The sequence below is a fragment of the Mauremys reevesii genome, linkage group 25 (assembly GCF_016161935.1).
Source record: "Mauremys reevesii isolate NIE-2019 linkage group 25, ASM1616193v1, whole genome shotgun sequence".
Taxonomy (NCBI): domain Eukaryota; kingdom Metazoa; phylum Chordata; order Testudines; family Geoemydidae; genus Mauremys; species Mauremys reevesii.
The window spans coordinates 15653497-15788740 of NC_052647.1; the positions used below are offsets into that span (position 1 = coordinate 15653497).

At 56.8% G+C, this 135244-nt stretch overlaps 8 protein-coding genes across 21 annotated transcripts in view; 3 read left to right on the forward strand and 5 right to left on the reverse strand.

Annotated features, from left to right (window-relative positions):
• Positions 1 to 2594: 2594 nt before the first annotated feature.
• Positions 2595 to 59183, reverse strand: LOC120391112 (SAP domain containing ribonucleoprotein). 4 transcript variants are annotated; one of them, XM_039514459.1, is made up of 11 exons: positions 59034 to 59183; positions 56757 to 56856; positions 56096 to 56142; positions 49052 to 49119; positions 45745 to 45796; positions 42181 to 42254; positions 41136 to 41164; positions 40451 to 40476; positions 38972 to 39040; positions 12974 to 13063; positions 2595 to 2705 (listed from the first exon to the last, which is right to left on the reverse strand). In XM_039514459.1, the coding sequence occupies exons 1-11, from the start codon at positions 59067 to 59069 to the stop codon at positions 2628 to 2630; spliced, it is 669 nt and encodes a 222-aa protein (XP_039370393.1). In that variant the 5' UTR covers positions 59070 to 59183; the 3' UTR covers positions 2595 to 2627. The 4 variants fall into 4 exon arrangements, with proteins under 4 accessions (XP_039370393.1, XP_039370395.1, XP_039370394.1 ...); XM_039514460.1 differs by lacking the exon at positions 2595 to 2705 and adding an exon at positions 8677 to 11106; XM_039514461.1 differs by lacking the exon at positions 38972 to 39040 and having other exon boundaries at positions 2597 to 2705.
• A 34-nt stretch (positions 59184 to 59217) lies between these two features.
• On the forward strand, positions 59218 to 62800 carry ORMDL2 (ORMDL sphingolipid biosynthesis regulator 2). Its single transcript, XM_039514463.1, has 4 exons — positions 59218 to 59371; positions 60736 to 60910; positions 61433 to 61584; positions 62256 to 62800. The coding sequence occupies exons 2-4, from the start codon at positions 60737 to 60739 to the stop codon at positions 62389 to 62391; spliced, it is 462 nt and encodes a 153-aa protein (XP_039370397.1). The 5' UTR covers positions 59218 to 59371; position 60736; the 3' UTR covers positions 62392 to 62800.
• Positions 62801 to 64986: 2186 nt separating this feature from the next.
• Positions 64987 to 73504, reverse strand: DNAJC14 (DnaJ heat shock protein family (Hsp40) member C14). Of its 3 annotated transcripts, XM_039514772.1 has the most exons (8): positions 73378 to 73499; positions 72499 to 72679; positions 70399 to 72138; positions 68994 to 69100; positions 67804 to 67923; positions 67327 to 67487; positions 66899 to 67001; positions 64987 to 66014 (listed from the first exon to the last, which is right to left on the reverse strand). In XM_039514772.1, exons 3-8 carry the CDS (start codon positions 72037 to 72039, stop codon positions 65780 to 65782), a joined length of 2367 nt encoding a protein of 788 aa, XP_039370706.1. In that variant the 5' UTR covers positions 72040 to 72138; positions 72499 to 72679; positions 73378 to 73499; the 3' UTR covers positions 64987 to 65779. The 3 variants fall into 3 exon arrangements, with proteins under 3 accessions (XP_039370706.1, XP_039370705.1, XP_039370707.1); XM_039514771.1 differs by lacking the exon at positions 72499 to 72679 and having other exon boundaries at positions 73378 to 73504; XM_039514773.1 differs by lacking the exons at positions 72499 to 72679; positions 73378 to 73499 and adding an exon at positions 72299 to 72489.
• A 6243-nt stretch (positions 73505 to 79747) lies between these two features.
• LOC120390820 (transmembrane protein 198-like) lies at positions 79748 to 86284 on the forward strand. Of its 4 annotated transcripts, none has more exons than XM_039513715.1 (6): positions 79748 to 79883; positions 81033 to 81185; positions 82837 to 83069; positions 83485 to 84060; positions 84497 to 84645; positions 84965 to 86284. In XM_039513715.1, exons 3-6 carry the CDS (start codon positions 82880 to 82882, stop codon positions 85091 to 85093), a joined length of 1044 nt encoding a protein of 347 aa, XP_039369649.1. In that variant the 5' UTR covers positions 79748 to 79883; positions 81033 to 81185; positions 82837 to 82879; the 3' UTR covers positions 85094 to 86284. The 4 variants fall into 4 exon arrangements, with proteins under 4 accessions (XP_039369649.1, XP_039369650.1, XP_039369651.1 ...); XM_039513716.1 differs by having other exon boundaries at positions 81033 to 81092; XM_039513717.1 differs by lacking the exon at positions 81033 to 81185 and having other exon boundaries at positions 79758 to 79883.
• Positions 86285 to 86500: 216 nt separating this feature from the next.
• On the reverse strand, positions 86501 to 93016 carry MMP19 (matrix metallopeptidase 19). 2 transcript variants are annotated; one of them, XM_039514473.1, is made up of 9 exons: positions 92790 to 93016; positions 91147 to 91235; positions 90770 to 90900; positions 90223 to 90438; positions 89858 to 90103; positions 89319 to 89441; positions 88468 to 88632; positions 88208 to 88335; positions 86501 to 86841 (listed from the first exon to the last, which is right to left on the reverse strand). In XM_039514473.1, the coding sequence occupies exons 1-9, from the start codon at positions 92880 to 92882 to the stop codon at positions 86605 to 86607; spliced, it is 1428 nt and encodes a 475-aa protein (XP_039370407.1). In that variant the 5' UTR covers positions 92883 to 93016; the 3' UTR covers positions 86501 to 86604. The 2 variants fall into 2 exon arrangements, with proteins under 2 accessions (XP_039370407.1, XP_039370408.1); XM_039514474.1 differs by lacking the exon at positions 92790 to 93016 and adding an exon at positions 91719 to 91812.
• Positions 93017 to 98820: 5804 nt separating this feature from the next.
• Positions 98821 to 102675, reverse strand: PYM1 (PYM homolog 1, exon junction complex associated factor). Of its 2 annotated transcripts, none has more exons than XM_039514141.1 (3): positions 102556 to 102675; positions 101657 to 101774; positions 98821 to 99727 (listed from the first exon to the last, which is right to left on the reverse strand). In XM_039514141.1, the coding sequence occupies exons 1-3, from the start codon at positions 102584 to 102586 to the stop codon at positions 99211 to 99213; spliced, it is 666 nt and encodes a 221-aa protein (XP_039370075.1). In that variant the 5' UTR covers positions 102587 to 102675; the 3' UTR covers positions 98821 to 99210. The 2 variants fall into 2 exon arrangements, with proteins under 2 accessions (XP_039370075.1, XP_039370076.1); XM_039514142.1 differs by having other exon boundaries at positions 101657 to 101750; positions 102556 to 102665.
• Positions 102676 to 103086: 411 nt separating this feature from the next.
• Positions 103087 to 134177, forward strand: DGKA (diacylglycerol kinase alpha). Of its 4 annotated transcripts, XM_039514138.1 has the most exons (25): positions 103087 to 103344; positions 104716 to 104987; positions 122089 to 122184; positions 122840 to 122916; positions 123032 to 123182; positions 123607 to 123687; positions 123963 to 124012; positions 124667 to 124741; positions 125040 to 125159; positions 125474 to 125591; positions 126692 to 126780; positions 127072 to 127191; positions 127307 to 127405; positions 128178 to 128267; positions 129058 to 129131; positions 129542 to 129616; positions 130281 to 130366; positions 130436 to 130525; positions 130710 to 130870; positions 131002 to 131066; positions 131610 to 131700; positions 132031 to 132220; positions 132763 to 132883; positions 133027 to 133087; positions 133520 to 134177. In XM_039514138.1, the coding sequence occupies exons 3-25, from the start codon at positions 122115 to 122117 to the stop codon at positions 133616 to 133618; spliced, it is 2253 nt and encodes a 750-aa protein (XP_039370072.1). In that variant the 5' UTR covers positions 103087 to 103344; positions 104716 to 104987; positions 122089 to 122114; the 3' UTR covers positions 133619 to 134177. The 4 variants fall into 4 exon arrangements, with proteins under 4 accessions (XP_039370072.1, XP_039370071.1, XP_039370074.1 ...); XM_039514137.1 differs by lacking the exons at positions 103087 to 103344; positions 104716 to 104987 and adding an exon at positions 112812 to 112923; XM_039514140.1 differs by lacking the exons at positions 103087 to 103344; positions 104716 to 104987 and adding an exon at positions 112812 to 112923 and having other exon boundaries at positions 122103 to 122184.
• A 396-nt stretch (positions 134178 to 134573) lies between these two features.
• Positions 134574 to 135244, reverse strand: part of PMEL (premelanosome protein) — a 10616-nt gene continuing 9945 nt past the window's right edge. The window contains exon 13 of the mRNA XM_039514143.1: positions 134574 to 134872. Coding sequence (XP_039370077.1) covers positions 134713 to 134872 — 160 coding nt within the window. The 3' untranslated portion in view covers positions 134574 to 134712. The remainder of the gene's footprint in view (positions 134873 to 135244) is intronic.

Below are 135244 nucleotides of genomic sequence, written 5' to 3' on the forward strand. Positions count from 1 at the left end.
CCGATTGCTCCCTCCCCAGACCCCTGTCCCAACTGCCCCCCAGAACCCCCACCCCCTATCTAAGCACCACTGGTCCTTGTCCCCCGCTTACCCCCTGAGACCCCCGCCCCTAACCGCCCCTCCGGACCCCAGCCCCTATCTCAGCCTCCCTTCTCCTTGTCCCCAACTGCGGCCTGTCCCCTGACTGCCCCTCCGAACCTCTGCCCCATCCAACCCCCCCTGCTCCTTGTCCCTTGACTGCCCCCCGGAATCTCCTACCCCTTCTCCAATCCCCAAACCGCTTACTGTGCCACTCAGACCAGCGTGTCTGGCTCCGTGCAGCTCCAGACAGTTGCTGCCATGCTCCCCCATGGAGCCCACAGCCCTCTCCCACCCCCAGCACCTGCCTTCCAGATTTGAACACCTCAAAATTCAGGAGTGCTCAAGCTCGGTTTGGGCAGCTTTTACTTCATTTCTCCCAAATCAGTTTCCCCTGCAAGGTGCCAACTGAAGGTGTTGGAGAACAGAGAGATCGGGTGGCCTCCTAATGCCTGGAAAAGAGACAAAGGCCGGAGGAGGGAGTGTCAGTGCCTGTGCGGACTTCTGGGAAGTGCATGGTGTGGAGGGGGATGCTGTGATGCTTTGGAACAACTCCATACAAAGCCAATCAGGACTCTGGGGGAGCCTCCTCTCTCTGAGCAGACTGTCTCCAGGGCAAGAAGCTTACACCTTCCTGGGTCTGACCTCGGAGCATTCAGCATGCCCTTCCACACCATGCACTTTCCACAGCGAGTCCGCCCAGGCGGGGTCCTGGGGCAGCCAGAGGTCCCTGCACCCCAACTCCGCAGTCAGATGTGACTCTCAGCCAGACAGTAAAACAGAAGGTTTATTAGATGACGGGAACACAGTTTAAACAGAGCTTGTTGGTACAGAAAACAGAACCCCCCTGTCAGGTCCATCTTTAGGGGTGGGGAGCCCAGAACCAAGTTCTGGATCTCTCCCCATTTCCCCAGCCATCTCCAAACTGACACTCCCTCCTCTGGCCTCTGTCTCTCTTCTGGACAGGGAGGCCACCTGATCTCTTTGTCCCCAACACCTTCAGTTGGCATCTTGCAGGGGAAACTGAGGCACCCACACAGTATTCAGAGAAAATATTAAGAACATTCCCACTTCATCACAACAGGTGCAACAAAATATAATACTGTATATTGAAGTAGGCAAGTGCTGCTTCTGACTTTCCACTTTTAATTGACCCTTGTAATCTTGTGGCACTGATGCGTTGTAGCTTCATTTTATATCAGCTTACAGGGCGGGAGCGGGGGGGCCCCACCATTTTGGGCCCCACCAAAAATTATACAAACCTGCCGCCTATGACACAGCCCTCTCGTACACCTAACATGGGGTGGTGCCGGGAGCTTTAATAACTGCTGGCCAACGGCTTTGGGATCTCCACCTGAACAGGCGCTAGCACATGGCAGAGGCGCCCAGGCAAAGCTGTCGACAAGAGGGGCAGAGTGGCGGTTGGCGTTGCCAAAGCAGAGGCTCGTTGGCAAAGCCAAGTGACGTTGATGGGCTGTAGTCACTGTAACGGCCCGAGTCAGGGCCTGAGCAGCGTTCTAGCCGTGCAACTCCGAGACCCACCTAGGCATGGGTCTAGGAAGGGTCCACACAGCATGCAGCATATAGAGCAGTGCGGTTCGATACCTCTGCTAGGACTCCAAATGCCCTGGTGGATGACATCCTCCCGCATACACACGGTGATACTCACCCCCACAGCCCCTGGCTTCACACGACTGCTGCTTCCTCCTCGTGCAGCTCAAAATTGTAAAGCTGAGATTTACAACTGGCCCGAAATGCCGGAGGAAACTAGATCCACGGCAGCTTTTATGGAGCCCTCATTAGGAGCTGGCAGGTATGCTGAGAATGTCACAGCTAATTACATCTGTGATCAGAGGGAGTGGGGGACCAAGGGGGCACACACCCCGACATTAAACCAACCCAAAGTGGGCTGGTCCTTAGCCTATAGACCAGTGAGCAGGGGTGCCACCAGGCTGGGGGAACAAGGAGGAGGAGGGAGGGAGGGAATGGAGCAGCAGAGGGATTTGCTGCCATCGCTGGTGGGACAAGAGGGAAGGACTCAAAGGGTAACGTGTGGGGCAGTGAGCAGCTTGGCTCAAGCATGGACCAGCCTATAGGGACCTCAAACAAACATGGGAGAGACCAGTCGGGGACTTCCTGATGCCAACCCATGAGCCCCTTGCACGGCTGGCCTGGGTACCGCTCCCATTAGCTAATTGGCCCTCGCCCCCTAGCAGGGGGGTCCTCTGTACCGTCGCCCGGCAGGATGGATGCGCCATCTTACCACGGCTCCTTCCCTCTCCCGTGAGGTGACTCTCCATTCTCCATCCCTACTCGCCCTTGCCCCAGTTCCTGCGTTTCTGGCCCAATCGCCCTCTGGGACAATTCTGGGTCTGTTTAATCCAAAATCTCCCCCCACGGAGCCACCTCGCTGTAACCAGCCACTTCTTCAAGACAAGGCCAAGGGCCGAGCTGGATCTGCAGGGAGTGCCCGTGCGTCTCTATCAGCCCTGGGCTACGGGGTACCTTGCTCTGGCTGCCTCTGGACATCTCTTTCCTGGCCGCTATTCTCATTCTGCCTGGATAGGATTCGATTCTCTCTCTAGGGTGTTTCTTTGAGCTGTGACCACCCAAGAGCCAGCAGTTGCCTGGTGTGAAACACATTGAGGGGCTCAGTTGAGTTCTTTCTGGACAGGTGCATCCATATCACAAACCGTCCCCTAGCGCACTGCAGTTGGCACTAGCTGCCCCTCCTGTCCGGCCTCTGAAGATAAACCAAAGATTGAATAGGAAGCAGAGATTGGATGCTCCCAGCCTTGTCTGACAGCTACCAACCTGGGGAGAAACATGAAATGCCCCCGAGGGCTGTCACTCCAGCCTTCCCAGCAGCGCTAGTCATGGCTGCAGTTGAGTTTTTGAAAGGTGCGTGCAGCTACTTTTCAGAGGTGCTGAGCCCAGCCAAGGTCCCGGGGAAGCCAGAGGGTGCCCAGATCCCCAAGATCCACCCCACTGATTCCACTCTCAGACCAGTCGCTTTCAGAAGAAAATGGGAAAGAGGGTTGTGCCTAGAGAGTCAGGAAAGTGACTTCCCACACCCCAGCACTGCTCCCCCTCCCCCCTGTACAGGGGTCTTGAGAGCCCTCGGTTCAGTTCCTGACTCTGCCACAGACTTCCGGGGTGACCTAGGACAAATCACTTAGTTTCTGTGCCTCAGTTTCCCCACTTGTACAATGGGGATAACAGCCCTGTCCGGCATCACAGAGGCCTTGAGAATCGATACATTAAAAGCTGAGAGGTACTCAGACACTGTGAGGCGGGGTAGATAATCTCTGAGATACTCGTTAGCTGTGCTCTGGTAGCACCTGAGAGCCCCTGTAATGGACCGTAACCCCATCGGACCACCTGTACAGACACCTGGAAAAACAGCCAGACCCTGCCCTACCTGGTCCCCTATTACAGCAGCATCAGATCAGTACCTGAGCTAGCTAAGCCTGGATTGCTCAAACACGAGGGCTCCAGCTGCAGGCTCTGTTGCATACCGGCAGGTAACTCCCACCACTGTGTTACTATTAAAGGGTCTATAATATTACTGAACCCCCATCTCCAAGCTGCCACCTACGACACAGCCGGAGGCAAAGATGGATGGTAGCAGCTAGCAGAGCATCTGGAGCTCTAGATGGAATCTAGATCTCTTGGTTCCTCTCCTCCAGAGCGACACCCAGAGGGGCGCATGGGACTGGGCTGAGGGTTAGGGTCGGTCAGCCCCCTTGTAACATTCCTGGTTGGGCTGGTTGGTTTGCTTCGAAGGACGATGCCAAAAAAGTTTAATGAGAGCTCGCTTTTGTTCCGGGCACGTCTCCCCCGAGGCTGCTGGGAGCTGCGCCCCGCATCACCTGCTTTCCCCAGTCCTCCGCTGACCTAATTCAGAGACAGAGGGTGCAGGCACGCAGGGCAGACAAATTAGGACAGGGACAGAGCCAGTTACCTCCATCCTGGTGACCACCCACAGCCATATCAGAGGGAGGGGGTGCAACCCCATGCCAGCCATGCCATAATCTGGCTCTCCTAACCTTCCCCCGATGCCTAATAAGACTGTGCACATGCAACGTTCACAGTAATTATACCAGCAGGCAGGGAGCTTGGCTGGGATCCAGTGATCCTGCTGCCTGTGAGCGAGGACTATAATGCAGCGGCAGGGTGATCACGCTGGAGAGGTGGGCACAAGCCCTGATAAAGCACACATGGGTCCCACCGTGCTGTACAGGACAGCAGCCAGCCCACAGCACAACGGATGGTTCGGGGCAATTGTCATCCAATGGGCACAGCCTAAACTCAGCTGTGGGGTGTCCCTTGTTTGTCCAAGGTCTCATGGGCAGTCCACAGCCAGTAGACCCCGCCGAACACGGTGTGTCCACTGTGGAAGGACAAAGGGCTGAGCTGACTCTGCTGGGGAGCAGTTCCAAGCCTACACCATCTCCTCCTCAGGGACAGCCCTGTCTTCGAAAGGTTAGAACAGAACGTGTCCTGACTGTCTGTCCCCTATCACCCGCGGCTTTATCAACCTCAGCCTACCATTCTGTAGGGCTAAGTTGCAGCTTTGTACATGGCGCTGGGACCAAAGCTCTAGAAAGCAGCCAAGGATCCATGCATATGGACACTTCCACCTGCTGCCGTATGTGCTTCTGAACCTTGCTTCACACCTGGGACAAGCTGTCCTTGCTGGAGAAAGGCCAAGCAGAGGGGCAGGTCACCCTGAGGCTGCCACGAGCGTGGGGGGAGCAGAATGGCATGTACACAACTGTGGAGAAAGAATAAAGGTCTTCACTCTATTCCCCACTGAGTCTCTTCTTCCAAGGCACCTGGGATGAGACGGGGGGGAAATCCCCCAGGTATTGAAAACATCTTCCCTTCCGAGACCCCCCAACAAGCCAATTACACGACACAGGAGCAACAGGGAACATCTGACCCTCATCTCTGGGAGCTCCTGGCTCAGCAGAAGAGAAGCAACAGGTTCTGCTGAGTCCCCTCACTCCACCCTTCTACCTGAGCGCAGGGACTGTGGGATTCTCTGGCCTGTGCTATGAAGGAGGTCAGACTAGAGGACCATAATGGTCTCTCCTAGCCTTGTAATCTCTGAATTTATGACACGTCCATACAGCACCCACCACACCACACTGGGGCTCTGGCCTGGCTGAGGTCTGGGCACCAAGCCTCCAGTGCGGGAGTGCCAAGAGCAGATACAGTATGACAGCAACGAGAAGTGTGATTGACAGCTAAGGGGCGAGGTGCCGACGAGGAAGAGTTGACTGCAGGAGCTATCTGGGGAAGAGAGGACAGCCCAGCTCACTCACTTCTCTTCAGGCTTTTGCCAGAGCATGTGCTTCCCGAAGCATGTCCTGAAGGGTCATCACATGGCCAACCATGGCACACGCCCCTCCCTCCAGCTTGAGTGCACCTAGCAAACCGAGCTGCTGGGGGGAGGGAGTAACACACAGCCATGGACTTCAAAAAGGGGCAGGACTGAGGGAGCAACCACGGCGTTAATGTCCAGAGCCGTTCTTGCAAAGGAGGGGAGCCAGGATGCCTGGGTTCTACTGCCAGCTCCGACACCAACTCCCTCCGGGTCAAGCCACTTCCGCTTCAATATGTTTCACAAAACCATCATGCAGCCCAAGTTTCCCCACAGACAGGGGCCCAGAAGCCCCCTGAACTGTCGTGACAGCAGCCACTCAGCCAATCCAGAAACTGAGCTTGGAACAGAAGCCAGGACTCCAGACTCACAGCCCCTGCCCCCACACACTAGACATTACTGCTTCTGACGACAGGAATAGAAGCCGAGTCCTGACACCAAGCCCCTGCTCGAAGCCTTGGTGCAGATGCCAGTCTTCCTGCTCTAACTACTCAGCAACATTCCTTCTGTCCTGAAAAATATTTGGGGTAGTGAAATTATATTGATTATATAGAAAATCCATCCCTGGCCTTGGATCACCAACAGGCCTTCCTGAACTCCGATTTCTAAGGGAAAAGCACAGCTGATTCACAACCCAAGCAAGCTGCGCAAATCAGAGTTTAACTAGTCCTGAACCCCTTGGATTAGCCAGAGACTCCAGGTATTGAGCCAATCGCAGCAGCTCACTAAGTCCCAGTTGTTGCAAGATGGATATAGATATTTATTTTTTAAACAGTCCATTCAACTCCAAATGCAGGGAGGAGGGGAAGAGCGTGGTCAGAACTATTACTGTTAAGGTGCACAGAAGGGGCAGCACCTCAAGACACAGCAGTACAGAGTAGGATGGGCCCTTGCTGTGAAACTAACCAGCCCTTGAAGCAATTGGGGGCAGGGGAAGGGGATAACCTGTAATCTAATCAATTTGAACATAACAACTTCAAGCAAGGGGGTTTAACTACAGTCAGTTTCAAGGCGACTCCAGAAGAGATTTCAGTGCAGGCCTTTAAGATATTTAAAACTGTGGGGAGGGAAGGAAGGGACAGAAGAAATCTTAAAGTGTATGGCTCTGTATTAACCCCACCCGTCCCTCTCACATTTTCTCAGGCTCTGCTTTTGTTTCCTTATTTTTCTGAATTCCAAGCCAGCCACAGACGACTCGGGGCAGGAGGCCATTGGGGTGAAGGGGACAGCGCGAGCGGGAAGATGTGTTTGTTTCTTTGTGAAGGGGCATGCACGCACGCGCACACAGTGTGCCCACCTCCTTCTTCCCTTCACATTGTGCGAGCCCAACCATTTCCCACCCCCACTCCTCCCGCCGGCCTGACCTATAGTCCCACTTGCGTTTCCAGCCCAAGCGTCTGCTGTGAAAAGTGACTTCATGCTGAATTTGGGCGCTGCGCGGCGTTACCAGCTCTCACGCTGCAAGCCCTGGCCCTCCCTTTCTTTCGCTCGCTTTCCCACACTTTCCCCCGCTCATTGTGTGCCCGCTGCTTTTTTTCTCCACCTATTCAGCCCAAATTAGTCACGAGCGGCTCCCAGCTTGGAGAGGAAAAATAAATTAGGTGGTGTTTTAAACACAGTGTGATTAGAATGATTCCCCCCCACACCGCAGAGGGGAAGCCCAGCATTTAAAAGAAGCAGTGTCCTCTACAAAATCAACTCCCACCAAGCGGGAAAAAGAAGCAGGGGGGAGAGAGAGGGGAGGGGAGATCTCTACAGGCAGTGATGCCCCCTGTAGAACTGGCTGCTGGAGGCAGCTGCTGGACCAGGGCTGGGAATACAGAAAGTGCCTATATACAGGCAAAGGGAGAGAGTGGTTGATAAAGGAGAAGGGAGGGAGTAGACCTGGGTTCATCGTTATATTGCTCCCATGGCCAAAGGAAATTCATCCCGAACAAGGAGAGGGAGGTGAAATGGGGGAGCAAGAGACACTCGAGTAGTTTTACTAGAGCACCGGGAAGCGATCAATTTGATGCTGGGTGCAGAGGCGAGAATGCCGGGGGAGGGGAGGGGAGCAGAATATGCATTAGTGCCCCTAGAACATGAGGAATGATTTGGCATGGCAGAGAGAACGAGCAGTGGAGACACTGTCCATATCTGTAGTGATCCCATATGCCCAAGGGAAACAACAAGCTGAGCTTGTGTGGTTTCTAGAGGCAATAGGGGCTGGGTTCCAGTGGTCAGACAATAGGACGGCAAGACAGAATATCTGGCTTCTATTCCCAGCTCTGGGAAGAGAAAATATTGACTAGTTAGAATGGGAGACTGAAGTCAGGACTCTTGGGTTCTGTTCCTACCTCAGGAAGGGGAGTGTAATCAAGTGGTCAGAGCACAAGCATGGAAATTGGAACTCCTGGGTTCTACACCCAACTCTGCTGTACAATCCTAAGTGAGTCCCTTTACCGTACGTCAGCCTGTACAAAGGGGACCCCACATACCTACCACCCAGGGGGGATTAGGGATTTGAGTACCACCAGCACCCCTCCTTGCAGTACTGTCAATCAGCCAATCATTTATTCCACTTGGGTAGTATACGGAGAAGCACAGGAAGTGATCAGAAATAAAGCAGCCAAGGCCACAAAAGGATATTTGCACTTGCCGAGCAGACCAAGGGCAATCCTAGAACTGAGAACATCTGACTTCTTAGCACCAAATAAACAAACAAAGGAGGCCTGGACACTATATACGCAGCACCCTGCATGTGCAAGATGCTTTACAGCACAATTAAAAGCAGAGTCCCTTCTCCAAAGGGCTTGGAAAGTTTAATAAGGTCAACAGGAAGCGAAGAGGAATTCTGTATCCAACAAACTATAGGGAAGAATTTAGGGATGCAGAATGATCTAAGAACTGGGGCTTGTCCGGGACGCCAGGGGTTAACAAAAAGTATCATGGGATCTTTCACGACTACAAGTGCTCAGGACCTGTGTGTTCATTCCAAGGTAAGGGGCACAGTATGCTGTGGGAAGTCATTTAAACCAGGGCAGAATGGATGTAAATGGCATTTTCCTTGGGCCGTGGGATTGACGTGCACGGGTGTAAATAACACCACAAGATGCAGCACCAGAGAGAATCAGACCTCAGTGATGTCTGGCTCTGTGCTAGCACTGCCCAGCCCTGACACCACAGGAAAAGCACTGTTACCTCACACACCAAACAGGCAGATACAGGTGTTGCCTTGAAGAAGCAGTTTTATTATGAAACCAAGAGTGAAATGCAGTGTTTGTCCTGGCACACTTCAAAACATTTCAAGCAAATAACCAGCAAAGTCATGAGCGGAATAGAAAATACATATTACAAAATCTGACATACAAAAAAGACCCCAAACAGAATAAGGTTATTCCATTAAGTCTGGAAGGAGACAGGGGGCTTCGGTTCATTCTACCATTGACACCCCAAGACACACACAATGCAACCTGGATCCTATAGTTGCTGGGCAAGCAAACCAGTCTCAGATATTGCTTAGAATCACCTGGGGCCGACAGCTGAGACATCAGCCTGCAGTGGTGGTGGTGCAGAGCACAAGCAATTTGAAGACCTCTACATTTAAAGAAAAATATATTGCTTTTCAAGAGTCAGGCTGGCCCCTTTGCCCAGCCTACTGTACACATACAGCTGCTGTTCTCCAGCATCTGAAGGAACTGTGTGTGACCAGTGCAAACCTCTTTCCAATAGAGAGTATGGTCAGAAGCAACAATCCCAGGATGCAAATCTCTGAAGCACAGGCACATTTCAACCAAAATGAACATTTAAAAGCAAAGATCAATCAAGGGGAAATCTGCCCAGCTGTTCTATTTTTCTGGGGATCTTGATATAAGTTTAAGGGTAAAAAAAGTTACATAAGATGTTAGACGCACAAGGAATACCTGTGTGTAAAAACCTATTAAGGAGATGAAGAAAGGCACCATACGTCTTCCCTCTCTACTGAATCACTGCTAACAGCTACTGGCCTCAGAGGCCTAGAGCAAAGCATGGGACAACAGCTCTCTGGTATTAGCTAACACTCTTGCTCCATCCACACAACTTAACATGGAGAACGGAGTCCTACAGCTTCCTGAAAAGAGAAGGTGCCGTTTGATAGGCTAACTAGACAAAAGGTGCATAACAAGTTGCAGCCGTGCTGCGTCTCGCTGCTGTACCACGCATGATGTTGCAGAGGAAAATGGAGAAGTTAACATGCAGGAGGGAAATTCGCTTCAGTTCAGATGCAGAACAGGTTCACTGCAACACCTGTTCAAACCACGTATTCCCTGGACAAGGTTACTGCTGTTCCCCTTTGCAAGAGGTGAGGCAAGGAAGGCTGGTTTAAGAGTGTGTGAGGTGTTAACAAGCCTGACTGAGCTAGCCTGGATGTTAGATGAGGACAACACAAAATTCAACCTGGGAATAACCTTCAAGGAGATCTGAACATTTATACTCAATGCCACAAGCCCCAGAACAGCCCTTAGAGGCAGGTGAAGTGGGTTTCATTTGTAAATGTTCTGGTATTCCCCTCTCCTTATTCCAAGGCTTTGGCCTTGAGCTTCTGCCAATCGCCAGCTGCTGCTCCAACCCATTCCCCACTAGTCCAGCCCTGGGAGCAGAGGTAGCTGAGAAAGACCCTTTCACATACGGGGTGGTTCACGAAGTTTAAAGCCTATCTGATACAAGAATTACTACTATGGGCTTTGGCAGCCCCGTGCAATACACTAGAAAGGCCCTGCCCTGGACAGCTAGGCAGCAAACATGATGTCACAAGCTGGGAGGGGCAACCCGCGTAGAAGCCGATGATCCACAGCAGAACCGAAGTAGGGATGCGTGGTGCACTTGAGCTGACGAATGTTAGTAGCCAGGCTATGGTGTGCATGCCCTGACACTGCTGAACTTAAAGAGCGATTTCCTCGGGCTGAAGGAGGGAGAGGAGGGTTTCTTTGCCCAAGGCAGCCCAGAGAAATGGAGACAATAAAAAACAGCAACATTTAAATAAAAGGGGGGCTCCAGGTAGTTCCTGCTTTAAGTGGCATAACCTGCCTCTCAACCCAAGGGTGCAACTCCCCAAGACATAGCAGGGAGAGCCAACTTCATCCCTGAATGGCATTATCCTTTCCTCATCCTACAGCTGATAGATGCTTGGCCATGCCAGTTCTCCTTCCCCACTACCTAGGTTCATACCTGCCCCTTGTGTGGGCATGGACACCAGTGCACAATGGGTGTAAAACACTTCCAGTTTTGATGTGCTGGCATTACACACCTGCTTTGCAAAGCTGTAAACAACTACACAAGTGGCAGGGGAATGGAGTACTGGGCACTGGGATTTCTACCCACCACAGATACAAGAAGAACATTTTTGCTCTTTGCTCTGTATATTTTTTTTTTAAAACTTCACAATTGAAAAAATAAGCAGCACAACTGGACAGCTATCAGGGATTCTCTATTAGGTCCTGTGTGGGGAAGAGCCTACGCTCCTTACTAGTGCTACTGTGTGTGTGGCGGGGGAAGGAAAGGGGGGGGGAGAGAGAGAGCGAGCGCACACACGTGAGCGTGCTCCCCACCCAACAGGTAAAGCCTAAAATGGCCAGACATCAGACAATCCCAAAGCGTTCTGCTCTTTTCCTCTTCTTTGCCTGCAAAAGGGATTGAAAGAAAAATCAAAACCAAAAAGAAACAAACATGCACAATTCAAACCCCACACACATTTGGATGAAGACTAAAACAAAAAACAAAAAAAAACCACACTTGATGGTAGAAAATGACCCTAGTGCATGACTGACCCAGCCCCTGCCTGAATATGGGATCACAAGGTTAGCTCAAGAGGGTATTTGGTATCAATGCTTGGCAAGGCGCAAGAAGATTTTAGTCCAGCATTTGAACAAACGGAGCTTGAAATCAAGTTGCAAAAGCATACAGTGCCCAAGATACAGTGCTGCTGAAGTCACTTCATCTCGCTGGCAACGTGCTACAAAAGGGAACAATGCCTACTTGAGAGGCCTGGAAACCCTTCCAGGCAATGAGGAGGTGGGAAATTTAAAAGGGCAAAGGGTTAACACTCTTCTATTCATGGAAAAGGTGAGAGGGACACACTAAACTGCATTAAATATTCTATTGCGTCTCTCAGATATGCCTTTAACTTGATACACGAGGGGCATATAAATCTTAATTTTTAGCAGGATAAATAGCCAGGGGGCAACAGAAGCCCAAACCAAGAATCTCCAGGGAAAGGTGCATTTGAGCGCACACAATACTAGTAAAAAGATCTTTTTGTTCCAGGCACAACCTATAAGTGACCTAGCGGAAAAACATGGAATCCTTCACCCCCAGCCACCCCCTCTGCTCAGACTGAACAGGGGCTCGTTCTCCAGTGCTGCTTGCAGAAGGCTGGGAATGCCGTGCACCATTTCATTCAAGGGAAGCGTTTATCAAAAAGCTACAAAAACAAAACAAAAAAAAAAGCCCCCAAACCCCACCTGAATTGCTGAGATCACTCTTTGGAGCCAAACAAAAAACCACTTCTTGTATGTCGAATCCAGAAGCCATCTGGTTAAGTAGCTTCTAAGACCCCAACAGCTCACCCTCCCGCAACCTTTGCCAATTGATTGTTAAAATTAAAATCCACATCCAGCACCCCTCTGTGGGCAGTGATGGGGGCTCAGCTCTCCCTGATTTATGCTAGAGTATTATTTATGCAGCACCAATAGTGTTCATGGTACTCGACAAACAGGAATGTAGGAACTGCCATGGGACCATCTACCCTGGTCTCTGATACCAGGTGCCGCACAGCAAGGCACAAACCCCCATAAATAAAATGGTGAGGCACTGTCTGGCAGAGCTTACACATTAAAAATCAGACCAAAGATACAACAGCAGGACAGAGGTGTCAAATCAAAAGATGGAAGAGAGAAAAGCAAGGGGTGTGATCAATTTCTTGATCCTTACTTGTTCCTTCCTTTTTGTGTTGTGAAATTTACATGGCTTTTATGATGAAAGGAGTGAAGAAGTTTAAAGTTCAAGGGCTTCCTGGATAAAGGAAGTCATAAGGAGGGATGTGAATGGGAGGTAGTATAGTAGGCCACTCAAGGCATAAAGGGAGCAGTGTGGAGGAAACTGGAGGAGAACGGTTGCTCCCAATTTTCTGCAGGCATCTGTATTAGTCTGCAAGACTAAGAGCTCAGCCACATCAGCCAGCACTGGCCAGATCTTGTAGCTTGGGCTGCTCCACTGGGGGTTGGAATGCATGCAACCCAAAGAGGAGAATTTATCTTTGCAGTACCATCACTGGGGTACCTGAAGGAACTGAATATAAGTACTTGCATGTGGACCAGTAGGATGAGATCTACTTGTGTAGCAAGATCTCATGCGTGCAAAGAGTTACAGTGCCATCTTCTGGGATATTCAACTCTCCTAACAAGTCAGCATGGGAAGTGTTCTCAGCTGCCCTCTCACCCCCCAAACTTCTTATCACGTGTCCTTCTGCTTGCAGGTTTAGCATTTTACCTCTGTGTCCTCTGTGGCTCCAGCCCCAGCTGAACTTGTTACAATGCCAAATCGCTCCTTCCTCTTCTTCAGCTTCTCATCATCTTCGCTCTGTGTGGAAAGAAGGTAGAAGATTTAGTTTGCCAGCCAGACCCAAAAGAATCAATTTAACAGTTGATAAGGTTCCTTTCCTTGCCCCCCAAATCTTCCTGCTTTTAGCTACAACACCAGCTGCTAGAAAAAAAAAAAGAGTAGTTGCAAGATGATTTTGGGGTGCACATGAATTAGTGCACAGAGCTGAACATACACGTTAGCAGGCATCATCATGCTGGCATGGTTAGGTGCCCCATCCAGAGGGGATTTCTTGAACAGATGCTAAAAAGAACCTCCGAGGAGCATTTATGACAAGTAGGTCCCCATGCAAAACCTGCTCTCCCTCCATGGTAATCAAGGAAAAGTGAAACCTATTTCTCTGGAGCACAGTGGTGAAATTCGTGGAGTTTGTGGGATTAATGGCTAAAGCTAAGTAACCTGTGACCTTGCACCTGCCTAACTTTGCAACTGCTCTATCCCCTCCACTTTAAATGTGTTTAACCTTTAACTGTCCACACCTTAACAGGTCGAGTCAAAGAAGAGTCGACCATGATAGCTAGTGAGGCATGGTGCAGTGAAGTAGGAAGGAAAAGGGGAAGCCTTTATATTCCCAATGGAGTAAATGAAAGGCGCTGGATTGGCAGCCTTAGAGCGCGAGTCTGTTTAACCAAAGCAGTACAAGTACCTGGACAGTGGCACTGTAAGTTTCCTGTCAATGTGTCCCAATCCTAACAGGGAGGGGCCCTTCCTAAGTTCTCCCTTAATGACCCCATTAAATCTTTGGCCTCAGTAATGGAACCCAAAACTCATTTCACATAGGCCATTGAGCAGCAGACCAGGGTTGGATTTCAGTTAGGAACCTAGAGGTGAAAGCCTCTGTATCCCTATTACCAATCCAAATACCAATAGTACCAATCCAACATTGAGGATTTACAAGATCTCACGTTAAAATCAAAATGTTTCCCCGATGAAATGCTCCAATGGAAATAATGCTGAAAACTGCCCCGTAAAGTTTGCCACACAAAGAGAATTTGCAGAAAGTGAAGCTGGCTACTCCCTGCAGAATGAATGCAAAATATAGAATGGCATAAACACTCTTCAGCAGCTCTGGTGACACTAGCAGTAAAAGGGAAGAACCCAATTCACTTTGATGAGCATCACCACCAACTAACACCAATCCACCGGCTGCATGTTTTTCCTCATTTGGAAAAAACAACATGATAAGAACGCACGGATCGGGTCAGCCCAGTGGTCCATCTAGTCTTCTGCCTTCTGACAGTGGCCAGTCCCAGATGCTACAAAGGGAATCAACAGAACATGGCAATTCTGAGTGATCTATCCTGTCATCCAGTCCAGCTTCTGGCAGTTGGAGGTTTAGGGACACCTGGGGCATAAGACTGTGTCTCAGACCATCTTGGCTAATAGCCATTGATGAATCTATCCTCCATGATCTTCCTTAATTCTTTTTTTAACCTAATTATACTTTTGGCCTTCACAACATCCCCTGGCAACGAGTTCCACAGGCTGACTGTGCATTGTGTGAAGTAGTAGTTCAATTTGTTTGTTTTACAGATGCTGCCTATTAATTTCACTGGGTGACCCCTGGTTTGTGTGTTATGTGAAGGACTAAGTAACACTTCTTTATTCACTTTTTCCAAATCATTCATGATTTTACGAACCTCTATCATCTCCCCCTCTATAGTCATCTCTTTTCCAAGCTGAACAGGCCCAGTTTTTTTAATCTTACACTTGATCCTGCAGTGAATTAATGCCACGTTTGCAACATCACCCCTCTCTCTCTAGGAGCAGGCTAATGTCAGCCACAGGACTATGTGACTCATCCAACACAGACCAAGGGAACATTGTGCTCCCAGGTGCCTATGTTGTATAAATAGCTTCCCATGCCTGCCCCAATGTGACAGGCCCTGAGCTTGAAGCCCTAGCTCCCCACTTCATGGATCATGATGATGGTCTCAACTGTTACCAAGAGAACCCTCTGCCCCCTTCATAAGGGAGCGCTGATGTTACTGGAAAGTCTCACACAAGGTACCTAATGAGCTCTCTTTGCTGCTTCCAAGGAGGATTTTTATGGCCATGTGGATTTATTTTATTATTATTTCCACCACTCAGTTTCTTGCATTTTCTAATCCTCTATTTAGAGAGGTGCCCAATGGCTCGGAGGATGCTGCTATCTGTCAGCGTATCCTTTATAAACCAAAGCAGAGTTTTTTCTGCAAGGCAGCATTCCAGTGCAATAGAACAATCCGAAAAATCCCTCCGAAGTTCAATCTAGACACAAAGTCTTAGCATGGGCCGCAAAGATCTTTGGTTCAGCCTCAAGAGGACATTTCAGTATATATCCTGTGTACATCTGCACAGTAGAGCAGGCAGATTAGACAGCACAGATATTGGTTTTGCACATTTTAACTTCTACAGACTGATGTGACAAATAATCCAATCTCACAAAGTACCCTAAACTCTCACACTTACAACAGACCATAAGGCTCGGCTCTGTGGTTCTATTGTGTTAATGATGTTAATGTAAACTATGTACATGGGGTCACTAGGGATTTTTGAAAGGCACCTTCTGTTTGGAGCCTTCACAAAAAACATACATCCCTTAAAACTGGGAATGTATTAACTAGATTGTGGTTCATTCGCAGTTAAGGGTTTCTACACCCTTACCACTTACAAGCTTAGGGCTCTTTCCTGTGGATCATTAGTAAGCAGAACTACCAATAAGTTGATGGCAGCCTCGGATGAAAAAGACCAGGCCTATAATTTGCTGTAAAATTCTACAGCTGCTGCTCCTCCAGGATCTGCACAAGAGATGCATCTCACAACCCCATCAAGTGGTATTTTTCTACATCATTAAATATGAAGGCACCTTTCCTTTGAATTATTTGCTGCAGTGCCTTGGATTTGTTAGCCATGGTTCAATAAACAGCCCAGGTAGAATCTGGCTTGCTATCCAATGCTAGGGTCTCATTTCTGCAAGCATCAGAAAGGATGTCTCATGGAGCTTGACTCCATTCTTTTGCTGACATTCACTTTGCACGCCAAACTTTTTTCACAGGGGATGCTTCAGATTAAGATATTTTACTTCACTCCCCGCTCCTTCAGCAAGAGCAGAGGGGCAGGCATACATGCTCAGAGGAGTCCTTCTCTTGCTATGGACACAATACATTTGGCTACCGCTGGCAGGATGAGAGATCTGACTGACTAATGGTTTTCACTCTAGCAAGAGGCAGTCTGATATACCACACAACTACTCCTATACTCATCATAGGGCTCTTGCTCACCTTTTCTGTTCCCTGCACTGGCCACCACTCCTCTCAAAAGCATTTCCATTTTGACATGACCATCTCAGCACTCACTCAGTTGACCTTCACAAATTCCATTTCAGTGATTTGCAGTCTGAATGGACACAATTTTACTGACATTTTGCAGAACCGTCACGTCCCTACATTTCTTGAGATTCTCCACAAAACCAGAGGCTTTTATCTCCACTGCCACTACCCACACAGATGCCTTGACTATCAGTAATAACCAAGGCCATCATTACCCTTTAAAAGCCTCAATGCATCCATTTTCCATGGATTTATTTCTAGCTTTGGCTATTTCCGTCCTCATTTAGCCAGTTTCGTCAACTCAGGCTGTCCAATTACCTTGCTACACTCCTATAATTTCTCCTCTGTCCCCTGTCACTAAGTATATTTCATGTCTTCCCCTCCAACACCATTTGTTACATTTCGTGACTCGGGAGAGCATGGTCTGACAGAGGCACTAAAAGACATTCATTTGCAATCAGATGAAGCCTGCAGACCCATCCTTGTGATGACACAAATAAGAGATGAAACAAATCGAAACCATCACCAATACAGCGGGTGCCTGGAACTCCTCACTGGATGCACAACTTCCCACGTCCATTAGGCACCCTAAGTAAATGGGTGTGAACTTCGTCATCATTTGCTTTACTAAAAAGGCACCCCATCAGAGCAAGAACCCAGGAGGCCCACTGCCTACGGCTAATAGAAATCATATATTAGTAACAAGTAACTTCTAACCCAATTGCTCCAGTTTATTAAACTGACGTTAGCCAGCCAAGCAGAGGAAACAAACCGGACACTTAGAAAAAAGATCAATTTAAATGCAAACTCACAAAACAGACCTAATGACATCACCGGTGCTGTGGCCAATTTTCATGACAAAAGTGACACTTGACACCCCCTCAGCGAGCAGCTGGACAGCCTTCGTTATGTCAATACCTTACATAAATGACACCATAGCAACCGGCTCAGCATTATTAATTATGACATCTCCATGTGTTGTGGCAACAGGGGGGACTGAAAAGTTTTAATTGAAAACTCAGCAATTTCTCATGAGTTTTGGCTCCATAGGCAGTCATGGCCCAAACAGTGCATTCATTTCTTTCTGTGCACTTATGACACTTCTCCGGAGTAATTATTGCTAAATACAACTGCTAACTTTTTCTTTTGTTCCAGGATCCCCTTAGCCCTTGAACACCCACAGATCTGCCATGTTTTTAGTCTTTAACTTCCCTTCCCAGAAAGCCTCTCGAGACCCGGACTATAAACAACAGTCATTTCAAGGAAGCAGTGCAGTGTAGCAGCTCTAGCATCCATCTGCCTGCTAGGGACTGGGACTCTGTACTCAACATTACCACTACCTAGTGTCTTACACGATCCCCAGCGCAGGAGCATCACAGTGCCTCTCTGGGCATGGCTTTTTAGCACTCTGGGTCTGAAATGCTGTTATTCCCATTTCACAGCTGGGGAACAGAGGGGTAGACAAATTAAGTGACCTTCCCAAGACACACAGGAAGTCTGTGGTAGAGCAGGGAACTGAACCCCCTTTTCCTGTGTCTCACTCCAAGAGGCCATCCTCTCTAAGGCTACGTCTACACTAGAAACGTCAAAGTGCTGCCGCGGGAGCGGCTTTGAAGTGTGAGTGTGGTCATGCATGAGCGCTGGGGGAGAGCTGGTAATCCACCTCCACGAGAGGAACAACTCCGAGTGCTGGGAGCCCAGAGCCTGTCCACACCAGCGCTTTAAAGCACTCAAACTTGCTGCGCTCAGGGGGGTGATTTACCCCCGAGCCAGCAAGTTAGAGCGCTATAAAATGTAAGTGCGGACAAGCCTTAGTGTGGATATATCACCTTCTCCATCCCTAGAAAGGCAGTTGTGAAGCTGAGAGCCTTTGGAACCACCAATGGCGGGCAGAATTATGTATCACTTGGGATCATGGGGGCTGCAAAAGTCACTGTTTGGAGAAGTGTAATCTATAAGCAAGCACTGATGCTGGTAGAGAAAATCCACTCCAATCTGCTCATTTAACCATGTACAGCCATGCTCTTTGATTGCTACGGGTGGCCAAAGTGTTGTTCAAACCCTGCTGGTGGGAGAATGGCCCAAATACTTCTGGAGAAACAACAGCACTGTGTCTTTAAAAGGACACATGGGAGAGTCTCTTGGGGAACTGCACTGAGCTGCAGGTTTTTATTTATTTTTTCGGTAACCCCTCCACCCCCGATTGTGGCCCTGCAGGGAAAGAGTATAACAGTCTCACTAAATCAACAGTGTTCTAATGATCTTGCTCACTTGACCCCCTAGCATGACAGTGTCAGATGCAAACACGGTTACAATAAACTTCACTCCATCTTTGGCTCCTCGCTGACAGGTTTTGATTCATGGGGTGCTGAAACCCATCTGAGGAAAATTACCTCTATCAAAACACTGCTATCTCTGCATTTATCAAGCCCTGGGGCCATGCTTGAGCGTACAAATGGGCACATGTGCATCTGCAGGGAAAGTTGACCTTTCCAGCAGCAGACGACGAATTTTAACCTTACTGTTACTACGTTTGCTCCCTTTGCACTCACACTAGGAGAGATTCTTTTGAGTGTGGGGGGTGGAGGGCTTTCCGTGAAGGATTCGAGCCTGAGAGTTAAAAACTTTTAAAGTGTAATGGGCATGGGGGAGCGTCCAGAATTTTAGACATGTGTAACTACATATTTCTACTGCGCTGTACCTAGCTGCAGCACTTTCGTTTCAATCTAGCCCTATCCTGTCATTTGAATGAAATAAGTAGCTAACCCAGTCATCCTCAGGGCCACAATAACACAGCTCACCTCAGTGCTATCGTCAATAATGTCACCACACCATATGGATCTTCCTCAGGCTCTTTTCTAACCCATTCAACATTTTGGCTCTTTCCTTTATAAGTGGCAGCTTTCTACAGCCAGCGACTAAACATCAATGATCCTTCAAATCAGCCCTTAGGCCTGTAAATTGCTGAACACTCTCCATGCCAAATGACTTCAATGGGAGTGGCTGGAGCTCAGCTGAGCTCCAGGCAGAGTCAGGTCATTCATTCTGAAGGTGGGATTACTTCTATAGACGTAAGCACCTTGGGACAGGGACCAAAATGTCTCTTATGGAACGTACTCACGGAGCATGCGCACAGTGTCCAGTGAAAGGGTTTGATCAAACTGAAAGGACGACGACATTAACTGGACTGAGCTCTTCACCTGAAAAGTGGTACTCGACAGTTGAACCAGAAGACTCTAGAGTGGTCACACCCCCAAACCAGCTTTAAAAGACTCTGTTTACTGCAGCCAGACAAATAGGCCAGGAGCAGCCTTATCGTGAAGCAACACTGACACACAGTGGGGGCAGGTGTGCAAACTCAACATGAACATCACTGAAGAGGTCCAACAGGGAGGTGCCGCCAGCACAGCTCCAGATTTTAAAAATGTCTGTGAGAATTAAATAATCCCACGTTTCTCTGGCCTTTATTTCATACCTAGTTTATTCCCAAAAGATAAAAGGACCCTTTTAAAAATCAGATCATTCCCCTCGCCCCACAGGGTGGGCAGGTTGCCAGTTTCAGTGCTGGAAGGGTGAATGCCAAAATGCATTAAGTCTTGGTTTCCATGGTGCACGGAGCAGCTCTGGTACTAACCTCATCCCCGCAAGCAGAATTGGATTTTAACTTGGGAGGGGAGGGCGCAGCTGGTTACCTTTTTAAATGACATGCAAGAGCTCCCTGCAACAATGGCGGCACTCAGCTCTGCTCCAACAGGAGAAGCCCTGATCTTTCTCCCATCTGAAGTGAGGCAGCTCCCAGCTGATCCCAGTACAAGTGAAACCTCTCGGTGTCCTCTATGTTAGGGGCCGGGGGGGCCCAGATCAGCTGCAATGTCCCTAGTAATTACTAGGGCTATGGCTACACTACAAGTGCTGCAACTACACCACTACAGCAATGGTGGGGGGTTTCTGTCACTGTGGTAAATCCACCCCCTCAAGAGGTGGTAGCTGGGTCAATGGAAGAATTCTTCCATCAAGCTAGTTTTGTCGGGCTTAGGTCAGCTGAACCACATCTCTCTGGGTGGAACTTTCCACACCCCTGAGCAATGCAGCTAGACTGACTTGAGTTTTAGGCCTACACTAGTCCCAAGCTTTTGTGCTCTAACACAGTGTTTCTCAACAGCCGGTCCATGAGATCTGGTCCCTGGTACCAGAAACACTGCTCCAACGAACAGCTCATCTGCACTGAGTCAATCACTGCAAACAAAGAAGGGGGGCTTCTGAAGGGACAGTAAGAGATGAGAACACATATTAACACACATTTCTCCCTCTGGTTAGCCTTAGATACCCAGGAAGCCCAAGCAAGTGACACAGCAGCAGCTCCTAATCCTCAGCTGTTTCAATTTCTTAGCAGTGGCCTGGGTGAAGGTGCTATGGAATGACACCTCAAGGCTACAGCGCAGGGCTCGTTACAGATAACGAAGATAGATGGAAATGAATGGAGGACCAACCTCTCTCTTTAGTAGCAGCAGACAGGTGATGAGCATTGGGCTCAGGCTCAATACAGGAAACAGGAGTGGTAGGGAAGGGGCTACGCTCTGAAGAACCTGCCAATACTCTAACCTCACCTCTGACAGCGGGCATCAGATCACAGATGATCAAAGTAGTGTGTAATCTTGGGGTCGTGCTAGATTCACCACTAATCCTAGACCTTACAGACAAGAAACCATGGTACAATACCTCACACTCCTGAAAGCCAAGCCTCACAGTATTGTATGGGCACGATGCCGTCTCCATAGATTACGAGTCCCCTAGAGAAAAGGAGTCTGAATTTCCAGACCAACACTGGAGAGGAATTCTAATCACAAACATAGAGATACAGACACAAACCTCCATAATCTCAACCTTGGAGCTTTCATTCTGAGAGAATGGACGGGTGTGCATGCGCATGTATGTGTAAAAATGGACCCTTCTGGTCATCTACTCTCCTGTATCTTGCTGCAGCATGACGGATGGCAGGATGAGAAGCAGAGCCCTGAGGCTTTCAGGCGATGGTAGATTAATGATGACATGGCCTTGACCTCCAAAAGGTAAAGGTTATGAAACACTCAAGGGTAACTGGGCTTCCAATTTCATAGCCAGAGGGTGAATGACAGCAACGGATGGTTTTATTCTCAGAAACACTCCAATCCTGGGACGCACAGCTGTCACCCACCACCTTTTTTAAATTCATCTCAACGTATTTATACCTCCTGGCTCTTTTGCCTTGCTGACTCCACTCAAGAGCTTCTGAGTCCATTTGGAGTTGATAAACTAATGTACATCAGCAAATATTTAGCAGGGGCTGTGAAACAACTGGAAATCCCAGGGGTTTTCTATAAGCAATCCTCATGGGGCTTACCTTTCAATTTGCATCCCCAGATTGCTTTTCACAGCGGTATCACTGGGCAAGACCTCAGTTTCATACTATACACACACTGTAAACTATCTTACAGGAATAACCAAGGAGCTGGTGGTTTTATAGACTCCACTTCCTCACCCTCATTCTGCTGCCCCCAAAAGACCTTCAAACGCCTGGTTGTTTTCAATCTGTCCCTTTCAACCCAAGTCAACAGGGCTCTTTAATCTCCAACTTCATGAAATGAAGGTAAATACCATGTTGTAAGGTTCACCTCCCTTCATGTCTTCATTCAACATTTGGAGCTGCTTACAGGGAGATGTATGGCGAGACTGAGGCTCTCTCTTTCCAGCAGCTCAAAGTCTTGTTAAAAAATAACGCTAAGCCCTGAGAACATTCCCTCAGCCTAGTGTGGAATACATTCACCTTTTCAACTCCATTTATATTAGATACCTACTAAAGGGTTATTAATGAAAGGCTTGTATCACGTCCCACTTATAAAAAGACTCTGCTCTTTTGTATCACCTTTCCTCCCAGGCTCGGGGGGGATTATTTATAGACAGTAGCATACGACATGTACACTGAAGGATCTCACAGCACTTCACAAGCATTATTCAGTTGCATCCCCATGGGAAGTGGGCATCATCCTCATTTTGCTAATGGTTCACCCAAGATTCCCCCAGCACCTCAGTGACAGAACACAGAAGTTCCAGCCCTAAGAACTGACCATTTGTGTTTCACTGATGCAACTTTAGCTGGCCTCTCTAGGTGTGGGAAGTTTACTGACCAATCTCCCCTCTTGGAAGGTTCTCACACATTTTGCTGTCTTTAAGGACTAGGACTTTCACAGAATCAGCCTCTATATCATGTAGGTCTGGAGTGATGCTTCATTTGCCAGCTAACGTGGTCTATTAAAAACATTTATAAACACTAGGGACAAATCAAAATGTATTAAAACCAGTCACTTTTAAGGGCAGCAACTCCTAGTACATATTTCTGAGTGCTAATACAACAAAGAGGCCAACTTGTAAAACTTATTGAGCCGGATTCTGATCTGACAGTGGTGTGAACTGAGAGCCTCTCCATTCAAATCAGTGAAATGTAAATGCAGTACAGGCAAGATCAGTAGCAGGCCTCTATGCTGAGACAGCAACTCTGTAGTTCACAGTAAGCACATTTCTGCTATAATTGCATTAGTTGGGGGGGAAAAAGCGACTGTGGCATTACCTTTAGCTCCTCTCCCTTTCCCCACCTCCCTTCCAGTAAAAATCCAGGAAACACAGATCGGGCAAGGGAAGGATGAAGGAATCTAGCTAACGTATTTTTTGGACGCTGGTTTTGGTAGAGGGCAAAAGTTACAACAGCTGGCAGTTCTGAGGTTTCTCTGTGTCAAGATACTGAGGCCTTAACAGTTAAAAGTTTATGCTCTCTCCAAATGGAATCAGCAGGGGAGGAAGACAAAAAAGTCACAGCCATGTGTTAAGAGTACACCTGCAACTCTCCCAGAAGTGGAATACTGAAGTTGAAAAGCATTCTTTGACCTAGACGTCAGAGGAAGAAAGACCCGCATAAGGAATACCACATGGCAGAGTGAAAGAGACATATCTCAGGTGCAGGGCAAGGCAAAGGGGTTAGGAAGCATCTTCACAGTCCCTTAAGAACAGCGTCCTAAACATCATCAAAGCATTTCAGCAGAGTTGTTTTTAATTTACCAGCACAGATTTTGACAAGCCCACAGCGTACAGAATCTCCACCAATCTGTAGACACCAGAGGCTTTGCTTGACAAAAACATTTAGGAGTTATGGTATTTTTGGTAAACAAGAGGCCACCTCAAGTTAAAGCTACTTGGTGCAGGGAAAGTTTTCCCTTGAAGCGTCCAGCTGTTATTAAAAAGGAGCAATCGGGCGATTACTAAACACTATTTGAATTGCACATTAGCCCCAGATTAAAAAAAAATAATCCATCCTATTCAAAACCAACAAGCGCAAAAACGGCAACACACCACAGCAATGTTAACCCTTCCTGTGCATTGAGACAGTTCACATCCACACGTCTATTTATGGGAGGGAACTTTTCGTTCAGGGAAGTGGATCACATTTCAACTGTATTTTATCAGCTGAGGCCAATATAACTAGCCATTCTACCAACTAGCAATTTTACTTAAAATAGTGATAAATGTGGACTCAAACCACATTCTAAGGCCCTGGAACTCCAGTGAATTTGGGGTGCAAGGGAAAACATCAGAGTGCATACTTGCTCATTTAAATGGACAGCACAGTCCTAGTGTGCTGAAAATGGGTATGTAAAAGGGGCCGTGTGGGGTCCCCGATTTATCCCCACTCCAGGATTTCAGCTTAAACTGGCTCAGTTGACAAGTCAAATGAAGGTTCTTCTATCTGCAGGCCTCTCACACTTCCCCTGGGACCTGGAAACGCAGCTGGGCTCCTTCCAACTGTGACCCCCAACTGTAAGTGATTCTGCAATCAGTACTGAGCTACATATTTGGACAGAGGCCAAAGAGAATCCCCCTCAGTCTCCCATAGCAGCATTGGGAGCTCATGCAGGGCTAAGCACTCCTAGATATCACAATGACTTAATACTTCAATTCTACTGAATAGACAATAAATGAAAATGTATCAATATCAAAGCGATTGGATCCAACTCAGTACATGGGGAGCAGAGACTGGGAGTAATCAGTGGCCATTAGACTTAAAGAGTCTATATATGGTCAGAAAGTAAAAAGGCTATGGGAGAAAGAACAAATGGCAATACACATAGTACTTCAGAGTGTCACTTCATGACATAGATTCATTAGGACAGGCTTTGAACTACTCTATAAACCAGATTAAACGCAAGATTCCCAACACACACAAGTGAGAGAGTTAGCAATAGCGCTCAGAGTCCTTCGTTCATCATTTTATACTCAGTTTCTCTTTTTGCAGAGTGGCAGACACAAAGACTAGGTTGATTAACTCCCTTCCATGACTAACTTTGCTTGGCTGAATTTCCCTGTAGTCCGGTTAGCAGAGGCATTACTGGTGTTTAATTATTAAAGGTGAATGGAGATTGGAAAGATGTAGTTATCTGTAGGACAGTGCTGCTTAGTTCCCAGCCATCGCGCAGGGCACTGCCCAAACATGGAGCAAGAGACTGGCCTTGCATCAAAGACCTAATAATCTTCAGAGACAAGACAGAGGATGGGAGAAAGGAGTTCCAGTGTCCAGGGCACCAGCCTGGGACATGCCGGAGACCCAGGCGCTCAACTCCCTCCTCTGCCACCATTTCTCTGGGCCTCAATTTCATCTGTACAGTGGTGCTATCAGCACTTCCCTACCTCACAGGGGTGCTGTAAGGGTAAATACAACAAAGATGATACGGTGCTCAGATGCTCCGGTAATGATGGCCGTAGATGTACATTAGGTGGATTACACTTTGCAGCTCAGGAAGAGGCAGAGATTAATCAACAGGTAGCACAGAAAGTGTGTGGGAGAACTGGGAACTGAACCCAGATCTCCAGAGTCTCGGTCCAGAGCCAGAGCCACAAAACCGTCACTCTGAACTTGGAAAGCAAGAATTTTATTATGCAAAGTTTATCCGTTGCCATATTTAAAAGGCATGCAAGTACTGCAAATCTTGTCTATCATCAAGCAGACCGGTTCTCATCCATGGAATTAGTCCAGCTACTCTGGATGTTAGCTACTTCAAATGCCTTATAAAATACTCAGGAGCGTCTCTCTGGTTTGGAATAAGGCGGCAGTAGAAGTACATTCAGTAGAAAAGTAACACGTATTTGTCCTTTTCTATTTGCTTCACGGCTTAAGGTTTCTGTGATGCCAACAAAAGCAGCCCCAAAATCAGGGAGACGGGCAGGTCAATGAAGGAGCAGACTTTTTGCAAATATTTTGTCAAGATCATAATGTTGCTAGTTTTTAAATCTCCACATACATTTCTCAAGGATTTCAGATAACATGCAGAGAAAAATTTGCTGGACAAACACATTGAAGACAGTTTAACCTCTAAACACCATTCCTTCATTTCTGTTTGGATCTGAAGTGTTCCTTTTTCCAGAAGACATCATACCTTTTATTAGTGGGAAAAGCCAGAGCAAGGAATAGATGTGTTAGGAATTTCCAAATTATTAGTAACTGAAGCCAGGTTAAATCCCAGACCTTGATACAAATCACTTTTCCAACAACACCATCAAGCTTAGGAGTCTGAGCCCACCCACTCATACATTTAGTCCAAAAGACTTACTGCTTTTTGTTTTAAATAGAGTTAAAATACTTAGCAATAGAAATCTACTAAGTTTTGGCAAAAGACAGGTGAATCAGAATCCCCTTAAAGCTAAACTAATCCTACATTTAAAACCATCTTATGCCTAGGGCAGTAGGGTTTTACACAGCCATTTCCTGTTGGACTCTTATAGGAAAGCTGACATACATAAACAAAGGCATTACTCAGAGATGGGCCTGAACCTAAATCCAGATCCATCTGATGGCATTCTGATCTGGATCAATCCATTTTGCAGCTCTGAGCAAGCTCCAGTAATCACAGAACTTTTTTAATGCACTCTTATGATATCTCCTTGAATTGGGATGAGTTAGGAAAGCCTTTCCCCTTTATTAAATAACTAAATCAAAGTAGGCTTCCAATGAAGTGAGACGAAGCATTTTCCATAAGATGAATTAGTTGGAATGACAATACTCTTAACAGCCTGATCCAAAGCCCCATGGGAGTCTTCCATTGATTGAATGTGGTTTGGATCAGTTACATTTCGCAAGGCTCCACAACGTTCTGCAAGACTGTGTTAAAAGGTAAACCAAAGGGGTACTCCAATTCCAAATCGAATGCCATAGCAACTCACTGACAGTGTATTAATTTGACTGCATGGTAGGTTTCCAAACTCACAGGACTCCCTCTGTAGTCAGTCCTTTCAGAAACATGCTGGGGAAGAGAATTAATCCAACGAATGAGGGAAGCGAGTAAAATTACAGCAAGTAGCACTAGCAGAGATGTTTGACAGTTTGGTTAAGAGCAATGGAGAAAGCTTCTTAAATATCTTTATTAAAAAATTCAGAGGGTGGTAGCGCAAACAGAACTTTTATAGGCTTAAGAACCTTTATTTAAGAAAGCTCTAGCAGTTCATGCTACTACCTCTCTCTCATTCACTCTTCATTTTATGTGGGCTGGGTTTTTTGGTTTAACTTTTGTCTTCCCTGGTGAACAGGGGTTAAAGAAAAACCTGACTTCGTTTCTCTCCTTCAAATTAGAATAGATCCTTGAAGGCTAAGAGCAAGAGCACAGTTTGCCATTCTCCCCCAGTCGCTCCTCCAAATTCCTGCAGCCAAGTGGTTCAACAGCCCCTGAATGGCACACATAATGACATCATTGATTGAACCATAATAGAAGGGAAAGGGGGAGTGGGGAAAAGATGTATTTGTGTTACAGACAAAAGATAAGTTCTGTTTCACAGCAGGGACAAACGAAGAACCAGATGACTGGACAGAGTGAGGTCACAGAGTCCCCCCCAGCATTGTCTTCCCTTTAAGCAACCTCTTCCCCTCTCCCTAAAGGTTTGTTAGGGACGCAAATCCTTTTCAAATGGCACCGTGGATAATGAAAAGATCAGGAGTCCTGCTGACCCCTCGCAGCTCCTCGTCATTTATTTTTAAAATGACATCGTGTGTGTGTCAGCGTGTGCAAAGAGGTAAAAGGAGGGGAAGAGACAAACATGAAGAAAGGAGTAACTTTAAACACTACATTACTATGAACATTAAAGCCGTTACAAAGGGGAAAGGCAAAGCAAAAGGACAACAAAATAATGGAATGTCCCCGCCGGAACCACTCAATTACTGTGTTTTTAGATTTCACCATTTCTTCCTCTCCCCTAGACTGGCAGCTGTTTGGGAAAGCAGCCTGCCACAAATCTGAAATTGAGAGCATACTTTGGGTATTGTGTTCATTAAGTGATGGCCAAACTGAAATATGCAAAACACCCTGAAATCTGGAGGAGAGGAGTTGGTTCAGTCCATTTGAGAGAAGGCATCTGCATAGTTCAGATTAGGACTGAGAACACAGCAAAGGTTATGGACTGTTTCAATGCAGGGTTTCGGTTTGGCCTATGCCTAGCAGAAACACACCATCTGAAATTATTTAGAGTGTACTGTTTGGGGGTGGGGAGAGAGATGCAACCCTCCCCCAAAAGAGAACCACTCACAAGCTGGTAACCAAAACGGGGAGACAAAAACAGAAGGTATTGCCAGTGTGACAAGAGAAACAAGACAGAGGGATTTTATAGTCCGGTGTCTAAAATCTGAAGAAGCGTGAGAAAGAGACTGTAATATTATCAAGAGGGACTAAAAGACCTTCCATTAAAGAGGGAGGAAGAAAAATGCTCACAAACTCAAGTAGGACAGTGGTTCCTCCCCCCTCCCAATAGCACTCACTGGTCACATGGTCTTGGCTCTGCCTCCTCCTCATTTCCAGCTTCTAAATTGTATCCAACAGCTACAAATACCCTCAGGCCTTTCCTGTTATCGTTCTATATAAGCTGCTCAGTGCTGGAGTTGCCACAGGGATGTAACATGAACAGAAAAGGAGAAGTCCATGAGACCCTCTCTCTCTCCAAGGTCCATTTTACAGAAGAGTTTGAGAACCAGGAGAAAAGGAAAAACAACAAGAGTGGTATGGCACACAAGCCGCCAGCAACTCAGAAAAAGGCTAACATACTAAATAGACACAAGGGGTAAAAATCCTAGCACCACTGGAAAGTCCTAGCCTAGACAGATACTTGGGCCTCAGAGTCTGGATACCCCCAGCTTGAGCCACCTCCCACGGGCTGACTCCCAGACAGCAGTTCCTCAGCGCTTCTGGAAAGTGAGGTCCCTTTAGGGTTCTGGCCCCCTAGATCTTGGAATTATGTTTAAATAGCACCTAACAAGTATGGGTTGAACTTGACACCATCCCTGCCTTGAAAGGTCACAATCCTACGCGGCCTAACGTGAATATATAAGAAGGGGTGGAATGAGCTCCCAGAAGAGAAGAGTAAACTAGAGGCCTGTACATTTACTAAAGCCTTTGCCACAGACACAACAAAACCTTGGTAAGAAGAGGAGGGAGGACTCCTAGAACCTTGGAGAGGTGAAGAGTTCACTACATGGTGGAGAATGCCTTGAAGACTTTGCTTAGATACAACAGTGATAGGCACTTCGGAAAAATCAGAACGTACACAGAGAGATGGTTGGTAGGTCAGAAACAAGAGGAAGCCTGCTTGGAAGAACTGGATTTGGAGGAAGGATCGAAGATAGGGAAAATACTTGACAGAGGGAAAACTGGTCAGAGCTTATAAGGCAGCATGGAGACTGGGAAGTGCAGGCCACAGGATGGCCTGAAAACAGAGCTACGCAGAGCCTTGCCATTGTTAATCCAGCACCTTGGGTAGTTGATAGATCTATGAAAGATGAGCAGCTTAAAATCTGAGTCAAGGAAGGAGAGCATGAAGTTGATGTGGAAGGAAAGGAAGCCAGTGACAGTGCTGGAGACGTGGTCAGAGCAGGTGGAAAATTACATTAGCCGCAGAGTTTTGGATCTGATGGAGAGGGAAGGCCAGACGAGGAGATGGCAGCAGCTCAGAGAAGAGATGACCAAGATTACTGCAAAAGGAACATGAAGGGGCCAACCAAAGAGGACACCAGGGCTGCAAAGGAAGGGGACTGAGAATCTGGAGGGGTTTGCTCTGTCATCCAAAGACCACTTCCAACCACCCTTCCAGTGTAGGTGCTGGTGACAGTCTGAATAATGGCTGCCTCCTCCTCTGGCAACCATGTTACAAGAGAAAAGCAAACTGGACAAAATCCAGAGAGACAGAGTGACCTACACAACAGGGGGCTGAGTTTTAGCCTCCACTGGCAAATGACTTTTTAGGGGAATGCCAGGGAAGCACCCTCATCTCTACCAAGCCGCAGGAGAGAGTTTTCCCAGGAGAGTTATAACCACATGGGGATGAGATTGGGATTCTGTGCTGGAAGGAGCACAGTCCTTCCCCCCCCCCCCCCCCCCAAAAAAAAAATCACACCACCCTGAATGATTTGTTACAGGTAACACCTAGGGGCCCTACTACTTTGTGCAGCTAACTGCACTTGTATCTCATCAGCTTCACTGTCTCCCATTTATGTGACTCATTCATCAAAGCAACAGGGACACAGAAAAACATTTAAAAGAATAGGAAAACGTGATTGTAAAGCCACAAGATCTGACAAAGAGACTCTGGGGAAGATGTCATACCTGGAGCTGCTTTAAACTGTTTATATTAATTAGATTTCAAACTGATGATGTCCCTTTCAGAGAGCAACTTTTTACTGATTCCTACTTCTTTAAAATGCCCTGGCTATAGAATAGCCTCTTCAAAGGAGATGAAAACTATTTAATTTTCACACACAGAGACAGAAAGGCAGGTTGGTGTCATTGCAGCTTCTGCAAAGCATTCAGCATCCTTCAAGGAAATGCTACTTTTCTAAGTAGGTTTACAAAGATTTTCAACAAATACACGGATTTCCAATTTAAAAAAAAAAAAACACCCTACTTACATTTTTGCACTCACAGGAAATTAAAAATCAAAATGCATCTTAGGATAAATTGTTATTTATTCAAAACGTAAATGAATTATATGAGTCCAGAATGAAACAGAAAAGTAACTTCACCCTAATGTTTAATATTAGGGTCTCACTTTTAACCATCGGGGAATAATGAATTCCATGCTGGAGCTCAAACTCACACACTTAATCTTCAGGGGATATTCAGTCCTTTGTCAAACTTCTCCCATTACATTTTGATTAACCATGGGCATGTTTTAAAATCTGGTTTTAGATGGAGTGAGGTGGGGGTGGGGAAATCAGCAATTTTCAAACCTACCTATAACTCCGTAGAAGAAGCCTGTCTAAATTACAGCAGATCTTGAGCCACACCTCAAGCAGCAATTGTGCACAGGATTTTCAAAGGTGTCCAAGAGTGAAACTCAGTGGGAACTAGGCACTTTGATGTCCTTCAAAAACCCTGCAACAGGAATGCTACCGACAGGAGGGAAAGGGTTATTTTTCCTTCAGTGGAAGAACACTGTTCTCACAAAACAGAGACGGCAATGGCTCTTTATCCACACTTCCTGTAGCTTAAGTTCAGATGCAGACTGCTGTTTGCAGTGTTGGCTAAGTACACCATACAGATAATCTAAGTCAGCACAAGGAGGTAGCTAGGTACCCAGAGTGGGATAACTTGGATACAACCATTACTAGTCAGGAATTCTTGCAATGGTGTTTACTTAGCACCCCAAAAAACCTGCTAGGTGCATTACAGAGCAACAATATCAGGACAGTCTCTGTCACAAAAAGTTTACAATCCAGTAAAGGAATTCTACCCAACAGACAGACCTGCCCACCTTCAGACAGTTGCAGTATGTTCACATTTCCTATTATTTCATAAAGGCCCCTTTTATTCTGCTCTCTACAGAGGAATTAAATTGCATGCTTGCAGGCTCATAACAGCATCAAACCCACATTAGTGTAGCACAGCTTTAAGATGCTTTTGTGTCCACATCTAACAGTAATAAGTTCTACTATAAACCTTGCTATGAACTAGAGGCGAAGACTGTGGACTTGGAAAAAAAACCAAGCACCTCAAAACCAGGGCATTAGGAATAACCATGCTGGAAAACAGTGGTCAGGCTCAGTTTGGGCTGGGTAGCCATTTTTAAAACACGTGTTGGGGAGTTCAAGCAATATGGAACTGAGAACTCTGCTTTGATAAGACCATCCTTACGTAGCCCATGCTATGGGAAGTGACACTTTGGAGCCTGATAAGACGGGAGGTTGCAGGTGCTCAGCACCTTAGGGTGAATGAACCAGGAAGCCAGTCTGGGCCTCTTGTTAAAGCAGCTGTCACCCAAAGCACATCTCCTCCAAACACCTACTGATGTGGTGTTGGTTTTTTTTAAGGTCTCTGGTGGGAACTCTTGGTAGTTTAGTCCATGTATCAACTACTCTGGGTAAAGAAATTTTGCCTTATCTTACCTTTGGTTCCTGTACTGACTGGACAGTGGCTCATATAATCAATGGAGCCTCCCCCACCCCGGAGCTTTCAGTGAGGTCCCTTCTTACAATCCCTATCCCTGGATTCTATTCCCTCCAGTTTGGAGTTCTTGAAAATCCTCCAGGGGATAAGCTGCTGGATTTCACAAACTTCCCTATTTCCTTTCAATGGGAGACACATGAGGACTCATCACTTACCATAAATCTCCCTCTATGGTTCCACTATGTGCCAGCCAGAGTACATGGGCTCAGGACTGGTGTGAAACTTACCAGGGGTACCACTGATCTACCTCTATTTCCCCCAGCAAGTTGTAGTTCTCCCCTGTGCTCATTGCCAGTTTAATATATTGCTTCACTCCCTCCCCAAAGCCTCAAACACTCCCTTTTGTGCGGCTATTTTTATGAGAAAAATCAGCTATAAATATCTTTTTAGTCTTTACATTCACCTTCCCCCTAGGCACTTACTCACTGAGCCCCACTAGGGTTTGGGTTTCTTTCTCAGGCAAACCAGTACATTATCCATGTGTATGCTAGCTCTACTGAGTTATTCCTTCTCACGCCTACATCCTGAGCAGTCCTGCCCTGCTCTGCCCTATTCTTAAGCAGCCCAGATCAGAGTGTGCATTTCTTTTTCAGCACACTGTATTAGCCTGCAAGAGACAGCCTTCTCACTGGCCTTTGTCAAGAGGTGGCCTGGCGCTGAACTTAGCAGCAAACCAATATGTGAAAATATAAATTTCCCCCTCCACGCCATTGCTGAGTCCAGTTTCAAATCAGGTCTTTGTCACAGAAAGCTAATGATCACACAGCCAGGGGCTGCGATTAGGAAATACAATGATCATACGTATTGAGACCAAGGAGCTGGGGGGGCATGCAAGAGGGGAGACATGAGTGTTAAGTAAAAGACTAGAAAGCATTCTTATTACAGGAGGGAAAACAAATCCATGTTTCACACTCACAGCCCTCCTTTAGCCATGGAGCCCATGCCATCAACGCAGCCATGTGCGGGCCAGTAGGTAGAGAAACTCCTTCTCCCAGCAATCCAGTGGGCGGGGGAGAAGGCAGCCTAGCTTACTGCACCCTTGTGTTAAAATCTCCATGACTGCCAGCACTATTCTTCACCTTGTCACTTCCCATTATCCTAAACCAACAGGCCTGTATTCACAGCTACTCAAGTTAGAAACCGGTGACGTTGGTTTTTAAGGGGCTGGGGGAAGGAGCAGCAGCAAGGGGGGCAAACATACCAGACTGCTAGATACTGTGATGCGTACATGTGTGACACACACACACACACACACACACACACACACACACACACACACACACACACACACACACACACACACACACACACACACACACACACACACACACACACACACACACACACAGAGTTCAACACTGAGTCATGCGGTTATTCTATCCAAGCTTTTTCTGAAACAAACATGGAAATTAAGGCTTCCAAATATTAGTGCATAGCATATATATGCTCAAAAAAAAATTCAGAGACAATCTAAAACTATTAAGCGTAGCCACAAGCCCTAATTTAGGAAGCGGTATCTCCACATTCATATTTTGCCTTATAGAGTGACACATCTTAAGTCGAAGGAATCACTAGGTCACAACTGGGTCCAAATGACGACGTTTACTAAATGTATACAACATGCAAGAGCTACCTATATATACGCACTGCTGCTCTGGCAGGGATCTAGTGGCTTCTGAAGATGCTGAGGGCCATTACTGGGCTCTCAGGCTATGTAACGAGCTACTCCCTAATGCCTATACTCTGTAGATAGCAGAGGTTCCTTTTTTAATATATGGAATGATGTAATATAAAGGGTTTTAGCAGTTTGAATCTGGGACTCTTCCAAATCACTCTGAAACAATGAAGACAAGTTGTGCAGGTCAACCCAACTGAGGGCTCACAAGATTTCTATGCCACCCCAACCAAAACACTCTCTCCACCTACTGTGTGCTACAGCAAAAGATTTTTCAAATGTTTTAGAATTTTGTTTTTTAAACTGAACTTTTTTTAATTCCCCCCACCTGTAAATCTCAATGCCTTAGTTACTGTTAGTCCAACTTACTATACATAACTCAGAGGAAAACAGAAAATCCTCTACAAATTACCCAGAGCAACTTTTTTTAAATACCTAAAAATAATAAGATTCAAACAGCCAATATCATGGGAGTTTCAGGTCTAAGAAAAAAAATTCTGTGCATCCCCCTGAAAATCTTTCCTTTCTAAAGGTAGAGCTCCATTTTGTCGCCCCACCTTGTCACAAAGTACCAGATACCTTGTAGTGGTCTAGGACTGAACAGTGACTATTCTGAACCTCAGTTCAGCATTACTCTTAGGAAAAAAACGTTTCTGTGGCAGGCTGATTTTTAAGAACTCCCAGTTGTAAGAAGCTGCTTAGACGTCTGGAATATTCCAAGCAGTCCTGGTGGGTAAGAGAGAGTAGGCAGAACACTGGGGAGGTGCTCAAAGGTGCAAGATATACACAAGTTATTATATGGATCCAAGCACCATGATGGTGCAGGGCTATACGTACGTACATACATAAGCATGTGTGCACACACAGAGTAAATATACTCTCCTGTAGCACCTTTTATACAAACTGTACCACAAGGCACTACAGAGGGCAAAAACAATAGCGAAGGGAGGTGTGTTAAGAAGAAATTAAGAGGTGTGAAGAAGATAGAAGGGATGTTTTCAGGTGTCATCGGAGAGAGTCCTCTAAGACTACTCCAGATGCTGCAGAGGAGAAGGCTCCTGGGCCAACAGGGCTGTGATTGTGTAAAGGGATGGCCAGGGAGACCTAAAACGTGAGCAGACGCAAGCAAGGTCTGGGAGACAACTGGAGAGTCCTCAGAAAGTTTAAAAAACAAGACACATAACCGGGAATGGAGCTTGCTGCTAAAACGAGCCAGGAACCAGTCCTCATATCTCCTGTAACAACTGCAGAGCACCCGACGACTAAGCTTTGTGGATTTATAGCTGTCTCCATATGAGAGGTCAGGAGGAAGCTTCACTCTTCACATGATACCTAAAGTGATGGAGGGTTTAGGAAGTCTCACGTCAGTATTCAATCTGAAGCTCATGACCTTTCACCATCCTTGTTCAGCATAAGCCATTTGCAATTACCAGCAACATCACAGAGCACCAAGCTGGTCTTATTATATATTAAATATAAATCCCTAGTGGGTAGCTAGAAGCGGCTTCTTTTTCAGGGAGTTTTCTCCTTACTGATCTGCCAACATCAGCATTTTTCCTCTCCTTTGCTTCTTTGGTGCTTAATATTTTCACATCCGGCATTGGCGGGGGTGCTTGGAAAGATTGCAGGAAGAAAAATTATCTGGGAAAAGGATTCCTCCTCAGCATGTTATTATAAGCTTGCTGGGAGCCAAACAATTAAGCCAATTGTTTTTTCTCTCTCTCATTTAGATATTTTGTACACACACAAACTTTCTGCTGGGCTCCTGACCCCTGTTCTCCCTCAACAACACACAAACGTCATGAAATAATCAGCCTGCCAGCTCTGTCCACCTAATCTCAAACGATGAGTGCAATAATTCTCATCTGCCACCTGTAAAACAAATCCTCATTAAAGAGAATTAAGCCAGAGCAGTGACTGGTAGCCACGTTAATTTTTATTTAACTCTTCCTAGCCACAAAGACAACTTTCTCCACTAAAACGTGCAATCTGCCATCACTGCCGACTAATAACCAAGCCGGCATGTCTATGGAGCTCTCAAATCACTGCACAGGCACTACACAAGCATCACAATAGCCATAGGAAATGGCCAGGTTCTCACTCCATTTTACAGATAGGGAAACAGACACGGAAAGGTGAAGCGATTTACCTGAGTGTCAGTGCAGAGAATGGACCCCAGAAGTCCTGCCTCCCAGTTTTCCCCACTCTAACCCCAGCTGACCATCTCATCTCTAAGACATGTCCAATACATAGAAGCACTCTTCATAGCAACTGGTCTCTTCTGGCCTAACTCACTTGACGTCATCACAACCTGGTGTTCTGGACATCACAGTACTCTCTGTACCATGGACAACCATTCCCACATGTGGTACCACTGAGTAGTGGTGTGTACACACACACCTCATTGTGGTTAAAGAGTCCCATTCACAGCTCTGGGACAGTGTGTTTCTAGTGCTTAGAGTAGGGAACTGGGATTCAGGACTCCTGGATTCGATTAGCAATACTGCCCCAATTCAGTGTATGACCTCAAAGCAGTCACTTCATCTCTCTGATCTCAACATCCATGTGGCGGAGGGTTACTCAGCCAACTGTCCGTAAGGCAGTTTGAGACCTCCACATTAAAGGAGAGACATAAAAGTCAATTACTTTGGTCATCTGCTCAGATAGGGGAAGGTATCTGATCATGCAATCCAGGGCATGGGGGGGCTTTGGGCTTTTATGTTATCCCTAGAGCTCTGACTTTCCATTTGGTGGCAACGCTCTCAGCAGGAGACTTATGAGGCTACTTTATAGAAAAAAAGCAAACCAACGCCTTGGAGAAATGCTTCTGCATCACAAACTACCACGAATCCCACCTATAAAACATGCAGCTATTACTCCGGCCCCTGGGGACCTCTCAGCATTACAGGGAGAGGGAAATTTACAAATGCGTGTAGGGGTAAGTAGGGCTCAAGGGATGGTAGCTTCAGGTCAGAGCGAGTGTTTTATAACAGGAGGCTTCACAAGAGAGGATGGGGAGGGTGGGTTAGTATTAGGGGGAGATAAACGCTTGGTTTTATTTTAAACATTAATTTGATGGGCCTGTACTGCCAAGATGCAAGCTAGCACCTGCCCTCTGTTCTGCCAAAATCAACCTTTTCCTGCTAGGTCTCTTCTGAACTACTGGGGCCTTTCCTCCCTTTTAGGTGGAGAGGAAGAGGATTTTAAACTTGAAAGATTTCACCCTGGAGGACTAGTCAGGGGGTTCAAAGCTACAGATGAGTTCTCAGCCACTAATGCAGCTCTGCATTTGCTCCCTGCTCTCAGCAGGTCTGAAATCCCCCTTAAGCAATGATTCTCTCACCCCCCGGCCCTCCCTTCTTCCAAACCAATTTGAATAGAAATGAAGTGTGGCTCCGTGGAGACAATGGTTTATTGTAAAGTTTTTGCTGCTACGCGGGGTATAAAAATCTGCCACAGCACATGTAAACATTAGCAACTGCCAGGCTCCTCTATAATGAAAAGCTATAAAGAACACCCAGGTGGGAAGCACAATACTACAGGCTAATTAAAGTAACCAATAATATTCCTCACAGGAATGTGAGAGTGTGTTCCGCTCAGTGGGAGAAGCCACTGCTAAGCCTATGAACTCAGCTTCCTGATGGAACAGAAACAAAAAAAAAAGACAGCACTGCAAAGGCTGCCATTGCTGCTGGACACCTTGCTTTGTCAAAGGCACAAGGATGGCATTTGGAGTTAAACCACAAGCCTGGAAGTCAGGCAAACTGGATGCTAGATCTAACTCTGCCATGGATTTGTGACCTTGGGCATGTCGTTTTCCCACCCTGGTACGCCGCCATCTGGAGAAGGGGATCTGTTCATTAATGAACTTAGCCTGGCATTTCTGTTTGTAAAGCACTCGATCAGACCAGGTGCAGCACTGGGCTGCTTTGGAGCTCTCCAAGATTCCGGAGCAAAAAGAGTAATCAGAAATGCTGACTTATTACTAAGCCCCAGATCTACTATTCCACCCAAAGCAAGCTGCAGCCATGAACGCTGACAAGGCATATATCCTTCCTGAAAGATGACAGTTCCCAGTGACAGGGTTAATGATGTTTGAGCAGCCTCTCACCCTGACCTGCCCTTCCACATATTCCAGCTTTAATGCACTTGCCTGATTCCCCCACCCCCAAAGGGATGTGGGGGGGAGGAACAGTGGCCTCCAACACGCTATTTTCTACATCACTGAACTTCCTGGCTCCACATTTGCAGAGCCTGGCACTTCACTCTGACTTGCTGAAGAAACAGATGCATTAAAATGTCCACAATACAAACCCCATGGGAGAAGAGGGGGTTATAGCTCAGTGGTGGAGGGAAGAGGACAAACCCACCCCCTTACACTCTTTCAAAGAGAGAGGAAGGGTTTCCAAACCCCGCTAGCACAGCCGTCGCAAATGGACAAGATTTTTTTTCACCTCCTGTCCTAAAGCATTGCGCAGTGTTATCGTGCACTGGTAAATCACGGCTGCACTTCATCCCAGAGGAGGAGAAAGTTATTCCTGTGTGATGTTTTGTGATCCAGGTGGCTGTATCGATGTAAGAGGGTATTACTGATCCCTCTCTTTTCTATCTGTTTCCCCCAACAGGACTAGATGCATCTCTTTTCCCCTTCCATTTTCATCTCATTTTTACGCAGGGAATTATTGCACTGGTGATGATGCCTGTGCTCCCACACTCTTCCTCTCCCTCCTTACATTTATATTTCCCTTCCCACCTCACTCAACATCCTGTCACCAAAAAGATCCAGTCCCTCCAGGCAAGGTGGAATTGTGCTTCGTTCGCTGTATTTCCAAACAGACATACTCAGTCAAATCCTGCACACATACACACGAGTCTTTTTGAACCTGATGGCTAAGGGGACCTAGAGCTCTGTCCAGCATTTTCAATCATTTGATGAATTAGTTTTGAGTCACTTTTCAAACTGAGCTCTGGAGCCTTTCATCCCAGGGAAGTCATTACCTTGGGGAAAAAGATCAGTTGTGAAGGCTGATTAGGTCTATCCACCTATACAACACAAGTCAAATGCCTGAAAACAATCCAGTTATAAAGCCTCCTCAACTGTCTCTCCTTCCCACTTGTAACATTTTATGAAGAGTTTATCTTGACAGACCCTGGAAGGAAGCCCTCTATCCACCAGCCTGGCCTTGGCAGTCAGGCTTCCTCAAAACCAACAAAATTACAGCCAAACAAAGAGAGGAAAGGACGGGGTAAGGAAAATGATGCTGATGAGAGTCCTCTTGGGGCGTGGTGCATGGAGTGCTGTATCAGCAACAGGAGGTAAAATAACTTAGAACTTCCACTATTCTGTGCACTGTGCTAACCTGTAGGTGCAGACAGTGTCCTAGAGGCCAATGCACCTTACCTTCTTGGAGACTGAAGAGACATTCAAACCAAATCTTTGAGCCCTTTCCTTTAATTTATCCATGTTTACCTACAAAGACACAGGAAACAGTTTAACGTTTAAGTCATTGTCACTTGAACTGTAAGATTAGGAAAACTAAAAGACCAACTGTGGTTGGGAGAGGGCAGTTCGTGAGAAGGGTCCCTAGATAGAGAGTGGCCCATTCTGATGGGTTTGTGGAAAACCTGGTGGAGCGAGCAACACTCCTGTGAGCACTCCCTCTCCGTGCTAGGTCGGCAGACTCAGCAGCGACACCTGTCAGCTAAAGAGGGGAAGAAAACAGTGCCCCAAATGAAGCAGCCAAGAGCTTTCAGAGAGCTGTATTCTGCTCCCAAGCTTCATCAACGGACATCTCCAAAGGATAATGCTACAGATGGTGAATTCTCCCACTGAAGGACCAGCTCGTTCAACAGATTCCTCTTTTTTTTTTTGTACTGTAAATCAAATGAACTTAGTACTCTTCCTTCAGCAGCCAGATACAATTAACACAATGGAAGGAAACTTACTGCCTCTCAGACAAACACACCAGCCATCTCTCCAACTCCTGCTGTTTTCAGTAACCACTGTGTTTCATTCTTACTCTTCAGGAACTACTAGGACACATCTAGTCAAGCCCCTGGTCAAGTTATTTTCCCTCGCATTGCCCAGGTCACAAGCAATAGGGTTTCCCTTGGGGGAAGTATCCCCCAGTCTAATGAGGCCCAGTTTTGGCTTTCAGTGACAAACCTTCTACAATATGTGGTGCCATGGAAGAAAATGGGGTCCCTGATGCTAACCTACTTCTCAGCAGTATTTGCAAAACATCTTCCAAAAACACTCAGCACAAGAGAAACCTGGATTAGACCCAAAACTTGCTTAAATTAGCTTTCTGTTGCATCTTGCACCAATAATTCACCACGATTGAGCAGAAAGGTACTAAGTGGGCTGCCCACTCTGCTCAGAGCTCTCAGCCCTCCATGTATTTTAATACCTTCCATTTCCAGTTGAAATCGGAGGTAGAATAGTGCACCATTTAGACATTAGAAAGGAAGGGTCATTTACTGTAGAAAAATAGCAGGCTGTACAGAATCTAGGTTCTTGGAGCAATGCGTATATCAATTCAAGCAAAAAGGGCAAAGACAGAACACCAGGCACACAGGCGGGAAGCTCGCATGCAATATTAATAAAATATTTGCCTTTATTCCTTCAGGCATTTAGTTCTAAAGCCAGCTTATCCAGGAGTGCGGTCAGCTGAGAGAGGCAGCCAAATACTGCACAGAGGAGGGGGTCCTAGCAAACTTAATGCCTGTATAACCTTGAGCAACCTCGTGCATATCCTACCTGGTTTGTTTTGGGGGTTTACTATTTACTCCTGGGGATGGAGACTTGTCTGAACAAGCTAAACACTTTTGGTATTGTGATTACAGGGCATGATCAGCTATAATTATAAGCATTCCTTACCGTAGGCTTGCTGTCTGCAGACAGACCTGAGATTGGGGAAGGGGAGGACACAGTTAGTGATCAGAAATGGCAAGAACAGTTTTAAACAGAGTTCTCTGACCCCCTTGGCAAAGACGTAGTTTAAGCAATTTCCACTGGATCATGACTGAACAGAACTAGCTGGATATCCCTCATGTTCTAGCGAGCTAAACACAAGTGAGAGCCAGGAATTGAAGTCCATTTTAATCCTGGCTCTGACACTGTCTCGCTGGGTGACCTGGGAGATAAGTCACTTCATCCCTGATTCTGTTTCCCCATCTGTAAAAATACAGGTGGGCTTCTTGTGAGGTAGCTGAGAGCTTTGACAATTAGGAGTGGTATTTTTAAAGATAGCCCAGGTCCCACTGATTGCTTATGGCAGCTGGGCACTGCACAAAAATCTGGCTGTTAGTGTCTAGCCATGTTTAGACACAAGACAGACACACTGGACTAGAGTAGCTCGGAGCCACTCTGAAAAAGGACAAAGACAATGCATTTCCATTTCCTATCCTGTGTTCTTCCAGCCCACTGATTCTGGTGATCACTAGGGAAAGGGACACCAGCAGTTGGAAGCACACAAAGTCCCATTTGGCTTTTTCTGTATAGGAAGTGTTAAATATTTGCAGACGGGTTAATTCCACAGATTAGCTCTACTTGAGTTGCTTACCTTTAGTTGAAGCTGTGGACATACCAAACCTGTAGAAAGTAAACAGAGTTTTGTCAGAGACTCAGAGCTGCAATATAAGGTAGGAAAGTGTCTGACTCGCCACGCGTAAGATGTAGCAGGAGTGTTTCCTTCAAAAATTCTTCATGAGAGCACTTGAGACAAACTGGTCTTTGGATGGGATTAGCCGGCAACCCTGGCTTCCAGTTAATGCTACTACTGTAGTGATCACTGCAGTATTTACTTTGCAAAATGGAAATCTCTGCTGGGCTAGCATCAGCACCATTGTTCCATACAAGCAGCCGCAAAGCCCCTCAATAACCACCTACTCTACATCACGGGGAGTAGGCAGCATCAGTTTCCTGGTATTTTAGGATCAAGGTAAGGGACACAGATTACATACCCAAAGCATGCTGTGCCAGTGCTAGCAAATCAGAATAGTCCAGGTGCTGAATACAAACACTCACCTCATATTTTGAGCAGCATCTCCCCTGCCTTAGCCACCTGACACACTCAGGGGGGCAGGCGGGCAATGTTACCTAGCAGTGAATGCCCAGGCTTCTGCTCTAGGACTCCCACCTTGCATTCTGAGCTCTGTCAACAATGATCCTGGCCAAGCCCCTTCCCAAGACTCAGTTTCCCCAGCTGTAAATGGTGATAAGAACCACTTCACTCTCGGGGGGGGGGGGGGGAGGGGGGAGAGGCAGCAGTGTAGGGGCTGTGAGGTTTCAATCGTTAACACTTGACAAGTGTTCTGATGTGCTAGGACAAGAGATGCTTAGGCAAGCAACAATGACTACAAAGTGGGCAAAGCCTTCCAGAAACTCAGGAAGCAGCTTTCCGAAAGCTAATCCAGGTAGGAAGCAGCCTTCACCTCCTCCTTACACGCACCTCAAAAATCCAGACACTTTCAATCCCCAATGCTGCCCCAGATCCCCCACACGGAGCTGTGGTGAGGATCCACATCAGTATGGCCTGTCAATGAGACGAGTCCAGCAGTTTCCCACCAAATCGAAAAAGGGTGACACCGTTCCAAGGAGAGACTTACCGAGCTGCTCGCGCCGCCTTCTTACTCTCCAAGCTCACGGGGACGTTGAATCTCTCAGCCCGTTTCTGCATTCGCTGAAACAGGGAGAAGAAAAAGGGCGAGCCTTAGTCCAGCCACACTGGCAGCCACTCGGGGCACATCCCAAGAAAGCATTACCAAAGAGCTAGGAGGCCAAGAGCCCACTCATAATTTGTGGCCTGGTATTTAAAGACAGAGAGCAGAGTTCCTGGGCTCCATCCCCAGTTCTGCCAGAAACTCACCATGACTGAGCAAGTTTCTTCACCTCTTTATGCCTCAGTTCCTCCCGCCCCCGCTTAAAACAGAGCTATTTCCCATCCTCACTGTGAGGACGGGAGAGCCTTGGAGAGAAGGCACCACAGAAGGGAAAACCATACAAAAGGTGTGTAAAATTGTCACAAAAGCATCTGAGGTCTGCCTTAATAGATCATTAGAGCAGAGACCTGCAGCTGATCAGCTTTGCCCTCATCCCACAGCCAGTGGGAGAGAGTTGCTATTTGCATGCTCTGTATCATGGCCATCCCTTAAACTTTGAGATACAGGCCTAGCAATGTAGCTCTCCTTTATTTCTATGGCAGTGATGAACAGCATAATAAAAATCTATCTAATTCTAGAGCAAGCTTTTCTCTGGTGAAGTCCTGGGCACCTGCAGCTCCCCAACTTTAAATATGAGCAGAGGGGACTTATTAACCATCTGTATGGAAAGGGAATTGACAGATTAGCACACTGACCCAGAGGCAAAAGGATGGACTTTTTTCTTTTTCAAATTAGTACAAAACAAATCTGCTGCTGGGCAGAAGACTGGCATGCCAAGCCGGTGAGACAGAGCCTTGCACATCTCATCTGGGGAGAACCTTGTGCCAAAAGGCAAGGAAGCATCAGCCCTCGCACTGACTGCAAAGGGAGCAACTGTGACTTGCCCTCCAGCGGCAGGAAGAAACCAGAACATTATCCAGCCTCAGCTGATTTGCAAAAAAGGCAAACAATTTTTTTTTAAAAGTGAAACAAGAAGGAGAAATATGCTTGAAAAGAAAGATTATTAAAAAAAAGGAATTTGTTCCTTAAATCTTAGAACAAGTCTTTCTGAGGGTGACCAGCACAATTCACACAGCTGGCTCAGCCTTTCAAGTGGAGTTTATCACTTAGCAGTGAAAATACAATTAATGCTGAAATTCACTACAGGAAGGACCCAGTCTGCCATCCTTTCCCCAAAGACAAAGCTCCCACAGACCAAGATGCAGTCTGCCTTGGAAAGGAGAAAAGGATGGAAGTGTTGAAAGCACAGGGATGCGTGTGTGGTCACACACATAAAGGGTTATAAATAAATATGTAAGTATTTTTATACTTAAAAGGAGGAAAGAAATTTGATCAGCCATTCAGTGCCTTATTATTTATACAAGACCATAAATTTGATTTGGTGCTTTACAGCTAAGAGCAACTGGGAATTTTTTAGTTACTCGGACTAAAAATAGCTGCAGTAACCGTTCCCTTGACTATTGTCAAGCTATGTGAAGAGAGACTGAAAAGACGGGGACTGTTTACCTTCACGAAGAGAGCAATTTGGGAGGGATGCAGTAAGAGGTATACAAAATCATGGTCTCGAGAAGTTAGACCAAGCTCTGCAACTCACCCTCTCCCATAGCACAAGAACAAGAGTATGTTTAACGAAACAAAGGGAACATGTTTAAAATTGATAACAAGAAATATTTGTTCATGCATTAGCTTGCTGAACTCATGGCCCCCAGGTAGAATTCAGGCCAAAAGCTTAGCGAGATTCAAAAGGATTGGACATTTATATGAACAACAAGAATATCCAGAGTTGTTACAGCAAACAATATAACCACAGACAAGAGCTTTGGAAGGTCTATACACCCTCCTGCTTCTGGGCACATGCCAGCCTGAGTATTACGGGCTAGGAGGGGGCAGTTTATCTGCACCCCCCACTGAAAAGGCTAGTATTGGACACTGCTTGGGGGTAGGATATTGGACTAGATGGAACACTGGTCTGATCCAGGCAATTCTTATGTTCTTAACTACTTACTAACCCTTTGTTACACTAAGCTCCTTATGGTATTAAAACAGAATTTTAAAGAATGTGATTTACTTATGCTCCTTTTTTACACTTGCATTTCATTCCGCTTGAACCGACGAGGTGAAATGACTTGCCCTAGGTCACATGGCAAGTCAGTGGCTGAGCTGGGACTAGAACCCAGGAGTCCTGGAAACATCAGTGGGATGCCATTCTACACACATCTACTCCAGTAGGTGTCTACATACCTTGATTAAAAAGGTACATGAAACTAATTTACATGACATAAATGTGTTTTCTTTCTGAATGGGTCTTGGCAGAGTTTGGAACTGAAAACAAGGCTGTAGGTATGATGTCAGCAAATGCCTTTAATGAGCTGTTTAAGCAGCTAATGACAAAGGCATCCCACAAAGCGTGGAAGACACTCCTTCGTGATTTGTTCTGGCTCCACCTCAGATCAATTTTTATGTATTTCTCCTCATTGCTCCCCCAGGCGAAGTCATAATCCTCCCTTTGCGACATCACCCCCTGGTTGCTGTGGTGCTGTTCATGTCACAAACCGAAGATTATAATTTCAAGGTGGTGGCTGAACAGCGAGGAGACACAAATCGTGTTTTCATACCAACTCCTGAGTTATGGAGAACAAGAGAAAAAAAATCAAGACAGAAAAAAGCATCAGAGGAAGCAGAATGGGTTTTGGAGACTGAACAATTCTGCAGTTTCCACAGGGGACTGCATCAGTCGCTTCTGGTGTGTGTATTTTAAATAAGACAAGTAAGCATAAAAGAAGAGAGAGGATCATAAAAGGTAAAGATGAGAATCTGTGAACTCATCAGTTAATCCGAAACAGGATTATTCCCTACAGCGTATTCTCAGCAGGGCTCTATCCTCTCCAGTTTGACAGGTCTCGAGGAATCCAGGATATCAGCCTAACAGAACTGGTAACGGCAGTCCAGTGATAGGGCTTTAGAGACATCAGGAACAAAGATGCAGCTTACATAGCTCATGTGATAATGGAGGTAGGTCTGTCTTTGAGTTCCTCTCTAGCAATCCCTTCAGCCAACTCACATCAGAGGATGCCATGGACTCAGTTCATCCACTGACTGCACTACAGTTACAAGCTAGGGATGCATTTAGCTCCATGTCCAGCTTGCTGCTGCCAGGCAGGTGGCACTGATGCATGGCCTGTGATGATTTCTGGCAAGAAGGAATAAAGTGGCAGAAATGAGACAAGAAGAAAGGAAAGTGACATACACTGACAGACAATTGACAGGAAGAGACCTTAAAATCTGGTGTCAAACTGAAATGCACCAAGAGCTCGGCATCTCTTGAAGACAAGCTGCAGCCTAAAGAAACTCAGAATCACAATATAAAGTCCTGAAAAATCTAACAGGGTTTACAATGGAAACACTGATAAGAAACTGAAGGGACGGATCCCCAAATGTGAAAAAACACACACAGGTTAAACGGATACCCCTAAAAGGAGGAAAGGGATGGGGTGGCGATAGGAACCTTACCTCCATCTGTGGTATTTCTGATGTTATTTTCACCACTTTCTTTTCTGCACCCCTAGAAGATTGGGGGGGAAAAGAGAGATGGATCAGAGCCAGGAATCTACACTCAATCTAATTTCCAACCAGAGAATTCCTGTTAGTTTAAAATAATATGTCCCAGTAGCAGATATACTGGGTTGCCTCCCTCCACCTCTGTAAGCATAACCAACATTTTTCAACCATCACTGGGTTCATGGTCTACAGAACAAAAGCACCCTCAGCCAACATCCTTAGGACACCAGTGCCTCTCCAGTTCCTTGCAAGACAAACCTCTGTAAGCATGGTGCCTAGGCGCCAAAGAGAACACGAGGTATGGAAGTACAATCCTTACCCACGGTCAGGGGTAAGGCAGAGAGGGAAGTACTCTCTTGGCGAGGCCACAGCCTTGACAGTCAGGACCAATGGGTCCTACCTAGAGTGTGACTAGTGGGGTGGGCTAGGGCTCTGGCAGTCAGGACTCCTAGACTCCATTAGGGGCTCTGACAGGAAGCGTGGCCTAGTTGCCAGAGAAGATCCATGGGGTCAAGAACTCTTGGGTTCTACTCCCAGCTCTGTCACCAATGCACCCTCGAGAGGGAAGAAGTCTCTCCAGCGCTGAGGAAACTGTTGATGCTCCCCAAGTCACAGCGGAGTGGTGAGGATTAACCAGTGTGCACACAGCACTCTGAGAAGCTTGGTTGAAAGGTGATACAGAAATGCAAAGTATCACTAGTCTTCCACACACTCAAGAATAACCTCTCTTATTTCCCAGAGGCTCTCAACAGTAATGTTCAGCTCCCATCAGAAGCCCAAAGTCTGGACCGTGTGCCCTGTAGAGCTTTATTCCTTTCCAGCTATTCGTTTACAAAGGATTGCTCTGTTCTAGTTCACGGCACAGCCACAGGTTACTTTCACCAGGTCAGCACCAGCTTCCTCAGCTCTGGCGATAGTTCAAATGCACGCTTCTTTAACAATGCACAGTTGGCTACAGTGAAGCCCAGCAACGAGACTAAACACAAACATAATGGTGTGGGCGTGCTCCAAAGTTTATGCTCTGAAAATAGGGCTGAGGTTTGAGGGAGAAAACAAAGGGGGAAAAGACAAAGTTCGGAAGTTCCCAGGGTAAAAGAAACAGCATCCTCCTCCCCCAAACAACTCCCATAAACCAGTGGGTCATAACCAGCCTCATTAAGGTCTCCCATTTAGAGAAATGTGCTGCCTTTGTTCCAGATTCCTGGACAGTTTTCCCATTTTATGCCCCGAAAGGTAGTAATGGTTTAATTACACTTTCACAGGAAGCAATTCGGAACAGGAACCAGGACTTGTTACTCTCCAGCCTCCACAGGAGCTACTTGTTTGGGATGCAGATAAAGGACGCCCCCTGCTGTCCAAAATTAAGTACTGAACTCAAATTAGCTTGAGCCAGTTCTATCTCCTTAGCAGACAGTTGTACATCAGAGAGTTTGGTTCTCTCTCATCTCTTTCATAGCAACCATTCAAGTACTGGTAAGGCAGCAATCATGCAGGCAAATACGCAGCTACGACACGCTCAGCCAGAGCTCTCAGGCAGCCAAGGACATTAGAACCTGATTTATGGTTATGGGGGATGTTGGTTGGGACACGAGGAATTATCCCTTTCTCCTTATAAGACCTTTAACTTCCAGCTGGGCCAGTGTCTACAGCGGAGATGAAGGGGCCCCAGAACATGGTTTCATCTGAACTACATTACTCACATGCGCCCACAAGCCAATGTGCTGCGCTACAGTCTCATTCCGATGCTCTAAAGAGCTCTTCATTCCCACTGCTGCAGCTTCCTTCAGGTACTCCCAATAGCCCAGGCATGAGCATGAATGTAGGCAATTAAGTGAAAGTTCCACTTCTGCAGAGGGCCAGGACCAGGCCTATGCACCGCTTATGTGCGATCCTGACGGCTTAAGTGAGGCTTTGTTCTGACCCACAGCACAGGAGTGAATGTCAAGAGGGCAACATTAACAAGCTCATGTTGACTACCTGCACGCAGTAACTGGCAATGGAGGACAGCAAAACACATGCTGGAAACCCCCTCCTGTAGCAAGAGGTGAGGGCTACGCAGAGGACTGGGAGGAAAGAAGTCCTGAATGCCAATCGCAGCAGGGACAATGACTCCTTTTGTGGTCTTGGACCAAGTCATTTTACCTCTCTGCTCCCCAGTTTTACCACCTGACAAAAATAAGGGGGATAAATACTTCCTTGCCTGCCAAGAAGTGGGGAGGGTTAGCAGCAAAGGGCTTTGCAGAGGAAAAGCACCATCAGTGTTGCAGGGATTGCTAACAGTAGTGCACTGGGGTTTAACCTCCACCATTCAGTTCATCTGAAAGAGGGTCTCTCTTTGCACAGACATGACGCATCTCAGAGCCAAACAAAAACAAAACTCACAGGCTAATTTCCTATTTCCCTTGTGGCAGTAAACCCTGTGCATTCTAGATCTGCAGTAACTGCTAAATCACGCCCCCCGCGTCCAGCAAACAACTGTCTGTGGATTAATAAGGAAACTCAACTCAGAGCTCTGGAAGCATATGCTTAGGAACCACAATGAAAGGAACAAAAGCATGAAGAGACATCCTGTGCTGTGAATTGCTGGCATGATGCAAAAGTGAGGAGACTAATTTACTAGTCTGATCCTCTTCCATCCGACTCCACGTCACTGAGGGTCGCCTGAGCGAATGGGAAATATACAGCATAGACACTGTCACAAGAGGAGGACGAGGCCAACTAGGCCAACTGACTGGAAATCAGATGAATATTTCACATTTCTATAGTATCTTTCATCCCCAAATCCTTCACAAACTATACACAGCTCCCCTGAAATGCAGCCACCTCTGAGGTGGACCACAGTAGCCAGTCCAACAGCAAGGTGAGGCCAAGGACACCAGGCCAGAATTCTGTTCTCACAGGTGTCAGGGATGTTTGGTGACCACACAGGGCAGACAGAGCCTTGCTTTTCAAAGTTTCCTCCAAAAGATCTACAGACTAAACTGCTTGGAAGCCAGTTTATCTGCCAGGAACAAATGAGGGGCAGAGCCTACCCTGCTGGGATGTGAACCTGAGATTCCAGGGAGTCCAAGGTATTGCACACCTGATGTTTATTCCACTAAGCCCCCTCCACACACATATAACTATGATACTTGTCTTGTAGATTTCAACTCCTTTGAAGCAGGTACTATGGAACTAGTGAGTGTTCATACAGTGCTACTGTCTCCACACCCAGACATACCCCCCCTCAGTTATAGCCATGCATTCCCCAGAAACATACACATCAGCTGATTTTTCAGGAGGTTCTTCCTCTTTAGCAGGAGGCTCTACCGGTTTCTGTTCTTCTTCCTGCAATTCAATTAGTTGAGAAAGTGGGTCAGGTTAATACTCCAGTCAGCTGAATGGAAGGAAGAGGCATTGGAGGGGGACACTGTCAACATTTACAGATTTTGATTGTTTAAAAACATCTACCCGGAGCTCTAGGTGCTTGGAAACAAGTTTTTTCCACATTACATATAGAATTCAAATGGTGACAATGTCCCCAATCAGTGCACCCTTCTCCCCCTGCATCTCTGCACATCAGATCTCACTTTCCCTTTCCACCCAGTCCCTGGGAAAAAAGAGACAGGCTTTGCAATGTCTACTGAAGGTCAACCATCTCAGACTCTGGCAAAGCAAGGAGAAAATTAACCTCTCATTTTAAACCAGAGGGCTGTCAGCGGCAACATCTCATCAGCTGCCCTAGTAACACCTGAGGAAAGTCTCTCTCTAAAGGTTAAGAGGCCAAAGAGTGAACCTATCTACCCATTTTAATGTACTTCAAGACTCCTCCTGATCCTTTAAAATAAACAAATAAATAAATAAATAAAGGCTAAAATTGCTGGGCTACCATCCCACATGGACATTCTGCAGTCTCACTGCTGGCCTCTCCTCAGAGAGCAGCACAAACTCTACTTCCCCAGAAGTCTGTGTAGCCTGGCCAATAAGCACCTCGCTGTGGGATAACTGTCTGTTGCAAAAGCCTTGTTCATATTTATTAGAGGGGGCTGTAGCCTAGTCATCAGAGCCCAGGGCCAGACTGCTGACCTTCAGTAGACACTGCAAAGCCTGTCTCTAGTTTTGGTTCTGAAACAGTCTTCCTTAGTGATCAAGGCAAGTCACTTTACCTCTACCTCACCTTCCTCATCTGTAAAAACAGTGATAACACTGCAGACAACCCTACTGTATGGAGGGTGCGGTGAGGATAGATCCATTAAGAAACAGCTGAAAGCTTTGCATAAAAGACAATACTTAGTGCTTACCCCATAATGTAGTCGCTACAGCCATCTCTATTTATCACAGTGTTAATTTAAATGCCTGGATTTTATATTCTGGGCATTTATTTTGCAAATTATATGGCTGTCAAGCAATTAAAAAAATTAATCGTGATTAATTACGCTGTTAAACAATAACAATACTATTTATATAAATATTTTTGGATGTTTTCCACATTTTCAAATATATTGATTTCAGTTACAACACAGAATACAAAGTGTACAGTGCTCACTTTATATTTATTTTGTATTATAAATATTTGCACTGTAAAAATAAAAGAAATAGTATTTTTCAATTCACTTAATACAAGTATTGTAGTGCAATCTCTATCATGAAAGTTGAACTTACAAATGTAGAATTATGTACAAAAAAAACTGCATTCAAAAATAAAACAATGGAAAACTTTAGAGACTACAAGTCCATTCAGTCCTACTTCTTGTTCAGCCAATCGCTCAGACAAAGAAGTCTGTTTACATTTGCAGGAGATAATGCTGCCCACTTCTTGTTTACGTCACCTGAAAGTGAGAACAGGCATTCGCATGGCAAGCGTTGCCAGATGCACTAAATATTCATATGCCTCTTCATGCTTCAACCACCATTCCAGAGGACATGGGTCCATGCTGATGATGGGTTCAGCTCAGTAACGATCCAAAAGAGTGCCGACCAATGCATATTCATTTTCATCACAAGAGTCAGATGCCACCAGCAGAAGGTTGATTTTATTTTTTTGGTAGTTCAGGTTCTGTCGTTTCCACATCGCAGTGCTGCTCTTTTAAGACTTCTGAAAGCATGCTCCACACCCCATCCCAACCAGATTTTGGAAGGCACTTCAGATTCTTAAATCTTGGGTCAAGTGCTGTAATTATCTTTAGAAATCTCACATTGGTACCTTCTTTGCGTTTTGTCAAATCTGCAGTGAAAGTGCTCTTAAAATGAACAACATGTGCTGGGTCATCATCCAAGACTACAACAACATGAAATATATGGCAGAATGCCGGTAAAAAACAGAGTACGAGACATACAATTCTTTCCCAAGGAATTCAATCACAAATTTAATTAACGCATTATTTAACAAGCGTAATCAGCATGGAAATGTTTTAGCATATCTGGCACGTATATACTGTACCTTGCAATGCCGGCTACAAAAGTGCCATCCAAATGTCTGTTCTCACTTTCGGGTGACATTGTAAATTAGAAGCGGGCAGCACTATCTCCCGTAAATGTAAACAAACTTGTTTCTCTTAGTGATTGGCTGAACAAGAAGTAGGACTGAGCGGATTTGTAAGCTCTAAAGTTTTACATTGTTTTGTTTTTGAGTGCAGCTATGTAACAAAAAAATGTACATTTGTAAGTTGCGTTTTAACAGTAAAGAGATTGCAATATGGTATTTGTATGAGGTGAACTGAAAAATACTATATATTTTATCATTTTTACAGTACAAATATTTGTAATAATAATATAAAGTGAGTACTGTACACTTTGTATTCTCTGTTGCAACTGAAATCAACATATTTGAAAAATGTAGAAAAACATCAAACAATAGAATACTAATTGAAATTTATTACACAGTGCGATTAAAACTGCAATTAATTGTGATTAATTTTTTTTAATCACAATTAATTTTTTTGAGTGAACGATATAAGGGGCTAAGATTTACCCCGGCTTCTCCATACAGTAGTATTTTGGGACATGATTCTGCAACACTGAAGACCACTCGCATAAGTAAAGCGTCGTACGTGTTTGCAGGATTAGAGCTTTTCTTCCAACTGAATTTATAGCATTAAGAGTAACAAAAATTCTAGAGACACTGAAAACAAAGTGCAACAACAAACAACTAAATGTATTTAAAAACACAGACATGGGGCCAAGTCTAGAAATTACATACAAAGATGCAACTCTTGACTTCAGCAGAGATATACCTGGATATGTCAGGTCCGAATTTAACCTGGATGTCATTGGCAAATTTTTTTTTGGCTCTATTTTTCCTCTGGGCTTATGGGTAAACTCAAGGACTTTATTATTTATACTGGGTATTTTCATGAAGTCTTAGCAGGTTTTGTAAGTGTTAGGATAACGTACATCTATTTGTGGGTTATATTTGTTTTGACAAGGCTAATACTTAATTTAAAAAATCCATATTTTCTGAGGACATAGGACACATGCTTGGGATGAGAACATTCTCAAGTTTACAACATCCTACCCTCTCACAGCGAGATAGCTGGCAAAGAGAGCATACACAACATGTATGATCCAAACACAACACATTTGTCAGTAGAAGCAGCAGAGAGTCTTGTGGCACCTTATAGACTAACAGACATTTTGGAGCATGAGCTTTCATGGGTGAATACGCACTTTGTCGGATGCATGTCAAACACATTTGGGGGTAGATAAAAATACCTAAAGAGACTAGTTTTCCTAACACTAGCTGGTCTCCCCAGGGTTGAGCTCTTTGCTCTCTCTCGGAGTGCAAGTCCTTAGTTTTGAGGCTCACTTCTTCAGGCAAACTGGCTATGCCCGTGTCCGCTCATTTTTACAGCACTATGTAAAAGCACAAAAAACAGGTGCTTTTCTTTTTTCCAGTTGATAAGATCTGCTCTTCAGTGAGTGAGGCCTAAAACTAATTCAGTTTACTTCATACTTAAGGTTAGTATTAAAAGAGTCCAATTCTGTAATGTCAGCCACATACCAAGATTATGCAGTCCACAAGAAACCCCGTTAATAACAATGTCAAATACGCTACAAAGCGACAGAGTCCTGTGGCACCTTATAGACTAACAGAAGTACTGGAGCATAAGCTTTCGTGGGTGAATACCCACTTCATCAGACGCATGAGGTGGAAATTTCCAGAGGCAGGTATAAATATGCAGGCAAGAATCAGTCCAAAGATAACAAGGTTAGTTCAATCAGGGAGGATGAGGCCCTCTTCTAGCAGTTGAGGTGTGAACACCAAGGGAGGAGAAACTGCTTTTGTAGTTGGCAAGCCATTCACAGTCTTGGTTTAATCCTGAACTGATGGTGTCAAATTTGCAAATGAACTGAAGTTCAGCGTTTCTCTTTGGTGTCTGGTTCTGAAGGTTTTTTTGCTGCAGGATGGCTACCTTTAACTCTGCTATTGCGTGTCCAAGGAGGCTGAAGTGTTCTCCTACGGGGTTTTGTATATTGCCATTCCTAATATCTGATTTGTGTCCATTTATCCTTTTACGTAGAGACTGTCCAGTTTGGCCAATGTACATGGCAGAGGGGCACTGCTGGCACATGATGGCATATATTACATTGGCGAACGTGCAAGTGAATGAACCGGTGATGTTGTGGCTGATCTGGTTAGGTCCTGTGATGGTGTCACTGGTGTAAATATGTGGGCAGAGTTGGCATCGAGGTTCGTTGCATGGATTGGTTCCTGAGTTAGAGTTACTGTGGTGCAGTGTGCAGTTACTGGTGAGAATATGCTTCAGGTTGGCAGGTTGTCTGTGGGCAAGGACTGGCCTGCCTCCCAAGGCTTGTGAAAGTGAGAGATCGTTGTCCAGGATGGGTTGTAGATCACTGACGATGCATTGGAGAGGTTTTAGCTGAGGACTGTAGGTGATGGCCAGTGGAGTTCTGTTGGTTTCTTTCTTGGGATTGTCGCAGCAGGAGGCTTCTGGGTACACGTCTGGCTCTGTTGATTTGTTTCCTTATTTCTTCGTGCGGGTATCGTAGTTTTGAGACTGCTTGGCGAAGATCCTGTAGGTGTTGGTCTCTGTCTAAGGGGTTGGAGCAAATGTGGTTGTACCTCAGCACTTGGCTGTAGACGATGGATCATGTGGTGTGTCCAGGATGGAAACTGGAGGCATGAAGGTAGGCATAGCGGTCAGTGGGCTTTTGCTATAGGGTGGTGTTAACATGACCATCACTTATTTGTACCGTGGTGTTTAGGACCTCCCGTGTACATTGGTCCAGGCTGAGGTTGATGGTGGGGTGGAAGCTGTTGAAATCATGGTGGAATTCTTCCAGCATCTCCTTCCCATGGGTCCAGATGATGAAGATGTCATCAATGTAGTGTAGGTAAAGAAGGGGTGTGAGTGGACAAGAGATGAGGAAGCGCTGTTCCAGGTCAGCCATAAAAATGTTGGCATATTGTGGGGCCATCCAGGTACCCATAGCGGTGCCACTGGTCTGGAGGTATACATTGTCACCAAATTTGAAATAATTGTGTGTGAGGATAAAGTTACAGAGCTCAGCAACCAGTTGTGCTGTGGCATCATCAGGGATACTGTTCCTGACAGATTGTATTCCATCTGTGTGGGATGTTTTGTACAGAGCCTCCACATTCCTGGTGGCTAGGATGGTGTTTTCTGGAAGATCACCAATGCATTGTAGTTTTCTCAGGAAATCAGTGGTGTCAGGGAGATAGCTGGGAGTGCTGGTGGCATAGAGTCTGAGTAGAGTCTCCACATATCCAGACAGTCCTTCAGTGAGAGTGCCAATTCCAGAGATGATGGGGCGTCCAGGGTTTCCAGGTTTGTGGATCTTGGGTAGTAGATAGAGCCCCGACCAGGGTTATTCTAAGGGCATGTTGATTTGTTCCTGTGTTAGTGTAGGGAGTGTCCTGAGTAGATGGTGCAGTTTCTTAGTATATTTCTCAATGGGATCTGAGGAAAGCGGCCTGTAGAATTTGGTATTGGAGTGTTGTTTTGGTAATCAGACCTGTTCATGATGACAACCGGACCTCCTTTATCAGCCTCTTTGATTATAATGTCAGGGTTGTTTCTGAGGCTGTGGATGGCATTGCATTCTGCACGACTTAGGTTATGAGGCAAGTGATGTTGTTTTTCCAGAATTTCTGCCTGTGCATGTCGGCGGAAGCATTCTATGTATAGGTCCAGACTGTCATTTCTACCCTCAGGAGGAGTCCATGTGGAGTTCTTCTTCTTGTGCTGTTGGTGGTGGGGTACCATTGGGCTGTTCAGTGTTATCTTGAAAGTATTCTTTGAGTCGGAGATGGCGAAAGTAGGCTTCCAGATCACCACAGAACTGTATCATGTTCATGGGGGCGGCGAGGCAAAAAGAATCCCCGAGATAGGGCAGACTCTTCTGCCGGGTTGTGTCTATTTGGATAAATGGATGCTATTGCTGGGTGAGTTAGGGGTACCACTGCTGTGGCCCCATGTGAAAGGTAGGATCTTAGACAGCTCACAATCCTTTTTCCTTCGTAGAGAGGTGAAGTGTGTAATGTAGATCTCCTGTCTTATTTTAGTAAAGTCTGTTTGTGTGGAAGGTTGGTTATTTATGAGAGTCTCCAGGTTGGAGAGCTCTTTTTTGATGTTTTCCTGTTTGCTGTATAGGATGCTGATCAGGTGGTTCCTCAGTTTCTTTGATAGTGAATGGCATAATCTCTCACTGTGCTCTGTGCAGTATGTAGATAGCAATGGATTTTTCACCTTCAGTCCATTTGGTATGATGTCCATCCGTTTGCATTTGGAAAGGAAGATAATCTGTCTGTACTTGTGCAAGTTTCTTCATGAGGTTGACGGATTTCCACTCTATACGGGCAAATACAGTGCCTTGCATGGTGTCAAGTATCAGAGGGGTAGCCGTGTTAGTCTGGATCTGTACAGAGGGCCTCATCCTCCCTGATTGAACTAACCTCGTTATCTCTAGACTGATTCTTGCCTGCATATTTATACCTGCCGCTGGAAATTTCCACCACATGCGTCTGACGAAGTGGGTATTCACCCACAAAAGCTTATGCTCCAATACTTCTGTTAGTCTATAAGGTGCCACAGGACTCTCTCACTTTTTACAGATCCAGAATAACAGAGCTACCCCTCTGATAAATACACTACAGTTCATTCACAGGGGAGTTCCCCACAATTGCGACAGTGATTGACATGATATATAGAGTAATTAATCTGTACATTGCTACTGGGCTGGAAACTGGCCAAAGATCAGATGACGTCAGGCAAACTGGTACACAGCTACACCTAAAAATAGACTGACAGTATGATAATCTGCTCACAGTAATAGGAATTACCTCTGTTTCTTCTCCCAAAACATCTTCTTCATTTGCTTCTTCTTCAGCTAAAAGAATTTAAAAAAAAATCCACAGATTAGTGAGAAATTAACTCCTAGAAACCTGATGTTCTCCACAGTAATAAGTAAGTTAATGTTGTAAAGATTCTATTCAGGTTCTTACATCAGGCCCATCACCACAATATGTAAGCATATACTCTAGGAATTGTTTTGGAGAAGCTCTGTGGCCTGTGTTATACAAAATGTATACACAGACACTTCATAAATTTGGGGTTTTTTAGGGGTGGGAATTGGGATCAAAGAAGAAAAGAATACACCTTGAATTACTCTATATTACAGTCACTCTCCATACATAGACTTGGATGGGAGCGCCACATGAGGAACACCTGATGAATTGGGCCTATCACCAAGAAAAATCTGAGGACTGTCTCATTGGGGGATTCTCAGAGGCTACAGCCACAGGACAGCTCTTATTGCAAGAGTCTCACAGCAAGCCCGTGAAATGGAGACTGTTCACAACAGCTAAAATCTATAAAAAGGGACCAATTAGGGAGAGTTCAAAATTCCTGTAAAAACAAAGAGGCCATAGCTGGGCCCTGAGTCGACCTTCCTAGAGGGACCCTCAAACTGCAAAGCTTGCTCCAGCCTAACATATTACCCACCATGTTCATCAAGGTAGGCCTGGAGTCTGTTTATGAGATCCTGTTTGTTTCCTTTCACCTCCAGGCCACGGGCGAGACATTCTTGTTTCAGTTCAGCAAGCTGCGTACCAGAAGAGACTTCTCATTAGCATACTTAATTCATTCAAGTTTTCAAAGAACAGGAGGAACACCACCAAAGCAAAAGGATCAAAACAAGCAAATAATGAGCAGACCAGATACACCAAGGGCATTGGCACTGACAAAAGAAAAGGCAATAAGCCTAGTGGTTAGAGCTGGGGGGGACCAGGAGTCAATGAGCGGGTTCTTTCCAGCTTTTTCATTGGCTCCCTTTGTGTAGACTTGATATTTACTTTACCCCTGACATCTAGGATTCCACAGAAAATGTACTAGAAGGGAACAGTGCTGCACTAGAAGGGAGTCGGATAATCTACTAGAATTTCTTCATCACAACTTCTGTAATCCTCTCAGTGCCTCCATTTCTCCCATCTGTCAAATGCCTCAAGCCCTCTGAGGTAGATAGGCGCTTCACAATCCTTGGACAAAAAGAGCTTGAGTAGGTCAAAAGATGTATTAACAATAGAGGGTCTGAATCTGTGCTGTGCTCCCCATGAGAGATGCTTTACATCCTGCAGATTCTGAGTTGCTCTGGGGACTGGGAACAGAAATGTAGCTGCAGACATTACACCCCACACTGAACAAAAACAGCAGAAAAATTACATTGTTCTATATAGTAACATCTCGCTAGTGATACTCCTTAAGTATAATTAAACCTGCTGACTCACCCCCAAAATACTCAAGATATGAAGAACTTCCAATCGCTATTTGCTATCATTAGTGTTATTGTAATAGTCAATTGAAAATTCTGAAGATAAGAGCATAGAGATGATGCCTAGTGCCCAGGGACTAGGACTCACAACTGCTGGGATTTGAGAGGAGTGTGTTCTAGTGGTTAGAGCTGGGGCAGAGGGTCAGGATTCCTTGAAACTACCCTCAGCTGTGCCAATGATTTATTGATGCCTTGGACAAATCGGTTCATCTCCCTGTGATCAGTTTCCCCCCAAACCTAATAAATAAAAATATGTGCCTCTCTGTTTAAGTGTTTCAAAGACATTAAGATGAAAGGTCCTTCTGTATGACACCATAGTCATGTTATTGAAACCACAGAAGTTAGAGACAAAAGAGCCATTAGATTATCCAGTCCATCTGCCTGGGCCCAATTCAAGATTATCCCCCAATGAACTCTTCCTAGTATTCTGCCCAGGCTAATTTTAAGAGTCCTAAATACAGGCTTCAACCGCAGTCCTCACAAGATTATATTACAGTCAAACATCTTGCTATCCAAGTTTTTTCCCCTGCAGAATTTTGACATGCCTGTTTATTAGCATCATACAGGTTTGGTGATATTTATTTCTTACTAAGACAAAGACTAGAGAACATGCTGAGAAAACCCATGTTGATTATTCTGGGTAGGTTAATATATGTACCTGGTGTGCAATGATTGATTTTTGGCTACCCTGTAATCAGATCCTATCTTTATTCTTTTCCTTCAGTAAAAGTAATGCACATTTAAGCGTTTTTAGAGCATTGCCCGCACTAGGGTGTGAAAGCAACAGCGAGCACGCACTAACACGTGGAGGAACTCACCACAACAAACTAGAAGATACACCACTTTTTAAGCCCACACACACTCTGGAAATCCCATATTTTGGGGATGAGGCAGCCAGTGGCCGCAGCGGGAGGGGTTGCTCAGCAGTATTTGAAGCGGCTGCCCTGCCCACACGTTTGGAAGATCACGACTCGCCCAGGGTTTTGTGACTTTCTCCTGATTTGCTTCCCACGTGACACTCTCACGAACACCTTATTTCACACGCCCCCGGGGGGGGGGGCTTCACGGCGCGTTCCCAGGGGCAGGGAAGCGCTTGGCGCAAGGCCCATTTCATGGCTAATAACACAGGCCTCGCCCGCTCCCCCCACAGCTCCGCGGGATCCCGAGCAGCCCCGGGGACGGAGGAACGCCCCGGAGCTGGGGCACCCGCTGTGGCGGCCCAGCCGCCCGGGACGCCCCAAGGAGCGGGGGGGGGGGTCAGCGCACGCGCCGCGGGCGGGAGCTGAGCGCTCGGAGGCGGCGAGGCTCGGGCGGCCCGGGGGGTCTCGGTCTCTCCCGCAGGCGGGGGTGAGGCTGCCCCGCGGCGAGGGAGGCCGGGGGCCAGGCCCCACCCGCTAGGAGAGTGAGGGTCCCGGGGAGGCGGGGCCCCTCGGCGCGCCTCCCCCCGTTACCTTCAGCTTGTGGAGCTCCACGGTCTCCGCCGCCATCTTGTCGCCTCCTCAGGTCGCTGCCGCCTGGCCCCGCCCACCCCGAGCGCCCGCCGCCCAATCACCCGCGCTCTTCCTGAGCGGGCGCCCAACCCCCTCCCCTCAATATCGCGCCTTCCTACTGGCCCAGCGGCACCCTCCCTACGGCTTCCTATTGGTAGCCACAGAGGGAGGGGCGGGGCAGAGGTGAGCGACGACGATGCTGGCCAATAGGTGCGCAGAAGACGGAGATGGGCGGCAGCAGGAGCACTTCCTGGAGACGAGCCGGGGGAGCTGTGTGGAGGTTCCGCCCCAGCCGCCAGGTGGGTGAGGGCGCGGGGTGGGGGGTCCGTTGTAGGGGCCCGCGGGCTCTGATGGGGGAAGGATCGTGGGGAGGAGCAGCGTTCGGGGGCGGGGGGCAGGGAGCGATGTAGGAGGAGGGGCACCGGTAGGGGCGGGGCGGCCCGTGAGGGGGGGGGCACGGTAGGGGGGCGGGGGCGGCCGTGAGGGGGGGGGGCGGTGGGGGCACCGGTAGGGGCAGGGCGGTCTGCAGGGGCACCAGTGGGGCGGGGCGGCCTGCGGGGTGGGGGCACCGGTAGGGGCGGGGCGGCCGTGGGGGCAGCCTGTGGGGCAGGGGGCACCGGTGGGGGCGGGGGCGGCCCGTGGGGGGCGGGGGGCCCGTGGTGCCTCTAGAGAGCAGCAAGGGTGAGAGCAGGGTCTAGCGGTTCTGGCACAAGGCCAGTCCTGGGCCCCATTTCTAACCAGGAGGCGGTGCCCAAATCCCTATAGAGGTACTGGTGGCTACAGCTCTGGCTCAGGAGACCTGGGTTCTGTTCCCAGCTCTGCCATTGGCCTGCTCAGTGACCTTGAGCGAGTCATTTCCTGGCTCTGTGCCTCAGTTTCCGCCTGGGTAGTATGGAGAGCATGATATCGCCCTCCGTTGTAAAGAGCTTTGAGATCCGCCGGTGGAAAGTGAGGTTTAAAGAGCTCGGCGGTGGTATGATTCCACTGGAAGGGGTGGCGGGGCCATACAAGGGCTGAGAGGTGGAGAGAGACATGTGGGATGCAGGATGAGCTGTAGGTATTGGGGTGCGGTGGGGCTGTGTGGCCGTAAAGATGGGGGAAACTAAAACCTGAATTACAAGCAAAAGCAGCACGTAGGGTCCCTGTGATTTCAGCTTTGCTGGCAGGATTTCCAGAATCACTAACAGGTGCCATCCAGTGGATGAGGATGGGGGGTAAAGGGGCGAGAGGGAACGGGGCTGGGAGTCAGGATGCCTGGGTTCTATTCCCCAGCTCTGGGCAAGGAGTGGGGTCTGGGGGCTAGAGGAGGCAGCTATGCCTGGGTCCCACTTCTCATTGCTGCTACCTCAGTTTGTGGCTGTGGGCCGGTCATTTCCCCTCTCTGTGACTTGATGTTCTGCCCGTAAGATGGGGATCCAGAGACCTTACCAACCCGCCGGGGGGCTGCGATGATTCATGCATTAATGTTTATAAAGCATCTGGGGACTCTTGGCTGCAAGATGTTGCAGAAGGACAAAGTATTAGAAAGAAACCTGGAACAGGCATGTGCCAAAAGCCGTGATCGCAAGGAAGGATGGCATCAGGCACGCGGCGGAATCAGAAAACCTCATCGTCTCAGATGAGTAACGTTGGACTCTTCTCCTACACCCTGTCTCTCATTCAGGATGAATGTTGGGGTGGCCCACAGCGAGGTGAATCCCAACACACGGGTGTTGAACAGCCGTGGCATCTGGCTGGCCTACGTGATCTCGGTGGGAGTTCTCCATATCATTCTCCTCAGCATTCCGTTCTTCAGCATTCCCGTGGTCTGGACCCTCACTAATGTTATACACAACCTGGTGAGTCGAATCTCAGCCTCCCGGCACGTTTTCCTGTACTGCTAGAAAGAGCAGGGTTAGACTTGGCTCTTTGGGCCTGGAGGAGCTGGGATGAGCCCAGTCCCTCCTGCTGGGGCAGCACTCGGAGAGATTTAGCTATAAAGGGTGCTGTATTTGGGAAAGCTTAAGGACATATAGGAAGTACTTTCCTAGCCCCTGATGATGATCAGCTGTGGCCTGACGCATGACATTTCATTATCCTTTTCCTAGTTTAGGAGCAAGAACTCCTGAGTTCTGTTTCCAGCTGACACTCTTTTAGGCAAGTCACTTTACCTAGGGAGAACTTACCTGCCCAGCCAGCCCTTTTCTAAACACAGACCTGGTGTTTGACTCTGGCCTCCCGTAACAATGAGTTCCACAGCGCAACTCCCCTCTAGCTGTGTGGCCTGTCTGATCCGTGCCCCCCTATTGTGTTAATGATACAAGAGCATAAGGACCCAGGCCCTCTCCTTACATCCTCCCTTCTCACCATGGAAATTGCAGGTGATGTACTGGTTTCTTCACACTGTGAAAGGAACCCCCTTTGAGACGCCGGACCAGGGCAAGGATCGCCTGCTCACGCACTGGGAACAGATAGATTATGGGACGCAGTGCACCTCCTCCCGCAAGTTCCTCAGCATCTCACCAGTAGTTCTGTGAGTGTCAGTTCCTGCTGCGGCAGGTCAGCTGTAGCGCTGCCAGTGGTGTTTCATTTCCAGGACCTACCTGCTCTGCAGGGGCCAGTGGTAGCAGGGCTTCAAACCTGCCCAGAGCTGCAGCTCCCAGGCATTCAGTGGGGCTCACTGCAGTTCCCCTGCATAGCCCCTGGAGACTAGAAGCACATTATGCCAGGCTCTAGCTTTAGCTGCGCAGGCGTGAATGGCTCAGGGAGAAGATGGGTTTGCTGGAGTCTGCGTGAAGCCACACTGAGGCACTAGCCTATGTTGGGCCTTCTACACAGGGAAAGCCACTTTGGCTATAGCATACGTCGCTTTTCAATGGAACTGGCCAGAGCCCTGCATGCCTGGGCGAGGTGGCTGCCCTCCGACGATTGCAACTGGAGGGCACAAGCTCTCGGGCCTGAAACAAACCAGTGGGCAGCAGACTAGTCCTTGAAGGCTTGTGCCCTGAGCAGCATGGGCTCTGGTGCCTGAACTCTGCCTGTGCCAGGGAAATGGTTCTGCATGAGGCGTGAGGTTCATTGGCTGGGATGTTTGCGTGACCACCTTTGCTGTCAATCCAGCCTCAGAAATAGCTTTTGTGTGCCATCACCCCAGCCAGGGACTGGATGGCCACAGAACTAACCCTGCCTCTGTCTCTCTTCCAGTTACCTCCTCACCAGCTTTTATACCAAATACGACCCTGCACATTTTATAATCAACACAACGTCCCTCCTCAGCGTCCTCCTCCCCAAGCTGCCCCAGTTCCATGGCGTGCGCATCTTTGGCATCAACAAATACTAAGATTCAGCGCTGCCCAGCCGGGTGCGAGGGAAGAGAGGGCGCATCCCAGCAACCTCCTGCTCTGGCGAAGGAGTAACGAACCCAGCGTGAGGGTGTGGTCCTGATTGTGAACTAGGGCGGCCATGCAAGCAAGGGACCAGCCAGTGCCTGAGCCACGTGGAGGGATTATTTTGCCAGGGGATTAAGTTACTCTCCGTAATAATCATCGGTATTTGGGCTTTATCTTTTGTTTGGGTGGAGAGAGCTGTGAGGAGGGAGGGGGTCTAAGTGTCGCATGAGCGACCCTGTCAGGTGTCTACCCCTCATGTAACTGCGACATGCCCAGCGGGAGGGAAATAGCCAGTCTGTGCATCCTCCCCCTCCTTGTGTTTTATAAACTTCTACTGTAATAAAGATGTTTTAGAGACAAGAGTGGTGGTCTTGCAAGGGGGCCCTAGGCTTAGAGGAATCAGCCAGGGGTGATGGTAAAGAACAGAAGATAGTCGCTCAGGGGAGAGGATGTGGAGTGGATCCCACAACCGGCTCCTCGTTCCTTCCCCACCTCGCAGGAGAGAGAGAGGCTTCTTCAAATCATATTTTAATTTAACAAAAGTGATAAGAAAGAGATACACAATCACCGTAAAAACCTCCATGCTCAGCCCTTGAGACACAGGAGCTGAACCGTGACTGCACCCGGCATCAAACACTCGCATGGCAGTACAGGTCAGGAAGAGGGATTGATTGTCCAAGACTGACTTTTCTGCAAAACATATTTAAGCATCTTAAGGCAGCTCTGCTCCGCAGCAGCCCAAGCAGATGCGCATCCAGCCAATCGGCTTCCCCAAAGCTCCACTAGCGCAGAGAAGCTGCAGAGGCACATCGACAGGAGCTCAGAGGCAGGGCAGAGAGGGAACATGCCTGTCACTCGGTTTCTGGCTCCTCCGTTGTGAACGGAGTTAGGCAGCCCTGGCAGCAGAGCCGCAGAAGCCACACAAGCTCAGGGGAGAAAAGAACAGAACAAGCTGGCAGGTGAGACCAGGGAGGTGTCCTTGGGTGTGGCTGTTCTCCTGTGCTCTGTGCATGCTCAGCTCAAAGCTGCAGCAGTGAGCCTGTGGCTTTCGGGGAGGGAGGCCCCAGCGAAAGAGAGGCTCTGGCATCTGCCAAAGGCAACAAGCTTTGCTGTATGCGCTCATGATGAAAAGACAAGCTAAGGAGTCTGGCAGCCCAGCCGTAGACAAACTCCCCCTTAAACATGAAGGGATAAGGAGCAGCAAGGTGGCTGGGGCAGCTGCCCAAGAGGAGCCAACAAGAAGCCCACGAGGACATTACAGTTCTGCAGCTGCCCCCTGTGACAGCAGCTAGAACGTTACTGGAGGAGTTGTGCCCTCCTGGTATGGTTCCAAGGCCCCTTAATGCACATTTTGGGGTCCCAGAGGCACTACCAGCCAAGTTGTCCTTTGCAGCGGAGAACTAGAGAGCAAATCCCCAGCAGCCCATGTGTGAGAGCTCACGGTGGATCTCCCTTGGGAAGAGCTTCCAGGTGAGGAGAGCTGAAAAGCAACGGACAGCTCAGCTTGGAAAAGAGATGGGGGAGGGGGGAATATGAGAGGTCTATAAAGTCATGACTGGTGTGAAGAAAGTGACTAGAGAAGAGTTATTTACCCCTTCTCATAACCAACCAACCAGGCATCACCCAATGAAATTAATAGGCAGCAGGTTTAAAACCCAGCAATGGATCCCACAACGCACAGTCAACCTGTGGAACTCCTTCCCAGGGGATGTGGTGAAGGCCAAGACTATAACTGGGTTCAAAAAAAGAATTAGTTAAGTTCACAGGGGAGAGGTCCATCAATGGCTGTTAGCCAAGATAGGCAGAGACACAGCCCCACGCTCCGGGTGTCCTTAAACCTCTGACTGCCAGCTGCTGGAATGGGAAGACAGGCTGGATCTCTCAGTGATTGCCCTGTTCTGTTCACTCCCTCAGAAACACTTGACACCTGCCACTAGCTGAAGCCAGGACACTGGGCTAGCGGGACTATTGGTCTGACCCAGTATGGCCGTTCGTACGCTTAGCACCCTTCCTGGCCCTTCTAAATGAGCAGTTGGCTGCACAGCTTTACATTGTCCACTCATCCATTATGCACCTGTGACTGGCCCTGTGTTAAAACACTGCTTCCTCCTCCCACCAACTTCAAACCTAGAGCTAACGTCTGCCTACTTAGCTCAAGGTAAACTGAGCCCAGCAGCAAGGGGATAGGGTGCCAGATGTGGGCCACCTCTCTGCAGCCTGGGTAAAGCTCTGGTAGAAACAGTCCAAGCTGCCCCCCCCACCTCAGAGGGAGCACAGCTTGCACCTTCTCAGGGCTCCGGTCAGACCCTGCAGTCCTGCATACAATCATGCTGCCCTCTCTGAGGACCCCCCATTTGCACCCCCTGGAGCTGGAATTTTTAGGGACATGGATGTACATCTGCAAGGAACCAGCTAAAGACCCTATACTCATTTCACATAAGGCCGCCGCCGCCACCCCCCCAATGCCTCATTTCATCTCCAGGGAAACAGGCTTCCCCACCCGCTCCACTAAGAGCGCTGCCAGCTGCCCTGGCTCCAGCAGCAGGTGTGGAGAACACACTGCAAGAGTTAGACAAGGACTTAGTCTTGGCTCTCAGGGCCAAGGGCAGGCTGCCCCCTAGGAGCCTTCTCCAGGCAGCTGTGAGCTGAGCAAGCTGCCCTCCAGCACCAGGCTTCTGGGGCCATGAGCTGCGGGGACAAGAAGCTGCTCTGCTGCAGAAGCTTTAGGAGACTCAGTTCTAAGGGATGTTGCTCACGCGCTGTGTCTGACGGGTTACAGCTCCCCCCAGCTCTCGGAGGGCTGCGAGACGCAGACTTCAATGGACAGGGAATGAAGGGGAGCCACACATGAGAAGCAAGGGGCAGGTGGATGGAAGGGACATGGCTGCCTCCCCATGGATCCCACCTGTGGCCTTCACAGAAAGGAAACATCCCCTGATTTTTAATTAACCCTGAAGAGATTCCATGGCTCTGTCCAGCTTCCCCCACCCCACCCCACCCCACCCCAGCAGAGAGACCGTCCTTCCACACACATGGGACTGGTGTCTCCAGGGATCCTGCAGGGCACCCCCCGCTGGAGTTCTTTGGTATCACTGGGTCTGGTTCTTTACGCTAGAAGTTAACGGCGGCTGCCGGAAATTCCCCGAACGCCTGGTTACTTTTAAATATCTAAAGAAAAAAAATAGATTCTTCTTCTTGTAAAGAGCCCTTTTAGTGTCCGACCTCACGCCTGGGACGCGCCCAGCTGCTGGAACGTACACAGGAGCTTCGTTTCCTGTCAGTGCTTGTGGCCTCCTGCCAGGCCGAGTTCAAAGCAGCCCCCACGGGCCACGCCGCTCCTCAGCGCTGGAAGGGACGGCGAACTTTCTTCCGCCTTTTCTGCTTCGAGTCCCCTTTTGGGGCTGCACTCTCTGTCTTCGGGGCGGGAGCAGAAGCAGAAGGAGCTGCTGCCTGGGGGGGTTGGGGTGGCCTGAAGAAGCCCCCGTTGGGCATCTGCCCTGGGGTCCCCTGAAATATGCGGTTGAAGAAGTCCTGCAGGTCTGCAGCCGAGGCAGGGCTGCCTTCAGAGGCAGTTCTGGAGAAAAAAACAAGAGACGGCCCTTACACACGTAGTTGGGTGTCAAGGGGCAGATCAGTGGGGTCTAGTGATTAAAGCAGGGAGTCAGGACTCCTAGGTTGTAGGGCCAGCCCTGGCAGGTTTGCAAGGCCTAGTGGGTTAGAGCAGGGGGGTGGCACTCAGGACTCCTGGGTTCTGTCCCCACTTCAGGGAGGCAGTGGGGGTCTAAGTGGTTGGCAGGGGCTCCTGGGTTCTAGTCCCAGCTCAGTCATGGCCTCTCAAGTCAGGCCACTCCCTGTCTCCTCGCCAGGGAGAGCAGCCACACAGCAAGGGAGATGTGAGGCTAAGGGCCAGATCCTGCCAGGGGCTCAGTGACCTGCCCTCCTGTTAACTTCAGCAGCATTGGATGGTACTTGGCAGAGGTCTCTCGTGACCCTTCCAGCCAGTGGGGGAGGCAGCTGGAACTCCAGGCAGCTAGAAACAGGACAGGTTGACAGAGCGACAGATGTTGGTTTAAGGCACGTCTGTGAGGACGGGGGGGGGGGGGGGTTTCCTCCAACAGCCACAGAAAGGGGGAGATTTATCTGTACAGAATAACCTGTCCTCAGTCCACATGGCTTAAAGCTGCACTGCAGTGCTCTGCCACAAGGGGGCACTGCTCCAGGGCCCAGCAACAGCATGATTAGGAAAGGGGGGAGCTTTGCTGACCCCATCTAGGAGACTCCCAGGGACACTAGTAACTCCGCTCCCTTCGGCCTGGATGGGAGGAGGGGGGTGCCAGGGGGAACTCATGGCTGGCCCCAGCTCCCCCACAAGGGCTCAAGATCGGCAATTTGACCCATCCCCACCCACTCAGACCAAGGCGAGAGCACGAAGGAACCAGAACAGCATCCAGTACCAACCTCTGGCGTCCACCCGAGCCAGAGCTCCGTGATCCAAATGATATGTGATACGGGACGCGATGGGTGTCAGGAGAGATCCCAACCCGCTGGCAGCCAGCCCACTCTGCAGACAGACAGGACACACCATCAGCCAGCGGGAAGCTGCCTTAGCTCAGCGCAGGAAGCAACCGCCGCCATCTCCCCTCCAAGCCTCCGGAGCACAGGAGCCATGACACGCTCAGGGGAAGCGGGAGGCAGCCGCACACTCCCTCCCTCCCCCCGCCCCCCCTAAGGGCTGGTGTCCTCCTCTCCAGCTGGGCTCAGCGTGCTCGACCCTGACCCAGCAGGAGCACAGGTTAATCAGCCTGGGGTAACTGCCCTTCAGCGGGCTGGCAAACAACTGGGCAGTTTCACGGTGTGGTCAGGCAGCCCCACGGACGCCCCCGTACCTGTGATGTCATAGACTTTCCCATCCATCAGGGCAAAGTAGGTGATTTTCAATCCCAGCAGGCTCGATTCGGCCCAGAAGTCTCCCTCCTTGGCAGGGTGCAGCTTGCCACACTCCGCGCAGTAGCGAGCGCTGAGCGGATCTCGGTCCATCTCGAACCTCCTAGAGCAGCGGAGATTTTCAAACGCCATTCGAGCAGGGCCAGCTTCACCAGCCTCCCTCCCACAGCACCCCAAATTCCCAGAATGCTCTGGGACAACCCGCACCACAGAACACTTATGCTGAAGGAAGAGGCACAGTGGCCTTAAGCGCAGCTAACTGGGAAAGCCAGGACATGAGTCCACCAGCTGCAGGACTGTCTGGTTGCTCCATTCCAGCCACCACACAGGGCCAGGCCCACTCCTGAGCCCCAGGCCCCACGGAGGGGTAACACTCCGCGCCCCAGGGGGAGGCAGGGCCCCAGGGCTGCAGCACCTACCGGTGCTTCCCCTGGCACTTGCTGCACATCATGGTGTTCATGGCCTCCTTCAGGTCTTCCCGCAGCTTGGTGAGGAACTCGGTCATGGACCTGGTCAGCTCGCTCTCCGCCATCCGCTTGCTGCAATCACAACGGCATGGAAGCGAGTCACACCCCAGGCAGGGAGCCTCTGCACCCAGCAGTCAGCCCCTGCCCATCGCTGCTGGGCTCGGGCCCCGGCCCCGTCGGCACAGGGCCGGCTTTGCACGAGGCGCTTGCTACAGCCAGCGTGGGGCACACATCCTTACCTCTTCCCCAGGCCCTTGCTGGCTGAGATGGGGGCGGCAGAAGCCCGGCACTAGAACAGCACTTGGGAGGCCACCGTGCCGGGCAGCTGGGCTTGGAGAGCCTCCGCTCTGTCCCATCAACCCGGGTCTGACGCCGCACCGCTCGCAGCACCAGCCTGTGCAGCATGGTAAGCCCTCCTCCCCTCCCCACCCATTGGCTCCTGTCACCTGTGGCGGCTCCTCACTAACCCAGGCAGTAAGCACTCTAGGACAGGGACGGTCTATAGGACACATTTGTCCAGCTCCTAGCACAACAGCGCCCACACCCTGACCTGGGCCCAACCGTAACACTGATCACAGGTGAGAAGAGAAGAACAGCCTGAGGGATTTCACTTATAATTGGAAATTCCCACGGGCCAGTTCTCTGACGGGGGACTGGAGCCTGTCTAAGAGCGACTTTTAAAGGGTCTTTAAGTACAGGAGGTTTCTCGGTTAAAGCCCTCGTGCTCTGCCTTTGCTCTCATGACCAACAGCTCATGAAAAGCCTCACTCAGAAATCCCTGGCTGTGTCCTCCCAGCAGAGCGCAGGAGGGTCACCCACGCTCAGGCCTGAAAGCAACGTCTCGCAGTGGCGAGGACTGGGCCCACTCAAGACACCCGTCTGAAGGCGCCAGCCTTGCTCCCCCAGTCAGCAGGGGAGGTAGAAGTCCCATGGCAGAGCACCGACTTTGGTGAGCAGCTCAGATCAGCAAGTCACAGTGGGACTGATTAGCACAGCCCAAGATCCCAGACCACCTTCCTCGCCGTCGCCCGTCCCTACGGAGGAGGCCCTGTTCTCTAATCCGCCACCAGCGACCGCAGGCGCCCCTCCATCCCTCGCCTGTCCTGCCTTAGGGGGCGGGAAGGGCCCCCCCCCCCACTCACATCTCGTACTCTTTCCTCTTCTCCGGGTTGCTCACGATGTCCCAGGCGGCTCGCAGCACCTTGAAGGCTTCCTCCGCCCGCGGATGCTCGTTCTTGTCCGGATGAACCTGCGAAGCAAGACACAGAAACCTGAGAACACCGAGAGGCTCCTTCGGCACTGCCCTCATCTGGTGCGAGGGATCTGGCCGGGATGGAGCCCCCTCTAGGGGCAGGGCAGGACAGCACAGCCAGGTGGGTCTGGCAGGAGAAAGGAGGGGGTGCTACCTGGCCTCAGATGAGGCCAACTGGTCCACTCTGGTGTGGGTGGGGCCAGGCTCCTGAGCTGGCAAGCCGCAGCCCCCACCTGCCGCTCCTGGGTCCCGACCCCTGACTGGCAGCTCCTCGCCCTCCTTCTCGGCAGCGCAAGCAGAGCAGCAAAGGCAGGAGGGCTCCCCATCCCGGCCAGCACAAAAAGGGGGTGCCCAGCTGATGGGCTGGGGCAGAAGGGCTGGCCAGCACCAAGGGCAGCCTCAAAGCCATCACACGCTCCCAGCGCGGCCCCCGCCGCGACTCCACGGTGCTCGCATGGCGACTCCACCTGACAAAGCTGCGTCAGGACGTGCCGCCACCACCCTGAGGTGTCAGGGCTCGGAGAGTGCCCCAAGGCACTGCTGCCCTGGCCTGCTCCTCCAGGATCCACCTGCCCCTGACAGGTCCCCACAGAGCTCAGCTTCTTCTGCCAGTCCCTCCTCACCCCAGCCAGCACAGTCAGAGCACAGCTGATGGCGCTGAACTAGGGGCACAGTGGAGGAGACAGAACTGCAAGAGGAGGCGGATGCACCTTGGGGCCGGGAAGCACGCGAAGGCTGCCCCAGGCCGTGACTCTTTAGAGGAACCCAGGAAAACAGGAAGCACATGGGGCAAAACGTCAAGCAGAATTTTCACTTTATAAAGGACGTGGAAAGCGCAGCGTCCCCGGCTGAGATACCAGGCAGCTCCGGGGATCAGAGTCAGTCAGCTGCTCAGCCCTGCAGCCCGTGCCAGTCTCAGCACCAGCTTAACTCAGGAGCTGCTGCCGGTGCCGCCAGCGATTAACCCAGATCCCCACGCCACTGGTGAGGCCTTGCGGTGGACCCACCAAAGCAAGGGATTCACAGGAAGGAATGTGGGTCTCACCCCAGCTCTGAAACAGACACGTTACATGGCCTTTGGACAAGTCACCCTAACTGTGCGTCTCAGTTACCCATCTGTAATATGGGGGTGGGGGTTAAGCATATTGAGCCTCAGTGGGGAGAGGCTAGAGAAGAGTGGCTCACTCTCCCCCCATAAGAGGATAATGCAGCTCGAATGGAGTTCCTGCCTCATGCCCCCCAGGTGCTCGGCTGCCATGGGGCTGGCTGCGAAGTCCATCCCCCGCCACACTCACCAGCACGGCCAGCTGACGATAGGCCTTCTTCAGCTCTGTGTCTGAAGCAGTCACCTCCAGCCCCAGCACCTGGAAGGGGTTCAGCTCTTCCTCAGACACGTCGGCCAGGGCCAGCAGCCGTGCCACCTCCTGGCTGGGCTGGTAGCACCCCCCTGTGCCAGGATCAGGGCCAGCCACAGCCTCTCCCAGCCCATTGGTCCTTAGTCCTTTGGATGCCCCAAGCAGCCCTCTCCACTTTTGCAGCAAGTGGGACACGTACTTGCAAGTCCTGGTTTCTGTGAAGAGAGCCCATGTTCTGCGGAGGAAGGGGGAGTCCAGGAGCGAGAGGAGCCGGGCCACGCTGCTGGTTCTGCCCAGCTTAGCTGCCCCAGCAAGGAGCAGGGACTTGGAGACTCGCCAGCACAGCCGCAGGCTGCCCAGGAGCAGCATGAGCACCAGGAAGAGCAGGGCACCCAGCATCTTGAGCAGCCGCCACAGCCGGTTCCCCCAGGAACCCAGCCACCGGGCCGCCTTCCCCGAGCTGCTCTTGGCCCGCTGGCTCCACATCCTCATGCTGCCTTGGGCGGAGCCCAGGTCCCAGGCATCGAGCTGGCAGCAGGAGTACAGGAGCCTCCCACCAGCTTCCACGTACTCGCCACACTCATGGGTGATGACCAGCACCAGCTTGATGAGCTTCTTGAAACAGGAGACACAGACCCAGGCCAGCTCTTCCAGCTGCTTGGGGACCTCCGCTTTTAGGTGGCGCTGCCGGTCCGCAAGGCTCCTCTTCCTGGCCTGCTTGTGCTTCCCGCCAGCCGGCGCAGATCTACCCTCCCGCTTGGCATTCTCCTTCCCCTCCTCCTTGTCCTTCGTGCCAGAGCGGTGCCTCTGGCGTCTCCCATTCTTCCGGCCGCTGAGCGCCCTGCTGGAGTCGGAAGGGTCCTCGCTGGCCTTGGACACGCCGTCATCTTCCTCCTGGCCCTGCAGCAATGGTGCTGAATCAGGACCAAAGGCTTCATCCTCGGCTCCAGGGGACTCTGAAGCCCAGCGCTGGCAGGTGATGCTACACGAGCAGTTCCCCTTTTCCAAATAAGTCCTGGAGGGATCCAAACTCTCGCCCTGACAACTACAGGAACATTTGTAACTGGACAGACCGGAGCCAGGGGCACTGTACTCAGTAAAGTGCAAGCCATCCTCTTCAAGCAGCCCCATCGGTACTCGGTCGCAGCTTCCATTCCAACCAACACCCTCCCCTGCGGCGCAGGCAGTCCCCTGCCCGCTGCCTTCTGGAAAGCTCTGATGGGGAGAATGGCCGGCCTCCTCCACCTTCCCATACCTCTCAGCTGATGGTTCGGCTAGCAATGTCTCACGTACGCTAGGAGTCCCAGCAGCAGCTGGTCCACGAGCCTCCATCGGTTCCAAGCCGTTGGTGGCTCCGTGGAGCTGTTTCGGCCAGCTCCGGCTTGGAGACGTACGCTCTGGGCCTTCAGGACCGCAGCATTCTTGGAAGAACTGGCTGCCGTTAGGCCCAGTGCTTCCCGGATCCCCAAAACTTGAGAACAAGGGTCTGTTATCCACACCAGGGCTGGCACCTGGTGCACCCCTGCCCTCCGAGAACTCGCCACTCCAGCAGCAGGAACTATCCAGTTTGGTTTCACACATCCCTCCTCCTCCAGACGTTTGCTTCTCCACTGCCTTGCCCCCGGAGCCGTCCTGGACCAGCAAGGGTTAAGTTACAGCTGTCATTTTGTAGCCTTTATCCTGCAAATTAAAAAAAATAAAAAATAAAAATCAAAGGCTTCAAAACCAGGCTCAAGGCCAAGATACACAACGTGAGGGGTCGAAGGGCAGCCCTGGCCATGAATCACGAGTGGTCTCCAAGGCTCGTTCTCAAACCCCCAGTCCACACGACTGGACCTACCTTCTGACACACACTGAGAGCGGAGCGGACTGGGGCCCCTGGAAGGGGAGACAGAGCTTTCCCCACCTCAGCTCCTTCGTAGACAGCAGCGACCCCCAATAGCTGCTTGCAGAGGAGCCACTGAGATCGGCAGACGGTCGTAGCCCAGATCCCAGGTATTCAGCTCTCCCCCCACAAGTGCCAGCGAACTCCCCTCTCACCCCACAGCGGTCGTGAGAAGCTGACGCTCGTGCTAGCCAAGGCTGTACAGAACTTCCTTGCACGCAGCCTTCACCAGCGCCTGAAGAGAAATCCACTGGCCACTGCTTCAGTCACTGGCTCCAGGAATCAGGAGTGACCCTCTGTAAGGGGTCACTGCGGAGCACAGCAGTGCAAGTGCCCCTGGGGAGAACAGAGCGGAAAGTGCAGGCATCTGAGTCTGGATTACAAACAACCCACCCGAAATGGCAGAGTCGCGGTGAGCCCACGCTCGCTACTCAACAAGCTTTAGCTTCCTAGCTTGGATTTACCCCGGCAATGGCCCTGAAGTCCTTGCCCCAAGCTTGGCTATGGAATCACACGCCTCGTGTCTGCTGTGCAATGGGGGGGGCAGCTCTGCACCCGCCTCCTAGTTCCAGGCGCCGCTCACCCCGGTATCGGGGCTCTGGCCCCTTCACAGACTCAGGGGCCCGTTTTGCCACATTCAGAAGCCCGAGTCCGGCCCCGGCGCTGCGAGGTTGGCTTCAAGGCCGCGCGCGTTACCCACAGCGCGGGGGGGGGGGGAGCGGTCAGAGCCCGGGCCGGGGCCCAGGCACCGCACGTGCCCCCCCCCCCCCAACGGGGGAACCAGCCAGGGGGCGGGAGGCGCTGCCGGGGTCAGACAGGCCCGGCCCGGCCCCGCCTCAGCACTGACGGGGGGGGGCATCGTCCCGCTACCTCCGGGACCCCCCGGCTCCCGCCACGTGCCCCTGGGCAGCGCCCGCCTCTGCCCCCCACCCCCCCGGGCGGGAGCTGGGGCAGCGACCCCCCCCCCGCTGGAACCGCCCTGAAACGGGGGCTCAGCCCGGGGGGGGGCGCCCCCCACATGGGGGGGGACTCACCTGATCCCGGTGCCCGGGGGGGGTCTCCGCCGCCTCCTCTTGCCCCCCCCCCGGTTCCCGTCTCGCTGCACTTCCGCCTTCCGCCCGCCGTGACCCCGGCGGCTTCTACTTCCGGGGGAGAGGGCGGGGCTGCCGAGCGTTCCGCCCTCCCAGCTCCTTAAAGGGCCAGCGCCCCAGAAACGCTCTGCGGGGCTGCGTCATGTGCTGAGCGCGTCAGGCCTCAGCCTGGGGCAGGGGCAGCGGGTTTGAATCGGGCCCCAGCCCCTCCCCAAGCCAGCCAGTTCCCTCCTCCAGGGCCAGATCGCCCCACGCCCCTGAGCCAGCCGGTCCCCCGCACCCCGACACGCCATCACCCTTGGCGCTACCCAGCCCCCTCCCCAGCAGCCTCCACAGAAAAAGAGTCAAAAGAGCCGGAGCCGGGATCTATTCCCGCTCTGCCCTGGCCGGCTGGGTAACGTTGGGCAGGTCACGACCCAGCTCAGTGCCTCGGTTTCCCCATCTGTAAAATGGGGATAATGACTTTGTAACACACCACAAGACCTCTTGATGAGAAGAGCTGTCAGTGTTACACTCTGTGGGGCAGAGGCGATTTCCTTGTTCTGGGTCTGTGCCGCACCTGGCACAAGGGGGCTACGACGCAGATAGGACATAAAACAGCTGTTGAGAAAAACCCTCCGCTGCCCAGGTGTTTCTGCTTGGAGAGTCCCAGATGAGAAGGATCAGCCCTTTGTCCAGCAGAGAGCAATGTGTCCCTCAAACCCCGCTCCAGCCTGCTGGCCGGGAGGCCGCACCCACTGCTGTTTCGTTTGGCTCAGGGAAGGGGGTGTCTGGCCACCTTGATGCAAAGCAGATCTGCACGGGGGGAGGGGGGAGGCATTCCGAGCCTAGGCGCTGGGACTAGGAGTGGTTGGGGGGCTGCCATGACCCCCGGCTTGAAGTGGTTTCTATCATCTGCAGGGTTTACAGTTTGGTTCAGTCGTTCTCAGCCCCCCACTATACACATTGTTCCAGCCTCCCTGACCCCGAGTGCGACTCCTGAGTGACTACTTGGTGGAGCCCGTAACTCGGGGAGGCAGAGACGGCGCTCGGGAGAGTCCCGGAGACGTCACAGCTGGATCACGGGCAAAACAACCTGATGCAGAGGAAGGAGCAGTTGTCCACACACACCCCACACATACAGATGGGGCCAAACTTCTCCCTGGTGTAACTCCACTGGGGCCAACTGAGTTGCACCGGATAGGAATTTGGCCCGTGATCCCTCACAGGTTCAGCCCGGGGCCTTCCAGTCTCCCATCTGCCCCTTTCCTCCAACACTGTGGGACTTTCCTTCCAGCCCCCAAAAAGATAAGGCCAGATCCTGACCTCGACTGTCCTGTTGTAAATCCATATCCCCTAAGCCCTGAACCCACCAAACCGAACTCCACCATGTGAGGGTCGTCCTAGCCCCATTATTCAGCCCGCTTATTCATGCCCATGACTGTCTGTAACTCGTTTCTATGAATGATGTACCCTCACTGCTTGCTGGCTGTACCTTGAACTCGCCCACCGTATACCCCGCATTGGGGACATGACAGACTGTATATGGTATATGCTGTCTAACACCAAAACGCTAATATCCCCCTACAGCCTGTATGTTACCCCCAATGACACAATAACTGACGCTTCAAACACTTTGTATAGTTTATTTTTTAAATATTCTCTATTGGAGCCGATCCAGATTTACACCCATGTAAACAGGACCAGGAACTAGGCCTACAATTGGATGTAGAGAGGGGGACTGAGCCTTTGGTCTGGCTCGTACCTCCTGGGTCAATCCCCTCCAGAGAAGTGAACCCTGGAGACAGTGGGTCCTTTCCCATCATGTGACCTTAATTAACCAACCTCGATTCCCGTTGTTTCCATTGGATACAGTCTTCTTCCTTTCTACCATAATGTGCATCACAGTGCGGCCTGCTGTTAAACAGCCAGAGTGCTCCACCCCAGAGACAGCTGCATTTCCCTCCCAGGTAACTGATCCTTGTTCATTGTCACTGTGCCCTGGTATACAACTACCAGGCTCCACCCCAGAGACAGCTGCATTTCAGCGTTGGGCAGCTGAACCCTGTGAAGTGTTGCTCTCCTGGGTGAGGCACTTGCCATTTGTACGTTGTACATCATGTTGGGCTGCCCCATGAAAGGAGCTAAACCAAAGGGAGATGGTATCAGAGGTTCTTTGTGTTTCCTTAGCACTGGGGCAGTCACCAGGCAGCCCGCAGGCCAAACCCAGAGCACCAGGCACTTGTGAACACTCCCCGCTGTCTTGTCATTGACTTATGAACATTATTGAATTATTTTCTCTGGAGTCTGGACCTTGACCGAGAAATTTGGACCTTAAAGAAACATCATTGGCTCCCCTGGTCTTAGCAGCTTCTTTCCAGGGGTAGCGACTGGCTCCACCAGCGTTAACTCCTGCTCTGGCCCCCTCTGCCAGGTGGGGCTGCTGCGCTCCCGGTTCTCCAGCCCAGGAAGAGGGGGCCACGGGGGCTGTGACTAGATGAGGCAGCAACTCAGTAGCAGAGCCCGGCCCTCACCACTCGAGAAAGAATCTGACTTCTGGGCATAGGATGCTGGGAGTCCTGGTTCCCAGTCCCATGGACCAACCCACCAGCCCCCAGTCCGCTCCCAGAGCTGGGATAGAACCCAGGAGTCCTGGCTCCCAGCCCACCAGGCTTTAACCCACTAAGCCCCCCTCCCAGCTGGAGAGAGAACCCAGGAGTCCTGCTCTGAGTCCCCCTGCACTAACCTCCCCCCGTGGTGGCCAGAGGACTTTGCTGACCCTGTTGCCAGCATGTGCAGCCCCCTGGGCCTTGCCAGCTCAGTGCGGGAGGATGCTGCCCATCACTATGAAGGAGGGGCAGGCGTTGGGGAGGCCCCTATGGCTGCCCCAGACCCTCTGCCAGGAGGTGCCCGCTGCCTGGCTCTGGCTGACGCAGCGGCTGTGGGGCTTGGCTGGCTGATCATGTGCCGCGTTCCCTCGACCTCGGCGCTGGGGAGACACAAAGCTCCCTCTGTCTCCAGGGTCCGGGCCTGAGAGCTTCCACTGTGCCATGGAGGAAGGAGGGGGCTGGCGGGGGGAGGGGTGCTGTTCTGCATTGTTCCGAGACACGGCATCCACCGTGGCCTCCCGCTCCCCCAAGGGCTGGGGCGTGAGAGACAGCGAGACCTAGCACTGAGTTAGACCGAGGTCTGGCAGTCCAGGCTCCTGGGTTCTGTTCCCAGCGTCCCCATTCTGTGCCTCAGTTTCCCCACAGGTAACAGGAAAAATGACATTGACATGCCTCTCTCGGTCCTGATCCAGCCCTAGGCTCCCCCACCTCACCACTGCAACAGCTCTGCCGGTGCCCCTCACTCCCGACCCGCAGCCCCCTGCTCTCCCAGCCCTGGACTCCTCCCCTCCCCGCAACATCTCTGCCAGTGCCCCTCCCTCCCAACCTGCAGCCCCTGCTCTCCCAGCCCTGAGCTCCCCCCACCCCCACAGCTCTGCCAGTGCCCCTCACTCCCAACCTGCAGCCCCTGCTCTCCCAGCCCTGAGCTCCCCCCCCCGCAGCTCTGCCAGTGCCCCTCACTCCCAACCTGCAGCCCCTGCTCTCCCAGCCCTGAGCTCCCCGCCCCCTGCAGCTCTGCCAGTGCCCCTCCCTCCCCACCGGCAGCCCCTGCTCTCCCAGCCCTGAGCTCCCCCCCCCCCGCAGCTCTGCTGGTGCCCCTCACTCCCAACCTGCAGCCCCTGCTCTCCCAGCCCTGGACTCCTCCCCCGGCCCCCGCAGCTCTGCCGGTGCCCCTCACTCCCAACCTGCAGCCCCTGCTCTCCCAGCCCTGAGCTCCCCCCCTGCAGCTCTGCCAGTGCCCCTCACTCCCAACCTGCAGCCCCTGCTCTCCCAGCCCTGAGCTCCCCCCCCCCGGCCCAGAGACCTGCAATGCCCCTCACTCCTGATCCATGCAGAGCCAGACAGAAAGTCCCTTCACATCCTGGCTGCAAACCTGCTGTCCTGGGGGGAGGGCAGGGCAGGGCTGGGTGCACTGGCGAGGGGATTGGCTCTGGAGTGGGGGGAGCGAGGAGGGGGGCAGCCTGCCTGGGGGAAGCCCAGGGCCATGGGGCCCCAGGTGCAGTGGCTGTGCCACATGCTGGTCAAGGCTTCGAGCCTGACCCCTAGGCATGGCTCTAGGCTTAGCTCTGGGCAGCTGGTGCTTCGTGTTCCTGCCCCTCTCACATGCTGGGGGGAGGGGCACCCATGCCAGCCCCACACTTCACCAGCGGGCAAGGGGCTGCCTGGCCTGGCTCCCTTGTTCCGCAGCCCCCTGCACTCCCCGCCCCTCATCCGCAGGAGCCGCGCCCAGGCTTGGGGGGCTGGTCATGGCGAGTCCTGGTCATTTCCCAGGCCGGCCCCCGCCCAAGGAGCGCTCTCTGGCTGTTGTCAGGGGAACCCAGGAGTCCGGGGATCCAGTAAGGAGGAAGATGAGATCCAGCTGCTCCCCAGGCCTGGATGGCGTCTCTGTCCCGCTGATGGCACCGCGCAGGCGGGGAGGCCGGGGCAGGGCTGGCCCAGCTGGCTCAGGAGAGGGTGAGAAAATCCAGCTGCCAAGAGCTCAGGCTCCCACAGGCTCCTGGCTCCTGTGAATGAGCCGGGTGCTCCTCTGCAGCTCCCCCTGGCACCGGCCCCGGGCAGGGAGGGGCAGGCTGAACCCAGCGGGAACGGCTAGGGGGACACAGGCCAGGGGAGTAACCTGCCTCTGGGAAAACGAGGCGGGGAGCAGGATCTGGGGGGCACCCAGGTGTGCTGGGGGCGTGGGGGGATGGGCAGCGCCCAGGGCGGTGCTGGGGCGTGGATGCGCCCTGGGACTGGACCTACTGGCCAGGGACGCTGAGGCCCGTCCAGGCCAGGCCGGGGAGGAGAGCTGGTCTCCCCAGGGCTCGGTGGTTGCTGGGGCAGAGGCAGGACCCAGGGGCAGGTTCCGGTGACTGTTGGTTGTTGCTGGCGCCATCTGTCCCCACAGCTGAAGCTGGGTCAGAGCAGATTGCAATGGGGGAGGGGTGTCTGGGAGTCAGGACCAGGGGCGGCTCTAAGAATTTGGCCGCCCCAAGCAGGGCGGCACGCCACAGGGGGCGCGCTGCCGGGCGCCGGTCCCGCGGCTCCGGGGGACGTGCCTGCGGAGGGTGCGCTGATCCCGCGGCTCCGGTGGACCTCCCGCAGGCATGCCTGTGGAAGGTCCGCCGGAGCCGCCTGCCGCCCTGCCGGCAAAATGCTGCCCCACGCGCGCGCTTGGCACGCTGGGGTCTAGAGCCGGCCCTGGTCAGGACTCCTGGGTTCTACCCTCAGCCTGGGGGGCTGGGAGCCAGGACGCCTGGGTTCTATTGCACGGTGCTCTAGTTCCCGTTATGGCCAGGCCCTGGGAAGGAGCAGTGGGGCTGCCTGACCCCTCGAGGCCCTCCCCTCCCCGCAGGACGGAGCTGTGGCCCAGCTGGTGTCTGGCCAGTTGCTGGGATGCTGGCGTGGCTTCAGGCACCTGCTTGGGCAGGCGCCAGCGACCGCGAGCCCCAGGGACAGGCAGGGCTGCCAGGAACAGGGCCAGGGCAGCTCCGCATTCCAGGGAAGGAGGCTGAAAGGGGCCGGCTCCACCTGCAGCGAAACCAGATCAGTCACCACTCTGTGTAGTGTAGACATGGGCAGGACCCCAGCGTCCCCTGCACTAGCCGTGAGACCCCACTACCCTATAGCCAGGCTGGAACCCAGGCGCCCCGAAGCGCCGGGTCCTCGGGGCAGGGGGCAGGCGGCAGGCAGAGGGGCTGGGGAAGTGACATGGCTCTGGACGGCGTCCGTGGGACGCTGGCTCCAGACCGCGGGGCCTTTGTCCGGGCGACAGGCCTGGAGACCCAGAGCGCTGGAATCGGCCATCAGAGCCCGGGGCACCGTGCTCCAACCACTGGACACCGCTGCCTGCTGAAAGGTTGGGATTCCCTGCACTGCCCTGGGCCAGGCACCCTCTTACTGCACCAGGGGCCCTTGGTTCCTGCCCGGGGGGAACCCAGCCCGGCCTCCAGCCCAGCCAGACCCACCCTGGGGCTCGCACCCAGGAGCAGGAGCTGGGAGGGAGGCTCAGCCCCGGGCAGCACCCTGGGGTGCGACGGGCTCCTGGCCCTGGGAGCCCCCCGGCCCCACAGCTCCCCCCTTTCCCAGCCGGACCCAGCAGCCCTTCGCCGGAGCTGGAAGGAGCCAACCCCCCAGCAGCGAGCGCCCCCCTGCCGCTTCCCAGGGCCGGGGGGGGCTCGGCCCCCTGGGGCCCCCCGGCCCCGCCCCGCTCCGCCCCCCCTGCCCGGCCACGCGGTTTGCGGCCGCCCGCGGCTGATGTCAGCCCGCAGCGGGGGCAGGACGGGGCCGCGGCGGAGTTTAATCCGGAGCCGGAGCCGGAGGGAGCGGGCCGGGCTGGGATGCGCCGCTAGCCCCGGAGCGCGGGGCCCTTCCCGGCCGGCGGTGAGTGCTCGGGGCCCGGGCCGGAGCCGCCTGCGCTGCGGGGAAGTTTGGGGAGCGGTCGGGTCGGGGGGCCCCGGGGGGGTTAGGTGCCCCCCCAGCTCGGCCCGGGAGGCGGGCCCCCGCGCGGGGGCCCCCGCGGGAGCTTTACAGCAAAACAAAGTGTCGAGAGAGCGCGGGGGGGGCGGGCGAGACCCCTCAAACTTTTAAACAAGCCCCGAGAACCGGGAATCCTCCCCCCGGACCGAGCGCCCCCAGCCCAGTGTCCCGTCCCGGACCGAGCCCCCCCCAACCCTTGTGTCCACGCTGATCCCTGCCCGAGCCTCGCAACCCTGTGCCTCTCCGGGGCCGAGCCCCCCCAGCCCTTGTGCTCGCCCCAGCTCCCGGACCGAGCCCCCCGCACGGGTGCCCCCCACTCTTCAGCCTTGTCTCCCTCGCTCCCAGCCCTGGTCCAGCGGCCCCCCCGCACCGAGTCCCACTCTGGCCAGGAGCCCCCTCCCCTCCTGCTGGCCCTTCACAGGGTGCCTGACACAGATGCTGCACCCCAGAATCCTAGTCCTGCCCCCCACAGCTCTGCCGGTGCCCCTCACTCCCGACCCGCAGCCCCTGCTAGCCCAGCCCTGGGCTCCCCCCTTCCCTGGCTCTGCCGGTGCCCCTCACTCCCGACCCGCAGCCCCCTGCTAGCCCAGCCCTGGGCTTCCCCCTTCCCTGGCTCTGCCGGTGCCCCTCACTCCCGACCCGCAGCCCCTGCTAGCCCAGCCCTGGGCTCCCCACTTCCCTGGCTCTGCCGGTGCCCCTCACTCCCGACCCGCAGCCCCTGCTAGCCCAGCCCTGGGCTCCCCCCTTCCCTGGCTCTGCCGGTGCCCCTCACTCCGGACCCGCAGCCCCTGCTAGCCCAGCCCTGGGCTCCCCCCTTCCCTGGCTCTGCCGGTGCCCCTCACTCCCGACCTGCAGCCCCTGCTAGCCCAGCCCTGGGCTCCCCCCTTCCCTGGCTCTGCCGGTGCTCCTCACTCCTGACCCACAGCCCCTCTCTCCCCACTACAGAATGGTACAGGATGGGTCATAGAACGGGTCCCATTTGCTGGCATTGTTGGTCTGTGGGATTTCTCTGTCTCCCTCTTGGTTTAATCTCTATTCCATTCAGTCCAACAGGCCTTTCCCCGGAGAGCAGCGACCCCCCCTCGCTCACAGGTCCCCCCTGGGCTCTGCAGGGTCAGTGCACAAACCCTGAGGCCTGGGCCTGGGACTCCCCGTCCTGCCTCCAGGTCACTAGTGGAAGGAGTTTAGTCTCCTCTGTCCTCGCTGGTATTTGTCTCCTAAACTACCTCACTGTTGGGCACCTCTGCAGCCGGAGAGAGCAGGGGGCTGCGGGTCGGGAGTGAGGGGCACCGGCAGAGCTGGGGGGGAGCTGGGGATTGTCCCTCTCTGCCTGGCCCAGCCTTGCCCCAGGACAGCCAAGGGCCTGGCCGGATCCAGCAGCAAGTCCCTGCTGGGCAGTTTAACCCCTTCCCTGCTGTGCCCCTCTGGCCTGGGCTCGGCTGTGCCGAGGCGTAGCTGGCTGGCGGGTGCAGCTGCAGCAGAGCAGGGCTCTGGGGAACCCTGGGATGTTGGGGCTCCAGGCCCTCCTGCCCCCCCACAGCTGGGAGGGACTCACCCTTTCCCTCTGGGGTGATGAATGATCCCCCCCGCACCCTCTCCCCAGCCCCCAGCTCTGGCCCCAAGGGAGGGGGGACCCTTTTGCTCCTAGTGCCCCAGGGAGGGGGTTCATCAGGATTCATGGAGGGGGGGGCTGTGGGCTGAGATCAAAACATCTGGCCCCTTTCATGCAGGGGGCTGCCACTTCCACACCCCCTCCCCTCCCAGCTAGGGGGAAGCCTGCCCCCTGGACCGGCTCTAGCAGCGCAGCAGCCGCCCTGCGTCCCCTCTGTCTCTCCAAACCCCACCTGGCTGAGGGCCCTGCCATTCGGGCACACCCCCATGGATGGTAGAGGAGCCCCGTTCCACAGAAGCGGAAACTGAGGCACTGAACGGGACGTGGCTTGCCCGGGCCTGGCTAGACCAAGCAGAACCCAGGGTGGGGGATTCTCCTGGCACCCCCAGCAGGGCAGGCTGGTAATGGGGAGCAGAGAAAGGCCCCATGCTGCTCACAGGCTCTGTCTCCCCTGGCTGGGGGGGCCGCCCCAGTTTCCCCATCAGGTTCTGACGGGATGATGCCTGAGACCCTGCCCCCAGAGGGGCAGGCTGCCAGCCCCTGGATTTTGCAGGATTCCCTCATTTTGGGTGTGGATGGGTCAGAGCAGTGACCCCACCCTCATTAGGGGGGTGGCACCCCCAGGTGGGGGCTGTGCGGGTCGTGGACATTAGCTGGGGAGGGGAACCCTTGGTGTGGGGCTTTGGGGCAGGTGGGAGAAAGCTGGAGGGGGGTGTCTCTGTATGAAATGGGGGGGGTGGCTTCCAGGGAGCCGTGGGCCAGCAAGGGTGCAGGCGGGAAGCAGTGGGGATGGGCACAGTACAGGGCCCCGCTCCGGGGGCAGCACCCAGGGGAGATCGGGGAGCCGACACAGCTGGGGAGATCCCCCTTGTGCTCCTCTGATCCCTCCCCCAACTCGCCCCAAGGAGACGCTGCCAGATGTGTCCATGTGTCCTGGCTCTGGAGCAGCCGCCAGATGTTGGGGGGGAGGGGCTGGTGTTTTGTGTGTTGATTCCAGCTGTTCGGGGGGAATTAGTCATTTTTTCCAGCTTGGGTCGTGTGAAGAGATTAGCTTCTCCCGGGCAGGGGATGGATCAGACCCCGGGAAGGGGGGACTCGGGGTAGATTTGGGCCAATGGGGTGGGGGAGGAGGGGGGGTTTTGACGTGACTGTCTCTGGCTGCACAGGGGTGTAGGGGGGAGCCAGGAGCTCGGGGTGGGGGGGTGTCACAGATCTCTAGGGCTAACACCAGGCGCCCCCCCGCAGGCTCCCTGTGTGGATGGCTGCAGGGCCCTGACTCCCGCCCAGCATGGAGCCCGACCTCCTGCCCCTCGTCCTGACGGCTGAGCCCTGGGGCTTTAACCAGCAGGCCACGGAGCTGGGGCCGGGCACCCCCGGCCTGGACCCCTGCAGCCTGGACCTGGAGCGTCGCTACCAGGCCGTGCCCGCCGCAGTCTGCGCCCTCTGCTGCCTCTTCGGGGTCATCTACAGCTGCTTCGGTGAGTGGGCGGCAAGGCCTCCTGTGGGGCTGGAACCTGTGGGCAGTGACTGCTGAGCCCCCCCCCAACTTCCGCTGCTGCCCCTCACTCCCGACCCGCAGCCCCTGCTAACCACCCCAGCCGGTGCCCCTCACTCCCGACCCGCAGCCCCTGCTAGCCAGTCCAGCCGGTGCCCCTCACTCCCGACCCGCAGCCCCTGCTAGCCAGCCCAGCCAGTGCCCCTCACTCCCGACCCGCAGCCCCTGCTAACCAGCCCAGCCGGTGCCCCTCACTCCCGACCCGCAGCCCCTGCTAGCCAGTCCAGCCGGTGCCCCTCACTCCTGACCCGCAGCCCCCCATCTCCTACAGCCCCCCAGAGCCCCTGCCCCACACGCTGGATCCTGCTAATGTATCTGCCCCCGGCCCCACTTCCCAGGTTACCGCTGCTTCAAAGCCATCATGTTCCTGTCGGGGCTTCTCTTCGGCTCCCTGGTCATCTTCCTGCTGTGCTACAAGGAGCGAGTGCTGGAGACGCAGCTGAGCCTGGAAGTGAGCGCGGGCATCGCGCTGGGCATCGGGGCGCTGTGCGGGCTGGTCACCATGCTGGTGCACAGCGTGGGGCTCTTCATGACAGGGCTGCTGCTGGGGCTGCTGCTGGCCACGGCCGGCCTGGTGGCCACGGAGCCGCTCTACCAGCCGCAGAGCCTGTGGGTGCCCGTGGGCAGCGTGCTGGGGCTGGCGCTGCTCTGCGCCCTGCTGGCGCTGCGCTGGCAGAAGCCGCTCACCGTGCTCTCCACGGCCGTCTTCGGGGCCGCCGTCATCGTGGGCTGCGTGGACTATTTCGTGGAGCTGCTGGCGCTGCTGGGCCACGTGTACGACCGGCTGCGCCTGGCGCCCTCGGCCCCGCTCTGCTGGCACAGCTGGGCCGTCCTGGCGCTCTGGCCGGCCCTCAGCGTGCTGGGCCTGCTGCTGCAGTGGAAAGTGACGGCCGAGGGCTACTCGCACACGGACGGTGAGCGGGGCGGGGGCAGAGCATGGGGGGCCATGAGCCAGCCTGGGGCTCGGGTGGGGGGCATGGGGTGGGGACCTCCTTTACCCCCCCCCCCAGCCTGTAAAATCTGGACTGTCTCATTACTGAGTGCTCGGAGCAGGGAGGGGCTGGGAGCCAGGACTCCTGGGTTCTCTCCCGGGCTGTGGCTGGTGGGTGAGAGCACAGGGAGGGTGGGATGGGGGCAGGGAATCAGGATGCTTGATTTCTATTCCCAGCCACTGACCCTCTCTTGGGTAATTCCCTCACCTGGTGGTGCCTCAGTTTCCCTGTCGCACTGAAGGAGCAAGCCCAGGCTGGTCCTGTGCTTCCCACATCTGTGGCCTGGCGCGGAGCGGGGGGGGCCTGGCGCGGAGTGGGGGGGCCTGGCGCGGGTGCTCACGGTGACTCACCCTCCCAGTGATCATCAGCCGGCGGCAGAAGCGGTTGCAGCTGCTGCGGATCCGGCAGAAGGAGGCCAAGAAACGGCAGAGCCTCCCCCCGCAGGAGGGCAGCTACCGGCGCAAGCCCAACCCCGTCAAGCGCTATGCAGGCGACGTCCTGGCGCCGGTGAGTGGGGAGCCCCCTTCACCCCCTCCCCGGAGTGAGCACGGAGCCCCACGCCCTGAATAGCTCAGCTGGGCTCCCCGTTATACTCAGCTGCCACGCTCCGCCCCAGAGCCAGCTGGGTTTGGGCAGGAGAGAGGCCCAGGCAGTCTGTAAGGGGGTGGGGGGGTAGGAAGGGGGATGCCACACGGCCAGTTTATGGGGTGAATGCTGGACTCTGCTGCCTGGCCAGGGGTCGGGGATGAAGGGGGAGCCTCCCTGCGCAGTGGGTGGGAGGCAGTGGGGCCCCCCCTGTGTTGACCTGTCCCCTCTGCGCACCCAGAGCTACATCCAGAGCCTGCGGGATCGCCAGCTGGGCACCGGCAGCGCCACCCACACCGTCCTCGACCTGGACTACGACTGCGGCTCCACCGTGCCCCTGACGGCCCCTGCGCCCGGCGGGCGCCTCTGACCGGGGCAGGGGCTTCACTTCGTTCCACTTGTGCCTTGGGGGCGGAGGCGGCAGCGATGGGGGGACGGGGAGACCGTTTTGCTGGTGACACTTGACCCCCCCTCACCCCACCCCACCCCCGTGCCCTCTCCCCAGCCCAGCAGCTGCAGTTCCCAGGTAGAGTGGGCACCTGCCTGCCTGGCCCTTTAAATATTCAAAACAGCTGCTTTCCCCTGCTCCTATTGGCCTGTCCAGAGGGGAGGCGGGGCTCCGGGGATACAGCTGGTTCCATTCGATCTGCTCTCCAGTGTCAGGCTGGGGACCCTGCTCTGGGCCCCCCGCGATGTCCAGCCTCCCCCGTCCCCCCCAGCACTGGGGTGGGGGCTGAGCCCCGGGCCCCATCGCTGGGGGGCTCTGCCCTGGGCCCGGGTTCGGGCTCTGCCCAGGCCGGGTGGGGCTGAGCCCCGGGCCCCATTGCTGGGGGGCTCTGCCCTGGGCCCGGGTTCAAGCTCTGCCCAGGCCGGGTGGGGCTGAGCCCTGGGCCCCATCGCTGGGGGGCTCTGCCCCGGGCCCGGGTTAAAGCTCTGCCCAGGCCGGGTGGGGCTGAGCCCCGGGCCCCATCGCTGGGGGCTCTGCCCTGGGCCCGGGTTCAAGCTCTGCCCAGGCCGGGTGGGGCTGAGCCCCGGGCCCCATCGCTGGGGGGCTCTGCCCTGGCCCCGGGTTCAAGCTCTGCCCAGGCCGGGTGGGGAGCAGCGGGGGGGGGCTGGCGCGGAGCATTCTGGGAACTCAGCAGCTGCCCCTGCCCGAGCCCCGTCTGCTAGCCCTGGGGGGTACAGGGCGCTCGCAGGCTGGGGGGGTCTGTACACACCAGCACTGCCGCCATGGCAGACGCCCTGCAAGGGGGGCGGGGGGCGTCTTCTGCCAGGGTTGGGCCCAGCGGGGGGGGACCTAGATCCCCTGGCCTGCAAGGACGACAGCCAAGGCCCAGCTGCCTCTAGCAGCACTTTCCTGCCCCATCGGCTCCAGCAGCCCCCACATCTCAGCCCTGGCTCCCGAGGGGGGAGGGAGCTGGTCCCCCTGTTTATACCCTATGTACTGTACCGGGGGGGGCACATTAAACTGCCTTAGAGACCGGGTGTGGCTGGCTGGCTCCGTGTGTCTCCCTGCAGGGGCCCTGGGGGCGCCGGTTCTGCCCCCTTCGGCAGGACCTCAGGGGCTGAGCAGCTCAGGGCTCGGGTTCCCAGCTGCGGGGGGTGCTGGATTTGGGGGGGAGGGGCTGCTCAGCCACCCCGGGAGGCCGCGGCGCAGAGCTGGCAGGGTCCCCATGATGCACGGGGGACGGGGTTTATTGTGCAGGGAGGGAGCAGTGGCTCCCAGGGGTACAGTGCCCAGGCAAGGCCCCCACCCCTCCCCACCCACCATGTCCTGTCCCAGTGCCGTTCCCACCAGCTGCCTGCAGGTGGCGCCTCTGGCCCATTAACCCCCACCCCAAATCCCCGATCCCAAGGCGTCCGGGCCCATGCGTGGGGGCGCTAGGCCTCACAGTGCATCCAGCGCTCGGCCGTGCTCAGCGGGTACCCCCTCTCCACCCGCAGCTGCGCGTTCACCCGCCAGTACTGCCTCCCCTTGAAGAAATAGACCCGGCCGTTCTCCCAGGCCACGGCCGCGTCCAGGTGGGAGGGCACCCCGGTGAACAGCTGGGAGATCTTCCTGGGGTAGCCGCCAAAGTCGCTCCAGGCCAGCTCGTCCCACTGCCAGTAGCCGGTGCCCTGAGCAGGAAGGCAAAGAGGGGGGGGCTGGGGCTTGGCTCTCCCAGGCTAGGTCCCCTCCCCCGTGCCGGGTACTAGCCCCTGGTCCTGGCAGGCAGGGCTGGCTGGCTTGGAGCCAACAACAGTCCAGACGGATTCTCCCAGAATGCATCTGGCAGGATGCTTGGGGGGGGTCCCTCAGGACCAGCTTGGAGATGGCTACACAGTTCCAGGGCCCCAGGGAAAGGAGACTGCAGGATGGGAACTACACTTCCCACAATGCCCTGGGCCCAGGCTCTGTTACACAGCCCGTGAGGAGGGGTTGGAAGGGACCCTGGGGGTGGGGGGGGGTATCTAGTCCCACCCCCTGCTCAAAGCAGGACCAGCCCCAACTAAATCATCCCAGCCAGGGCTTTGTCAGGCCGGGCCTTAAAAACCTCTAAGGAAGGAGATTCCACCCCCTCCCTAGGGAACCCATCCCAGTGTTTCACCACCCTCCTGGTGAAAATTTTTTCCTAATATCCAGCCTAGACCCCCCCCCCCACTGCATCCTGAGCCCATCGCTCCTTGTTCTGTCATCTGCCACCACTGAGAACAGTCTAGATCCAGCCCCTTTGGAACCCCCTTCAGGTAGCTGAAAGCAGCTATCAAATCCCCCCTCATTCTTCTCTTCTGCAGACTAAACAATCCCAGTTCCCTCAGCCTCTCCTCATAACTCGTGTGCTCCAGCCCCCAATCATTTTCCTTGCCCCCCCCGCTGGACTCTCTCCAATTTGTTCACATCCTTTCTGTAGTGGGGGGCCCAAAACTGGACACAGTCTCCAGCTGAGGCCTCACCAGTGCTGAATAGAGGGGAATGAGCACGTCCCTCGATTTGCTGGCAATGCCCCTGCTAATACAGCCCAAAATGCCATTAGCCTTCTTGGCAACAAGGGCCACTGCTGACTCATATCCAGCTTCTTGTTCACTGTAACCCCCAGGTCCTTTTCTGCAGAACTGCTGCTTAGCCCGTCGGTCCCTAGTCCGTAGTGGTGCCTGGGATTCATCCGTCCAAGTGCAGGACTCTGCACTCGTCCTTGGCTGAGCGGTTACGCCTCCCCTGTTGGACTTTGCCAGCCAACCCGCCCTCAGGCCAGGGCAGCATGGGAACAAGGCGGGACCCAAAGCTCCCTGCCCCAAGGGGCTGGCAGGGTGAGGGGGTGGAGCTGGCAGGGTGAGGGGGCGGAGCTGGCAGGGTGAGGGGGCGGGGCTGGGAATTCCCACCCCAGCCGGCTCCGCTTGCTGGGTCCTAAAGCCGGAGTGGGCAGAGGAGCTGCCTGGCTCAGGGGCCAGAGGGGAGGCCGGGGACCTTCCGAGAGATCAGCAGGACCCGGGCCCCGGCGCCTACCTTGAAGAGGAAAATCTTCTTGTTCCCCGGCCAGTAGAAGGCGGCGTCGATCTTGGCCGGGACCCGGGTCAGGGCCTTGGGGTAGCCGGGGTCCAGCTCGAAGCCTCGGTACCGCCAGACCTTGTCACCTGCGGCAGAAGCGGGGGGGTGTCTGTGCTGCAGAATGGTGCCCAAAGCCGGGCCCACGAGCAGCTCCCCACAACCTCCTGGGCCCCTTCCCCCATCTCCCCTCTGCCACCGCCCGGCAAGGCCCGGCCCACCTTTGAAGAAGTAGCTCCTGCCAGTGCGTGGGGAGTGCACGGCTGCGTCCAGCCGCCCCGGGAGCCCCTTCCACAGGGCCGGGATCTCCTTCAGGGGGCCGGTCCCGAAATCCGTCACGGTCCAGACGTAGCCCCCCCTGAAGGCGTAGGTCTGCTCATAAGGGCCTGGGAGGCAGAGGGGAGCAAAGGGTTAATGCCTGGTGGGCGGCCCCCAACCTCACGGCTGTGGGGCGCTGGGGAGAGGTGCCTGAGCTCGGGGCCAGGCAGTGCAGCCTGGAGCGACGACACGACACGGGCTTGTCTTTAGGCAGAGACGGGGCACCATGTAACTCGCCCGTTTCCTCACTTGGCCTGGGGCCCCTCAGCACGTCGCAGGGAAGTCGGGGCCCCGCTGCAGGCGGGGGCTGGGCCGCCCTGGTCTGCACCTGTGTTTTAGCTCCCAGGACTGGGCTGGCAAACGCTCGCTCCACCGGGGTGGGGTTTACACGGGATCTGGTCTGAGACCACGTTGAACAGAACCAGAGAGACGGGGGACGACCGTCATTCATCGGCGGTTAGAGAAGGGGGCAGGGGCTGATTTGTAGGTCGGTGCTGCCTGGCCATTCGTCCTGCTCAGCCCCCCCCCCAAACGCTCCCTTTCAGCTCAGGCTGTCGGCAGCCGCTGGCCCGGTTCTGATGCCCGACACGGCTGGGGAGCTGCCCTTGTGCTCCTCTGATGCCGTTCGCAGCCCTCCCTGAACGCCCGGCATCTGCCTCCATCCCCGGGCGCCAACCCCGGAGAATCCAGGGGGCTTTGGTTCCTTCTCTCACGGCCCCTGGGAATTCCCCCACGAAGAGCCCTGCCGGCTCACCGAACATCAGGGCGTCCAAGCCGTCGGCGCAGGGGTCGGGCACCTTGGTGGGCGGCAGGCTGGAGGAGGTAGGTGACAGGCCCGGCAGGGTCCCGGACGGCATCACTGGTGGAGTCTTTTTGCCTTAAAGTAACACCAGACAGCAGTTATTGTGGCCTGTTACAGGCCAGGCGGGGGCTGGAGGGGCAGGGGAGCTGGACCCATGGGGCAGGAGGTGGGGCCCCGCAGGCAGGGCATGGCAAGGAGAAGTGGGGTCCCCCCGTGGAACACCAGAGGGGTGTGGGGATACCAGGCCCAGCAGGACCCGGGAAGGGGGATATTGGTGTGGGAGGGGAAGGACCCAGGCAGGGGAGATTGTTCATAGACTAGCAGGGTTGGAAGGGGCCTCAGGAGGTGTCTAGTCCCTGCTCAAAGCAGGCCCAACCCCCAGACAGATTTTTGCCCCCGATCCCTAAATGGCCCCCTCAGGGATTGAACTCCCAGCCCTGGGTTTAGCAGGCCAGTGCTCAGACCCCCGAGCTACCCCCGGCCTCCCTCACCGTACAGGGCCCGGATGCCGTCGATGTCATCGAAGTGCAGGCGGAAGTGGGGCCGGTAGCCGCCGTAGACGGGGGCCATGAGGGCCGTGGGGTAGCGGGAGTGGCCCAGGCCCAGGGCGTGTCCGATCTCGTGTGCCGCAATGATGCGCAGGTTGACGCCACGGTACGTCCCCTCCGTCCACAGCTCGTCCTCGTCGAAGTGCACCGTGCCCTCCTCCGGGACGTCGGCGTGAGCCAGCACCTTCCCTGCGCCCGGAGACGGGGCGGAGACGCGCTGAGGGCAGCTCCCCCAGCCCGCCGGAGCCCCCCGCCCTGCAGCCAGCACGGCCCCCCTCCAGCCCCCGAGCCCGGCCCTCCCCGCGTACCAGGTCCGTCGAAGGGGCGGGAGCAGGTCCAGGAGTAGGTGCCGTGGAAGGAGATGCGGATGTCGGCCGTGCCGTGCCGCACCTCCCGGAAGGTGAGCGGCGCCACGTCGCTCCAGTACCTGAAGGCAGCCTGGATGGCCTGGCGGGTAGCGCTGGCCGCCATGTCGGGGGTGTAGCGGTAGATCCGGTAGGTCAGGTTCTTCCTGCGCCAGCGGCCTGGGGGGCAGGAGGAGGAGAGCGGCTGTGCCAGCAGCCCCCTCCCGAGGCCCCAGGGAACGCTGGGACCCGGCCTCCACCCCTTGGTGCCCGGCGGCAGGAGAGGGGCAGCCCTGCACGGCCCTGGCATCCATCACCCCTCACCTCCACCTCTGGGCCTAGCCCCATAACGCCGACCTGACCCCCGCCCATCCCTAGCTCCGTAACCTCGAGCCCAGCCCAGCACGACCCTAACGCCTGCCTGGCCCCGGCCGGACCCAGCCGGAACCTCGAGCCCCCCAGGCGGCCCAGCTCCCCCCACCCAGTCCCAGTCCGTCCGTCCGCCCCTCACCCAGGAGCAGGTATTTGAGGGTTTTCTGGTTGAAGGGGTCCTCGACCCCGCAGCGCGGCTGCCTCATCTGCTCCAGGGTGGCAGCGTCCAGGAGGCCGGTGGCGGGCAGCTCGGAGGCCAGCTGGAAAGACCTGGACGCGGGGGGCACAGACGGCAGATTCAGCTGGGGCGACGACGCTCCAGGGAAGGGGATTCCCACATGCAGCCTGGAAGAGACCAGCTCCCCCCTGGCGCAGGCTGGGGGTGCCAGGGACATCTGGGTACGGCCCAGCACGCCCAGGGGCAACATGGCTCTGGTCACGCACACGCCCCGCTGGGACTCCGAGTCCGACCACCAGCCACGCCCATGCCCCAGCCCGGCCCTGTCCCCGTGTTACCTCATGGCCTCCGTGAGCTCGGCCTCGCTGAACTCGTCCGTCAGCCTCTCCAGCGGCTTCTGCAAATAGCCGAACTGCAGCAGGTAACGCTGGGGGGGGGGACACGGGTCAGCGGGACACTTCCGGCCCCCAGGGACCTGGGCATCGCTCCGCAGGTGCGAAACGGGGCCCTGGCCAGAGGGGTGCAGCACCACCCGGCTCCGGGCTCTGGGCCTGGCAGGGGATGAGCTGCGTGGGCTCATGCTGGGCACTTAGGGGCTGGCAGTTCCCATAATGCTTTGAGGAGCTCAAAACCCTGTCCCTTAAGGTTCACAGCCCCCCAGGGTGTGTGGGGGGATCATTGTCTCCATTATACAGATGGGGAAACTGAGGCAGGGGCTAAGAGACTTGTCTCAGGTCAGTGCCAGAGCCGGGGACAGAACCCCGCAGTCCTGGCTCCCAGTCCCCCTGCGCTAACCACTAGACACCCCTCCCACTCCCCTCCCAGAGCCAGGGAGAGAACCCAGGCATCCTGGCCACCAGGCCTGCGTGGCCCGCACAGCTGGGTGAACAAGCTGACAGGAAATTCTCACGGCCTGCTTGGCGCGTCAGTGAGGGGCCTGGCCTGTCCCAGCTGGGGAGGAACCTGGGTTCGCTGCCGTGTCCCGTTGGCCCAGCCACGCTACAAGGCCCTGGCACGTGGGCAGGCTCTGTATTGAAACAGGTCCCAGGGCTGGTGTGGGAAGGCTGGCAGGGTTGGGCTGGGGGAGCCCTGGAGGACTGTCAGCTCCCCATACCCCAGCTCTGGGATAACGGGGCTGCGGGGCGGGATGGGGGGGGCCCGGCAGAGCTGGGCGGGATCCCGGGAACGGGACGGGGATTGGGGGCCCCGGCAGAGCTGGGCGGGGTCCCGGGAATGGGATGGGGATTGGGGGGACCCGGCAGAGCTCGGCGGGGTCCCGGGAACGGGACGGGGATTGGGGGCCCTGGCAGAGCTGGGCGGGATCCCGGGAACGGGACGGGGATTGGGGGCCCCGGCAGAGCTGGGCGGGGTCCCGGGAACAGGATGGGGATTGGGGGGACCCAGCAGAGCCGGGTGGGATCCCGGGAACGGGATGGGGATTGGGGGGACCCGGCAGAGCCGGGCGGGATCCCGGGAACGGGATGGGGATTGGGGGGACCCGGCAGAGCCGGGCGGGATCCTGGGAACGGGACGGGGATTGGGGGGCCCCGGCAGAGCTGGGCGGGGTCCCGGGAAAGGGACGGGGATTGGGGGCCCCGGCAGAGCTGGGCGGGGTCCCGGGAAAGGGACAGGGATTGGGGGCCCCGGCAGAGCTGGGCGGGGTCCCGGGAACGGGACGGGGATTGGGGGGCCCCGGCAGAGCTGGGCGGGGTCCCGGGAATGGGATGGGGATTGGGGGGCCCCGGCAGAGCTGGGCGGGATCCCGGGAACGGGATGGGGATTGGGGGCCCCGGCAGAGCTGGGTGGGGTCCCGGGAAAGGGACAGGGATTGGGGGGACCCGGCAGAGCTGCCCCGGGGCAGTTTCTCAGCACTTGCCTCTCACTTTGGTCAGCAAACCATCCCGCCCCATCCCCGGTCCCCCCAGCGCCGTCCCGGCTGGGCCCCGGAGCCGCGCTCCCTCTGGGGCACGAGGACGCTCACCACGGCTTCCTGCTCCTCCGAGGGGTCGCTGGCAGCGGCGCTGGCGAAGAGGGCGAGGGCACAGACCTGGCAGAGCAGCTCCAGCCCAGTCATCCTCACCGGAGCCTCCAGCAGCAGCGGCCAATGGCGGTTTCTAGGGGGGGGCACTAGACGCTCCTCTGAGCCCTTGGAAACCGTCTTTCTGGGCCTGGTCCCTCGTCCCCTCCTGCCCGCCGGGTTCCCAGCGGCCCTTCACTCCTCTCCAGCCCTCCCGCCCCTTCCCAAGTTTATAAACCTTGAACAGCCCGAATGACTCATTCCAAACTAAACCATGTTGCAACCGCAGGCCAGAGCCCCTGGGGGACGGACGGGCAGTTAACCCCTTCCCGAGCGGGCTGCATGACGGCCCGACCCAGCGCAGGGCCCGCTGGGCCAGGGGCTGCACACGGGACAGTCTCTGCCCTGCGCGCTCTGGGCACCTGAAATAGGGCACAGGACTCCTGGGTTCTAATCCCGGCTCTGCCGCGTGACCCTGGGACAACCACAGACCCCCCCGGCCTCAGTTTCCCTTCACGTACTCTCCCTGTGAGATGCTGCCCAAGCCCGGCCCAGGTCACTGCTCTGGGATGCTCTCAAGTGTCCCCCCAGCCTGACCCTGGGGGCAAAGCAGAGTTCAACAAGCCTGTGGGATTAACCCTCTGCCCCCAGCCCGGACAGACCCAGCCCTCCCCTGCCGCGATCTCTCCAGCCCCCTGGGGTCAGCTGCTGGGGGTCTGCACGTGCCCCTAGGGACTGGCTGGGACCCATCCCCCAGGGCCCCAGTGGGTGTAAAGCTGGTGAAGTCAGTGGGGCTCCAGTCAGGTCGCCCCCGCTGGGCTCTGGCCCCACTGACGCCCGTGGGCACCGGTCAGGTCGCCCCAGCTGGGCTCTGGCCCCACTAACGCCCGTGGGCACCGGTCAGGTCGCCCCCGCTGGGCTCTGGCCCCACTGACGCCCGTGGGCACCGGTCAGGTCGCCCCCGCTGGGCTCGGGCCCCACTGACGCCCGTGGGCACCGGTCAGGTCACCCCCGCTGGGCTCGGGCCCCACTGACGCCCGTGGGCACCGGTCAGGTCGCCCCCGCTGGGCTCTGGCCCCACTAACGCCCGTGGGCACCGGTCAGGTCGTCCCCGCTGGGCTCGGGCCCCACTGACGCCCGTGGGCACCGGTTGGGTCACCCCAGCTGGGCTCGGGCCCCACACACGCCTGGGAAGCGGCAGCTCGTTACACAACCAGCTGCTGCACGGCCTGAGTCCGAGGGCTCCCCCCCTTCACAGCAGTTCAAGGGTTCCCCTTCCCCTCCGCTCACCTGCAGAAAGGGGAAAGAATTGGGGTGTGATCGGACAATTCACCTGGGGAACTCACTGCAACAGGATCGGACAGAGGCATAGGATTCAAGGGGTTAGATATGTACAGGACTAAGGACAGGACCCAGCTATGATAAAAGTTACAAGGGCCAACAAGTCCACGTAGCAATCAGTCCCGCCACCACCGAAATGCAGCCACCTCTGGGGTGGAACGTGGCAGCTGTTAACACCTGCACTGCAGAAGCCAGTAGGGAGGCAGAACCCCCACCCCAGCTGCAGCTGCAGAGGGAGGCAGACGGGGACAACCAGCGGTGGGGGAGGGCCAGGACAGCGGCTCCCACACCCAGCTCCTTCCTTCTGCCCCATATTTGCTGTTTTGTACGATGGGTATTTTCCATGCTGCCAGCTCCTGCCAACTCCCCCAGCTGAGAAACCATCAGGGCACGGCTCCAGGGCTCCCGCCATCACCGGCTGATGGGGAGACACAGCCTGGCCAGTGGGATCAGACTCCGGCACCGTGCCAGCCCTGTGGGGTAACTGGAGTGAGGGACGGGGAACAGCTGGGATCAGGGCACAGTGGGTGAGAGGGACGTACCATGGACCCTGCCCTGCTGGCAGGAGGGAAGGGAATGGAGAGATGAGTTACAGAGCCAGTAACCTGCCTAGAGATGAGCCCAGAGACCTGGCTGAGATGCAGAGTGCGGCCCTGCCACTCTGTGCTCACAGGGAAACTGAGGCGTGGAGGGGCGTGACCTTACCCAAGCTGTCACAGTGAAAGTTAGTGGCAGGAGCTTGGAGTGGGGTCTCCAGAACACAGTACAAACGCCCTGATAGAACTCGTTCAGACCCCCTCCCCCGAACCACGCTGAGGACCCAGGAGTCCTAACTCTGCCCTCTAACCACTAGGCCTCCCCACTCCTGGAAACAGACTCCCACTCCCACCTCTACTCTAACCCACGAGAGCCCCCTCCCTTCCCACAGCTGGGGATCGAACCCAGGAGTTCTGGGGCCCAGCCCCCACTGCTCTAACCACTAGACCCCACAGCTGGGGATAGAACCCAGGAATCCCAACCCCCCCCCAGCCCATCTCCCTGGGCAGCACTTCCTCCAAGCACCCCAGCCCAGCCCTGCTGCCCAGCCCAGCCCGGCCCCCAGGAAACAGTTTAACCTTCAAGCACAAAAGCCGAACACCCCCCCCAAGGCCCTTCTGGTCCCTGGGGCTCGGCCCCCGCCTGGGCTGGGGCGAGCGGCTGGGCCAAGGGGCACAGTCAGTGACCCAGCACTGCCAGGAGCTCCAGGCGGGCGCTGCCTGCTCTGGCAGAGCTAACGGGCGGGGGGGGGGCGCGTCACTGAGCAGGAGAGTGCAGCTTGGAGGGGGAGCAGGCAGGGGGATGACAAATGGCCTTTGTATCCCAGCCGCAGCTCCGGGGCCGTCAGCCCAGACAAAGCCCCTGCTCCAACCCACTCAGCTGCTTTCCTCCCACTGCCCAGCGATTAGAGCGCCAGGGTGGGAGTCCGGACTCCTGGGTTCTACATGCTCTCAGGCAAGTCACTGTCCCAGCACCGTGACTCAGTTTCCCCATTTCCACCTGGAAACTGAGTCACAGTGCCAGGAACTCCAGGCCTTTAGCTCTCCAGGACAGGGCCTGGTCTCTGTGTGCACTCAGTGCCCGGCCCACAGGGACCCAGCGCTCCAATCAATGAATGCTAACGGGTTCCCAGAGCTGGAAGGGGCTGCAGGGAGACGGGCCAGCCCGTGCCCCCCCCCCCATCACACAGCGTTAACAGACCTCGTGCAGTCCCCAGGCGGGGGGGGGGGGCAGTCGGGTCACCGCATGCGCCGGTGCCAGCTCAGCCCACGTAGACGCAGCGAGGGGTTTCACGCCCAGCGCCAAGCTCAGCGGTGGAACGGAGCCGCGGGTCCCGGCCGCTGCCCGGCCCGGGGACAGGCCAAGAACCGTCTCTGCTCCCAGCCAGCCCAGGGCCGCGCACGTTCCGGAGGCCGGGTGGCTCTGCGAGGAGTCTGATCCCACAGCCAGCAAGAGCCCCGCAGGAGCTAATGAGCCCCCCTCCCCCTAGAGGTGGGGCAGGAGCCAGCCCACAGGCCAGTATTTACACAGCAGTGGGCCCCAGCCCCATGGCGGGTTCATGCCACTGCTGCCATCAGGACCCTGCGCTCCCCTGGCTTTGGCCCCGCCCAGCCACGTGGTCTAGGGGTTATCACAGGCAGATCGAGAGCCAGGACGCCTGGGTTCTGTGCCCAGACCTGCTGCCATCTCACTGCAGGGCTTCAGGCAAGTCATGCCCGCCCCCCCGTGCCTCAGTTTCCCCAAGAGGCAGCCACGCTGGTAACAAATTGCCCTCTGCATGCCCAGGAGACGCTCCCGCTGCCCCGTCCCCGCTGCGCTGCGCCCGCCCCCGCAGTGACACTGACCGGACCCGCGTCAGTCACCCTGGCACGTCTCCCGCTTAGTCACCCTCTGCTCACTATGGCAACACAGACAAGAGAAGCTGTGTTCTGTGCGGCTTTTAATTAGTCACCAATTCTGTGCCCTAAAAACCCGGCGCTACCCAAAAACCGCCGGGCTGGGTCACGCACAGGGGGCTGCTGTCCCGGCCCCACAGCTGCAGCTCGTTAAGGGCAAGGGAGGGATGACTCGGCCAGCGTGGGGGGACATATCGTTCCCATGAGACACGGGGGGGCTGTTGCCCACAGCCGGGCACCGGACACCATGTGGTCCGGCCTGTTCCCATCCATCGCTCCTCAAGCGCTGGAGAGGAAGGGGGCAGATAACCTCACATCTACCTGCTGCGGGGTTCTTCCGCTGGGATGGACCCTGGCTGAGCTGCTGTTACTGCACAGCTGGGGAAACCGAGGCACCGCCCAGTCGCCTGCCCAAGGTCTCCAGGGGCCAGTGACTAGAACCCTGCTCCCCCCACCGGGCCCCCCGCGCCGCCTCTCCCTGGCCGTGGTAACGCGCTGCCTCTGCAGCACCAGGCCCAGCTCTGTAGGGCGCTTACAGCCCGCGAACACCCGGCTGCACCGACAACCCCGCGTGTGTCAGTGCAGCACGGCCCCAGCGCAGGAGCAGGGGCGCCGAGCTGCTCGTGAAGCAAACTGGCCCTGCGGCGTGGGGGTGCACCCGGGCGTCGCAGCCAGGGCAGGACGCCGGTGGCAGCGTTACCTCGGGGAACCAGCCCGCGCACTGAGCTGAAGAGGGGTTGGCTGGTCAATAGCGGGTGGGCCGGGCGGAGCTGGGGCTTGCAGAGGACTCTGCCCTGTATTTTAGGAGGCACCCAGAGGCGATCAGGGGCCCAGCATGCTGGGTGCTGCACCCACCCAGAAAACCTGCCCCCAGGGGCTCCCCCCAGCATCCCCACATACTCAAGGCAGACGGGCACTGCCAGGCCTGGTGTTGGAGACAACAAACCCGCCAGGGGGATCTAGGCACTGGGGTCACAGCCAGGCAAGTCGCCATTGTCAATTAGCCAGGCACCACGCCCCGAGGCAGCAGCACCACCCAGCAAGGGTTTCCGACCTTTCCCATTACAAGACCCTGTTTTCGTTGCTTAGAACTTGGCTAAGCTTTAACCGCTCGAGCTGCCATTTCCCACCCCTGGCATCTGCCTGCTGCTGGATTCTCCAGCCAAAACTCTCCAGCCATTTCTGAGACAAGGCGAAGGGAGCAGGAGCCACAGGCCGCGTTTTGGAGCCCAGTCAAAGGGGATCGAGGCCTCACTCCCTCAGCCACCAACAAGCCCAGAAGGGTTTTGTTTAAACCCCTTCGCAACCCCCTCCCCCAGCCACAAATCGTGATCTTCATGTGGTGTCTGCGGCAGCAGGACCCACCCACCCGGTCCCCTGCCTCCCTCACCTCTCCAGCAGCGCTACGCTGCGGCTTGGCCTCCAGCGGCCCCCAAAACGCAAGGCCCACCCCAGCCTGCACTCGCTACCGCTGGGCTGGCAGACCCCACCCAGGCGCCCGCACTCCACGAACGGACACGGCTGCTCGGATTTCGCTCGCGCGTGCAGCCTGGCCACGCCGCCGGGGAACAGGCGTCCCCAGAGCAGTTCACAAGGTTCTCGTTTTCAGCCCACCACACTCCAGGGACTGGGCCCTACAGAGCCACCTGGTGGCCACTGTCAGGCAGAACAGGGCCCCGTTTACAGAGGGCTCAATATACCCCCAACACGAGGTGCTGCACTCACCTTCCCGGGGTGCACTAAGGACTAGCCAGGGGCACAGTCAGCCCCCCCACCCCCCGACTGTTCTTTCAATTATAGGAGGCTCTAGCAGTGAGACTTGCACAGAAAAAACTTGGAAAATGGGACCTAGACGGAGCAGCACCTTCCTGAGTCTGCAGAGAGCCTGAACCAGTCATTCCAATGAGCGCGGTCTCAGATGCTGGTGAAGGTACGTTAAGGGCCAGCACTGAACTAGTTCTCTGCTCATCGGATCATGGAAGACACGGAGAAAGCACCGTGTTCCAGAAAGCTACACAATCTGCTCCGAGTAGCCTTTACCACGCTGGGGGGCTGAAGGGGGGAGGATGGGCGTGTTCTCCTGAGAGAGGGGCACGTCTCAGCTTTCTCTGCTTTCCCTCCAGCGCGCAGAGCGCGGACTCTCCAGGGACGCCAACGAGACTCTGCGGGGGCCTGAAGGCAGCTTGGCTCGAAGGAGGAAAAACAAAATCCCAGACGCCGAGGTCACTACTGCAATTTTATTATTGCATCATTTTTAAAAATCTGAGGAGGAGTGAGTGGCTGGAGCACAGAACACTGAGGACCTGGGAATCCTACGGGGCTGGGGAAACAGCCGTGGGGTGCTAGCCCCGCTCACCCCCTCCCAACGACATCCCCAGCCTTCCCTCCCCCCACCCCCCAAAGAAAATAATAAAAAAAGGAGAGAGGTATGTGAAAAGTTGTCGAGTTTCTAACATCGATAGCTGGGAAATTGTTCTTAAAAATCAGGCAGCACCCAACAAAAAACCCAGCCGGGCCCAACGAGGCAGCTGGGCTCTGGTCACCACAGCTCGCAGAATTCAGTCACCTGCGCGCACTGAGTCTGGTTCCGAGTCTCCCTCCCCGGCCCCCCCTTACAAATCCAGCTCCAGGTCCTCCAGCTCCTCCTCCAACGCTTTCCGCCGCGCCAGCTTCTCCAGCTGCTCTTTCGTCGGCTGCTTTATTTCCCCCGAGTCCAGCCGCTGCTGCAGCTCCTCCACCTGCCGCAGCTTCTTTTTCAGGTTTTTCATCTTCTTTGTTTTCTCAGCGGCTGAGGAGTCCCCGTCCCCCAGGGCCTTTCCGCCGCAGGCCTGCTGCTGCTGCAGGGCCGACTTACCATCCCCCGGGGGGTCCCTGTCCCTGCTGCTGGCCCCCGAGAGGGCAGCCTTCTCCAGTGCCTGGATCAGTTCGTCTGTCTCCCTCTCCCCTTTCTCCTGCTGCTGCTTCCTCTTCTCCTTACGTTTCAAGTTCCTCTTGGCTGTCTTGGACAGGCCGCTCTCGCCGCTCTCCGCCTTGGTGGCCTGCTTGCCTGGCTGCATGTTGGCCTCGGGGCTCAGACCGGGGGGCAGGTCTGGTTTGCTTTTGAAAAACTTCACATACTTATTCTCATACCTGCACAGAACAAAATCCATCAGGACTTCCCTCTCCCACGCACAAAGAACAGGGGCCGGCCAGCTGGTCCATGCGGCAGCCGTCAGCACCAAGGCTCTCTGACCCCATTACACCCAGAGCCCACCGCAAGAGGTGCTGAGAACCCACTGCTCCAATCACCACCCAACCAGTCACGAATGCTCAGCCCCTCCCATCAGGCCCCACAGAACAGCGGCATCACTGAGTGACAACTCTGAAGGGCGAAGGAATCGCAGCACCTGGCCACCGCCCTCAGGGCGGGAGGAGACGCCCAGGACCAGAGGAGTGAAACAGGCGCCCCTCGAACATTACAGGATTTGAGCACTGTTTGCGAGTACCTGAGCTCTATGCCAGAGACTAGCGATGCCAGCAGAGGTTATCCTCGCAGGCAGGACACATCCGAAGCCACCCACCAGAATGATTTATAAGGGGAGTTAATACATACCGCCAGGTTACATCTTATGGTATAAGAGGGGGTCAAAGTTGGTCGGGCACCTGGAAAAAGACTCAGATCTCACGATGTAACCCAACAGTACATACACATGGTTATAAATCATTACAGCCGAGGGGGCGCTGGGCGGGGGGGATTTTAAAGGGGCTTGATTGGGAAACGCAGGACAGCCTCTCCATTTCATCCTTCCTGACAGATGTGGCCCAATGGGAGACAGGCAGTTTGCTGCACCATGGCCCCTCTCGGATCGACTCACGCTGGGCCAGCGAGGGGATGTCTGGGGTGTAAGAACTGCACAAGTGCAGCGCTCGGCACTAGCACGCTGAAAACAGGACTCCCTCTGAGGCAGGGCAAGGCCTCGGGAGACAGGCAGGGGGGCCATCTTTAGCATTCCCCAAAGGGTTTGGAGACAGCAGGTTCGACTCCAACCAACGGCCACGTTCCCAAAACTTCATGGCCCAATCTGGAAGCCTAGAAAGCTGACAGCCGATTGGCCTAGGTTATAGCGAGGAGCGGGAGCCACATCGCATGCATGAGAGTCAATGAGCCCCCACGGGCGCCGACCTAGATCCACAGCGGCACACTGAGCCCAACCCCCCGTCCCAGCTTACTAATAACCTTTCTGTGGCCATGGGAATTGTGAAGACAAGCCAGATGCCCCGGGAGCTCACTGAACACGCTCTGCCATGGGAGAAGAGCTGGGATCAGCACTCCAGGGGCTGACAGGAATGCCTGGCTCGCATTAGGGAATGAAGAGGATTCAGAAATTTAAAGCCAGAAGACACCTTGGGATCACCTAGTCTGGTTCTGTGGAGCACTGAGCTCTCCTCTTTTTAAAGAATGTGTTTCCGGCTTAGCCAAAAAGCCTCCCACGGATCCTTTGGGGAAAGCACCCCCAAGTGGTGAGCAGGCCCCAAATGTACAATTGTCTGGCTCGTCACGCTGCACCCAGCTTAGAAGTGGAGCAGGAGAGGACTAACGACTGTAAGATGTGCCGTTACCCTAAAAGGAAGCCAGCTGAAGGAGGGACGGGTCTCAGGCCTATATGCAGAAATGGTGGCAGTTTAACCTATCCCTGTGCAAACCCATGGGCACAGTTATTTCAGTGAGCGCGGCTTTCTTCAGGTGAGCTTATGGCCTTTAAGAACAGGTTTAAGCTAAACCAAAAGAAACCGCCCCGAATCCCAAAGAGTGCGCACAACACTTCGCCCCCGCTTAAAATCACACCTTAAGCGAACCCAGTGCCGCTTCCTCGGGTAGCCCAGCTGCGGAAGCTGACTGGGCCGAAGCGCCAGGCACACACTCAGTGCCGCAGACGCGGATAATCTCACGGCGTTAGGAGCTGTCGAGGTTTTCAGATGCGAGCAGCTGGACTGCGGAACAGCCCACCCGCTATGGGCCATGCAAGAGATCCCAGCGGCCCTGGAGGGGGCGGCCATAAGGGCTGGAATCCGACTTACACTGGCACCTCTTCTTGGGGCACGTATCCCTCCTTCACCTTTCGCTGCTTCCTCCAGGTCCCATCAGGGCGCTGCGTGGAGGCGATGTACTTCCCTGAAACGTTACAAGCAGCTTGGTCTGTGATGGGATATTTTAAAGGGGGGAAGGGAAAAAGTGATTTCAATATTCACCTAACGGCTGCTCAGTAAGACACGGCCAGCTAAGAACCCGGCCCAGCGAGAGACGTCACCTCCCCACCTTCCCTCTGCCAACTTCCAGTTTACAGAAACACTGAAAGCCAGCTTTGCCCCCCCCCCGGTCAGTACTGGACCCTCAGATGGGGAAACCGAGGCACGGGGCAGGAAAGGGAATTCGGCCTGAGGTCACCCAACGAGTCAGTGCGACTGTCCCGGGGCCGTCTCGGGGGGTCGCTACCCCCAGGGCCTGCCCCGCGGCCACGCCACCCGCGCAGCCCCCCAGGCCGCAGCCAGGATGGGGCTTCTCTGGCGGGGCCGGGCCGGAAACAGCCCCCGCAAGCCGGAGTGATGCGGAAGGGGGGGCACAGACACGTGACCGGCTATGGGGGGCCGGGGGCTGCACAACACCCAGGCACAGGGGAGGGGACAAGGGGGCGGGGAAGGGCGGGGAGGAGGCCGGAGCCGGGGGAAGCGGGCGGGGGAGGAGCCGGAGCCGGAGGGGATGCGGTGGGGAGGGGGAGGCCCTGGCGGGGGGCCGGGGGAGATGCGGGCGGCGGGGGAGGGCCCTGGCGGGGCCGGGGAGATGCGGGCGGCGGGGAGGGGCCCTGGCGGGGGAGCTGGGGCAGGAGGGGGGGATACGGGCCAGGCGGGGGGGCTCGCAGGGGGGTGAGGCCGGAGCGGGGGGGGGAATCCCCCCTCCCGGAAGCGGTTTCCGGACTTACCGGTCTCGTCAGTCACATAGGGAGTCGCCATCTTGGAAACGCGACCCACTTCCGGCCACTCTGTCCCGCCCCCGGAAGTGGCGTGACCGGGGCGGGGACAGCTGGGCCGGGGGCCATCTTGTTTTTAAAGAGACACCGACCGCCACCGGGCTAAACGGGGAGGGGAGTCATTTCCCAGAATCCTTTGGGGCTGAGGCTTAGCGATCCCCGCCCCCCCCAGCACAGCGAGTCACGTGGGACACAGGCCTCCCCAGGGGGACATCTGAGGGGGGAGGGCTCATGGGTTCGAATCCTGCCCCGGGGTGGGGGGCAGAGGGGAGCAGCTCGGGGGCGTCAGGGTTCGAATCCTGCCCGGGGTGGGGGCAGAGGAGCAGCTCGGGGGCGTCAGGGGTTCGAATCCTGCCCCGGGGTGGGGGCAGAGGAGCAGCTCGGGGGCGTCAGGAGTTCGAATCCTGCCCCGGGGTGGGGGGCAGAGGGGAGCAGCTGGGGGGGGCGTCAGGGGTTCGAATCCTGCCCCGGCGTGGGGGGAGACGGGGCTGCCCGGGCACCTCGGGGAGTGGCCGTGGCCCCAGGCCGGCGCAGGGTGTGACGGTGCCGCCCATAAGGCCTTATGGAACTATGCTTAGCCTGTGATGTGTGCTACATACGCCGTGTAACAGCGCCTGACTCTATTAATCCTGTCTGCAGGCACGTGTCACTTTGTATTGGAAGTTATGAATGTTGCCTGGGTACTGGCTCGATTCCTAAATCACCCCAGTAGACCAGTTCCTGGAGAAAGGACTGTTGAAGGTAAGTACCTAATGGAGAGACACTTAACGGACAATCAGCAAAGAGTCCTGTGGCACCTTATAGACTAACAGCTGTATTGGAGCAGGAGCCTTCGTGGGTGAATCCCCGCTTCGTGGATGCATGCAGGACTCTTTCCTGCTTTTGCAGATCCAGACTAACACGGCCACCCCTCTGATACTTAAAGGACAATGGATCCTGGAATGCTCCAATCCATATAAGAAGTCTACTTGAGGACGTTCAAGGTAGCACCTGGTACCTGTAAAAACTGTGAGTCATGCCTGGACATGTGACTTGCCCAGGTGACTCCAAAACTCCATCTTGGAGCTGGACTTTGCATAGGGGTGAGGAGGGGGGTCTTCACCCACAAGAGAAAGTCTATTTAAACCCGTGGGAGACCCCTCCATTGTGTCTTCAGCTGGCTAAAGAGAGAGCCTCCACCCCCACCCCAGGATACTTGAAAGAAACTGGAACAAAGGGGTGTGAGTGATTGCTGGACCCAGGCTGAAAGGGGATTAGTCTGTAAAAGGGAGTATCCTGGAATTGATGAGATTATCTGTATTCAGTTTGATTAGACACAGATTTGCACATTTTATTTTATTTTGCTTGGTGACTTACTTTGTTCTGTCAGTTACTGTTCAGAACCACTTCAGTCCTACTTTCTGTATTGAATAAAATCACTTTTTAGTTATTAACTCAGAGTGTGTGTTAATAGCTGGGGAGCAAACAGCCGCGCACGTCTCTCTGTCGGTGTCATAGAGGGTGAACAATCGATGAGTTTACCCTGCATAAGCTTGATACAGGGTAAACCGGATTGATTTGGGTTTAGACCCCACTGGGAGTTGGGCATCTGAGTGCTAAAGACAAGAACACTCCTGTGAGCTGCTTTCAGCTAAACCTGCAGTTTTGGGGCAAGTAATTCAGACGCTGGGTCTGTGTTGGAGCAGAGGGGAGTGTCTGGCTTGGCAAGACGGGGTGCGGGGGCCCCGAGCTGGCAGGGAAGGCAGGGGCAGAAGTAGTCTTGGCACACTGGGTAGCAGCTCCCAAGGGGGGTTCTGTGATCCAACCCATCACAGAGGGAACGGAGCATCTCCCAAGGGTGGGATCAGCTGCCTGACCACTTTCGGTGGCGACAGATTCTATTTCCACCCTTGTGGAGCTGTCTGTCTCCTGCTTGTATCCAGCCCCCCACTGGTAGGATCTGAGCCTCTCACAGATGCCCGGTGAGGCTGGGAAGTGCAACTAATCCCATTTTACAGGTGGGAAAGTGCCCAGAGCGGCTACGGTCACACTCCTGGGGCACAGAAAGGATGTAAGCTGGGTTTCCCCCATCCTAGACAGCGCCGTAACCGTTGCGCCATCCTGCCTCCCCAGGGAAGTGAGCGGATGGGCCGAGCTGATACCTGGCTGGATGTTCCACCTTCGGATTAACCCCGGAGACGATGTGCAACCCAGGAGATTTGTGTTTTGTTTTGGGTCTTTCGTTAGTGGCAGAGAAGAGCCGGCACCCTCCCCAGCTACAGCATTTCCTTCCTGCCGCCATTAACAAGGCATCATGAGGGCCGGAGAGCAAGGCCAGATGGCAAGGAAAAGACCATTTCCCCTGGAGCTGCAGTGAAACCTCTGATTTGATTCACAACCTCCAGGTCAGTAGATAATTAGTTCCATATCAGCCAACAATCTGATTTAAGAAGATTGGCTGGAGTTTCATTAACTAGTTACAATGATCAATCCAATTAGCAGAGCGTGGGGTAATGTAGTTACACAGGGATTAGCTCCATTACTCAGGCAGGGAGAACCTGTAATTGATTTAGGCAAAACCCCAGGTGCTCCCTGTGCGTTTAAACCCTGAAGCTGCTTTTGGAACACAAGGGCCAGACTCTGTAACGAGCGGAGCCCTCGGGCCAGCTGCAAACACCCCTGGAGCCCCTCTTTGCGCCCCAGCGGCTGCCTGCACCTCTCAGGGCAGCAGGATTCTCCCGCTCTGGGGATCTCCCCACCCTCACCTGTTGCATTAGGGTCCCTAGTGGCAGGCGTATTGGGGAGAAAGGGGAGCAGCTGATTGGACTTTTTAGAGGCTTTGTGGGTGGGGCTGTGAGCTTGGCTCCATCCTCCCACCTTTTCTGTGAGTGCTGGGAGCTGCATGTGGCGGGGGCCTTGCACTGCTGCTGCTCCCTTAGCTAACCCTGGGGGGGCTTAACACCGTTTTCCCTGCGCTGGGCTGGGCGGCAGTTTCGCAAGGGGAGCACAAGGGAGGCAGTCCAGCGGCAGGGCAGTTTCTGGCAGCAGGGGCAAGGGAGGGGGCGTGTGCTGGCCGGAGAACCGCGCTGCGCCGTGTTTGCTTGGCACCTGCCAGCCCTGACTGGCTGCTCCTGGGGCCCTGCTCACGGTGGGCACTTGGTCACCCTCATTTCACTGCTGGGAGCGGAGGGAGACAGAAGCCAGGCCCCCGACGCCCCAGGCCCTGTTCTAGCTGCTTGACAGCTCGGCCTTGCTGTCTGGTGCCGCTCTCACCTGGGGGCAGCAGAGCCCCAGGCCTTGGCAAATCTTTGTATTCGAATTCTGGGGAGACAGACGGAGCCCTTTGGCCGGGTGGGTGGTGAGGGATAAAGGGACTGGGGACTTCCCTCCCTTGCCAGCACCCAGGCCTGCCAGTGCCCCTCACTCCCGACCCGCAGCCCCTGCTAGCCCAGCCCTGCCGGTGCCCCTCACTCCCGACTCGCAGCCCCTGCTAGCCCAGCCCTGCCGGTGCCCCTCACTCCCGACCCGCAGCCCCCTGCTAGCCCAGCCCTGGGCTCCCCCAGCTTTACCCACTAGCCTTCGGCTCCAGCAGTTCCCCCTGAGCAGGACTGGCTGGTCTGGAGCCAGCTCTCTCTTCGCGGAAGCTACCTGGGGTCAATGGGCAATTCAAAAATCCTAGTGAAGACGAGCCTGTGTGTGTAGCATAACGGGCCCTTGGCCGGGAGCCCTTCCTCGGGGCGATTCCCGTTACCGTGACCCGGCCGATTTCCAATCCGCTGAGTCGTGAGGAAAGGCGGCTGTCAGGGGCCCTGATGGCAGAGCTGTTAGAAAAAGGACGGGGATCGGGTGTTCTCCAGGTCCACCGAAGGGAGGACAAGATGCAAGGGGCTTAGTTGGCAGCAAGGGAGATTTAATCTTTCTGACTCTCCGGGCAGTTGAAGGGGCTTCCAAGGGAGGTGGAGGTTTGTAAGAGCAGTTGGGACAAACACCTGGCTGGGCATGTCTGGGGTGACCCTGGTGGCCTCCCGGGACCCCCCCTTGCCGCCCCAGGAGAAGGCTGGGCTCCCTCGTCTCAGCCATGCAGCCCTCATGCTGCTAGGGCGCTGCTGCCAGCTCCGGCACTCAATCACCGCTCTCCATTCAGCGGGGCACACGCCGAGGAGCTTCTGTGGGTGATCCCTATCGGCGGAGATTTGAGGTTTACCAGTTGAGTGGCCAGCAGGCAGGGAAGCGCTGCCGGCAGGGCTGAGTTCTGATCCCAGTGAGAGATACACCCAGCGGGAGGAAGCTGCTCAGCTGTGTCTGCTTTATGCTTTCTCGAGCTGCTGCGTTCACAGACCCGGCCTGAGCCCTGCAGCGAGTACCCAGCAGGTGTCGTGCTGAGCACCGGGGAGACGGCCCAGCCTTGGCGAGGGGCCGATGCTTCGGCTTCGGTTGCCCCAGTGCCCCCCCCTTCCACCTCCCCATCAGTCCCAAACCACGGCTTGGACACAGCTGCGCTTGGCCCTGGCAGAACCGGACCGGGCTCCGAGTCCCTCGTCGCTAACACCAGTGTGGAACTCTGCACGGGGGTGAGGGGTTTGCACGCTCGCCTGGCTCCAGTGAAAACAACGGCACGAGAGCTCCAACACGTGATCCACTCGGGCACTCGCACGGTGAGCTGGGCTTCAGCCAGTAGAAAAGCAGCGTGACACAGGGGATCGAGCCGGATTCGGGGCCTTGGCGGGGCAGAGCGGGGGAGTGGCCCGAACACGCTGTGCCGGGGCTGTTCCCTGCTCCCCGAGGGCCAGAGGGAGCCATGGGCATTCGAGCAGCCTCAGGGCGTCTCCGTGTCTGTCCAGGTATTTCTGGAGCGCTGCTCCCTGGGGTGATGCATTGTAACACACCCACACCTCCCTGCCTCTCACTCCAGTCTGCCGCCTCCCCCCTTCTCCAGCTCACAGGTGCGGGGCAGACAGACCTCACTGAAGCATGTGCATTTCTTAGAGCAGATGGTGCCTGCGAATTCCCACGTGCCGTCGGGCAGCATCCGTTAGCTCCGAGCCGGGCACTTCCGGGGCTACGCGGAGATGGCGGTGGGCTGCCCAGAACAGTAATTCTGAGCCCTCTTCTTTGTGTGTTTTTCAATCATTAGCAAAGCGAGACGAGCTCCTCACAGTGGGGCTATTCTAGGCTTGTTCGGTATTTCAGTGGCTAGAGTGGAGGGCTGCGAGTCAGGACTCCTGGGTTCTCATCCTTAGGAGAGAGCGTTGTCTAGTGGCCAGGGCAGAGAACTGGGTGTCAGGACTCCTGGGTCCTGTCTCCAGCTGTGGGAGGGAGCATGGGCTAGTGGTTAGAACACCGTGGGGCAGAAACCCAGGGCTTGAAGGAAGCAGAGCTGATCTGCGGTGGCGTCAGCACCGGAGCCCCGCTCTGCAGAGTGCGGCTCGGTTGTTTTCTAGCAAGTCTCGCTCCTCCTTTCCTTTCCCTTTGTTCTCTGGCGGTTTCTCGCTCTCACTCAGACGTGGGCAGCAGCGCTGGGGCTGACAGGGAAGTAGGTGCTGCATGTGGGCAGGGCCCCACCTGTGACTCATCCCAGGGCAGGAACATACTCGCTCCTCTGTACCTGGCTCCTCTGCACTGTGCCTCTGCCTTCCCCACGCCCACCCCCTTCCTTCTGCCAGCGTGGTCCCAGCGGGGGTGACGCCGCTGTGTTTGCAGGCTCCTGCCAGCTGCTGTCATTGCTCAACAGAGTCAACCGTAGCAGGCTGCCTGTCTGTGCACGGGGAGGCTGGTGGCCTGCAAGGCATGCTGGGAAGGCTCTCCCCCCATTCCCCCTGACGTGGGGTGCATGGCTGGGGCACACATTGTTTGTGGACGCGGATCAGACACACAGCTGAACACCATTTGCTGGGGAAGAGTCAACACAGCTTTTGGGAGGGGAAATCACGCCTCACTAATCTATTAGAATTCTTCAAGGGGGGGTCAGCAAACATGGACAGAAGTGACCCCGTGGTTCTAGTGAGCTTGGTCTTTCCGAAAGCCTTTCCCCCGGTCCCTCCCCAACGGGAGCAGTCGTGGGCTAAGAGGGAAGGTTTTCTCACCGGTCAGTAACAGGGGAAAGGGTAGGAAGAAATGGCCAGTTTTCACAGTGAAGCGTAGCTAGCGAGGTGCCCCAAGGATCAGTCCCGGGGCCGGTGCTGTCAGACAGATGATCTGGAAAAAAGAAATAGAGAGTGAGGTGGCAAAGTTTGCAAACGATACAAATTTGCTCAAGATAGCAAAGTCCAAAGCAGACTGCAGAGAGTTACAATGGGAGCTCGCAGACCTGGGTGCCTGGGCCACACGCTGGCAGATGAAATTCAGCATTGATCAGTGCAAAGTAACACCCCTTGGAAACCAGAATTCCAACTAGAGCTCTGCAATCATGGGGTCTAAATGTGCTGTTACCGCTCAAGAAAGAGACCTTGGAGTCGTAATGGAGAGTTCTCTGAAATCATCCACTTAATGTCCAGCGGGCGTCAGAAGAGCGACCAGAATGTTAGGAACCATTAGGACAGGGCTAGATCATAAGACAGGAAACATCATAATGCCGTGATATAAATTCAAAGTACACTCGCCCCTTGAATACTGCCGGCAGGTCTGGGCGCCTCGTCTCAAAACAGATGCATTAGAAGAATTGGAAAAAGTACAGAGATACGCAACACAACTGCTTAGGGGGATGGAACAGCCTCTGTCTGAGGAGAGATTAAAAAGACTGGGACTGTTCGGCTTCGAAAAGCCACGACCGTGGAGGGATCTGAGAGAGGTCTGTAAATCGTGGCTGGTGCGGAGAAAGGAAATAAGGACGTGTTATTTACCCCTCCACATATCACAAGAACCAGGGTCACCCCATTAAATTAATAGGCCACAGGTTTAAAACAAACACAAGGACGTATTTCTTCACACAACACACAGTTAACTTGTGGAACTCCTCGCCGGGGGATGTTGTGAAGGCCAAGACTATAATGGGGTTCAAAAAAGAACTAGATCAGTTCACAGAGGATGAGTCCATCGCTGGCTATGAGCCAAGATGTTCAGCGATGCAACCCTGGGGTCTGGGTGTCCCTCGGCCTCTGACTGCCAGAAGCTGGGCCTGGATGACAGGGGGTGGATCATTCAGTAATTTCGATCCCTCGGAAGCACTTGGCACTGGCCGCTGTCGGAAGACAGGACACTGGGCTAGATGGCCCGTTGGGCTGACCCAGTCTGGCCGTTCTTATGTTTGACAAATGGCAAAGCTTTTAACAATACGTAGGTTCTAGCGGCCCAGTTCGTGAATATGTTCAACACTGCCCTCTACTGGATGGGATGAGGATGGCAACTGTGTACCATAGCACCCAGACTGCTTTCAGCTATTGGGGATTCTCCTTTAAGGGGTAGGAGCAAGCAGACCTGGGTTCTAGCCTTGCCAACACGGTGAAGTTGTGAGTGTGAGTCATGGTGTGTGTATACACATGCATACACCCCATTCAGAGTGTATCCCAACCCCCACCTCTGCTCCAAACTGAAGCTGTCACCCACTACACAGCATGGCTAGGAACCCCTGAACACCCCCCCCCCATTCCTGTTGGGTTTCACAGGATGGTAAATATGCTCCTGCCCCCCCCCCCGGCTGTCGTTTGAAAGCCTGACGAACCAGCCGCCTTTGAAGAATTCGTCAGCCGGAGCAGGGTTGGCCCATGAGAGCCCTTGGCCCCGCCACAGCGGCGTGATTCAGCCGAGCTGGTATTTCGATTCGACAGCCTGATTGGCAGCACAGTCACTGAGTCAATGCAGGGCTGGGAACGGTGCCCGCTTCGTTCTGAGCCAGACCCACAGCACAGTGAGATCCCGCCCCCCTCCCCCCCAGCCAGAGGGACCCTGCCCACCCCACGAGCTCCATCAACATGGCTCATCGGCTCCTGGGCCTTCCCACTGAGCGAGGGGCCGGGGCGGCCACGCGGGCTGCCAGTTCCTGGCTCCGCACCGGGTGTCTCCCCTTGCCACGTGCTCAGTCCCTTCACCTCGGTAACATCCTCCCGCCCTGAGCCGCGTGGCCACGTCCAGCCATCGATTCGTTCCCTCCAAGGGCCGGGACGTGCGGCCCCACCTGGGGCGGGGGGGTTCCGGGCGCGAGGCGGGGCACATCCTGCCCTCGTGCGGAGCACACACAATGCTGCAACAGCCGGAGATCCCCAGGGGAGATAAAAACGCCGCTTTTGTTACTCGGCTCCTATTTCCGGCTCCGCTGCGGCTGAGCGACAGGCCGGAATTTCTGCAGGTCTGGCTGCCGCAGCGTCTGCACCGTCCTCGGGCAGAGCCCTGGGGGCTGCTCGATCTGCTCCCAGCGCGAGCCGCTGCTAGAGGCTTTCCCAGACTCTGTACGAAATGGGGGGGGGTAGAACTAGAGAGGGGGGCAGAGCACATGGCCCAGAGTCCAGCCCCCCCGCCCCAGCCTGGTTTGCGGCATTGAAGAGACCGTGCAATCGTGGAGGGCAGCACTGCCTGGGTCCCCAGCAGTGGGCCAGGAACTGCCAAGCAACTCTGCCACTGACTCACTGCTGGGCCTGGAGCAAGTCCCTTCTCCTCTCCCAGCCTCCCTGTCCCCATCTGCAAAGCCAGGCGCGAAGGAGGGTAACAGGGTCACGTGAGATGGGCTCAGGTCACCCAGAGGATTCAGGGGGCCTGAGGCAAAGCAATTTCAGGGCCCCCTTCCATAAAAAAGAAGTTGCAATACTATAGATACTATATTCTCGTGGGGGCCCCACTTGCCCCCCCCCCCGGTGGCCCTGGATGGAAACAGCTGCAGAGGCGGCATCGGCTCCCCGCAGCACTCGCGCCTCCCGCCCACACACACGCTCAGCCCGCAGAGCAAAGCTCGGCAGCCCACGAAGGGGAAATTCCAGCTGCAGGGTTTGTGCCTCGCCCTGGGGCTCTGGGGCTACCACCCTCCACTCTGGGCTCCTCTGTCTGCAGACGGCCCCAGCAGGAGTGACAGGAGTCGAGTCTCCCCGGCCCGGTCAGTCCTTGGCCTCTCCTCCGAGCCTGGCTGGGAGGGGGCCCATCTGTGCCAGTCACGTGGCAGCAACTCAACTGGATCTGGACTGGTAGCCCAGGGCGCAAGACTCCGCACCAGAGCCAGCTGCTCGGGGAGCACCGCTCACCTGCCCAGACTGCAGGGGCTTGTGGGGGGGCAGCCCCTTCGCAGCACACATGTGCCCACTGATCACGCCTGGGGGAGAAGGATGAGGGCCTAGAAAGGGACGAACGGCTCGAGGGGACTGGGGGGCAGGTCCCCTCCTGCCGCCGGCTCTGGATCAGTGCCGCCCCCTCGCACCTGGCAGCCTGGCGTCGATCCCAGAGAGCACTCGGAGCCCGCGCGCCCGGAGCGAGGCTCTGACAGGCGCCTGGCGAGGGCAGGCCTGGGCAGACCCACGTGCACGGAGCTGCACAGGCTGGCTCTGGCACACCCACGGGTCGGTGCCGAGGGATGAGCCAGCGACAGGTACACGCCTGCACCCACATGCAGAGATCCAGGCTGATTCCACCCCCACACGGACGTGCACCTGGCACACACCGAGATCGAGTCCTCACACGCGGAGGGACCCAGAACCCCCCCCCCCAGCACGGAGACGGGGCCAGGCCCAGCACCCAGGTGCCCACACGGCCCCATCGAGTCAGGCCTGCACAGAGCCAGAGGCCCCCGCGTGCTGCCGGCTTGGGGAGCAGAGAGACACCAGGCCCCCTGCACGAATCCAGCCCCCCAGACTCGGGCGCAGGCCGGCCTGGGAAGTCGGCTGCCCCCACACGCCTCAGTAACTGCCCAGGGAGGTGGTGGAATCGCCATCACTGGAGGGTTTCAGAGCAGGTTGGCAAACACCTGCCAGGGCTGGGGCCTTCCTCCTGCCAGGGGCGCCGGGGGCTCCCGCCCAGTCCTGCCACCTCAGCCCCCCCCACACGCTGAAGTGGGAGCTGCTTGCACCACCCCTGAGTTTGGCCCCAAGCCCCCCCCCAGCCCTGCGGTTCAAGGCCCAGGCGTGGGGGGGGTTCCGGGGGGGGTCCCCAGAAAAGCTCTGCTGGCAGCGGGCCAGCCCCAGCCCCCGGGTTGGATTCTTGCTGTAACTAACCCCGCGGGGGGGGGGGGGGCTCTGCGGGGTTTGCTCTCGCTGCAGGCTGGTGCAGGGCGCTGCTGTCTCTTTAACCGTGGCCCCCCCCCCCCCCCGGCTCGCTCGAGCCGGCCGGGGCAGGAGGCTCCGGGAGGGGGCGTCGCAAACCCGCTGCGGGGCCCGGGAGAACCTGCCCGCCTCGCCCGGAGCTCGCTTCGCGCCGCGCCGGAGGAAGGTGCGGGGGCCCCGGCGGGGGGGAGGTGCCGGGGCGGGGGTGATGTCAGCGGGGCCGGGCTCGGCCGGGCGGCGCCCCAGGCTCGCCCCGCGCTGCCGAGCTCCGGACGAGGTAGGGCGCGCCCGGGGGGACGGGGCTGCGGGGACCCCGCCCGGCTCCGCAGCCCCCGGCGCCGGCGAGGGGCAAAGAAACTTTGCGGCGGCCCGGGGGCTCCCTGCGCTCCCGGGGCTTCCCCTTCCCGCAGCGCCCGGGCAGGAGCCGGAGCCGGAGCCGGGTCCGGCCGCTCCCCGCTCGCGGTGCCCGGTGGGTGCCCCGCTCCCTGCAGTGCCCGGCGCTGGGCACAGGAGCTGGTGGCCGCAGCCCCCCCCCCCCAGTCCGGGTCTGGCTCCTGTGCCAGGCGCTGGGCAGGGGGAGGGGCTTCTCCGTGCCCCGGCTTGGCCCCAGGGTGACCCACGGGGCGAGTTGGTTCAGTCCCTCCTGGCTGGGGGGGCTGCCGGGAGCGGGAGGGGGTGCTGGGCTCTTGCCCCCATTCATAGAGTCTGGCCAGGAGGGACCATCCCGAGCGCCCGTCCCGCATGGCCAGGGCCGGAGGGGTCCAGGGCTCCCCCCGCCGGGTCGGTGCCGCGTTCCCCACCTACCCCCCGAGCTGCCATGGAGCCGTCGCCGCGCTGGGGGGCTGCAGGGACGCAGGAGGAGGCGCTGGGGTGTTTGGCTGAGGGTGGCCGAGTGGGGCCGGCGGGGGGCAGCGGGTGGCCGAGTGGGGCCGGCGGGTGGCTGAGTGGGGCCGGCGGGTGGCAGGCGGGTGGCCGAGTGGGGCCGGCGGGTGGCAGCGGGTGGCCAAGTGGGGCCGGCGGGTGGCCGAGTGGGGCCGGCGGGTGGCCGAGTGGGGCCAGCGGGCGGCAGTGGGTGGCCGTGTAGCGAGGGGCAGAGGTTTGACCAGGGGGAACCGCGAGGCAGGGCACAGGGGAAGACCCCTGCCTGAAGTGATGGGCCTGTGTGGCCAGCAAAGCACGCGGTGGAGCACCTCGAACCCAACCCCGGTTCCTGCTGGGTGCTGAGCTCTGGCTCCAGGCGCGGCTGGTGAATCTCTGAGCCCCAAGGACTGGTCTGGCTGGGATCAACCCTGCCTGCTGGGCCCTCTGGCTCTGCTAACGAGAGAGCCCAGCCGAATCGCCGTGTGCGGGAGCCGGGGGGCCTGGGCTTGGTGCCTGGGGGCACGGGGGAGCACTGATGGTTACACTAGCCGAGGATCGGCTCCCTGGAGCTTTTAGGGGTTCAGCCTCCCACGGGATTTCGGAGGCAGGTTTCGGTGTGTGATGCCCTGGCCCAGGAGAAAACCAGCCCCCGGGACTCAAGTCACAAAGGCCCCGCCATCTTGTTTAACTTTTATATATGGGGGGAAAAAATCCTTCCTGGGCCAGGTTGGGGCTTCGGCCAGTCCGGCTCCCTCGCCGCCAGGGCAGAAATCGCCCCGAGTGTGTCGCGACTGGACCGCCAGCGTGGGCACCTTCCTTCAGCGCTGGGAAGGCTCCCGGGGAAATGGAACCCAGGAGTCCTGGCTCCCAGTCCTACCCGCCCCTCGGTTAACTGATCCTCGGGGCGAGTTTCCGGGGTTACGCTTCATATTCTGCTTGGCTTTGACACTCTCTTTTCTGGAGCCTGGAACGATCCATGGTGAGAAAGCGACGCTGCAGGCGCAGGGGCTGGGAAGGGTTTGTCCTGCCCCCAGCAATTCTCCTCAGACCGGAGAGGCAGCATCCACCTGTGCTAAAGAGCCCAGCTCCAGTCATGTGCCAAAGGGCACGTTTACGAGCGCTCCTGGGTAAATAACAGGGGCGGGGGCAGGAGTGATTGTTAATTAAGGAAAATAGAATTGCTTCCTGCCAAGCTCTGAACGGTGGACAAACAATAACGTGCGATTCCCGAGCGCCTTTCCTCCCCCAGCACTGGCTATAGACAGGTCATCTTCTGCCACGGAGATGCGGCCACCTCTGGGGTGAGGCGCAGCAGCTGTTTAGACAGGGCCCGGCAGAGCGGTGGTTTGAGGTCTGAGGGCAGAGGGAAGGGTGCCCTCGTTGGGCCGGCAGCTCCTTGGCCCACCCCCATCCAAGCGCTGACCCAGCTCAGGATGCCAAGCGAGGGGGGGACCCAAGACTGGGTGGAACCCCCCCCTCCCCCATGCTCATCCCTTCTGTGGGTCGTGTGGAGGGACTGGGGCAGCGGCGGGCCTGGCTCGCTGGATCCCTCTGACTGTGCTGAGGCGGGAGGGGGTGCAGGGTCCAGCTGACCGAACCCTTTCTGGGGAGCTGCAGCCTAGACTGTCCTGTTGCTCTGTGGGTGGGGGGCAGGGGGTGGCCGATGGGGCTTTGCTTTGAAGTGCGGCGGGAGGGGCATTGCAGAGAGACCGGGATGAAGCAGGAACCTCCGTTAATCAAGGGGAGAGCCGCAGTCACTGGTGGGGGCGGGGGAGTCTCGGTGACGCTCAGCTTGTGGCTGGGTGAAAGGGGTGAGGGATGGCTCAGTGGTTTGAGCAGTGGCCGGCTAAACCCAGGGTTGTGAGTTCAATCCTTGAGGGGGCCACTTAGGGATCTGGGGCAAAAATTGGTCCTGCTAGTGAAGGCAGGGGCTGGACTCGATGACCTTGCGAGGTCCCTTCCAGCTCTAGGAGATTGGTGTATCTCCAATTATTACCTTATTACCCCCCCAGGGCCCCCCCTGTGGAGCTGGGATCAGGGCCCTGTGTGGTGACTGTTCCCCCATTTCCCAGTGTGTCACTTAGAGCTGCCTCGGGGCTGCTGGAACCTCTGCGGGAGGCAGGCCAGGCCCAGGCTCCGGGGAGTGCGGTGAGTTAGGGCTTCGCCCTGCCCCGGCCTAGGAACAGGGTCCCCCGGAGTCAGACGCCGGGTGAGGGGCCCGGCACCAGCAGTCGCGCCGAAGCACTTGTTAAAGCCGCAGCCCAGGGCAGGAGTGTTTCCTTCATTCAAGCCTGCTGGTTCCGCAGGCCTGAACTCGCTGGGAACGCAGGGTGTTGGCCTGACAATGGCAGGGAGGAACCGACTCGCGGTGTCTGGATCTGGCTGGGGGCTGCGTCAGAGCCGATGGCTGGGCTGGCGGGGAAGCCCAGGGAGATCAGAGCTGTGCGGGGAGCCGGCTGCCAGGTGCAGTTCAGACCCACTGTCGCTTGGCTCACGGCGTTGGGACAGCTGCCTTGTGTCCAGTGCGAGTGAGTTAAAATGGAGAGTCCCTGCCCTGGAGTCCTGGCCCCCACTCCCCTCCCAGAGCTGGGGCTGGAACCCAGGAGTCCTGGCTCCTAGCCCCCTGCTCTAACCACCAGACCCCACTCCCCTCCCAGAGCAGGGCACTGAACCCCCGAGTCCTGGCTCCCACCCCCTCCCCATGCATTAGCTTCCACTCCCCTCCCAGAGCTGGGGCTGGAACCCAGGAGTCCTGGCTCCCAGCCCCCACCACCTTCCCCAAAGCTTCTCCTTGTGCTGTCCCTTTAAGTCCCGCCTGTGGGGGATGACCCCTCCCATCAGTCAGGTGGGGGCTGGGTGGGGGCCAGCCAATTCCCAGGCTCCTGGCAGTGGGGCCAGGCTGCCCCTGCCTGCCCGCCCGGGAAGCCCCATGCCCAGAGTGGGGAAGACAGCTGGATGGGGGGGGGGGTCCCAGAGCAGGGCACTGAGCCATTCCCTGGACATTCCCACCCCTCCTGCGTGGCCAGTCGGCCCCCTGGCGAGCCCTCGCCCAGCCCCTCGCCCCAGCCCCACGCAGGGCTTCACCCCCAGCTAAGTCAGGGAAGCATTTAAGGGCAGCTCGATCCCATTAGCAGGTTAGCCAGGAATCCCGGGGAAGGGGGGGGGGAGCCTGCCAGCCTGGGCCAGCACCCCGGTGTTCCCACCCCTGCCTCTGGCCAGCACTGGCTGGTGGGGAGCGCGGGCTCAGCTGGGCTGGGGGGGCGGCGTGGCATGGGGGGGGCGGATGTGATGCTGTGAAGATGGGCAGCCCCAGAGGGAGAATGGTGGGAGTCAAGACTCCTGGGTTCTTTTCGGGGTGCTTGTAGGCAAGTCCCTGCCCCTCTCTGCCTCAGTTTCCCCATCTGGAAAGCAGGGAGGCTGTGAGGCTAAACTAATGACTCATGTTTACAGAGCACTTTGGACCAGGATTGGGGGGCACTGGTAGATCTTGGGGGGGGGGGAGCCCAGGGCTGGGATAGCAGGGGGCTGTGGGTCAGGAGCTGCTAAGACCGGTGTCCCCCCTCCCCCCCCCCTTGCCTTGTGCAGCCCCCAGGTACCTTGGCACTTGCTGGGTGACGGGCGCTGGGAGGCATGATGCACGTGGCAAGGGGGAGGCCGAGGCGCAGTAGCAGGGGAGCTGCCCCCCCCCAGGCTGGGAAGCTGCGGCCCCATGCCAAGGGGGGCGGGGTGGGGCCGTTAGCACAGCAGCCGCCTTGCCAAAAATCTCCTCTGTCAGGCTGAGATAACACCCCGGGCTGGGGTGCAGCCCTGCTGTGCCCCCCCAGGAGCAATGGGGCTGGTGAGGAGAGGCCCCACGGTGTCCCAGGGAAGGGAGCTGGTGTCTGACCTCCCCCCCCCCCGCGCTGCCCCACTCATGACAAAGGGTCGGGGGAGGGGCTTTGCCCTGGATCGCCTGGGCCCCAGCTAGACGCCCGTCAGGTGTCACTGGAGCTGGGGCTGGGGGGGACTGGCTGGACCCTTGGTTGGGGGGCTGCACAGTGAGTCCCTGGGGTCCCTTCTCTCCTCCCTGGCCCGAGCCAGTCGGCGTCCCAGGAGCGGAGCCAGTGCTGGGTCAGAGCCGAGGCTGCTCCGAGTCGTGGGCCGGGCCGGGGGCAGCGGGGCCGGGCCGGGGGCAGCGGGGCCGGGCCCCCTGCTCGGCCGTCCCCTGGGGATCAAGGTGTTAAGCTTTGGCCTCCAACCCCACACGGCTTCTCCCAGCATCTGGTTTCCATTTGCCGCTCGGCAGCTGGAGCCAGGGGCAGGCAGAACTGAGCTAAATTTAGCGCCGCTGATGGAGTTAGCAGGACTCGGTAACCTCAGGCTCACTGGGATGTGTCCAGGGTGGAGTCGGTGCCCCTTCCCCCAGGCCTGGCGTGCCTGCCCTCCTCCCGACAGCTCGGGGGGGCCCGGAGCCAGGACTCCTGGGTTCTGTTCCTAGTTCTGGAAGGGGAGTGGGGTCTAGTGGTTAGAGTAGGGGGGCTGGGAGCCAGGACTCCTGGGTTCTTTTCTCAGTAGTCCTGCTGGTTCACTTTGTGTCGCATCACCGCTCTGCCTCAGTTTCCCTTCTATAAAGGGCGGGGGAGCAGGATCCTATCGGGGCTATAAGGACAGCTGGTAGCGAAGGTTCACGGCGCTATTAACAACAGGGTTTATTCGCTTTGCCACTAAGTTTGTTCAGGCAGATGCAGTGCCCGGCCTCTCACCCTGGCTGTGGCTGCATCTGCCTTCCCTGCCCCGGTTCTGACTGATGCTGGGCTCAGAGCTCACGGTTCCCCCTCCCCGGGTGATTACCCTGTGCAAGTCACTGGCAGCAGGATCCTCTGGGGGCAAAGGGGGAAGTGAGCTGACAGAAAGGCCAGGCCGGCTGGAGGAGCAAGGCTGGAATTCTCCCAGGGGGCTGGCAATCCTCATGCTCCAAGGCACAGCCTGGTCCCCAGCTGGGGTCAGGCAGGAATTTCCCTGCCTGACCCCAGCTGCACCATCCCTGGGCTGGGCTCCATCTCTGAGTCCTGATCAGGCGGGGGGGGGGGGGGGTCAGCTGCTGCCAATCAGAGGTGAGGGTGAAGCTGAGGACCCACTAAACTCACATCCTAGGGGCTGCATTGACAGCAGCCTCCCTGAGAGGCGTCGGGAAGCCCCCTCATACCCCGTAGCCCCCACCCCTCGTGTGCAGCCGGGCTGCCTGAGCGCCCCCCCTCCCCCCAGGGACTCCATTCAGCCGGGGGCGGGCGGGTAGCTAGCCAGGCCCCTGGGATCTCTGCAGTCTCGGCTCGGGTGCCAGGAGCCGTTTGCCTGGGCCGGCCCTCGGCATGGTTCTCGCCTCCCCCTTTCCTTCCTGCCCCCCCTCGCCCAGGGGGTCCCTGGGGGCGGGCACTGAGCAAAGCCGCCTTCGAAGCCCAACCCCCTGCGTGAAAGTGGGGGGTGCTGAGCGGCCGCCTGCCCCCCCAGCTGGGCATGCACCATGGGGTGGGGGCTGCGTGCGGGGCGTGTGCATGGCTGGGGGGCACAGGGGGTGAGGTTTGTGTAGGGTGATGGTGGCGTGGCTGGGGGGGTATGTTGGGGGAGGTGGCACCAGCACCCTGCCCCCCCCCCGGTCCCAGTGGTTTGTTCCTTGCCCTGGGACAGCCCCATGTTGACCCAGGGAGGGACGGGGGATCCCTGTGGGTGTGGCCCCCCCCCAACTGCTCTAAAAATGGAGCCACCGAAAGCAGAAGTCGTTTGTTAAAGGGCTTGGACTGGCTCTGTCGTCCCCTCCCCCAGCCGGCCCCATAGGGTGGGAGGGGGGGACTCCTGGCTCTGCTGGCCCCAGAGCAGCTGCCCCGGGGGGGGGGTGAGTTGGGGGTTGGTTAGTCACATGTTTGGGATGAAAAGGGGGGGCTGGGAATGAGGCAAAGTCAGAGCCCCCCCCCAGCTGCAGGGCCTTGGAGCTAGTGGAACAGGGGGTGGGGCCGGTCGGGGTACAGGAAGGTTGGCAGAGCTAAACGCTGGGCCCCACTCCCCTCCCAGAGCCGGGAGAGAACCCAGGAGTCCTGGCTCCCAGCCCCCTTTGCTCTAACCCACCAGCCCCACTCCCCTCCCAGAGCCGGGAGAGAACCCAGGAGTCCTGGCTCCAGCCCCCCTGCTCTAACCACTGGCTTCCACTCCCCTCCCAGAGCCGGGAGAGAACCCAGGAGTCCTGGCTCCCAGCCCCCCCCCCCGGCCCCTGCTCCTCTCCCAGAGCTGGGGAGAACTCAGGAGTCCTGCCTCCTGCCCCTCCTTCATTTTCATTGTCCTGCGTGTTAGCCCCTCAGCTCCTCTTAGCTCAGCCCTGAGTCCCCATCTCCCTAGCCAGCACCCCCAGTTTTGTGCCCTTCCCCCCCAGCTCTGCCAGTGCCCCTCACTCCCGACCCGCAGCCCCTGCTAGCCCAGCCCTGGGCTCCCCCGCAGCTCTGCCGGTGCCCCTCACTCCCGACCCGCAGCCCCCTGCTAGACCAGCCGTGGGCTCCCTCTCCAGCCGCACTAGTGACCGTCAGCCCGGCCTGGCTAAGCAGTGAGTTACTGCTCCAGCTTGTCCTGGAGGGGAGCCCAGGGCTGGGCTAGCAGGGGCTGTGGGTCGGGAGTGAGGGGCACCGGCAGGGCTGGGGGGAGCCCAGGGCTGGGCTAGCAGGGGCTGCGGGTCGGGAGTGAGGGGCACCAGCAGGGCTGGGGGGACCCAGGGCTGGGCTGGCAGGGGGCTGTGGGTCGGGAGTGAGGGGCACCGGCAGAGCTGGGGGGACCCTGGGCTGGGCTGGCAGGGGGCTGTGGGTCGGGAGTGAGGGGCACTGGCAGAGCTGGGGGGACCCAGAGCTGGGCTAGCAGGGACTGTGGGTCAGGATTGAGGGCACCATCCAAGCCGCTCTGGGGTCTCAGACTTGCTGTCTGGGCTGCAAGGGGGCTGGCGGCCCTGGTGCTCAGATTAGCCCCATTAGCGTTAATGGGGGCGGCACGTCCCGTCCTCTCCCTGCCCCGCAGAGACCTCGGAGCACTTAGTGCGGCCGGCAGCTCCCAGGTGTGCGCCGAGATCGGTATCAACATGAATAAATCATCTCCGTAATGGAGTGGGGGGGGCCTCTGGTGGGCTCGAATCCTGGGAAAACGCTGCTGCTGGGGAAAGAAACGGGGGGGCCGCCCCAGAGCAGGCTGCCCCCCTGGTGCTAACAGCCCCTTGCTCCCACTGAGCGGGAGGTTCTCCAAGCACTCAGTGCTCTAGTCTCCCCTGAGGGGGAAACTGAGGCACAGAGGGGCAGTCAGCAGAGCGTCAGCGGCACAGCTAGGAATGGGACCCAGGCATCCTGGCTGCTAAGTCCCCTGCAGTAACCATTAGACCCGGGAACAGGGCGGGGAAGGCTGGAGCGGCGGCGGCCCCTCCCCCATGCTGCTCACACCCCCCCCCCAGGCATTGCTGTTGCCTTTGGACCCCAGCTGGTCCTTACGCGATTTGCGCCCCAGGCCCCGGCCTGCACCTCGCGGGGCTTGGCCTGTTGCCAAGTCCCACCTCTCTCCCCCCCCAGTTTGTGTCTCTGAATCAGACGATTCCCCCCCCGTCCCCAATTCACAGCCGCGATTGGAGAACCACAAAGCTCCCCCCCAGCCGTGACTTGGCACCATTAAATATTGAGCAGAGCCGGCGGCGTGGCGGCTATAAAGCGCTGGAGCCGGCAGCTCCGTGCCAGGCTGCTGGGGCACCGGCCGGCCCAGGCGCCCCCCAAGTGTCCCGCTCCGGATCCCCGCGGCGCTGGAGCCGGCAGCTCCGTGCCAGGCTGCTGGGGCACCGGCCGGCCCAGGCGCCCCCCAAGTGTCCTGCTCCGGATCCCCGCGGCGCTGGAGCCGGCAGCTCCGTGCCAGGCTGCTGGGGCCCCGGCCGCCCAGGCGCCCCAAGTGTCCTGCTCCGGATCCCGCGGCGCTGGGCCGGCAGCTCCGTGCCAGGCTGCTGGGGCACCGGCCGGCCCAGGCGCCCCCCAAGTGTCCTGCTCCGGATCCCCGCGGCACTGGAGCCGGCAGGGGTGTCTGTGTTGGCCATGGGGCTGCTCTGGGGCAAACGGTGCCCCCGTCTGCTGGCAGGCGGCCAGCCCCCCCCCGTCGGTAATTGGGGAACATCCCTTTAAGAGCCCGTGGGGCCGGGGGTCTCGGCGGTGGGTCCAGAAGGGGCGGATCAGGCCCCACTCCCGGCAGCCCCCGCGCAGGCCCCCCCGGGTTGGCCCAGGAGGTCAGGGGGCGCCAGGGGCTTGGCTGGCGGAGCCTGGGGGCTGGAGACGGGGAATGTGCCGACTCAGCTAATCCGGGAGGGGCACTGCCCAGCGCCCCCCCCCGGCACCTCCCTGGGGCCCCTCGTGCTCTGCGGCCTCACTCCCATTGGCTCCTGTTGTCCCCCCCCCACGGGAGTCTAACTGCCCCCCCCCCCACCCCCCCCCAGCCGCAGCCCGGAGGCCCCAGAGCGTCATGTCGGAGAGCAAGGAGTGGGCCACCCTGAGCCCCGAGGAGTTTGCCCACCTGCAGAAGTACATTGACTGTGAGTAACCGGCCCCCCGGGGACGGCCCTGCCCTCGCCGTGGTCCCGCTGCCCCGGGGGATCCCTGTGGGAACGGCCCGTCCCCCCCAGGGCATCGGGGTGCCTAGGGGAAGGCCCCCCCCACCAGCGAGCGCCACCCCCGCAGCCCTGCTGGTCTGGGCTCCGCCTCGGGCGGGGGCCGGGGGGGGAGTTGCCCCTGCTCTGACGGGAGCAGGATCGGGCCCCGGGTGGTGGGTGGCAGCTGAGCCCAGCCATGTCAGCGTTAACCCCACCCACATCCCGCTTCACACTGGGGGGATCGGCCCCTCTGGGACCCCCCCATCAGGTTCTGCAGTGGGGGAGGGGTCGCCTCTGTTGGGAATTTGCCCTGGTACCACCACTCCAGGCCCGCAGGTGGGGCTGATTTCCTGCCGTGGGGGGCTGACCTGCCTGGAGGCTTGGGGGGGGCAGTAGAGTGGCTGGATTTGCCCCCAGAGCAGGGCGGGGGTCACGGCGGCAGATCTGCAGCTCCCCCCCCCCCACCCCGGCAGGGCTGTGGGATGGGGAGGGCTTGGCCGTGGGTCTGGGCAGTATCTGCTCCAGGCCAGGGCTGCTCCCCCCTCCTGGCTCCGGGGGGGGAACCTGGGATCCTGACCCCCCTGTCTCTCCCCCCCAGACAGCAGCAGGAAGGTCCAGGACGTGCTGCAGGAGTTCTATGGAGATGGTACCTTGGTGCAGCAGCTGCAGGGAGACGTGAGTTTGCCCCAATGCCCCCCCGTGCCACTCGGGGGGTCCCAGTCTGACCCCAGAGCCCCCCTGCTCTGAGCCAGGCCCCCCCCTAACTGCCCCCCCCGCTGCCTCCCCCCAGTCGATCGACTTTGAGGGCTTCAAGCTGTTTATGCGGAGCTACCTGGAGGCCGAGGAGATCTCAGACGCGCTCTGCCAGCACCTCTTCCTGTCCTTCCAGACCTCGCCCGGGGAGGCCCCCGGGCAGCAGCCGGGCCTCGGGGAGCAGCCAGGTAAGGGTGTGCACCGGCTCCGCCTGCTCCGTCAGCCTGACTGAGCTGGAGGAGAATCCCCATCAGATGCTGACTGTACGGGGGATATGACATGCAGAGGAGCAGTTCTCATCCCAGGCAGCAGGGGGCAGTTGCTAGCCAGATTGCTGCAGTGGCCAGAGCTGAATTGAGGATAGGGCCTGTGTCTTGGGCCCCCCCCTGCCTTGGGGAGGGGGGTGACATGGGCACAGGCTGCCTGGGGTTAGGGGCTGCAGCTGATATTGGGGGGGGGCAGAGGGTCCCCTGTTTCCCGTCACTGCTCACCATTCCTCCCCCCCAATGGCAGCTGAAGCCGAGGAGTGAATGTGCCTCGGGGCCCGATCTCCTGGGTCCCGTGTGGGGCAGGGGGGCTGCGGGATTCAGCACCGGCTCTGTCCCTTTGCAGGCAGCGGCCTGGTCTGCGTCAACGACGTCTCCTGCTACTTCTCGCTGCTGGAGGGGGGACGCCCCGAGGACAAGCTGGAGTGTGAGTCTGGGGGGGCACCGGGGGGGCATGTCCCACCCGCCCCAGCCCCATGGAGAGGCGACGAGCTCGGGGCAGCTCTCGGGCTCAGACCTGCGGTGGGTTCCTAAGGGGGGTGGGGGTGGCCCCGGGGGGGCTCGTGGGAGACCTTTGGGGGAGGGGTCCCCAGACGGGTGGGGGCTGCCAGGCTGTGCTAGGAGGTGGGCTGGACAGGGGGTGGCCATGGGGGTCTGGGCCTGGTTGGGGCCCCCCCACTGACTCCGATCTCCCCCCCACAGTCACCTTTAAGCTCTATGACAAGGATGGGAACGGCCTGCTGGACAGCTCGGTGCGTGCCGTGGGGTGGGGCCGCAGCCCCCCTCACCCCCTTCACTCCAGTGCCCCCCACTGCCCGTTCTGAGCGCCGGGCCCCTGCAGGACCCCCCCCCCCGGCTGGGTCCAGCCCTGCAGGCAAGGGAGGCCGCTGCCCCCCCCCACCTCTCCAGGGACCCCCCAGGTGCTTCTGGCCTCAGGGCTGAGCGACGGGTCCATCCCCAGTGCCCTGTCCCTGGGGGGTCGCCTGCCCCCCCATGGGCCGGTTCTGACCCGCTCTGCCCCCCCCATGGCCTGGTACTGACCCGCTCTGCCCCCCCCATGGGCCGGTTCTGACCCGCTGTGCCCCCGTGGCCTGGTACTGACCCGCTCTGCCCCCATGGGCCGGTTCTGACCCGCTCTGCCCCCATGGGCCGGGTCTGACCCACTCTGCCCCCCCCCATGGGCTGGTTCTGACCCACTCTGCCCCCCCCCATGGACCGGTACTGACCCGCTCTGTTCCCCCTGTTCCCCCCCATGGGCCAGTTCTGACCCACTCGGCCCCCCCCCATGGGCCGGTTCTGACCCGCTCTGCCCCCCCCATGGGCCGGTTCTGACCCGCTCTGCCAGCCCTGCCCCCCCATGGGCCGGTACTGACCCGCTCTCTTCTCCCCCCTCCGTGCCCCCCCAGGAGGTGGATCGGATCATCACCCAGATGATGCGAGTGGCCGAGTACCTGGACTGGGACGTCACGGAGCTCAAACCCGTGAGTACCGGGCTGGCGCCGTGGGTGTGGGGGGCTGCCCTGGCCCTGGCCCTGGCCCTGCCCCTGCCCCTGCCCCCTCCTGCCTGGAGAGGCACCAGCCCCTTGGCACTGCAGGCGGCAGCATGTGGGGGGGGGCTGCCCCGAGCCCGTGGGGGGGGCAGGCTGGGGGCAGGCCCTTGCGCCAGCCGTGGGGGCTGCTGCGGGGGGAGATGGGGTTCTTGGAGGGGGGGCTGCTGGGTGGGGGCTCACCAACCCCCCCTGGAGTCCCTGAGCCGAGTCCCTGCCCCCCCCCCCCCAGATCCTGCAGGAGATGATGAAGGAGATCGACTATGACGATAGCGGGACGGTGTCGCTGGCCGAGTGGCTGCGAGGGGGGGTCACCACCATCCCCCTGCTGGTGCTGCTGGGCCTGGAAGTGGTGAGTCTGGGGGGGGGGAAGAGAGGGGCGATCCCTGGGGGGGCAGGGGGACCTGGGGGGTGGAGAGGGGGAGATCCTAGGGAGGGGCAGAAATGCTGTGAGCTGTGTGGGAGTCTGACCCCCTCCAGCAATGGGGATCCCCATGGAGCAAGATGGGGAGCAGGCGGGCGGGACTGGGGGGTCGGGGGGAAGCTCCTGTGGATCTGGGACCCCCCCCGAGTGGTACCGGCCCATAGGGGAGCCCCACGCCCTCGGGGAGAAGTGAGTGAGCTCCGTGTGCCCCCGCCCCCACCGACCGTCTTCCCCCCCCCCAGAACATGAAGGACGACGGGCAGCACATGTGGCGGCTGAAGCACTTTAACCGGCCGGTCTATTGCAACGTCTGCGAGACCCTCCTGCTCGGGCTGCGCAAGCAGGGCCTGTGCTGCACCTGTGAGTGCCCCCATGCGGGCACAGCCCCTCGGCCCCTGGCCCCCGATGCGGGCACGGCCCCTCGGCCCCCGACACGGGCACGTCCCCTGCCCCCTCGGCCCCCGACACGGCACGTTCCCCTGCCCCCGCCCCGACACGGGCACGTTCCCCTCGGCCCCCGGCCCCGACGCGGGCACGGCCCCTCGGCCCCTGACACGGGCACGTTCCCCTCTGCCCCCTCGGCCCCCGATGCGGGCACGGCCCCCTCGGCCCCCGGCCCCCGACGCGGGCACGGCCCCTCGGCCCCCCCGACGGGCACGGCCCCCGGCCCCCGACGTGGGCACGGCCCCCTCGGCCCCCAGCCCCCGACAGGCACGGGCCCCTCGGCCCCTGACATGGGCACGTTCCCCTCTGCCCCTCGGCCCCCGATGCGGGCACGGCCCCCTCGGCCCCCTGCCCCCGACACGGGCACGTTCCCCCTGCCCCCGACGCGGGCACGGCCCCTCGGCCCCCGGCCCCCGACACGGGCACGGCCCCCTCAGCCCCCGACATGGGCACGGCCCCCTCTGCCCCCTCGGCCCCCTGACGCGGGCACGGCCCCTCGGCCCCTGGCACCCCGACACGGGCACGTTCCCCTGGCACCCCGCGGGCACGTTCCCCTCTGCCCCTCGGCCCCCGACACGGGCACGTTCCCCCTCGGCCCCCCACTCCCTCTCCCCGACAGGGGCGTGGTGGGGGGTCCCCTCTGCCCCCCTCCCCCGACGCGGGCATGGCCGGGGGAGGGGGACCCCCCCACCTCGGCCCCCCGGATAAATGGTCACAAGCCTGGGAAAGGTGCCCAGGGGGCGCTGTGAGTAGTGGGGGGGCTGGGGGGGGGCTCAGCCTGGGGCGACCCCGCCCACCTCTCACTCAGCCAATGAAACACAAGCAAATCAGCATTGTGTCTGTGCTAACCGCCGCCCACCTCCTTCCAGTCAGATGTGATTGGCTGGCCTGCTCGAAGCCTAGCCAATCACTGAGCAGGACCTTTAAGGGGGTGTGGCTAGGGGAGGAGCTCAGCCCACCCCTGCCCAGCTCATGCCCCTCCTCCCTGGTCACTAACCTGCCTTTTCTGCCTCCAGTCTGCAAGTTCACGGCCCACGAGCGCTGCGCCCGCCGGGCGCCCCTCAGCTGCATCAGCACCTACGCCAAGTCCCGCAAGGACACCAGCGTGAGTGGGGGGCAGGGGCCCCCCGTGGCCGGTCCCCAGAACCAGCATCTGCCCCCAAGGGCCTGCCACGGGCTCACTAACCCACGGACAGGGGGGAAACTGAGGCACCGCGCGCCGAAGGGACTTGCCCCTGATGGGCTGACACACTGTGGGACTAGAACACAGGAGTCCTGACTCTCAGCCCTCCCCCACCCCCCTGTAAACCACTAGACTCCCCTCCCAGAGCCAGGAGAGAACCCAGGCGTCCTGGCTCCCAGCCCCCGTAGCGCTCACTGTCCCGTCCCTCCCCAGGCGCAGAGCCACGTGTGGGTGAAGGGCGGCTGCGAGGCCAGCAAGTGCGACAAGTGTCAGAAGAAGATCAAGAGTTTCCAGAGCCTGACGGGGCTTCACTGCGTCTGGTGCCACCTCAAGGTGGGTGCGACACCCCCCCTCCCCCCGGTGCCCCTGTCGCTCTGCCAGGGGCTGGGGGCAGCTTCAGGGGAGGTGGGGCCAGAGCATGCGCCGTGCTAACCCCCGTCTCCCCCAGATCCACGAGGAGTGTCAGCCCAGCGTGCCCCCGACCTGCGACTGCGGGGCCCTGCGCGACCACGTCCTGCCCCCTTCGGCCATCTACCCCGTGGTGCTGGTGAGTGAGTCCCCGCCGGGCGGATGGACCTGCCCGGAGCCGCTGGCTAGGGGCTTTCTGGACCAGGCCGGGCGCCTTTGGGAGGCCTGCCAGGCTGGGGAGTTCCCCCCGCCTCCACGCTGGGGTGAGACCAGAGGCCACCGGCGAGGGGCTCTGTGCCCCACTGGGCTTTGAACCCAAAGCAGCAGCTCGTCCCTTGCCCCCACGGAGCCCCTGGGGGCTGCTGGATCCTCTCCCAGGGCTCCGGGCCCGTCTGGGCTCTGGCACCGGCTCTGGGCTTCTGCCCCCACGGAGCCCCTGGGGGCTGCTGGATCCTCTCCCAGGGCTCCGGGCCCGTCTGGGCTCCAGCGCCGGCTCCGGGCCCCCGCCCCCACGGAGCCCCTGGGGGCTGCTGGATCCTCTCCCAGGGCTCCGGGCCCGTCTGGGCTCCAGCGCCGGCTCCGGGCGGAGTCCCCAACGGAGCCCCTGGGGGCTGCTGGTTCCTCTCCCAGGGCTCCGGGCCCGTCTGGGCTCCAGCGCCGGCACCGGGCCCCCGCCCCCACGGAGCCCCTGGGGGCTGCTGGTTCCTCTCCCAGGGCTCCGGGCCCGTCTGGGCTCCAGCGCCGGCACCGGGCCCCCGCCCCCACGGAGCCCCGGGGGGCTGCTGGTTCCTCTCCCAGGGCTCCGGGCCCGTCTGGGCTCTGGCACCGGCTCCGGGCCCCCGCCCCCACGGAACCTCCAGCGCCAGCTCCGGACCCCTGCCCCCAGGTGACGTCCTGGCTCTGGGTTCCAGGAGAGGCAGAACAGCCAGAAGAACGACGGCGGGACCCCGGTGGAGGAGACGCCGCAGCCCTGCACCACGCCCGAGGGCCAGGCGCTGCGGGTGAGTGGGGGCGACGCCCCAACGGCGCTGCTCTTCGGCTGGCACCTGCGGGGCGCGGCCACCTGGAATAGGCACCAGGCGAGGCCCCATGGCAGGGCCCGGGCGGGGGCGGGGCTGGGATTTCAAAAAATGAGGGAGTTTATCCCTGCCCAGAACGAGGTAACACCCCGCCCCCCAGGTCAGCTATTCCTATCCGGTGCCCCTCACTCCCGACCCGTAGCCCTCTGCTCGCCCAGCCCCCTGCTCCCCCATTCCCCAGCCCTGCCGGTGCCCCTCACTCCCGACCTGTAGCCCCCTGCTCCCCCATTCCCCAGCCCTGCTGGTGCCCCTCACTCCTGACCTGCAGCCCCCGCTCGCCCAGCCCTGGGCTTCCCGGCCCCTCCTTCACAGTGGTCCATACACACCGAGGACACTCGCTATTGGCTCATACAGGGCACAGTGGCTCCCTCCGGTGGCAGAAGGTGGCCATGCAACTTGGCCACAGCAGCTGCCTCCCCTGAGCCGGTGCGGCTGGAGGGAGCCGGTGAAACCCGGCGCACTTGGCGTCGCCTCGGCAGGCACAGACCCCGACACGGGCACTTCTTCCCACGCCCGCAGTGGCACTAGCCAGGCGTTGCCTTGCTGACCCCCCAGCCCCTCGGCACGAGCCGCAGATCCCCGCCCCGGCCGTGCCGCGGCTGCTGCTGGGGTGCGGTCGTCCTGATGGAACCCGGCTGCGCTTTGCTCTGGCCAGCGCTCGTGACTCACTCGTGTCTCATCCTTTCGTTTCCCCCTTTCCCTCACCCTGCAGATCATCCCAGTGCCCGACACCCACCCCCTCCTGGTCTTCGTCAACCCCAAGAGTGGCGGGAAACAGGGGGAGAGGTAAGAGAGGTGGGATCTAGTGGGGGGGGGCGCTCTTGGGAGACAGGACTCCTGGGTTCTATTTCTGGCAGTGCGAGAAGTGTGGGGTCTAATGGTTAGACATGGGGCGGGGAGGGGCGGAGGCAGGACTCCTGGGTTCTATGTCTGGCAGTGTGAGAAGTGTGGGGTCTAACGGTTAGACATGGGGGGGGGAGGGGGGGAGGCAGGACTCCCGGGTTCTATGTCTGGCAGTGCGAGAAGTGTGGGGTCTAATGGTTAGACATGGGGTGGGGGGAGGGAGGCGGCAGGACTCCGGGGTTCTCCTCCCAGCTCTAGACTGTCCGGGAGGGGGCGTGTCCATGGCGATGCCCGGTGGGTTCTAGGCTTGTCGGCGCCGCTCCTGAAACCCCTCCCCTCGTCTCCACGACCAGGGTGCTCCGGAAGCTCCAGTATCTCCTCAACCCGCGGCAGGTTTACAACCTGATGAAGGGGGGACCGGCCCCCGGGTGAGTGAGAATTCAGGGGACCCGCGGCCTTTCGCGGGTGGGGCTCGCCCCCGCCCCCTACTGGACTCTTGCCCACATTGCAACGCCACGGGGCAGCTCCACAGTATGAATGGGGTGGGGGCGAGGGTCAAAGGGCATCGGCCAAGTGAGGGCTCTGGCAGCCCCAGGCTGGGCTAACAGGGGGCTGCGGGTCGGGAGTGAGGGGCACCGGCAGGGCGGCGGGGTGCAGGGCTGGGTTAACAGGGGGCTGCGGGTCGGGAATGAGGGGCACTGGCAGAGCTGGGGAAGGGGGGAGCCCAGGGCTAGGAGAGCAGGGGGCTGCGGGTCGGGAGTGAGGGGCACCGGCAGGGCGGGGGGGTGCAGGGCTGGGCTAACAGGGGGCTGCGGGTCGGGAGTGAGGGGCACCGGCAGAGCGGCGGGGTGCAGGGCTGGGCTAACAGGGGGCTGCGGGTCGGGAGTGAGGGGCACCGGCAGAGCTGGGGAAGGGGGGAGCCCAGGGCTGGGAGAGCAGGGGGCTGCGGGTCGGGAGTGAGGGGCACCGGCAGAGCTGGGCGGGAGCCCAGGGCGGGTCAGGGTTTAACTGACCCTTGGGGAGGATCTGGCAGGGAATCGCGGGGGGAATCCGGGCCCCGGCGCTGACCCAGCTCCGTGTCTCTGTTCTCAGGCTGAACTTTTTCCGGGACGTGCCAGATTTCCGGATCCTGGTGTGCGGGGGGGACGGCACCGTGGGGTGGATCCTGGACGCCATCGGTAGGTGGAAGCTGGAGGGGGAGGGGCAGTAACCTGGCCCCCCCACTGACCATCCTCCTCTCGTTGCAGATAAAGCCAACCTGCCCCGGCGCCCCCCGGTGGCCGTGCTCCCGCTGGGCACCGGCAACGACCTGGCGCGGTGCCTGCGCTGGGGAGGAGGTGAGTGACGCCGGGGGGGGGAGCTGGGCCCATGGGTCTGCCTGGCCTGGCACCCCCGGACCCCGTCAGAGCAACGGGCACGGCCTGCCCAGATCCCCCCGCTCAGCCCAGCTGGGGCCCCGCTGCCCGTCTCTGCCTGGGCACCTGGCACCGCCCCCCCCTGACGCCCTGCCCCCGCCCCCAGGCTACGACGGGGAGAACCTGGGGAAGATCCTGAAGGACATCGAGAGCAGCAGCGTCCTGCCCATGGACCGGTGGCTGGTGCAGGTGACCCCCGAGAACCCCGCGGAGAAGGGGGACCCCGTCCCCTACGAGATCATCAACAACTACTTCTCCATCGGCGTGGTACGGCCGGGGGGGGCCCGGCACTGGGGGGGCGGTGGTTTGGGGGGGCCCCCAGGATGCTCAGGGCCTGGTCAGTGTCACCCCCGCAGGGGGCAGCCGCTGGGCTCTGACTGTGTCTGTCTCGTCTCCAGGATGCCTCCATCGCTCACCGCTTCCACCTCATGAGGGAGAGGTACCCCGAGAAATTCAACAGCAGGTGAGCGGGGCAGGGGCCGGCCGGGCAGGGGCGAGGGGGCATGGCAGGGGTAGGGGCCGGCCGGGCAGGGGGCAGGGGGCATGGCAGGGGTAGGGGCCGGCTGGGCAGGGGGAGGGGGCATGGCAGGGGCAGGGGCCGGCTGGGCGGGGGCGAGGGGCAGGGGGCAGGCTGGGGGGCAGGGGCTGGCCGGGCAGGGGGCGAGGGGCAGGGGGCATGGCAGGGGCCGGCCAGGCAGGGGGCGAGGGGGGCAGGGGGGCATGGCAGGGGCCGGCCAGGCAGGGGGCGAGGGGGGCAGGGGGGCATGGCAGGGGCTGGGCTGCCAGCCGCGCTGTAGCCTAGGGGTTCCCGGAGGTGGGGGGGCCCTGGTGTCCCATGTGGGTCCTGCCAGCACCCTGCCCCCACAGCGCCCCCTGCTGGGACGGGAACAGCTGGGCACTCCCCTCCTCCCCCTCCAGTGCCCTGCCCGCCCCCACGGCGCCCCCTGCTGTGGTTTGGTTTGTTCTGGTTTCCACCCGGGGTTTGGGGGCTCTGGTTCCTCTCCAGGATGAAGAACAAACTCTGGTATTTTGAATTTGCCACGTCTGAGACCATCTTCGCCACCTGCAAAAAGCTCAAGGAATATCTGAGCATTGAGGTGAGGGACAGCCCAGGGCTGGAGAGCTGGGAGCGCCCCCCGAGCTGGCCCTCCTGCCCTGCCCGCCCCCAGCGCCCGCTGGCGGATCCCAGGGCTGGAGAGCTGGGAGCGCCCCGCGCTGCCCCCAGCGCCCCCCCCCGCTGGCAGAGCCCAGGGCTGGAGAGCTGGGAGCGCCCCCTGAGCTGGCCCTCCTGCCCTGCCCCGCCCCCAGCGCCCCCCGCTGGCGGATCCCAGGGCTGGCGCATCGGCCAGGCGAGCCGGACGGCCTCGCTAGGGTGGGGGCTGGTTTAAGGAGGCCCCCGGTTGGTAACTCGGGCCCTGCCCCCCCAGTGCTGCGGGCAGCCCCTGGACCTGAGTGGAGCCCTCTCGGGGGTCGCCGTCCTCAACATCCCCAGCATGCACGGCGGCTCCAACCTCTGGGGCGAGACCAAGAAGCCGCTGGGCGAGGCCCGGAACGCGGGCGGGGGGAGCCAGCCCCAGGCCGTCACCGACCCGGAGCTGCTCAAGACCTGCGTGCAAGGTGCAGGGCGGGGGGCGGGGCCTCAGGCGGAGCGGGGGCGGGGCCACCTCTTAGGTGCATGGCGGGGGGCGGGGCCTCAGGCGGAGCGGGGGCGGGGCCACCTCTTAGGTGCAGGTGGGGGGCGGGGCCACCTCTTAGGTGCAGGGCGGGGGGCGGGGCCTCAGGCGGAACGGGGGCGGGGCCACCTCTTAGGTGCAGGTGGGGGGGTGGGGCCCCAGGCAGGTTTCAGGCTAATTGTGCATGAACACCGGCACAGCCCCCCTTGGCCCCTCCCACTAGGCGGAGCCATTAGAGCCCCGCCTCCTTAAAGGCACAGCAGCCTATGGGGGGGTTGGGAGGGGAGCTCCCCAGAGCAGGGGCGCACCGGGCACCCCCACCCCCTGGTGCCCGCTGACCAGCCCCACTCACTGAGGACTCGTCCGCCGGCCCCCGGAGCTGGCTGCGGGGGGGGACCCGTGTGTGGGGGCTGGGCTCACTCATCCCCGGGCCCCCGGCAGCAGGGGCCCCAGCGCTGACGGCCCCTCCCCCCTCGCTCCCCACAGACCTGAGCGACAGGCGGCTGGAAGTGGTGGGGCTGGAGGGCGTGATCGAGATGGGGCAGATCTACACGGGGCTGAAGAGCGCAGGAAAGCGGCTGGCCAAGTGCTCGGAGATCACGCTGCGGTGAGCGCTGGGGGGTCCCCCGGGGGCGGTCGGCCCCCCGTGGTACCAAGGGAGGCTGGCTCAGCCCTGGCCTCCCGCTCCTGGGACCCGCCCCATGGTGGGGGCGGGGGGGGTGCTCCTGTCTCACACCAGGGTCTCCGCAGGACCCTGAAGTGCCTGCCCATGCAGATCGACGGGGAGCCCTGGATGCAGCCACCCTGCACGGTAAGGAGCCGTAGCGGGGTCCCCCCGTGCTCCCCAGAGCCAGCCCTGCCCCCCAGCGGTGGGGATCCGGGGCCCCTGCAGCGTTCCCAGCCCCTGCGAGAGGCCTCAATAGACCCCCCTACCCCGCCAATCTGGTGGGGGTGTGAAGGAAGCCGGGGCCGCCTGGCGTTGTGGGGGTGGGGGGGCCAGGCGGCGGAGACGGGGCCCGTTTGGAGTGGGTGTGGGGCCCGGGGGCCCCTCGCTGGCTGAAGGGCAGGTGTTGGTGCGGTTCGGAGCTATGGGGCTGCAGTGCTGGCAGCCCACCCGCCCCCCATGGACAGGAGGTGCCGGGGGGAGGGCAGGTGCATTACCAGGGAACCTGGGGTGGGGGGTGACCGGAGCTGGGGGAAGGGCCCCCCAGCGTGTCCTCCCCCCACTCTCTCTCTCTTTCAGATCAGGATCACCCACAAGAACCAGGCGCCCATGCTCCTGGCCCCGCCCCCCCGCTCCTCCAGCTTCTTCGGCATCAAGAAGGGACCCCATGAGTCGTAGGGGGGGCCCAGCTGGGGGACAAGGACCCCCCCCCGACCCGGCCACCTTGGCTCGCAGCGGGGGACAGCCCAACCCCCGGCCCGCTGCAGCCGGGATGCCCTGTATAGACCCATTGCGTCATGGGGGGTCACACCTGCGGCCCCACCAGCCAGGGCCCCTTCCCTGCCCGAGCTCCCCTGCTTGCCAGCCTGGGCCGTCCGTGGTAGCGAGCGGGGGCCGGGCGGGGGCCTTGGTCTGCCCCCCCCGCTGCCCCCCCTCCTCTCTGCTGTTTCTGCCCCATGATGGGGGCAAGGGGGGCGTATGTACCTGCCCCTCCTGTGCAGCTCTGGCCCCTGCGGGGAGTGGGGGGCAGCAGCGCGCTGGGCCCCCGCGTACCCTACATTCCAGCCCCCTATTTATTGCCCCCACAGTCCAACACCCCCCCCCTTGAGATTTCAAGTGCCTCATCTTACTAATAAAGGTCGGAGTTTTTGTTTTCTCCCCCCCCCCGTGGTCTCTGTTCTGGGGGGAGGGGCACAAACCCCAGTTCTCAGGCGGGGGGTGGGCCCCGGGGCCCCAGGCGCTAGGCCGTGGCTTTGACCAGGGTGCCCCTAGCCTGGTGCCTGTCATGCGCCCGGAGGGGTGAGCTGGGTTAGAGGCAGCGCTGCCTGGGGGGGCTGGGCTCACAGCGTCGCAGGACGCCTGGGTTCCTACTCCCAGTTCTGGGGGACAGTGGGTTGCAGGACGCCTGGGTTCCATTCCAGTCCCTGCAGGCACCTCCCTGCCCCCTGCTTTGCCTTCCCCTGCCGGAGGAGGGTGCTAAGCATGACCCATAGTGGGGGGGGGGGGCTGACTCCACATTGGGGGTGCTGGGTCCTGAATATCTCACCCCCCCACACGCATCGCCAGCCCCACCCCAGCATTCACCCAGCACCTTCCCTGGCGCGGACAGAACCAAGCCGACGCGGGCGGGAGTCTGAGTGTTTAATAGCTGGTAAGGACACGGGCACCCCCCAGCTGAGGGGGGGCTCCCTCCTCCTCCCCCCCGTGCTGTGGGGGCAGGGAGCAGTGCGGCTCTGGGGCTGGGCCGGGTCCTTCGGGGGGCGTCGCCGTCTCTACCCCACGTTGCCGCTCAGCAGGGGGCTGCTCTCGCCGGTGGGCGCGGTGCCCCAGGCCTGGCGCAGGAGGAGACGCAGGGCGGCACGGTCGGGCAGCCAGGCCCGGGGCAGGGGGCTGCGGGCGGGGCCGGCAGGCAGGGGTCTGTACTTCACACGCCTGCCAAGGGGCAAAGAGAGGGGGGTGGGGTCATACCTGGCCAGCTGGAGCTCAGGACTGGGGCCCCCCCTCCAAAAAAACCCCACCACATGGGGGCTGGCTCCACGGAGGGCAGCCCACAACGCCGGGAGCTGGGTTCGCCCTAATTCTGCCACTGATGCACCGTGCCTCAGTTTCCCCCTCCATAACTGGGAGCTCAGAACCCCCCCTTTGTGCAGCAGGGAAGCTCTTCGGGGCAGGAGCTGGGGCTGCACCTGGCCCAGTGGGGCCCTGATCGTGGCCAGGGGACGCTGGGCAGTGCCCAGCCCCGGAGAGGGCCCTGATCTTAGCTGGGCATGTGGGTGCTGCTGGGCTGGGCTGGGGGGGCGGTTG

Excerpts from the sequence above, each read along its gene's own strand:
- DNAJC14 (XM_039514771.1), bottom strand. The coding sequence starts at position 72,039 with ATGTGTGAAACCAAACTGGATAGTTCCTGCTGCTGGAGTGGCGAGTTC. Across the intron at positions 69,101-70,398 it reads ATCGTCAGCTGGCCGTGCTG|GTTCATCCGGACAAGAACGA; the intron begins GTGAGTGTGGCG and ends CTTGCTTCGCAG. Across the intron at positions 67,924-68,993 it reads AAGAGGAAAGAGTACGAGAT|CAAGCGGATGGCGGAGAGCG; the intron begins GTGAGTGGGGGG and ends TTGTGATTGCAG.
- DGKA (XM_039514138.1), top strand. The coding sequence starts at position 122,115 with ATGTCGGAGAGCAAGGAGTGGGCCACCCTGAGCCCCGAGGAGTTTGCC. Across the intron at positions 125,160-125,473 it reads TGCTGCTGGGCCTGGAAGTG|AACATGAAGGACGACGGGCA; the intron begins GTGAGTCTGGGG and ends CCCCCCCCCCAG. Across the intron at positions 126,781-127,071 it reads AGTCCCGCAAGGACACCAGC|GCGCAGAGCCACGTGTGGGT; the intron begins GTGAGTGGGGGG and ends GTCCCTCCCCAG.
- LOC120391112 (XM_039514459.1), bottom strand. The coding sequence starts at position 59,069 with ATGGCGGCGGAGACCGTGGAGCTCCACAAGCTGAAG. Across the intron at positions 49,120-56,095 it reads TTTTGGGAGAAGAAACAGAG|GAAGAAGAACAGAAACCGGT; the intron begins GTAATTCCTATT and ends ATTGAATTGCAG. Across the intron at positions 41,165-42,180 it reads AAGGCGGCGCGAGCAGCTCG|GTTTGGTATGTCCACAGCTT; the intron begins GTAAGTCTCTCC and ends TACTTTCTACAG.
- LOC120390820 (XM_039513715.1), top strand. The coding sequence starts at position 82,880 with ATGGAGCCCGACCTCCTGCCCCTCGTCCTGACGGCTGAGCCCTGGGGC. Across the intron at positions 84,061-84,496 it reads GGGCTACTCGCACACGGACG|TGATCATCAGCCGGCGGCAG; the intron begins GTGAGCGGGGCG and ends TCACCCTCCCAG. Across the intron at positions 84,646-84,964 it reads CAGGCGACGTCCTGGCGCCG|AGCTACATCCAGAGCCTGCG; the intron begins GTGAGTGGGGAG and ends CTGCGCACCCAG.
- PYM1 (XM_039514141.1), bottom strand. The coding sequence starts at position 102,586 with ATGGCGACTCCCTATGTGACTGACGAGACCG. Across the intron at positions 101,775-102,555 it reads CTATGTGACTGACGAGACCG|ACCAAGCTGCTTGTAACGTT; the intron begins GTAAGTCCGGAA and ends ATCCCATCACAG. Across the intron at positions 99,728-101,656 it reads CCCCAAGAAGAGGTGCCAGT|GTATGAGAATAAGTATGTGA; the intron begins GTAAGTCGGATT and ends TGTTCTGTGCAG.
- MMP19 (XM_039514473.1), bottom strand. The coding sequence starts at position 92,882 with ATGACTGGGCTGGAGCTGCTCTGCCAGGTCTGTGCCCTCGCCCTCTTC. Across the intron at positions 90,104-90,222 it reads CCGCCCCTTCGACGGACCTG|GGAAGGTGCTGGCTCACGCC; the intron begins GTACGCGGGGAG and ends CTCCGGGCGCAG. Across the intron at positions 88,633-89,318 it reads CTTGGACGCCCTGATGTTCG|GCCCTTATGAGCAGACCTAC; the intron begins GTGAGCCGGCAG and ends TCTGCCTCCCAG.
- ORMDL2 (XM_039514463.1), top strand. The coding sequence starts at position 60,737 with ATGAATGTTGGGGTGGCCCACAGCGAGGTGAATCCCAACACACGGGTG. Across the intron at positions 60,911-61,432 it reads CTAATGTTATACACAACCTG|GTGATGTACTGGTTTCTTCA; the intron begins GTGAGTCGAATC and ends TGGAAATTGCAG. Across the intron at positions 61,585-62,255 it reads AGCATCTCACCAGTAGTTCT|TTACCTCCTCACCAGCTTTT; the intron begins GTGAGTGTCAGT and ends TCTCTCTTCCAG.